Below are 144179 nucleotides of genomic sequence, written 5' to 3'. Positions count from 1 at the left end.
ATTTGCTCTAATGCTCATTCATTATATGTAGTTGGACCAGCCTGATTACATGTGTCCAAATTTTAATTAGGTTTTCCTCTAATGTGCATGTGTACTTCAATATTTTATTTGCAGCCAGCTTTGGCACCAATTAAACTTGTAGGTATTGGGGTTTTCTTCTCAAACTCTTTTTTTTTAAATTTAAATATTTAAAAGAAAAAGCAGGGAAGCAGAAACTATTAGAACATGTTTCATTTAGGTGCATTAATTTAAACTGATAGTATGGCCCTTTTTTAATTCTACACATTAAACAATCCCAAGCATGATTTTCAGCATGGTAAGCTGATGATCTAGCAAAAGCCTAACAGAAAATTGGTGTCATTTAGTCCTGTAGTTTAAAAGTTATTACTCCTTTTTCTATCAACCAAAACATAGGTGAAGAAAAGATCTAGACCATGTCATGAATGTAAGTGGCATGACGGACCTTCATAGACTTTGGAGTGTTGGATGGGGCTTAACCCCCACCAGCTGCAAGGCAAGAGAAAGAACCCCAGTTAGTCATGCTTTGCATCTGGGGGGTAATTAATAGCTCTGCCTCCTTTGGCCAGGAGGCAAGAGGAAGCTTGGTTGGAGAGTACTTGCAGAGGAGACAGGTCTCTCTGGCAGAGAGAAGCCCTGGGATAGGGTTTAATAGCTAGAAAACAATGGAGGAAGAACATAGGAGCAGGTTAGGTTCCTGCAGCGGAAGCCCTGAGGTAAAGTCAACTACAATGAAGCTTCAGAGGGGTGGAAGGACATGAGTTTGAAAACTTCTTTTAATTTTTATTTGATTTGTTTGTGGTAGCCTGGAAGAGGTTTTGACTTTTATGTGACATGGCTGGAGAGCCAAACCACTGACCATCAAGAGGGGATTTGGGGGATGAAACAGGCTGGGAGAGGCCACTGCAGTCAAAGGAAGAGCCCAGTAGGGGAGCATTAGAGACAAGGCCACTTCAATCAAAAATGAGATGGTACTTATGAGGTGAGGGTGCACTACTACAAAGAGTGTAAGCCAATAACGGTGTCTGTGAGAGTCTGAAACAGTGACTATGAGGTGTGAATGTTCCTGTCCTCTGTTAATTGTATTGGTGTCAACTCTTAACAGCTAATGGGAAAGGGGATGGAAGTGAAGCCTTCAAGGGATGAGAATTGCAAGTTGCTGCAAGGAAAGAAAGCTGAAGGACAGAACAGAGAATGCATGCAAAGAAAGAGAACAGAAACAGGTGGCCTAAAGGAAAGTGGGTTTTCTCACTGAATAATGACAGCATATGAAAGTTATAAATAAAAGTATAGTTACTACATAAACGATATTTTTCCCTTATACAAACCTCCCTAGTGTCTAGATTGAATAGTGTATGAAGTTATGAATTTATATCCAGGGCCATAAATTGATATGGAATCCAGTGATCTCCTCTAAATTAGTTTGACACCCCTCCTGCGCTAAGCCATCATGCTTCTTAGTAGAAAGGAGGAGCAAAGATTACTAATATTTTTTAAAGATCTCAGATTCCACAGTGATGGGTACATTATAAATAGTTTTGTGGGGCAAAAAGCGTCATTTTAACAACCTAAATAGATGGTACTTTCCCATCTAATTCTTGTAGCTACACACAGTAACACAAGGTCACAGGACATTTTATTTTAACCCTCTCTTTCAAATTGCTCATACCTATCTAAAAAGAAGTCAAGTTAAATCATCCTATCTTCATTTTAACCCAAAGGTTTAGTTCAGAGATATTGGTTCAGCCACTTGAGTGAAGAAAGGATGAGGAATTCTTGTGTCTCCTTTCCCTCCCCCTCACTTTTTTATTTTATTTTATTTTAAATCGCCAGAGAGTACAAGTCCTGAAGGGTCCGTTGTGATCATTGTCTGACCTCTTATATAGCACAAGCTCTAGAACTTCCCCAAAATAATTCCTAGAGCGGATCTTCTAGAAAAACATCTGATCTTCATTTAAAATTCAGTGATGGAGAATCCACCACAACTCTTGGTAAATTGTTCCACCTGTTACTTACTTTCAGTGTTAAAAAACTATGCCTTGTTTCCAGTCTGATGTTCAAACTGCCAGCCGCACTATCATTTATTATTCTAAGGTGTATGCAACTAAGTCAAATCCACTGTACTAAGCACAGTACAACAGATAACTAGGAAGACAGTCCTTCTTGCCTTAGAGAGATTATAATCTAAGAAAGGAAGAACTCTATAGTAGAGTTTAAAGCAATGAGGAGTATATTTCAAATTCAAGTTTTAAAGTTATATTTGTGCATCTAGTACAGAAAAGTTCTTAATTTCCAGGGCAAGGAAGACAGGTACCTTCTGTTCCCTAAATGGTTGTTTCAGAATAATTTATATACTCTTCATGAGGTAGCTACCTTACTCCTCTAGAGCTGACACTGGCTGGACTCTTCCCCACTCCACCACAGTTAACTGTCACATACTATTATTAGCTGGCTGCTTTCATGGGCTCCGTGCTATAAAATGCCCCAGGGCTTTAGGGCCTGAGGCCCAGAGCACAGTTGCTCACAAAGCCTACGCCAGTGAGTTTTCTGCGCGTGCCGTGGGGCAGAACTTTGTGTGGGAAGACGCCCGGAAAGGCTGGCTGGGGGTGAGTATTTTCTGACTGTTTAGTCGACACTAGGGTGAGAGGTGCACTGGGTATCTACCTGCCACGGCCTCACCCCTGCCCAGCATGGCAGGTGCCACTCGGCCACGGCACGCTCAGTTTTGCTGCACTGGTCCCGTGCTTGTCTCACCGGCCAGGCTTCCTTGGGTCACCTTCCCCCCCTTTCAAGTAACCATGGCTGGGAGGCCGGCCCCGGGGGAGCCTGCCCGGGAACGCTTTGCTCCCGAGAGCCCCCGGTTATTTATAGTCTGTGGCGCTTCCAGCCCGAAATAACCCAGCCGCCGTGGCTAGGCGGGCTGGCCCCCTGCGGCGCGGCCGGGGGCTTGGCTCTGCCCCAGGCGCGCTGAGTCGGTCTGGGCGGAGGGGAGGGGGCCGCGGCGGGCCCTGCCTGCCTGCGTGTGTCGGGACAGCTGCAGCCGGGCCGGGCGCGCCTGGAATGCGGGCGCGGGCTGCGCACCAGGACTTTTATGGAAACTTGCAGAGCCGGAGGCAGCGGCGGCAGCCAAGGGGCGCTCAGCAGCCGCGCCGCCGCTCTCCAGCGAGCCCGCCCGCCCGCCGGGATTAGCGTGAGCCAGAGCCGCGGGCAGGACCCCCAGGTAAGACGCTCTGCGGGGCGTAAAACTCCCCCGGAAAACTTCAGCGGGGTCGGCGCGGCTCCCGCTCCGCGCAGCCAGGGCGTCGCTCTCCCAGCCCGGGGCGCACGGCGCAGGGTTTTCCCCCCAAAACCATGCCCAGACCGACTCCTCTCCTCCCCGTGCCCTGCTCCTCTGTCCCGTCCTGCGGCTCCCCCTTCTCTCCGCCGCGGGGCCTGGCTCCGCTTCTCCCAGCCCGCCTCCCCTCCGCCGTGAGCCCCAGCTGGACTGTCCCCAGAAGCCTGCTGCGCCGGGGCTCCTCTTTCCCCTCTCCCGGGGCTCCCCCTGTCGCACCCTTGGCTGCGACGTTCCCAATCCCTGGCAGAGCGTCAGCTCTTATGCGATATTAAGGCCAGAAGGCGGCACCCCGTCGTCCAGCCTAACTCCTGCGTATCCCGGGCCACCCCCAGCACCCGCACCCTAAACGCCACACCTGAAACGCGACCCAAGTATTACACAGCCCGCGGGAGACCAGGTCCTGGCAGCCGCAGGTTCCCCGCAGTGGCAGGGCACTGAGTCAATGCGATGCCTGTTTCGTTGTGATTCAGAGGGACACCGCTGATTTGTGTCATCTCGCTGGGGCAGCCCCCCAACCTGCCCCTCTCAGGCTTTGAAGCCGCTTGAGCTGCCCAGCAGCGCGCACACAGGGCTAGACAGCAGGAGAGCTGTGTCAGACACTAGCTCAGCGTTGGGGGACGCCAGCTGGAACAGTACAGGCCTGAGCAGTCAGTGTGACTGGACTGTTACCATACAAATGAGCTGCGCCTGCTCTGAGAGGGAGAAGTGAAGCAAGTCTTATGCACTGGCCTATGTTTCCTCATCTCCAGCAGTGTGTAGGGGGACCCTGCCCTTTCAGGAATTTAACCCATTCCTGTTGAATGACTTGGGTTAACCTGTGTTTGGGATTTTTTTTTCTGACTCCCAGATGTCCGGCTATAGTGAAAAGGAAACCTCTTAATACTTGCAGGTATAGAACTGATTGGAGACTAGGGAGACATCCACTGAAAATAAGATGCTAAGCTAAAAATAGTGCCAGGGTTAGTGGTGACAGAGTTCCTGGGTGAGGGGGTGGAAGAGCTGTCATCAGCCTATATCCCTAAATCTAATTCCGCAAACCAGCACTGCACTCATTTGTTTATTTTTATAATTGTGGTCACTGCTGCTTGCTTCACTTTCACTAAATTTAATAAAAGGCACCTTTGGATAACATTACTATAGTCATAGCAAAAAAATGCTTTGCTACCGAGCTCAACAATAAATAATGGATGTGGGGAAATAGTTGACCCGTGAAGAAGGGGTTTGTGATTAATAGCAAAATAACTTATGACATACAAATGAAGAATCAAGAGGGCCTACCTGGAAACAGTGATGAGTGAGACAGATAGACCAAAATGGCCTTTACTCCTTAAACTGTTACCCAGTTCAGGACAGCAGATAGTGTAACTTATTGGCCTGTAGCAAAAACTGACAAGTCTTTGGCATTTTAATGTTTTGTTAAATGCAATATGCCTGTTTAATAAAACTGTGATCTAGGCAAGTGTGAAGTGGTGGGGCATTTATAGCAACTTTTAACATAAAATGATTCATAGAATCATAGAATATCAGGGTTGGAAGGGACCTCAGGAGGTCATCTAGTCCAACCCCCTGTTCAAAGCAGGACCAATTCCCAACTAAATCAGGTCTCAAATGCTGTAATGAGCTGTATTAGTATTAATTCAATAGTATTTCAAAATTTTCAGTTTATTATGTTTGTCTTTACAAAAGGAGCCCAGGAAAGAAATATGAATGAAGTCAGTAATTTGGGCAACTAACCTTTTTGCTAAAATTGTTATTTTGATTGAGTTGTTTAAAAATACTTTCTCTCTCTTTAGTAGAGATGTGGGTGCGCAAGCCATTTCTTATGTCTGTCTCTCAGTAGTCTGAGTTCAATAAGGATGACAAAATAAATTCCTCCTTCCCCTCTGTTCTCATCCAAAATGTCTCTATAAGTTGATTCCAAATGGTGCAATCTCTGATGTTAGACATATTTTCAGATAAAATAAATTTAATTATAGTTTTGTCTGCTTGGCTTTATTAAAAGTAATCTGAAAATGGAACATGTTTTATGAGTACATTTTATATTGCTTTCTCAAACGATCATTGTCCAAATGTCGCTTTTTTGTTGTAATTGAATTTTATGTTTGAGAATGTATTTTGCAGATGTCATTTGTTCTGACATTTTTTTTAATGGTAAGGGAGATCTCTTTTGCTAATTGAATAAATATATATTTGTAAGAAATACTGTTGATAAAAGGTAGAAGTATTTTGAAGATTTGACAATGAGTAATTGATAATTTATATCCTGGAAATGTACAAGTAGATGGAAATATGTATTGGCCCCATAAAGTTTAAGATAGCCATTTTCCTCAATGGAAGAAGCCACTATAGCCTACTGTGCTTAAACTCATCTCTAAGGATATCTTGCTGAACAGGAGAGAATGCCATTTCCCATATGTTGCAGTGTTTGAACTAAATTGGAACCTAGGGCATGGCTACACTTGCAGATGTAGAGCACTTTGAGTTAAACCAGCCTTCATGGAGTGCAGTAGGGAAAGCGCTGCAGTCTGTCCACACTGACAGCTTCAAGCGCACTGGCATGGCCACATTTGCGGCACTTGCAGCGGCATTGGGAGCAGTGCATTATGGGCAGCTATCCCCGCACGCAAATGACTGCAATGTGCTTTTCAAATGGGGGGTGGGTGGGATGGAGTATGACAGGGATTGTGTTGTGTGTATGTGGGGGGGAGAGAGAATGGGTTTTGGGGGGGCTGAGAGCATGTCAGCATGCTGTCTTGTAAGTTCAGACAGCAGCAGACCCTCCCTTCCCCTCCCCCCCACCTCTCTCTCCCACTCACAGCATTCCACACTAATGGTTGCTTTGTCTTGGGGCAGATAAGCAGCTGGCTGTCAGAAACGGAGCTTTCAAAGGGCATATCTGCATTCCTGCTGCGATTCAAAACAAAGACAAGAGTGGCCACTTGACTTAAGGGGATTATGGGACATTTCTGGAGGCCGATCAGAGTTCAGTAACACAACACCTCGTTCACACTGTCACTGCGGCGCTCCAGCGGGGGTGCAGCAAATGTTATTCCACTCGCCGAGGTGGAGTACCAGCAATGCTGTAGCCGCGGAGTCAGAGCGCTCTACATGCCTTGCCAGTGTGGATGGGTAGTGAGCTAGTGCTCCCGGGGCGCCTTTATTGCACTGTAACTCGCAAGTGTAGCCAAGCCCCTAGATGGGGGGAAAAAAGATGGGTCAGACTCAGTCTAGGAAGACTGATACGATGGTGAGAAGCAGAGGAAAGCATTTCAAGGAGAGACTGTGTCACACACTCTCAAAGAAACTGCAAAACCACCTGATCAGCATCCTATACAGCAAACAGGGAAAGATTAAGAATGAGCTCTCAGAACTGGATACTCTCATAAGAAACCAACCTTCCACACAAACTTCCTCATGGATAGACTTTACAAAAACTAGACAAGCCATTTACAAGACAAACTTTGCCTCTCTACAAAGGAAAAAGGACACTAAACTATCTAAACTGCTACATGCCACAAGCAGCCACAACAGTAGTTCCCTTAACCCACCCAGCAATATTGTTAATCTTTCCAGCTATACTCTTAGCCCAGCAGAAGAGTCTGTCCTATCTCGGGGCCTCTCCTTTTGTCCCTCCAGACCCATGAATATGATACAGTTCTGCGGTGACCTAGAATCCTACTTTCGATGTCTCCGACTCAAAGAATATTTCCAACATACCTCTGAACAGCATACTAACCCACAGAATCCTCCCTACCAGCACTACAAAAAAAAGGATTCTGCATGGACTCCTCCGGACGGTCAAAACAACAGACTGGATTTCTACATAGATTGCTTCCGTCGACGTGCAAAGGCTGAAATTGTGGAAAAGCAACATCACTTGCCACATAACCTCAGCCATGCTGAACACAACGCCATCTACAGCCTCAGAAACAACCCTGACATCATAATCAAAAAGGCTGACAAAGGAGGTGCTGTCGTCATCATGAATAAATTGGAATATGACCAGGAGGCTGCTAGACAGCTCTCTAACACCACATTCTACAGGCCATTATCCTCTGATCCCACTGAGGATTACCTAAAGAAACTACACCATCTGCTAAAAAAACTCCCTGACAAAGCACAGGAACAAATCCGTACAGACACATGCCTAGAACCCCGACCAGGGGTATTCTATTTGCTACCCAAGATCCATAAACCTGGATATCCTGGACGCCCCATCATCTCAGGCATTGGCACCCTAACATCAGGCTTGTCTGGTTATGTAGACTCTGTCCTAAGACCCTACGCTACCAGCACTCCCAGCTATCTTCGAGACACCACTGACTTCCTGAGGAAACTACAATCCATCGGTGATCTTCCAGAAAACACCATCCTGGCCACTATGGACGTAGAAGCCCTCTACACCAATATTCCACACAAAGATGGACTACAAGCTATCAGGAACAGTATCCCTGATAATGTCACAGCTAACCTGGTGGCTGAACTTTGTGATTTTGTCCTCACCCACAACTATTTCACATTTGGGGACAATATATACCTTCAAGTCAGCGGCACTGCTATGGGTACCCGCATGGCCCCACAATATGCCAACATTTTTATGGCTGACTTAGAACAACGCTTCCTTAGCTCTCATCCCCTAACGCCCCTACTCTACTTGCGCTACATTGATGACATCTTCATCATCTGGACCCATGGAAAAGAAGCCCTTGAGGAATTTCACCATGATTTCAATAATTTCCATCCCACCATCAACCTCAGCCTAGATCAATCCACACAAGCGGTCCATTTCCTGGACACTACTGTGCTAATAAGCGATGGTCACATCAATACCACCCTATACCGGAAACCTACTGACCGCTACACTTACCTACATGCCTCCAGCTTCCATCCAGGACACACCACACGATCCATTGTCTACAGCCAAGCTCTAAGATATAACCGCATTTGCTCCAATCCCTCGGATAGAGACAAGCACCTACAAGATCTCTATCAAGCATTCTTAAAACTACAATACCCACCTGCTGAAGTGAAAAAACAGATTGACAGAGCCAGATGAGTACCCAGAAGTCACCTCCTACAAGACAGGCCCAACAAAGAAAATAACAGAACACCACTAGCTGTCACCTTCAGCCCCCAACTAAAACCTCTCCAGCGCATCATCAGAGATCTACAACCTATCCTGAAAGATGATCCTTTACTCTCACAGATCTTGGGAGACAGACCTGTCCTCGCTTACAGACAACCCCCCAACCTAAAGCAAATACTCACCAGCAACCACACATCACTGAACAAAACCACTAACCCAGGAACCTATCCTTGTAACAAACCCCGATGCCAACTCTGTCCACATATCTATTCAAGTGACATCATCATAGGACCTAATCACATCAGCCATACCATCAGGGGCTCGTTCACCTGCACATCTACCAATGTGATATATGCCATCATGTGCCAGCAATGCCCCTCTGCCATGTACATTGGCCAAACCGGACAGTCTCTACGCAAAAGAATTAATGGACACAAATCTGACATCAGGAATCAAAATACTCAAAAACCAGTGGGAGAACACTTTAACCTGTCTGGTCATTCAGTGACAGACCTGCGGGTGGCTATATTACAACAGAAAAACTTCAAAAACAGACTCCAAAGAGAGACTGCAGAGCTAGAATTGATATGCAAACTAGACACAATCAACTCCGGTTTGAATAAGGACTGGGAATGGCTGAGCCATTACAAACGTTGACTCTATCTCCCCTTGTAAGTACTCTCACACTTCTTATCACACTGTCTGTACTCGGCTAGCTTGATTATCACTTCAAAAGTTTTTTTTCTCTTAATTAATTGGCCTCTCAGAGTTGGTAAGACAACTCCCACCTGTTTATGCTCTCTGTATGTGTGTATATATATCTCCTCATTATATGTTCCATTCTATATGCATCCGAAGAAGTGGGCTGTAGTCCACGAAAGCTTATGCTCTAATAAATTTGTTAGTCTCTAAGGTGCCACAAGTACTCCTGTTCTTCTTTTTGAAGTAGGAGCTGTGACCTCAAGGTGTTATGCAGTCTCTCAGTCCTGTTGGCGTCAACTCTACTCCCGGACTATCCAACAGAAGCAGCAGCCAGAAATGCCTTTTATCTTTACTGAGCCAGGAGACTTCATCCTCTCCTTTCAAATGCAGGCGTAACTACAGAGATCTATCTATCACTTCCACCCTGGATTACTGTGGTGTGTTCTATCTGGACATGACCTTGGGCTCTATACGGAAACTGTATCTAGTTCAACAAGCAGTGTCCTATTTTCCAGGAAGAGCAAACTACTGAAAGCAAATCACAACAGTACTCCACACTCTACCCTGGATCCTTGCCCTATATGATTCTGCATTTCAAGGTCCTAGTCTTTATTTTTAAAACATTCTATCAGCCTTCGTCAAACTGTCTCCATCACATCTGCTTCTCTAGTCTGCTGCAGCATCTGTAATAATGTGGGATGTTGTAGTTTAGGGCTGAGCACGTTGCTTTCTCACTCAAGGAAATTTGCTATCACCAGAAATTGGGATGAGTCAGAGTCTTGCTACATAAGGCCCAGTGTAAGGTTACCCAAAGTAGGCCTTCTCCCAGTAACAGAGCAGATTCTCCCCTTTCCCCATACATTTTTCCTGGAACATAGACCTTAAGATTGTTCCCCACTCTCTTAAACCTGGTGGGAACAAGAAGGCCGCTCTCTATCATACCGAAAAAAAGGTTATCCTAAGTTTGGACATACCACTGAGATACTATGATAATGGTGCTTATTTGAAATGTCTATCAGTATAAGCAAAGCATTTACAGTAATCTGATTTACCATAATAATGTCTGCTAAGATTATTCCGCTATGATACTTTAGCTGTAACATAGTCATGCATCTAACTTTGAGCTGTAATGTGAGCACCTTCACTTTATAAAACTGGATTTTTAAAGTTTAAAAGTTTGGGAAAAGAAGAATGAATATCATCTCTGTTCAGTGGGAGCCCCTTGTTTAATTACTGGTTGATAGTCTAGACACGCACATCAATTTCATGTAATTTTGGGGGGAAATAGTTTCTCATATGTAAAATATGCAAAAATATGAGTTGGTTTTGTAGTGAATGAATGCAGAATAAGATTCTAGGGGCAAGATCCTAGGCTGGTATCCAGTGTCAGCTCCATTGAAGTCAATGGAGCAATAGCAGTTTACACCAGCTGAGGTATGATGCTTTCACTATCTGCAGAGGCTAGTGGTAGTTTCAAACTAGGCCTTATCTTGCTATATTTTAAAAGATGTGGTTTTAGAAAGTTATAGTCAGGGTATAAGTAGGGCTCAAGTGATGAACAATGAGCAGGGGGAATGCTCCTTTCCTTTGTCCTCTTCTCAGCTTTATTAAACTCCGTTTTTATTAAATATCTTAACTAGGACAGCTGTGCTTTCTTGTCCCTAAGAGCCTTGACCACAAGTAGTAAACTTCCAAGTCTCAACAGATTGTTTTATAAGTAGGAAACCATCTTCTCTGTGGGTGGGTCATCAAAAGGAGACAGATGGTAAACATAAGACTATGCTGTGAAAATACTTGTTTATACAGTTGCCAGTAAGACAGTAGATGAGCCTATTAGAAAGGGGAGTTATTGAGGAACTAGATACGTTGTTTTCAACCTAGCTTTCTGTTTCCTGTATCTGCTGAAAATAGCAATTTATTTAGGGGTGTAGAGTAGAGTAGAGGTGGACTAAGTCCCCAAGTAGGTCTTCTCCATCTGTATCATCTATATGAGAATGTTCATTAGTCTATTGCTAAACATACGTTTTCACAGTTTCAAGCTAGTATAAGTAAATTGCTTCAAAATAGGAAATAAGGACAGTTTTAATCTGCCTTAGGTCTTCTGTTAATGATAAACAACATATTTTAAAACAAAATCTAGAATAACTTTATTTGATGAAGGCTATGCAACAGCTTTTGTTCAGTTAAAGGGTGATGTAACTCTTACATAAGTGGGGATACATTAAGTTTAAACAGACTTTTCAACTTAAGAGTTGACAAGGAAGAATCAAATTTTTGCTGTTTTGTAACATCTTTCTGTATTTATTTTAATTTTGTCTGAATAGCAGTGATTTGTGTGTGTGTGAGAGAGAGAGAAGTGACCCAATTATAGCTGGTAAAGACATATCATATAGTCGGTCATTTCCCCTCCGCCCCTCATCTTAGAACCAGTAAGATAAGTAAATTGTGTTTTTTAAACAATCCTGCACAGATTCAGATATTTTCCCATAGCAGCTAAACCAATAACATTGCCTAACCTGTTTTCTAGTTTTACATCTGTTACTGTTTTTGTGATATTCATCAAGCACTATAGTTAAGATTTCATTTTTAGCCTACTGAGTAATAATCTTCTCCATTATATGCAGACAAGCCATTCTTATAATGGGGTTTCTTCTGCTCTGCAGCTCCAGGGTCCATACCAGACCTGTCAATCACAGGATGGAGGTTTGGCTTCCCCTCCTGGGAAAACCCCTGCCTAGACTGTTTATAAAGACTAAACATAGTCTAAGAACTTTGATGAACAGTATTAAAACATTAGACTAATATTTCCTGAGATGTACCTTTACTCAGCTGAACTGAAATGTAACTTTAGATATATATCAGTTAGAGAGGCAATGAAATGACAAGACTGACTAGTCCAAGAAGCAAAATCAGGTAACAAATTCATTTCTCCATCATATTCAGTTTGTCATTCCAACTCTGGGAATGCTACAGAAGGGAAACCCTGTGGGAAACTCCAATAACCAAAAATATGCACAGAAAAGTTGGAATAGTATTGTGATATCAAGGAAGCAAACTTTCCCTGAAAAGCTGAGATATGATTGTTATGCACGACCAAGTATACAATGAAGACACAGCACCCATTGATGGGGTAAAAATACAATGCCTATGTACAGTAGGCCTCTGCCTTCCCAGAGAGTAGGCTACATCTACACTACGGGGGGGGGGGGGGGGGGGGGGGGTTGATTTAAGATACGCAAATTCAGCTACACGAATAGCGTAGCTGAATTCGACGTATCGCAGCCGACTTACCCCGCTGTAGGGACGGCTTCCCGTCGACAGCGCTTACTCCCACCTCCGCTGGTGGAGTAAGAGCATCGATTCGGGGATCGATTGACACGATAAATCGATCCCCGAGAGGTCAATTGCTACCCGCCGATTCAGGCGGGTAGTGTAGACCCAGCCTAAGTCTTGCTTCTGTTACAAGGACTTGCTTTCACTGGGACACGCTTCCTTCCAAAACTGGGATATATAACTGTGAGACTTTTAGAAGCAGTAATAGTTCCCCCTAGCCAAGGGAATTGGTGAAGGCACTCATAGCAAAATGCCCTCTTATTTAGAAGCAGCATAGCATACAGAGACTATACTGGTTGATCTTTTCCTAGTGATAAGGCCAATCTGAAGGATCCTTCATCTAATATTGTTGCTCATGAGGGGTAACTTACTTATATGTAGGTCCAAGCAAAAACATATGAAGGGCTTGTTTATATAAACAGTTAGCAAGTTGGGGTGTAAATCTACCTCAGATTAGACCAGGGTCGGCAACCTTTCAGAAGTGATGTGCCGAGTCTTCATTTATTCACTCTAATTTAAGGTTTTGCGTGCCAGTAATACATTTTAACATTTTTAAAAGGTCTCTTTCAATAAGTCTATAATATATAACTAAACTATTGTTGTATGTAAAGTAAATAAGGTTTTAAAAATGTTTAAGAAGCTTCATTTAAAATTAAATTAAAATGCAGAGCCCCCCAGACCGGTGGCCAGGACCCAGCAGTGTGAGTGCCACTGAAAATCAGCTTGTCTGCTGCCTTTGGTACGTATGCCATAGGTTGCCTGCCCCTGGATTAGACTACCACACATGGATTGACTGCGTGGAGTCTGTTGCTGTGCATGAAAAGTTCCATAGTGCGCTTTGATCAGGGCCGGTGCTACCATGAAGGCAAATTAGGCGGTTGCCTAGGGCGCCAAGATTTGGGGGCGCCAAAAAGCGGTGCCCCAAATTTTTTTTTACAGTGTTCCTGGGCTGGGCTGCTAGCTGCGCGCTGACACATGCGGCTCAGACTCCCTCTCCCAGCGCAGCGACCGTTCCACTTCTCCCGCCTCCCAGGCTTGTGGTGCCAATCAGCTGTTTGGCGCCTCAAGCCTGAGAGGGGAGGAGAATTAGAGCGGGGGCGGCGTGCTCGGGGAGGAGGCAGAGCAGAGGTGAGCTGGGGTGGGGAGCTGCCGTACAGCTCCCGGGGGGGCGGAAGCTGCTGCGGGGGGGTGCCTCAGGGTGTGTGGGGGATCTGCCGTGGGTGTGGGGAGGGCTGCCGCAGGGCTGGAGGGTGGGGGGCGCAAGGTGGAAGTTTTGCCTAGGGCGCGAAACTTCCTTGCACCGGCCCTGGCTTTGATCTGCCCCACTTGGAAAGGGTGAAGAAGTAGCTCTGTTCCTTCCTTTCTGAAAGATCCTAGAAGGTAGTATCAGACAAATGCTCTCTCAGGCATCAAACAGTATTCAGTTTTGTCACTGTTTCTGTTCAAGGTATATAGGATGTTATTAGGAGTGCAACTGTGGGCTGAAATGTATTTAGCATGCAACGATGTACTGCTCTATATCTTCATATCTTCTGACATAAATGGTGGAGTATAATGATTTACCCAGCATCAAAAAGAAATTGCAGTAATTGGATTAGAGCCATCTAGCTGTGTGTGAAATTTAGATTAAGGGTAAAGTGATACTTATAGGATGGGGAAGCAACTGGAAGAAATGGCACTAGAGTTGCTATCCATCTGATTTTTACCTGGACAGTCCAGTTTTTGACTTCTGTGTCTGGGTGCCATTTAGGGTTGTCAGGTGCCCAGTTTACTACTACTACTACATCATGGACACATACTACTTCAAGGGCACTTTACACTGCCTTCACAGACCAGGTCCCTGAGACAATCCAGCGAGTGAAGGGTGTGGGGCCTCAGGGAAAGAGGTGGAGCAGAGTCGGGTTAGGGGGTGAGGCCTCGGGGTCCAATTACCAGGAATTAGAAAGGTGGCAACCCTAAAAGGTACTCATATCAGTGTTCCCACTTACAGAAATATGCCTGCCATTTTTCAGGCGCACAACATCGAGTCTTGTTGGATCTGCATCTGGATGGTCAAGTAGTAGTAGTTGCCAACAGTGTTTTTCAAACATGTTTTCTTTCTGAATATGGACCTCACTGTACTCAGCCATGCTTTGTCAATGTAAAATTGAGGTGTTCAGCTAATGGTAGCTTCCTTAGACTCTCACAAAATAGTCTTGAACATCTACAAGGCCCAAAATTAAAAGCATTTTTAAATATGCAAAAACCTTAAATGGAGCTGAGGGTGGTACATAAATGTAATGTGCTACCTATGCCGAAATCTACATAGTAAGCAGTTGCATTCTGTACTAGCTGCAATTTCCAGAGTATTTTAAGGGGAAGTCACATATAGAGTATATAACCAGTTACATGTATTAAGGCGGTTGGGCATATGTCAGCTGACAGAAAAGTAGTGCCCTATGCAAGGTCATCTTTGGAACCCTTTTCCTCCAGAGCCTAGTTTTGGTGACATTCAGGGTACACTGAAAGGTCCATCTGATTTCCAAAGATTTTGTAGGGCAAAGGAGAACAAAAGTTGAATAGTTGTGTCAATTTTTGAATGTTCTTAATGATTGTTTTATGTTTCTGTTAAATGCATGTGGTAAAACTGATTTAGCTGTATTTATTTATATTTTAAACATAACACATGAATGTGCTAGTTCCAAGGCTGCCAAATCAGAAACAAGGTTGGGGGGCAGGGGTGTGATGTTTCTTTTCCTGACTTTCCCAGGTGAATCTTGGCTTTAACCAAACAGAACAGGCCATGCTTATCACAACAGGGTTGCCACTTGAGGACACTAAGAAAACAGCATGAGATATACCCTAAAACAAACGCTCAAAGGGTAAACTGACAATCCAGATACCACAAAAATGTTTGCAAGAAGCATCTAGAGCATTTCTAGACACAACAGAATTAGAACATGCTATCACCAACTTACAGACAGGCAGTCCAAATGGAAACTACAGCTGATTTGAGTACTTTTTTTGTTTTTATTCAACAGTTCAAATAACTCTAACAAACTCATGCGCCTGCCTTTTATCAGTCCATGAGTAGGGTATTTGGTATTATTAATGTATCAACTTTCATTTGGGAAGGCTGATTAAAAAATACTTGGTTTAAGATTGGTTACATTTGGGTTCGTTAGAGGTCCTGATCCTGTCAGAGGATATGTATCCAACACTCCTAATGAACTGAAGTTGGTGGAAAGTTTTTTGTTTTCTATAAACCACAGCAGAATCAGGTGCCTAATTACTCTCTCACACTGTTGTGTCTTGCTGTTGTAACTACTGTGGTCTACAAGACCATCCGTTAGCATATCAGAATTCCATATTAGTCTCTCTAAGATATAGTAGCATCCGTAGGCATTTAAGATTCCAGGATAACTTTTTTAAATGCTTCATATCGAAAACTAGTGGTTACTACTTTATGAAGCCATAAAGATCTACATTCACTATTAAAATAATTTATTCATGAGTAAAAGTCTTATTTCCATAGATTTTAAAGTATCGATCACTGTAAAATATATTTATATCCATCATCATCAAGAGCTGAGAAGGGACACTGGGCAGCTGAAACCACCTGTTTTAAAAAATAGATTTAAGTGCCTGTGTTCCTAACACCATCTTCATTATCAAAAAAAACTTTAAACATTGAAGTCTAGATTGTTGTAGGAATTGTTCTGCTTCTTGCATTTCAGTCATTTCGGGAAATGAAAATAGACTAGCCAGGTTGACATTCTGCTTGATTTTAATATCATTGCAGTGTTTTGTTGCTTACAAATACTGCAGAGGAATATTTACATTTATAAAACTATTTCCATTAATGATTTTAAGTTAAAAAGCTAAAATATAGAATAGCATTTTAAAAAATTATATAACAAATTATAGCAGTTTCATGAAGAGAGGCTTCGGCCCCAATCCAGCAATGAGCTAAGCATAGGCAGACCCCTGTGCTCACATGGAATTCATTGCAGGACTGAGGCCTTATTTTATAAGTCATTACATTGAAAAGCATGGTTTAAGAAAACAGCTAATGTGTAATGAAAAAATCAAACTGTACTATGCAATGATGAGTATTATGTGGCTTTAATCAAATAAACTTAATTTTCACAGATGCTACCCATAAGATCTAATGCTGCTTCAGGAAATAATTTATTTTCTTGTGAATTCTTTACTTCTGGTTATAGCCACAACAGCCTATTTGGTCCCACATACAAAGTTTTAAAACTGTGCTAACACATTCCTAGAGATATCTTTTAAGTTTTTGCTGGAAAGGTAGTATTATTTGAAAACTCTGTAGATGATGCCACTGATTCAGAAAATGAATATGTATGGACAGTAGTCCTCAGAAACAGCCAAGCATGAACAAATCACAGTTGGCACATGCACAGAGTAGTTTTACAGAATGTGACACACAATTATAGATAGGAGCACTTAATGGTAAAACACCAGTTGAGATGCTTGATGTGGGTTTGAATAAAACTGAGCAAGGCTTATTGACTTTTAACCTTTATTCTACCACATGTAATCACAGTTAGCTCATTCATAAACTACGTGGTTTGACCTCTAGATTAGGGAACACCACCATTTTTGGTCATGCCTTTTACTGGCATTGCACTTACACTATCTTTAGCATTAGATTGTTTTGCTTGCTCCTGAGGTTTTTATCTCTGCTTACGTTAACTAGTGTGGCTTTTCATACTAGTAAAGAGTGCACAGATGTCAGTTTGCATTTCAACACCAAAGCTTCATATATGGTCTGTTGCAAAGGAAAAAAAAACCTCTCACTGAAGAGCCACAATGGAACAAATCTGTCTCTTTGTGTGTTTTTTTCTCATGTTGACAAGTACAGTTGCTGTGGTCAGCAATTACAGGTCACAGTTATGTGCCCACTATATAAAAATGCTACAATTTGTTAGCGTGGTGGTGGGATATAGTCTTTTATATCTAGGTCATTGACTTATCCAATGTCAGATTGATTGATAAGTACTTTTCTTCATTATCAAACAGATGTGCAGTGTGCTCTGCGGAATAAAGGTAGCTTAATGAGTACTTGTTCATGTCCCTGAAACCATTACTACAGTTGGCAGTATCTGAAGAGAAATCAGTAATTGAAAGGACACAGAGACAATCTTTTCTCCAAATACTATCTATACTTCTTCAATGCTCCTGCCATAGAAGTTAGGCACCTTCCACATAACATCACAGTACTCCTTTCATTTGTGTGTGTTCCTAAGCCTCACTGACTATTCCAGAAATAACCATTTGGACTGTTTCATCTTTGTCATTGCGGAAAGATTGTGTGAAAAACTGATCTGCTATCTGTTCTGGAGGGGTCTAGGTCAAGGACTGTACTGATCTCCAGGGGTAGCGAATTCTACAGATGAAGGTTGTTAACTTGGCAAGTCTTGGTCCTGGCCCCTGTGTGTTTCACTTCAGAAACCTCATTATTTTCATAATATACACTATTTACCTGTATGCAACCAATGATAATTAAATTGTCAGAATAAGGGAGGTTAAGCACATTTTGCAATGTATTATCTATTTTTCATTCTGTTCACTTAGCTAATTCACAATTTGAATGGAGTAACTTATGAATATAGCTTGTTTTCAAATATGAAATGCTGTCATCTTTAAAGTGTGTTAGAGGTCTTAGCTCAAACTCAGTTACCTGGTACAGCACTCTGTCTTCCTAAGTACTATGTCCCACCCTCATCACTGTACTATCTGAGCACCTCACTGTCTTTATCTTCACAACAGCCCAGGGAGACGGAGAGGTACTAATGTTCCCCTTTTACAGATGTGGGACTGAGACACAAACAGACTGAGGCCCAGATCCTCAAAGTTACTTAAGCACCCAACTTCCATTGAAATCAGTAGTAGTTTGCCACCTAGGTACCTTTGAAAGATCTAGGCTGAAGTGACTTGCCCAGCGTCAAACAGTCAGGAAATCTATGCCAGAGCAGGGAATTAAACCTGGGTGTCTCGAGACCCAGGCTAGCACCCTAACCACTGAACCATCCTTCTGTCCCATTAGTGATAATAATAAATACGATTATTAGGGTTGTCAAGTGATTAAACAAATTAACTGCACGATTGAACAATAAGTGAATACCATTTATTAATATATTTAAAAATGTAGAAAACATCCAAAAATATTTAATTTCAATTACAACACAGAATACAAAGTGTACAGTGGTCACTTTGTATTTATTTTTTATTACAAATATTTGCACGGTGTAAAAACAAAAAATAGTATTTTTCAATTCGCCTAATACAAGTACTGTAGTGCAATCTCTTTATCAGGAAAGTTGAACTCACAAATGTAGAATTATGTAAAAAACAAAACTGCATTCAAAAATAAAACAATGTAGAATTTTAGAGCCTGCAAGTCCACTCAGTCCTACTTCTTGTTAGGCCAATCGCTCAAACAAGTTTGTTTACATTTGCAGGAGATAATGCTGCATGCGTCTTGTTTACAGTGTCACCTGAAAGTGAGAACAGGTGTTCTCATGGCACTGTTGTAGCCTGCGTCACAAGATATTTACATGCCAGATGCGCTAAAGATTCATATGTCCCTTCATTTTTTAACCGCCATTCCAGGGGACACGCGTCCATGCTGATGATGGGTTCTGCTCAATAACAATTCTGCATCAGAGTGTTGCTCTTTTAAGACTTCTGGGAGCATGCTCCACACCTCATACCTCTCAGATTTTGGACAGCACTTCAGATTCTTAAACCTTGGGTTGAGTGCTGTAGCTATCTTTAGAAATCTCACAATGGTACCTTCTTTGTGTTAATTCAAATCTGCAGTGAAAGTGTTCTTAAAATGAACATGTGCTGAGTCATCATCCGAGACTGCTGTAACATGAAATAGATGGCAGAATGCTGGTAAAACAGAGCAGGGGACATACAATTCTCCCCCCGTAGGAGTTCAATCACAAATTTAATAATGCATTTTTTTTAACAAGCGTCATTAGAATGGAAGCATGTCCTCTGGAATGATGGCTGAAGCATGATGGGGCATACGAATGTTCAGCATATCTGACACGTAAATACCTTGCAATGCCAGCTACAAAAGTGCCATGCAAATGCCTGTTCTCACTTTCTGGTGACATTGTAAATAAGAAGAGTGCAGAATTATCTCCTGTAAATGTAAACAAACTTTTTTGTCTTAATGATAGGCTGAACAAGAAGTAGAACGGAGTGGACTTGTAGGCTCTGAAGTTTTACATTGTTTTTGAGTGCAGTTATGTAAGAAAAAAAATTCTACATTTGTAAGACACTTTCACAACAAAGATTGCACTACAGTACTTGTATGAGGTAAATTGAAAAATACTATTTATTTTGTTTATAATTTTTACAGTGAAAGTATTTAATAAAAATAGACAGTTTGATTTCCTTTACAACACAGAATACAATATATATGAAAATGTAGAAAAACAACCAAAATATTTAATAAATTTCAATTGGTATTCTAATATTTAACACTGCAATTAAAACTGCGATCAATCACGATTAATTTTTTTGAGTTAATTGTGTCAATTAACTGTGATTGACAGTTTATTTGTATTAATAATTGTTAGGGCTATCACATATAAGCTAAAATCATGATAGTTTATGTAGGTGAATCCGTAACACATGACGTTCAAATAGTGAATTTTAGCCACTGCATTTCAATACCATTGCATGCTCAGTACACATTCATATATCTTCACGCAGGAGGACCAAATTAAGTTGTGGTGCACCAAGCTTAAATGTGGACTAACTTTTTTTTCTACAAAGATAGTAAAAATTTCAACTAAAGAGTGAGTCTTCCTAAGCTGGTAATAAATCTGCAGCAATTTCTTACAGGTAAAAATAGAAACGCAGATATCAAACGGGTCAGGTGCCAGATCACAGAACAACAAACCATGAATGACATTGTACAGAAGACTGAGGTATGTATCAAGTTTAAAATAATCAAAGTTCTGTAGTAACTTACAAGTGATGCTGACAAAAGACAAGATTGATGGTTTATTTCTGATTGCTAAGCAGCAAATGGGTAAGAGCATAAGTTCTAGGAAAAGAATGGGAATGTACCCTGTATCTTAAGGCAACAGAGAAGCCCTTGAAAAGAACAGTTTGATTAAGGGATGTAAGGTTATTATATTTGCTGGAATATGTTAAAGGGGTCCTTGCTATTATAGAAAAACTAGAATGAATTAATTATTAGCTTTTGTTGAAAGGCTGGAAGTGGATGTCTGAAGTGAGAATCACAAAATAGGAAACGTTGTTGAAAATTCAGAGGACAGGAAAAAAAAAGGGGAAAGAGGAAGAGAACGTAAGAATGGTCTGACCCAGAATGGCCAATGCTCCATCTATCCCAGTATCCGGTGTTCCGACAGTGGCTGCTGTCATATGCTTCAGAGGGAGTGAACAGAACAGGGGGATTTATTGAGTGATCCATCTCCTGTCATCTTGTCCCAGGTTCTAACAGTCAAAGCTTTAGGGACACCTGGAGCATGGGGTTGCATCCCTGACTATCTTGGCTAATAGCCATTGATGGACCTATCCTCCATGAACTTATCCAATTCTTTTTTGAACCCAGTTATATTTCTGGCCTTCACAACATCCAATGGCAATGAGTTCTAAAGGTTGATGCTGCGTTGTGTGAAGAAGTACTTCCTTATGCTTTTTTTAAACCTGATGCCTATTAATTGGATGATCCTTGGTTCATGTGTTATGTGAAGGAGTATATAACACTTCCTTATTCACTTTCCTACACCATTCATGATTCAAGATGAAGATTAAAATATTTTAATATCTTTAGAAAATGTTGGGATTAAGTTACTCAAAAGATCTGTTTTAGCATCTTAGCTAGATAACTTAGTGATGGGAGTTAAAACAAGTACAACTAACAGTGTGTGATGTACTCAAATAGGAAGCATATAAAATATGAAACAATGTTTTCAGTCAGTTTTTCAGCTGATTCAACCATACTCTGTTGGCACTAAAGTGTAAAAGGAGACAGAACACTCAAATACTTGTAAGATGTGGGTATAATGTACTAACTGGAGCCAGCAGAAGCATACAGATGAGGAAAGTGTTAGCATAGAAACACCCATGAAAAATTCTTCAGCCATATATACAATAGATCTCTGTTGGCCCAGGGAGCTTGGCTTCCCAGTTGTGATGTGTAGCCACTGGATTGCTGGGTCAACCCCAATATATAAGGAATTAGTTTTTGATGATGTGTTTAAGTTTTTAAATGGAAGAATTATATTTCTTTTAAAATGCCACCATGTGTAAAGATTCAACAGTGTATGGTGTAAAACATCTGTTACATGAGAAACCAAAGATATATTAGACACGGTGATGCTAATACCCATGTCTTTGTACATACCTGAAATCTAAATCCCAGTCTTGCTTCTAGAGGCAGAATCAAGTATATATTTCTGTTTTCAGTGTGAGTATAATGCAACAATATAGAGATGTATATATCTTTTTAAAATTTCATGTTATAAGAGTACATTCTCAAAAATCAGGGTTTAACTACGTAGCCTTCCATTAAAATCAGTGGGATTCATACAGCTGAAGTCCAACAAAACTCAGTTTATTCCTTCATTACTTTAAAAAATGGTAAAGTATAGCTAAGATGCTTGGCAGACAGTAGCCAGTGGCACAAAAATCATGATCACATATGTATTTTGTTTTAATAAATCTCATTCTGTCTAAGCCAATCTATCATACAATTTCTCTCCATCTGTTTCAACTTTCTTTTCCTTATCTTTACTTCTTCTTTATCTTCACAAAGATTCTGCTTTCTTCATCTAAACCTGTCCAAAAATCCTATGTGCCCAAACTTCACAAGGGTGATGTAAAGGATAAATTTGAAGCTATGCAGAAAGCAAGGGAAGAAAGAAATCAAAGGAGATCTAGAGATGAAAAGCAAAGAAGAAAAGAACAGTATGTTAGAGAGAGAGAATGGAACAGGAGAAAGCAGGAGGTTATTTTCTTTGCAAATATTTTTTTTAATATTCACTTGATCATAAGAATTAAAAATATTTTTGGAACTTTTCATTGTAATTCAAATAAGTGGACTCAACATCTAGTAGATAAACTATTTTTGAACCCTTTATATGATAATATTGAAATTTTGTCTTCTAATGCTTAAAGACAGTTCAATTCTAACTTCTCTTTTTAATCAACTAGATGAAAGAACTGCTTGCTTCTGATGAAGAAGAAGAAACAAAGTCTTCTAAAATAGAAAAAGCATATGTTCCAAAGCTGACAGGTAAAAGAGACAGTTTAAAAGTCCATGTAATTTGACAGTTGAAGATTAGATCAAATTATTGAGTTTTGTATTGCACATTCATAGGAACTGTTAAAGGCAAGTTTGCAGAAATGGAGAAGCAGAGACAAGAAGAAGAAAGAAAAAGAATGGAGGAGGAAAGAAAGCGCAGAATTGAACAAGATATGATTGAGAAAAAGAAAATTCAGAGAGAACTGGCAAAAAAAGCCCAGGAGGTATATTTATCTTGTTCTGAATATTAAGTACATATCAAATAGGAAAAAATCATACAAAAAAAATGCTAAGACTTCAGCAGGAGGATTTGGTCTTAGTTTCTTGGAAGTAGGTGAATGGACTGTAGTCTAGGGGGAGATAATGAGTGTGGTGGAGGAGTTTTTAGGATGGGTGGAGGGTTATCACTGTTGTCGAACACTGAGCTTGAGTTATAGCTGAAACCAAGCACTGATGAAAAAGATGAACAGAAAGTGGGAGAGGGAATGAACCAAACACAGATTTTGGTATCATATGATTAGAAGTGATTCAAGGTTAAGTTGACTAAGTAAATTTTAAAACATTTGTTGTTACATACACACGTTTTAGACAAGAGATGCTGATTTATGCTCAAGTTTATTACTAAAAATAGGTGTTTGTAAGAAGCACAGTTGTAGACAAATTGTCAACTAAAGACTACTTAAGTGATGTTTCAATCAGTATTTTATTCTTTTGTCACTGTACAGATCACTTCTGTTAGATATATAAATGAGTAGCTTCAATTCTTGCCACTGCCTACAAGCCTAATTTTATCTTTTTGAACTCCGAATTGGAGTGTGTCCCCTCATTCTGTAGTTCTTTCACGGAAGCAATTACCTGTGCAAGTAAGAGTCTAAATGTCATAGTCCAGGACCATGAACAAATAAATGGTTTGCTTAACCAAAAATATTAGCACTAAATCTTTTAACTCCACACAGAAGAGGAAAGAGAACTCTTATTAAGCATAAATGTCCAACAAAGATTTAGCTGCTCGTGTCCTACTGGGAGTAACATTACTAAATTGTGAGCATTCTGCTGAAAGTTTAGCTCATAATCTCTTTCAGTACCTGTTCTAGAGTTTATTTACTTTGAAAGGTAGGAGTACAGTATGTAAATTTGTACCCTGGAAGGAAGTTATACTAATTTCAGACAGTAAAAATATATAGAAGCTAATGTCAAGAATATGAATATAGGGAAAGGGGGCTTTCTCCCTAGGCTCAGTCTCAAGGGAAGGACAAGGTCACTTTGATATGAAATTAGATGACAGATTTTCTTTAGCTTCTCTTGCACAATTATGGAATGCATGTGGAAACAAATCTTTATCTACACTGTATTTACTAGTTTATCACTAAGACGCTAAATAAGATTATTATGCTATACCCAGGGTTTCAATTCTGTTTCCAGGATTACATAGTTAGTAAAGTAAGCCTTTATCTAGTAAGCCTCAAGAACTGTTCCAACATTTAATACTGTTGTAGGTTAAAACATGACATACAACCTAGGCATTAAAATTTAATGTCAGGTTAAACTCATATAGCTATCAAAAAGTATTCAGAATGGTATCCCTCTATTCCAGAGGTAGGCAACCTATGGCACACGTGCCAAAGGCGGCACGCGAGCTGATATTCAGTAGCACTCACACTGCCCAGGTCCTGGCCACCGGTCTGGGAGGCTCTGCATTTTAATTTAATTTTAAATGAAACTTCTTAAACATTTGAAAAACCTTATTTACTTTACATACAACAATAGTTTAGTTATATAGTATAGATTTATAGAAAGAGACCTTCTAAAAACTTTAAAATGTATTACTGGCATGCGAAACCTTAAATTAGAGTGAATAAATGAAGACTCGGCATACCACTTCTGAAAGGTTGCTGACCCCTGCTCTATTCCCTCCCACCCCGAAGATACATAAACTTAAATGCAACATATAAGCAATCACTGAGTTAATTTTCCATTTTATATTTGAAAATCTAAGGCAAAGAACAAAAGTAACATAATTATGTGAAATTCTCATTTAATAGATTGATGACATAAACAATACAGGAACTGAATCAGCATCAGAGGTAATTGGACTTTTTTTTTTCTCTCAAAGAAACATTCACCTAATTTTTTATTCACTGCTTTATTAGTTTAATAGGGGTTGGGTAAATAAACAATACACTTAATTTTTCACTGAAATTCTGTAACAAGGCTAAAAAAGCCTGAGAAAATGTCTTGGCAATATACTTTGTGGCTATCCATCTACGAGGCCAATTTATTCTAGCTTTAAAACAAGTTTAAAGGTGAATGACTTACCAACCATTAAAGTCAGAATAAAAAAAAATAACTCAGGCTTACATTTTCAAAGCCATGTAAAGGATTTTGATGCTCACAGGACATGGGCCTCTAAATGCACTAGTGGCTTTGAAAATCTAACCTTAAAAGCTCTTTGCCTTTTTTAATCTTGAAATTAAACACGGAAAGCGTCAAGCTTTTTTTTAATGTTACAGTACAGTCAAGATTTTTAGATTCGTTTAAAAGAGAGAGTGTTTATAATCACTAACAATGTTTTGATTTCCGTATTGCACTTCAGCTTGGAAAGTGTAGCTAAACTGGTTTGTTTGGTCAGTTTAACACACTGGTTTACATATGCTAGCACAATGTTGTTTTCTATGAGGTTCCAGCATTGTAAGCGGATGTTTAATTTTTAAAAAAGCTATACACCAAAAACCCATTTTCCACTAAGTTGTCAAAACGAAGTGTAATCACACTTCTACTGAAGTTTTTTTTTTTTTTTTTTTTAATAAAATCTAAATTTTGGGTCTAAATTACTAGACAATCTCTCTTTAATGGTGATATTTTGTGTAAATCCACATCATAGAAGATATTTTTGTATATGAATTTGTATTGGACAATAGCTCAAATCCACTTGAGACAGCAATAGATTTTATATACAAAAGAAGTATGTAAATGTTTGAGTTGTCAGTGTTGCTCTAATCAGACATTTTGAAATGCTGCACAACTTGTCACTTAAAAAAATTACTAAGGACTCAGTCCTAGATATCATGGAGATTGAACATGCAAATAGATATAATAGATCCCAGACTTCTGCCCAAGTAAGACTGAAGGGACTGGCAGTTACTTCACATGCTATTTTTTAAACCACAGTTTCTGGAGGGAGAGAGTGTGGAAGCAAATTCCTTATTAGCTTATTTCCAAATGGAGTATAGCACCTTAAAACTTAGGTGCATTTACAATTATATCTGCAAAATTTCAGCAGCTTTTTTCCAATCAGCCATGAATACTGTAGATAAGTTCAACTGTCAATGAAGATACTGTACGAGTTCTATGAACGCTTGCTACCAGTCGCATTTCAATTCAAAATAAAATTCTCTTGATGCTCTTCTGTTGTCAGAAGAAAACTAATGGCTGTCAGAAGCACTGGAAAATGAGTTTTGCTCTGGTCCTTACTTTTGGTCTCAGTATAACTATGTTGGCAGTTTTGAGAAGCACAGGTAACAGTGGCAGCTGCATGTGGAAAGACTACTCCAAAAAGTCAATATTTATGGAAACAAATTTATTATTAACAACAGGAAGGTGATGATTCACTGCTGGTGACAGTAGTGCCTGTCAAACCTAACAAAACACCTGGAAAGATTAAAATAAAATTTGAAGACCCAGGAAATGAGAGAGAACAACAAGAAAAAAGAAAGCAAGAAGAAGAAAAGAGGATAAGATATGAGGAACAAAAACAATCCCTCAAGGAAGCCAAGTGTCTTTCATTTGTCATGGTAAACAAATCATGAGAAATACTTGGGAAACAGGTTTGATATTTAAACTGTATTTAACTTTCATTTTTGTTATCTAGGATGAAGATGGAAGCAGTGAAACAAATGAACCTCTTTCTCCTGGGAAACTGAAATTAACATTTGAAGAACTGGAAAGACAAAGACAAGAAAATCAAAGAAGGCAGGCAGAGGAGGAGGCAAGACAACGTTTGGAAGAGGAAAAACGTGCCTTTGAAGAAGCTAGACAACAAATGGTAAATAGATGCATTATTCATTTCTAGTTATCGATGCTTAATTGTGTAGAAAATACACTACATTCCTTCATGTATCTGAGGGGTTTTTTTTTACATCTGAATTGTTTCAAACTGTTAACCTCATGATGATTCTGTTTTTAACAGTTGAGATTGAGACCTGACAGCATTATCAGTTTCAAAAATTCTTTCTGCCCTAGATACTGTTCTAGGTCAGTAGCTTTCAAACTTCTTTTCTGGTGACCCGGTTGAAGGAAGTTGTTGATGCCCGTGACCAAACGGATGGGGTGTGGGAGGGGGCTCAGGGCTGGGGCAGAGGGTTGGGATGCGGGGATGAAGGCTGTGGAGTGGAGCCAGGAATGAGGGATTCAGGGTGTGGGAGGGGCTCAGGGCTGGCGCAGAGGTGCGTGCTTACATCCTGTGGCTCCTGGTCAGCAGCGCAGCCGGGGTGCAGAGGCAGGCTTCCCGCCTATCCTGGCACTGCGAACTGTGTTGTGCCCTGGAAGCGTCCAGAAGGTCCGGCTCCTAGGTGGAGGCACACAAGCAGCTCTGTGTGGCTCTCGCCCACAGGCACCTTCCCCCCCAGCTCCCATTGGCTGGGAACTGGCCAATGGGAGTACAGAGCCAGTGCTCGGTGCGAGGGCAGCGCACAGAACCTCCATGGCCCCCTGCCTACGAGCCGGACCTGCTGGCCACTTCTGGGGTGCAGTGCGGTGTCAGAACAGGTAGGGACTACTAGTTTTTACTGGCCGGCTGCCAGGGTTCCTGGGTGCTGAGCAAAGCGACCCAGTGCCTTGCATTCTGTGACCCAGTACTGGGTTGCGACCCGAACTTTGAAAATCACTGTTCTAGATAGTGATTCATTTGAGTCTCGGCATAGTCATTTAAACAAGCCACTGGCATGAGTGAAGCTTCCTTTTCTTAAAAGCATGCCATCAGTCATATTCATTCTTACAAAATGTAGCTGCATCATAGATACTCCAGTTCCATGTGTCAGTATGTTTTAATCTTTTACTGAAGCAATTGTATAAAAGTATGAACAGATTTTAGTCTGTTCTTAAATTGACTCCAGTTCTTAGTTTTAAATTAATTAAATATTGATTGAACTTAAACTACTCCAGATGAATTTACCACATTCGTGGGTATAAGCATCCTTCTAGTGGTTTTCAGTCACAAGGCTAAACATTATTTAACAAACTCGGAGTTATCTATGTTTTGTCTAACTTCAGTGATACTTTGAGCATTGAAATAACCAATATTTTCACACATGAAAGCATTCCATGGCAACTGTCTGGAGCTATTTCTTATTCATCTCTTTTGTTTATCTACCATGTTTATATTCATCACTGAGGATTTCTCTCTGGAGTAGGAGAGAGAGGAGGAGGATAAGGTTGGATCACTCCTTTTCTTTATAGGGGGTTTAAATACTACACTCTAGATTAAGCCTTGGAGAGATTTAGCCTAATATATTGTCAGGAATAGAAAAAAAAAAAAACAATCCTGTTCTCTCTCCCCTCAGCTCCCGCCCGATACGTCTCCATAATGTAGCCTTTGCCCTAAAGATTTTTGTAAGCTAGGTTTATCTAAGATTCAGTAGACCTCTGTATAAATTAGGTACTCTGGTCTATAGCAATAACAATTGTTTAGTTAGAGTATTCGCATCAGGTACATTGGATAGTTTAGCTACATTTTCTTAATAATTTGCAACAAAATGAGACCACCTTTAGAAAATTCTATATTTAAACATAGATTTTACTTCTGTGCACTCAGATGACTATTTATGCCATTGTTCTCCCACATAGAAGGTATGCACCAGTATTTGCACTTGTGAATGGGGTTTTTATTTCAGGGCACCATGCAAGATTTTATTTCTAGGAATTTAATAAACCACACACTTTTGATAACTAAAAACAGTTTGATTCTACTAGACTGTTCCTGGGCAGATTGTAACCATCTTGCACTTGATGTGGTGTTTTTATAGTAACATTTTTTAAAGATCCTAATTCAGCACAAAATTGTGGAAACACAGATGCTCAAAAATTGAAACCCTGAAAGTTTCCAAAACAAAATTGTTGGAGCCCAGCATCAGAATGCATCCGAACTTTTGAGCGTGAGGATGGGGTCAAAATCCATATCTGATCTTGAATCCAAATTCTGTAGCTTAGGCCCAGTTCTGTTTTCCAGGTGCTTAACCTTTCCTCTTACTAGCAACCCTGAACACCAGAGCGCTCTATACTGTATTCTTCGTTTAGAAAGCCACAGTGCTCATCCTAAACAATACTTTTTTCCACCTCTTCACCCACATTCTGAAATACATAGTTTTAGTATAAAAGTGATATTTGCAAATTATTTTTTTAAAGCTCTTATTGTGTTTCCCCTTCTACACACCCAACTTTAGTTGGTTATAAATTACCATTTTCCTCCCAATCACTTGCCTTTGTTGGTTGTACCTTTGCAGAGTTTTCTAAAGGGAATAATTAAATTATTTCCTTCCATTTTCCCCCTTTCCATAGATATTCAGTAATTTAATCATTCTGAAAAGCTGGTATCATATAATTTTCTCAACTCTGTGAGCAATAGCTCAATGCCATGATGCTTAGAATATGCAGAAAACTCCAACAGCGATGCCATCATAGCTCATGGATTCATTCTCGCCATAGACATACAGCAGTTGAAGGAATATTCATTCTTAGTTGCTTGCTTTCATTCTTAGTTGGAGTTTGCAAGTCCCAGCCTTCTCCTTGCAGACCGTGTCTAATGGAGAAGGGCAACAGTGAAGATATCGAAGCACCTCATTTCCATTCATCAGTGATGTTTCATTTTCTGAAGGAGGAACAGAAGCACCATTGTCAACTTGGGTCAAAAATAAAATGCTAATATATTGTAGTAGTTTATTTATAAAAATTTACAATCCGCTACTATATTATTTTGTAACAAATCAGGACTGAGGGAAAGCACTTCACATGCAAATAAAGAGACTACAGTCCAATGCATTTACATACATTTTCTACTACAAATGAAAGGTCTATTAGGTTCCTTTCCAGATATGTGAAATTAACAGCATAATTCAAGATTCAGAGAGATTTTGAGGATTGTTACCCCCTTTGAGGCCTGTTTAGGTGTGTCAAAATGATCCAGCCCTTAAGAGTATACATCAAAGATGACTTTGGCTATTTAGTTCACCCCCTGCTTGTGTAATATTGTTCTTGATTTATAAGCGTGTAGCGTTAAACTATTCCTCAGAGAGAATTCGAAAAGTTATCCAGATGGTGCCTAAGTATCTAAAACTTTAAAGTATTCGGTGTGTGGGCATTGAGATAGACTGCAGTTTTTACATTTCTTAGAGGGAGCTTTTCTTACTTCTCACGGGCCCAAAAAGAGTAAAAACATTTTTAATTTTTTTTTTTTTAAAAGGCAAACGAAGAGGAAGAAGATAATGAAAATGAAAATTCTATTAAAGAATTCCGTCCTGGTAAACTCAAACTCAGCTTTGAGGAGTTGGAAAGACAGAGGAGAGAGGAAGAAAAGAGGAAAGCAGAAGAAGAAGCCAGAAGACGCATAGAAGAGGAGAAAAGGGCATTTGCTGAAGCAAGGAAGAGTATGGTAAGATATTTTGCTTAGCATTTAAGAGATTTTTCAGATCTGAATTCTGCCAATAGGGTGTACTTCTGGATATGGCATTAGATCATATCTGCCAATTCAGTAGCATACATTTCAGCTACTTCATTAACCCAACAAGTTATCAGAGAATGGATCCAGCGCTGTATTATTGCCTAGGCTGGCAAATTTGCAGGGGCGGAAGCTCCCCTCCATGCCCCACCCCCCTGCTCCAGCTCACCTCCTCCTCCTCTGCAAGCGCACCGCCGCGTCCTGTTTCTCTCCCCTCCCAGCGCTTGCGCCGCGAAACTGTTTCGTGGGGAAGGGAGGGAGGGGGGAGGAGGGGGAATGCCATGCGCTGGGGGAAGAGGCGGGGCCGGAGGTGGGGATTTGGGGAAGGGATCCAATAGGGGAAGGGAGGGGGCAGAGTTGGGGCGGGGACTTTGGGGAGGGGGTTGGAATGGGGGTTGGAAAAGGGCGGAATTGGGGCAGGGCCAGGGCAGCAATTATTTCCTGGCCTAGGGGCGGCAAAATTATTAATCCGCCACTGAATGTACCAGCTGGGTAGTTAAACTCAAGTTAGTAGCTTGCCCTAGGAAACATTCCTAATCATTTAAAATTACATCAAAAGTTAATGCTTGTAACCAGTATTACACTGTATTTGAAAACTTAAAAGAAAACCAAAGAATCAACATAATGAAAAATTATTTCTTTTCCTGGGGAATTTCTCTCCTACATGCTGCCATCTTCAAGACCACACACCAGTCACGATCCACCAACATGATAACAAATATGCTCCCTTGAAATCCACCAATGTCTCTCTCTAACTAGGAAAATTAACCAAGTTCTGCCCTCATTTATATCTATGGCACCTCTATGAACAACTCGGGACAGAACTTGGCTTGCATAATCTTTTTAGTATGATGATTCACAAGCCAGGAACCAACACAAAAAACAAAATAGGTTGAGATTGTGATGCTGCAAGTTAGTCTAATTTAAAAAGGGAGGAGAAAAATGAGCCAACTTGATTTGGATAATATTGAGCAATCATAGATCCCCATGATATATATATATATATATATATATATATATATATATATATTTTAAGAAATTACTCTAATGTAGAATAACACTCAAATGTCAAGCGTATTTAGTTTTTATCCAGGAAATTTTGTTCATGCTGCCCCTCTGTGGAGGGCAGTACAGGAGGCTTAGTTCCAATTAAGTCAAAGCAAAATTGTGTGGGTTTTTTTTTTTTTAAACTAGACAATATTGGACTTTTATGCAAATAAAAATATCCAGAGAGTTATTGTAAACGATTACAAAAATTGTAACCCCGAGCTTCAGAAGGGATATAAGCTTTCGTACTTCTTGACATAAGCAACCTCTGACTGAGATTAGAAACAAAGTTCTATGTGAGCAGCATATTCTATAATATGCTTCATGTGGAGCATCTTACACCTTCTTCTGAAGCAGTTGCTGTTGGGCCATTGTGGGGAACAAGATACTGGAAGAGATGTAACACTGGTCTGGTCCAGCATGGGAATTTCATGTTCTCAGATACAGGCTTAATGAGAAACACTTGTTGGACACAAACAATGCAAATTGTTTCATTCAAAATTCAAAGCAACATCTCAGTGAATTACGCCATGCCCATTAGCATTAACAGCTTTGGCAAGAACAATGTTTTGTTAGCAATTGTAGTATTAACACTTCTCCTAGCATAAACAGGGATGAAAACTGTGTGATAGACCAGGGCCCTACATCATCATAAGACAACCAGAGGAAATGTTAAGAAAATCCTAGTTTAGAAACTGTATGTGGTACTACTGCTTCAGCAGTAGTGTAGACAGGACCTGTAATCTGTCCACAGCTCTAGGAAGGGACAAAAATGAGAAGTTAAACCAGCAGATACAATAGATGAACTATGAATAGGGCTACAAAATGCTGTCATGATTTTTAAGAAGTCAGGAGGTGGTGAAAAGGGCGGTTGCAGCCACTGCTTTGTAAAATTTCTTCTCTATTGTAATAGAAGCTAGAACAGAGCGTGTTGCTTTTGCAAAGAAAACATGGTGTCCACCTACACTTCCTGCTCTTTTACTAGCTCCAGCAATAGCAATGAGGTCATCAAAACTTCCTTCCCCTGGGGCAAGCAGGTGTCACTATTACAGTAGTATCAATACTACATGTTTGGCAGTAGGAGGAAGGATCTGAAAATTGCTATCTCCCTCTCTCGCAGCCCCTCTCCCCCAAATATTTTTCTGATAGTTTAAAATTACCTTGGAAACTAGATGTACCTTAAGGATTTTTTTTCATTATGAGTATGAACAATTACAAAATAACAAAACCTCCTCACCTTTAGTAAATTAAGTTAATTCCATAAGATATAACATAGATGACATGTCTGCATAGCAATAAGCAAAGACATGTAAGATGTTTAGGATCCTAAATTAACAGAATACATAAAGTCAAAGTTCCTAAAAATTATCTTACCAGAGAGTTTGAAAGTTTTTTCCTCTCATCTTCCTGGCCTGAATTCAAGATTCTCCAGGAAGAGGAGATGACATTAAAAAAACCTAAAGCAGCAGGGCAGGAGGGAAATTGACTTCTTATAGTGTTTTTATATATTTGTGTAGTCATCAACTCTTTAGGAGAAACAAACTACAATGTAGGTCTTGATAGGTTAATCTGTCTTTTCCTAATATGTTTCATACGTTCTCCTGCAGATCTTGTTCCACATTCTTCCCTAGCAGCTGGCTCCCATTCCTTTGCTCAGATGGAATTTCTCCTTCACCTCATATTACTGAAGCATTATTTTAGTGTAAAAAAAAAAGGGGGGGCGCATTTTAAAGCTTTTGTCATCATCAAGTTAGTCACCTTCAGCCTGGAACATTCATCTTGGATCACTATCATTTTCTTTCAATTACATTAGACTAGTAGAGGGATGCTCTATACAGAGATATCAAAACACATTCTCCCTCACATATCAATCACATTACAGGCCCAGTGAAATTTACCTCCACCATACTGCATAGTATGGAGATTACAGAATATAAATATTCCCCAGTTCTGTATTTACAGAAGAGGCAAGGATGGCATGGGCTCATGTAGCCATACAAACAGGACAGCTGGTAAGCTAAACACATTGGGGTAAAGTCATACCTAGTGCAATTCCACTTTTCATGTGGCTTTTACTAGGGATACAGTTGGCCCATTGTCTTCTCATGGGTCTATGCGTCTCCATTAAATTGGCAATCAGGGTGCTTCTTCAGAGCTGCAGTTAGCACGCTTCTCACTTCTACACATGCACAGTCCATTGATTGATTTCTCATCCTTGCAGCTTCTGTTCACTTAGCTTCACAACTTCAGAAAGACTTGGGGAAGAGATGAACTAATGCATTGCCAGCAAAAGGCTCCCACCTTTCTGCTCTGGTTTAGATGTGGTTACCTTCTTTCAACCTGTAGATGTGCCATACAGTAATGTTTCATATTCATTATTAAGTGAACTGATAGATACTTTTTGAGATTGTTTGTTTATGGCTTGGTCTTTGCCTCCACCTTGTGCTCATGCAATTCATCTCAACTGACATAAGCTTGCCCTATGCAAGAGAATTGAAGAGCCGGGAGTGGGAGGAGCAGCTGAGCTGCTCATAGGGCAGTATCGAAGGATGTCTAACAGCCAGCAATAGCAGATAGGGGAGGGGTAAAATGAGGAAGTAGGGAAAAAGTATTGCAACAAGAGAAAACAGGTATGATTCCTGCAACAGTTAAAAGTACCATATGAAAACAGGCATGGCTAGAAAGATGACCTAACAAAATAAGCAAAAAATGCACGGATCCATTTTTTAGTTTATGATGAGGCTGAAAGGTTTGTTTTATAAAACAAAGATTTATGTTTCTGCTTGCTTTTAAACTTTTGATTTTGGTGGAGCTGGGTCTAAGACATTATTTGTGAGCTTACACACCTTAAGAAAAGAAAGGTATTGGAATCTTTAACGAAGTCACACAACCTTACACTGGTGTCCATTAGGCTTTGGAAGCAAGTAGTGTTAAAAGCCACACAAGTGTTGAGCTTTGTCTCTTTCGATGTCAGCTCTAATCCCACTAATTTTCTAATCACAAGTCTTCCAAGATAGACACAATTTTAATTTCTAGTGTCAAAATATCAAGCAAATTTTCTTTTTGGACAGAAACCTTAACCTTTCATGCCATCCTAACATAAAAAAAGCTTTTAGGTAATTTTTTTCCCCTATGCATGTCACTAAGAAATTTGGAAGGGGTGAGGAAAGGAGCAAGAGGGGAAGGGAGAAAAGAAAGGATGAAGAGGAGAATTATAAAAGACCACCTGCACTGTTCAAGGTTACATGGGACACCCTACCATAGTGTATGACCATCTTTATAAAATTGTCTAAATTGTGTCACACCTCAAAACAGCTTATGAAACTGAATTAAATGTTTTATTATTCTTTCAGATTTCTGAAGTGTAAACTTTAGTTACTCAGATCACAGAATAGGTGCCTATCTCAAATTAAACACAAAAAATAAGCAAAGGACTGCCCATAAAACTCTGTCCACCTCATCTCACTCCCTCCTTAAAAAAAACTTTGCTGCATGCCTGAAAGTATCAGAGGGAATATTTAAGAACATAACACACAAACTGCCATACTGGGTCAGACCAAAGGTCTGTCTAGCCCAGTATCTGGTCTTCTGACAGTAGCCAATGCCAGGTGCCCCAGAGGGAATGAACAGAACAGGTAATCATCAAGTGATCCAGTCCCTGTCACCCTTCCCAACTTCTGGCTGTACACAGAAGTGTTCTGAAAATGTGGAAAGCACTGGATTTAAAGTAAAAGTATAATTCAGTTTATATGCAAAAAACCCCACCAACTGTTGTTTAAGAACATGTTCTTCATTCTTTGTATGTTGTTTGTGTACATACCGGTATGTTAACATAGATTAAAGAAAACTGAATACAAATACACAAAATTTGCTTAGAAATGGAGAATAAATATGGTTTGTATAGCATTGTTTATCTAAGAATGTAACTTTACATGATTTTCACCGTACTGTGATAATTATGTATGATTTATTCACCCTATTTTAACAACTGGGAAAATGAATTAGATGTTAAGCAATTTGCCTGACCAGTTAGAACTGAAGCTTTCCTGGCTCCCATTCCTTTGCTCAGATGGAATCTCTCCTACACCCCATATTATTGAAGCATTATATTAGTGAAAAAAGCTTTATTTTAAAGCTTAGGATACACTTGTTTTGCTTCAATAAGCTCAAAATTTTACTTCTGTGTTACATTGATTAAAAGTAAGTGGGAAAGATAGCATACTAATGCAAAACGCAAATGAATCAATGTTGTCTAGTCTTCGACATTAAAGCATGTGTCATCTTATTTCAATGTGAATTAGAGGTAGCAAAAGGTCCAATTATCACATCCTCAAATTGTGTATTCTAAATTTAGCACAAGTACACAAATTGTATCAAAAGTGGCAACAGATAATTATTTTCAATAGGTACTGGACGATGAGACCCCAGAGATGTTTAAAACAGTTTCTCAAGAATCTCTTACACCAGGTAAACTGGAAATTAATTTTGAGGAGTTACTGAGACAAAAAATGGAAGAAGAAAAGAGACGCACAGAAGAAGAGCGCAGGCAAAAGTTGGAAATGGAGAAGCAAGAATTTGAGCAGCTCAGACAAGAAATGGGAGAGGTTTGTATTCTCAAAAATAATTGAATGAAACGTCATACAGGATTACCTCCCTGATAGCAAATAATGAATGGATCATTGCTTAAAATTCTAAAATTTGAAGATTTTAGGTATAGTCTCGTTGGTACTTTTTTTATATCTATGTGTTGCCTAGAAAGAAGGGAATGGAAAAAGGAAAACAAATCTAACACTTTAAAAAAAAATTGTTTTCCATTTGAAAACTTTTGTTCCCTTTTTAATTGCTTTGAATACAGATTAATACACTTTGCCCTCCCCAACTGAGAACTCCAGCACCTTTTAGACTTGTAAAGCGGTCTACTTTCACAGTAACTTCTGCAGGTTTCGCTATATCCTCTGCTGAAAAGCTGTTATGTAACTTCTTACAGCAATACTTGGAGAATCATATCTATAATCCTCCTATAGCTAATGTACAAAAAGATCCTCTTTCTAGTGTTCAGCTTACGATTTTGCCCTGATGAACTTTGCCCTATTTGGTGTTTTTTCTTAAAGCTCCAGATCCTTGAGTGATGCGATTACATAAAAAATCTGTTTTAATTTAAGAAGTTTCTAGGCCTTGTGCTTGCAGAGAATAAATTGCAAATGCTAAGAAACTAGAAGGTAAATTAAAATAACCCACAAATTATTTTTTGAAATCTCAATTATAAAATTAATCAAATGATTTTTGAATGCTTGGGGAGAGCAATAATTTGAGTTGAAAAAACTGTCAAAACCTTCCAAAGTTAGCAAACAAGGAATAGGCAGCTCATGCCTGGAGGATCCAAGGTGAGTAATAAGGGCTTTAGGATTTGAGATTTCCAAACACGTTCGGGATTGCATCTTAAACTAATTAGAGTGTACTATCAACACTGAAATGAGAGAGAAGAGGTAACTAGAAAAAACGTAAAGTGAGGGCAATGATTTAGTTCCAATCCAAAATTGTTATGTTGTTGCTTATGGTTTTTTTCTATTTAAAATATCCTTCCAACATTTTTAAAGCAGTAAGAATATCCACAGTTTGCCTTTTACTATTAAGTTGTATGCAGTTTAAATATATGTAGTGCAACTTACCTGCACTGTGCTATCATGATTTTCTAAGAAATAGTTAAAGCATTACTTAAATTTTTTCTTTTTCAAAAGCAGCTTTTTTATTTTTGGAGAGTAGGTTTTGTTATGGCATATTGCATTCGGTCAGCATTGATCCTGCTAAGAATAAATTAGACTGTTGGTGAAGAATAGCATAGGGTATTGGGCAGCATGATACATAGGAGTCTTACTCTGTCTAGGTGGTCACCAGTTACAAGGTCACTAATTATTAAAAGTTGTTACTAGGATTGTCATTTAATCACATTTAACTCACGCGATTACTTTTTTTGAGTTAATCACGATTTTAAAAATTCATCATGATTAATTGCAGTTTTAATTGCACTGTTAAACAGTAAAAAGAAGAACGGGAGTACTTGTGGCACCTTAGAGACTAACAAATTTATTAGAGCATAAGCTTTCGTGGACTACAGCCCACTTCTTCGGATGCATATAGAATGGAACATATAATGAGGAGATATATATACACACATACAGAGAGCATAAACAGGTGGGAGTTGTCTTACCAACTCTGAGAGGCCAATTAATTAAGAGAAAAAAAACTTTTGAAGTGAACTTTTTTTTCTCTTAATTAATTGGCCTCTCAGAGTTGGTAAGACAACTCCCACCTGTTTATGCTCTCTGTATGTGTGTATATATATCTCCTCATTATATGTTCCATTCTATATGCATCCGAAGAAGTGGGCTGTAGTCCACGAAAGCTTATGCTCTAATAAATTTGTTAGTCTCTAAGGTGCCACAAGTACTCCCGTTCTTCTTTTTGCGGATACAGACTAACACGGCTGTTTCTCTGAAACTTGTTAAACAGTAGAATACCAATTGAAATTTATTAAACATTTTGGATGTTTTTCTACATTTTCATATATATTGTATTCTGTGTTGTAATTGAAATCAAAGTGTATATTTTTATAATATTTACACTGTAAAAATTATAAAATAAATAGTATTTTCAATTCACCTCATACAAGTACTGTAGTGCAATCTCTGTCGTGAAAATGCAACTTACAAATGTAGATTTTTTTTTGTTACGTAACTGCACTCAAAAACAAAACAATGTAAAACTTCAGAGCCTACAAGTCCACTTAGTCCTACTTCTTGTCACCTGAAAGTGAGATCAGGTATTTGCATGGCACTGTTGTAGCTGGCATTGCAAGATATTTATGTGCCAGATATGCTAAACATTCGTATGCCCCTTCATGCTTCAGCCACTATTCGAGAGGACATGCTTTCATGCTGATGATGTTCATTTAAGAAAAAATACAGTGAGTTAATTACATTTGTGACTGAACTGTTTGGGGGAGAATTGTATGTCCCTTGCTCTTGTTTTACCCACATTCTGCCATATATTTCATGTTATAGCAGTCTCCGATGATGACCCAGCATATGTTCATTTTAAGAACGATTTCACTGCAGATTTGACAAAACACAAAGAAGGTACCAATGTGAGATTTGTAAAGATAGCTGCCGCACTCAACCCAAAGTTTAAGAATCTGAAGTACCTTCCAAAACCCGAGAGGGACGAGGTGTGGAGTATGCTTTCAGAAGTCTTAAAAGAGCAAGATTCCAATGCGGAAACTACAGAACCCAAACCACCAAAAAAGAAAATCAGCCTTCTGCTGGTGACATCCGACTCAGATGATGAAAATGAACATGCATCGCTCAGTACTGCTTTGGATTGTTGTCGAACAGAACCTGTCATCAGCATGGACACAAGTCCCCTGGAATGGTGGTTGAAGCATGGACGTATGAATCTTTAGCGCATCTAGCACCTAAATATCTTGTGATGCTGGCTATAACACTGCCATCAGAACCCCTGTTCTCACTTTCAGGTGACATTGTAAACAAGAAGTGGGCAGCATTATCTCCTGCAAATGTAAACAAATTTGTTTGTCTGAGCGATTGGCTGAACACGTAGGATCGAGTGGACTTGTAGACTTGAAAATTTTACATTGTTTTATTTCTGAATGCAGTTTTTTTGTACATAATTCTATATTTGTAAGTTCAACTTCCATGATCAAGAGAGTGCATTTCAGTACTTGTATTAGCTGAATTGAAAAATACTATTTTTTATTTTTTTACAGTGCAAATACTTGTAATGAAAAATATAAAGTGAGCACTGTACACTTTGTATTCTGTGTTGTAATTGAAATTATTTGAAAATGTAGAAAACATCCAAATTTAAATAAAAAGTATTCTATTAACAGTGCAATTAATTGATTACTTTTTTAAATTGCTTGATTAATCGTGATTAATTTTTTTAATCGCTTGACAGCTCTAGTTGTTACCCATGGTGACAGTTCATTGACCTGAGTGAAATAAGTTGGTGGTCTGTCATTCCCAGTGGGCAAGGGTCTATTCCAAAAAAAATACTAGATGCCAGTCTCACCAGAAACACAAGACATGGAGACTGAATTATGCTTTTGCTCTTAGAAGAGTGAAGTACACTAGCAGTGTAGTATGAAGCATCTTGCAGTGCCACTGCTGTTTTGTAACAGAAGACTGTCTCCAGGACTATCTAGTGCTTATGCAATGCTGTATCAATAAAGCACCCTCCACATGGACTGACTTCACAGAACAGTAACTTGAGGGGACTGTATGAAGAGGCAAGAGCCTTTTCAAACTAATAAAATTGGTTTAGAAGCAAATATAATTGGAGTATTTTTACTTTTTTTTTTTCCTCCTATAATGTGTACCAGTCTTGTATGCCTGGCACTTTAAAAGAAATGAAAAATGAAGGTCTCTGCACTGGGGAACTAGATCTACCACCATCTTCTGATACCTTGGTTTCATTAGATTTAGGGAAATGTAGCTAGTTACACTTGGCAGTTTTTGCACAAAAACAGTTTTCAAAATCAGGCACACTTATACTGGTTTTGTTATGTTGTAATCTCTTAACAGGAGGAGGAAGAGGCTGAAACCTTTGAATTAAGTAGGGAATATGAAGAACTAATAAAGTTAAAAAGAAGTGGTTCTATTCAGGCAAAGAACTTAAAAAGCAAGTTTGAAAAAATTGGAAAATTGTCTGAAGAAGAAATACAGAAAAAAATTGAAGAGGAGCGAGCTAGAAGAAGAGCAGTGGACCAGGAAATAAAAGAGAGGGAAACAGAGAAATTTCATGAGGCAAGTTATTTTCAGTGTCAACAATTGTTGCTGCCCTTCCAGCAGAGTTCCCTCCATCTCCATAGTAATCCCCCCTACTCCCTGTTATGGGCATCTGAGGAGGTCCCTCCTGGCCAAACCTTAGGGAACCAGCAGCCTCGATCTTCCCACCAACCTATTTTCTCTATATTTGCAAAGGTTTTAGTATGCATTTGCTCTTGCCCCACACCATCTCTCACCATCCACTTATACTTCTCAATCTGCAAACCTGACATTTGTCTGGCAAATGATGTGAAACATCCATGTGTTTAAACATTGTGACAGATTTTAATCACTTCTCTCTATAAAACCTGCTTAAGATGTTTCCTTATTGTTTTTATTAAATCAGGTTTTTAATGTTAGGGCTTAGGAGGAGGTCCCTGCTCAGGGACTTATGGGTTCAAGGAGTGGGGCCCTGCCTGGGTTTCTCCAGGTTCCCATTTGAGGAGTAAAGAGAGGGAGCCCTGTTGCCCAGGAGCAATCTTTTCCTTGAGGGGAGGTCATAGGAAGGCTAGGCAGCTACTTTTTCACAAGGGGGAAGGAGGAGGAGGAATTAGCTCTTTCCAGCTTGACACTTCCAACAATCCAGGATCTGCTCCTCGTCCTATTCTCCCTTCCCCTTCTGTGAATAAGGTAGTGGCCCAACTTCCTGAACTCTTTCTCTGCTAGGAAAAACAAACTTGGGCACCTGAGCTCTCTCCCTGATATACATTCCCATCCCCTCTGAGGAGCAGTACGGGGATAGGAGGGGTAAAGAAGAACATGGCCCCAAAGCTTTCTGGAGGGTCCCTTCTCTTCCCCTCCCCCCCTTAGCAGCCACTGTGAAATGTTGCTTGAGAATGTAGTGAAGTCAGGTCTGAGTCTCACCTTCAGCCGCTCAACCCAATCTCCAGTACGGCCTTTTTCACACACCCCAAATTCCTTTGAGTGCCTTTATGTCCCCCATACTTACCTTGATTAAATAATTGACCCCAATTCATTTAACATAATGGGTACTGGAACTAGGCCCCAAGCTGTGCAGTTCTGGAAGTGCTGCAAAGTTGTGGCATAAAAACACCTCAGCAGACTGGCTTTGGACAGTCCATATTACAGTTTGAGACTATTAAAATTAAAATGTCTTTTTAAATAAATCTCAAGAAATTATTCTAGATTGTTTTCCTTCTCACCCCATTCTATTTTGCCTTATCCCTTCTCGTTTTATTTTCCTTTCCCTTCTGTCTTTTCTTTTTAACCCTTGCTAAACAAGCCAATTTCCAGGTAAATAAGAAAAAACAATCCCCGAAGTTAAGAGGAGCTGACACCTGGCAGATGTATTTTTTTTTTTTTTATAGTAGTCCTCCCCCCGCACATCCCGGAAATCCTCTTTACTATCATGTCCTGTCTTCCTCATCAGTTCCCGACTGCTTCCTGTTTGGGAAGAGGTGGCAGCAGGGGAAAGTCATATTGGAGAGGAGGCTAGGAATGAATTGACAGTGTTCAAAGTGACTTCTGGGAAGGCTACAGGTTAAAAAAATAAGAGCTAACAAGTTTTCAGTGTGAAGGGAGAGGTTTAGAAAAAGGAAACACTGAATTATGGCACCTAAGTAGTGAAGGGACAGTTGTGTTCTTTGTGTTAGTGGTACAGTACAGTACAGTTTAACCTATTTTTGCTTCTCTTTTCCTTAAAGGCTTCTTGCAGAAGGGAGATTTTTTTCCCCCATTTTGGGGAAGGGACTGCTGTAACAAATCTCTTAAGAGGAAAAAGAAAATCCCCACCAGTTTTCTAAAACAAGCAGGGTGGGCTTTTATTTTTTAAATAGAAAAAGTTAGATGGTCAAAAGAAGCACAGGGAGCTTGGGAATAGTCAAGAAGGGTTTGGAGAGGCTCCACCCAGAAAGAGGAAGGGCCACACCCAGCAAAAGTGCCCCCCCCCTTACCAAGAAATGACAAGTGCTTAAAGAGGAGTTGTAACCCGTTTTTCTATTTTATCTATTATTTTCTTACGCGGCTCAAAGAAATTGTAGTGCACCACAGATCGATATGTAGAGGCAGGATAGTAGGCTGATGTATAGGATTTTACTAGTATACCACAATCCTGAACAACACACTGATTATTGAGGGAAACAGCAGAGCAACTGGTTTATGATGTTATCACTTAGCTCATTTATGCAAAGCTTTTTGGGAGGAGGGTAGCTACAATGTTCTTCTAGTTTGTCATCTTCTTTCTAGGGCTCCCTTCCAGAAAATTTGACTTACCCACACAAAAGCTAGAGTAATGATTAAATATTTATATGGGGCATAGTGCCCCATATAACCTTGTGCTAGGTACTGTACAAGGTATCTTGAAACTGACACTTGTAGGAATACCCACCCACCCAGCTACTATCTAGAAATAGTTCTCAAGGTGAAATCCTGTGGAGATAAGGCAGAGGTAGGTTGTTGTTTGACATAGCTAGTTGAGGTAAATCCCAGATGTTTGTAGGATTGTATACAGGTAAGAACTAGTGCCCTATGTCCACTAGAAGTTTCCAGTAAAATAATTAACTCAGGATAGGTATCGCACCGTAAAGACTTTTTAAAATTTTTTTTGCAGTGAAGACAACCTAGTATTTAAGTGTGTTTATAGTAGGGAGCCTGGGTTTTTAATTAATTTAGCATGTTTTAAAGCATTATTGCTTCAACTAAAGGTTCATAATGGTAAAGCTACCTTGTGAATATCTCACCCCTAAATCCCAGTCTAGACCAGCCTTCAGATGCTGTTGTGCTTGTGGGGTTTTAACTGCTACAGCATTCTGGCTGGGTCATGCTACCCCCAGAAACAAGCATAATATGAACCCTTCAACTAAGCTAGCCTTTTTACTGTTTACTTTTAATCATAATACTGACAAGATTGTACCAATAAAGTGCTGAACTTTATTACTTTACTGAATTTTTGTTATTCTTTAAACTGAAAAGGATGATGAAGTAGATGTGAAGCCTGCCAAGAAATCTGAGGCTCCATTTACTCATAAAGTAAACATGAAGGCTAGATTTGAGCAAATGGCAAAGGCAAGGGAAGAAGAGGAACAAAGAAGAATTGAGGAACAAAAATTACTACGTATGCAGTTTGAACAGAAGGAAATTGATGCTGCACTACAGAAGGTATGGAGGATTAAAAATGCCCTCTCCAGAAATGTTCAAGAGCCAAGAATTTTCTATTAATTTAATATTAATGAAATGCATGTTTTAAGAGCTGGTTTGTTTCCAGTTAGTAGCAACATTACTAGAATCACAATAGTCTTGATACTGCAAAAAACAGTTGAAATGAAATATCCAGTAAAATTGCTTTTGGAATTTACTGATAATTCCTGTTTGAAGGAATTAATAGCAGTTAACTCAAAACAAATTAACTTGATAAAAAAATTAAACACGGTTAGTCTGTTTTAATTGCACTGTTAAATAATAGGATACCAATTTACATTATAAATATTTTGGATGTTTTTCTACATTTTCAAATATATTTATTTCAATTACAACACAATACAAATATTTGCACAGTAAAAAAGAAAATAGTATTTTTCAATTAACCTCATACAAGTACTGTAGTGCAATCTCTATCATGGAAGTGCAACTTACAAATACAGAATTTTTTTTAATACATAGCTGCACTCAGTCCTACTTGTTCAGCCAATCGCTAAGACAAACAAGTTTGTTTACATTTACGGGAGATAATGTTGCCCACTACTTATTTACGTCACTTGAATGTGAGAACAGGCATTCGGTATGGCACTGTTGTAGCTAGCGCTGCAAGGTATTTGTGCCAGAAATGCTAAACCAGGGGTTCTCAAACTGGGGGTCAGAACCCCTCAGGGGGTCAACAAGGTTATTACATGGGGGGGTCGCAAGCTGTCAGCCTCCACCCCAAACCTTGCTTTGCCTCCAGCATTTATAATGGTGTTAAATATTTAAGAAGTATTTTTAATGTATAAGAGGGGGTCACACTCAAGAGGCTTGCTGTGTCAAAGGGGTCATCAGTACAAAAGTCTGAGAACCACTGTGCTAAACTTTCAAGCCTCTTCATGCTTTAACTTGATTTTTTTTTTTTTACAGTCTAAGTATTTGTAATAAATATAAAGTGAGCACTGTCTACTTTGTATTGTGTTGTAATTGAAATCAATACAACGAAGAAAAACATCCAAAAATATTTATAATTTAAATTGGTATTCTGTTATTTAACAGTGCAATTAAAACTATGACTAACGGCAATTATTTTTTTTTTAATAGTTTAACACCTCTAATACATACATAATGCTGTAGAGAAAGTGGACGCGTTTTCCTTTAAACATTTGGCCAGTTCTCAAATAAGAAGGAAGCAACATACATTCTTATATTATTCCACCTCAGCACCCCACCACCTTAAGCTCTGTCTTCCCCAACTTTCCCATTATGCCTTTCTTGTTCAGTATCCAGATTGTGGTATTGATGCATAATCTGTTATTATCCAGTATGCTTGCTTTGGGAGAGTTGCCATCTCCTTTCCCTAATATTTTAGTTTTTTCTAACTTTCATATGGCCAAAGATTTATGAGGCATTGCAAACTGTTCATGTTATAACGGTGTTTGAAATTCTCTAAATCAATGTATTTTTAACACAGAAAAGGGAAGAGGAGGAGGAGGAAGAGGGAAGTATTATAAATGGTTCTACTTATGAAGATGAAGAGAACCAAGCTCGGTCAGGAGCTCCATGGTTCAAAAAACCCTTAAAGAATGTATCAGTTGTAGACAGCGAGCCAGTGAGATTTACTGTTAAAATTACGGGAGAGCCAAAACCTGAAGTCACATGGTGGTTTGAAGGGGAAATGTTGCAGGACTCTGAGGACTATCAGTACATTGAAAGAGGAGAAACTTACTGCCTTTACTTACCAGAAACTTTCCCAGAAGATGAAGGAGAATATATGTGTAAAGCGGTCAACAGCAGAGGCACAGCAGCTAGCACCTGTATTCTCACCATTGAAAGTAAGAGTTAATGTTTTCTCTTGTTTTGTTTGAGAGCCTAATTACTTTACACACCTTTCCTGTTACAAAGTCTATTCCATTTTTCTTGACTCTCCTTTTCTTTTCTAGCTGATGACTACTAATGCTCTACTTTTGCTGGAAACCTCCCCTCAACTTTCTTACTGCATCCATCTCTTTTTCTGTGGTGGGGCCAATAAAAGGAACTAGAAAGTGTCATTCCTGTATCAGATAGGGAGATCCTTTGTACTGCATGAGTGTTCAAGTTCTGTTACAATGTGAAATTTGGTATCAAAGGCACATTACACTAAAACAAGGACTGGTATGAAAAAGCCCAACTATAGAAAAAAATGAATTGTATTTGTGTTCCTACCTTTGAAGACCAATTATTCTGTAGTATAACAGTTAAATACAATCTGGAAGTTCAATAGGTAGAAATACATTCTGCATGAACACTAAGTTTGTAGCTGCTTTATTTTGTCTCAGACTTAACAGGCAAAAGAGAATGTTTCTGGAATAAAATAATGTACTATTTTTAAACAATAAAAGGTTATGTAATGGTTTAAGCTTTTTGTTTAATAAAACATTTTCCTTTCAATCAGCTTTAATACTTATATTCAACGTAGTAATGGGGTGTGTAATTAGCCTATAATCACTAATAGTGTGAATTCATCACTAAAGTTTTGATAACTATTAGACTACCAAGACTTGCATTTGAAGGTTGTGTTTTCCCCCACTACTTTACCAGTTACCCATGTTAAAATAGCATTTGGCATATAAAAACAAAATTAGTAGAAAGTACATCTGGGGATATATTGGGGTTTGCACAACAGCTACTTTCTCCACTTTCATCCTCAGCTGGTTGCATTTTTTGTTACTGCATCTTAGTGTATGTTTGGTTTTGTAGTGAAAAGACAACTAAGCATTAATTCTCTTATGGGAAATCCACAAAGACAAATGGATGTACATATGTCAGTGTCTCAAAACATCTTAAAATGGATTTTTGTTCAGATTAGTCTGTCCGACTTTCATAGGACTTTTTTTTAAAATACAAAGTACACATACTTCAACTTTTCCTGAGGTTCAGCATTTGTATTCCTCAACATAATACAATAAGCTAGAGGCTGTACCCAAATGAATTCTTATGCAATCCTTTGAGAGAAAATAAAACAATGATTGAGGTTTTATTTTAAGTTATATATTCTGGTTGTTGGTTCCATTTGTGTTTGTATTAGCTGCATATTTTTGAAGCTTTTTTCTGGTTCTCAATGAACAATTACAATTAGATATATCCTGACAGAATTATTTTGATCAGTTGCGTGACAGTCTTCTGAATATTACAATTAGAAGATAAATTGTCAAATACATCTGGCTTCATTTCATGTAGGTAGTGTTTCTTCACAAAATTATTAAACAATCGGTTTGTAAGCACCTACAGGATAAGAGGGTGATAAGTAATACCCAACACAGATTTGTCAAGAACACATCATGCCAAACCAACCTACTTCCTTCTCTTACAGGGTTTCTGGCCCAGTGGATAAAGGGAGAAGCAGTAAATGTGACATTTTAATTTCAATAAGGCTTTTGACAGTCCCCCATGACATTCTCATAACCAAACTAGGGAAATGTGGACTAAATGAAATTACTATAAAATGGATACACAACTGATTGAAAGATAACTCTCTCTGAGCATAATCAATGGTTTGCTGTCAAATTAGATGAACATATCTGCTGGGAGCCAGCAGGGGGTATGGCTTGGGTCTGATACTAGTCAATATTTTCATTAATCACTTGTATAATGGAGCGGAGAGTGGACTTATAAAAAGCCAAGTGCAAAGTACTATATGTGGAAATAAAAATACAAAGTGGTAAATTACTGGGCTAGACAGTTGTATTAAATTTCTGATCCACTGTAGCCCCCATATCCTTTTTAGCAGTACAAGTCAACAACGTGATGCAGTTTCGAAAAAGGCAAATATTCTGAGGTGTTTTAACTGGAGTGTTTGTATGTAAGACAGCTTTTCCCACTCTTCTCAGCACTGGTGAGGCCTCACATGGAACAGTGTCCCCAGTTTTGGGCATCATGCTTATTCAAGAGGAGAGCAACAAGGTTTAAAAAAACATGAGGAAAGATTTAAAAAAATGGGTATGTTTAGTTTTGAGAAAAGACAGTGAGTAGCTGTTCTCCTTGTCACTGAAGTATGGACAAGCTTAATCTGCTGCAAGAGTGAGAGGAAAAAAAATTCTAACTATCAGGATAATTAAGTTCTGGAGTAAATCATCAAGGGAGGGTGTGGAATCTCCATTACTAGAAGGTTAAGAACAGGTTAAACCAACACCTGTCAGCAACAGTCTAGGTATACTTGGTCTGAACCCTACTACAGGAGGTGACAAAGACTAGATGACCTCTCCAGGTCCCTTCCAGCCCCACATTTCAATGTTTCTTGCATGAATTTATATAATACTGTGAAAATAATCACAAATGTATGTATTTTCCATCTGAAGCGGACATGCGAAAGTCAATATAAAGCCAGGAGGAAAGAAGGGAAAAAAGACAAAACATTATTTTGTACTATCCATCATTTTACATTTATTGAGAAAACCATAAAACCATACAAAAATGTTATACAGTTAATGTGTACCCATATTACATACAATGTCAATAATGCAAGCTCAAAACCACATTTTGTAAAGCATTCAATTTACCTCAAGTCCAAGCTGCATCTCCCTAAGACACTTCCCATCACAGTAGCCTTATAAAGCCAATCTTCTTTTTACACACGGGTAGTTTCTGTAGAGAACACTTTTCTCAGGACGAAAATGCATCTCACATGCATAAGAGAAATATGTGCATATACATGAGAGTTTTATAGGGTATTACTAGGGAAGAGGGAACCCTGTCAACTGTATGCTTACTGGACGGCCCAAATTTTGCCAATTTACAACATGCAAAGGAAACATAGAAAAGCTATTTCATGAGGGGGGAAAATAGTTTCTAGCATCCAATAAAACTGTTATGGAAGAAGATGAAATATTTCACGTAAGATAGGCTGTGCAGTGAATAATAAAACAACCTGCCTGGACACCAAAATACACTATGATACTTCCAAATGAAGATTATCCTTCCAGCTGATGTATTTCATGGCATGTCATACAGTATAAAGACTGAAGAAAGTGATCTGTAAATGCTTTTACTATATTAAACATTACACTTCCCCTACTTCCCTTTTAAAACTGCAATACTCAACTTCCTATTTCATTTGCAGGGTTCTATCAAATCAAGATACATTTATTTAACGTCCCATTTTGGAAAGTTCAGTTACTTTTCTACCAAATCACAAAAACAATCTTCGCTCAAAAATAAGATTCTAGTAATTTAATTATCTTCTGTCCTCTAAAAGAAATAGTTTGGAGACTGATTTAAATAATAACACTACACTTAGCATAAAATATGCCTATAAGTCCAGCAATAAGTGAGCTGAAAATCAATATGCCACAAACACTAAACTGAAGCCATTATGACTTTCACACCCTATCATCAATCCAAATAACTGGCCTGTCTTTTCTATTTTCCCCCACTTCTTAAATTTACTCAATTTAAGATTTTAATTATTAAAATATTCATGTAACGGTGAAATAAAAAGCAGCATGTTTAAGGAAGTGAAATAGAAATCCCACCCCAGACAATAAATTCTTAGGATTTAAAACCCACTGGGGGTACATACCTAGTTCTCTTGTGAAAAATAAATGAGTTACATATCAAACTACAAGTAAACAAAAATGAAGTGGCTTGAGGGAATTAAGTGCAACTATTAATTTCAGAAGGTAAATATATCTAAGCTTGACTGCTTAGAAGAATATAAATTAAAATATATAGTTTAATATTAGCCACATAGTTTTAAAAACTAAACAGATTATTGAACATTTATGGTCAAGCAAATAGCACTTTAAAGAATGACAAGTGATCAGACAGAAAAATTATACCCTACACCATTATGTATGGGATACATTTCAAATCTGTTGTTTTGCCAATTTTACCTTCTACATGGACCCCTTCTATGGTCCGTGCTCATCGGCTCACCAATGGCATACACTCAAAGGATTCCTCTTTATTGGTAGTAACTATCTCAGGACCTGATTTTATGAGCTATGATTTGGTGCTTGCAGCATCTTCAGCACTGTGTGTGAAAATGAAGGCAGTATTTTTGAATATTTTTCTTTGATATAGATATAAGCAGGACTTTTGAAAAAGGATCAGCACATTTTATATATTGAATAAACAAAAACTGATGAGATGCTGCTTTAATTAAAAAACTGTACCAGACCATCGAATAAAACAAACATTTTAAACTGGCAAAAGTATACAGCAATTCAGTTCAAGTATCAAAGAACAGAAAATACTGATTGCTATATAGATAATGAAAAGATTATTTGCCATACAGTTAACATTTCACTTGTGCACATGCTTTTCTAGTAAGACATACTATTCTGCAAAACTTGTGTCAATTTTCCTACTATATCAGATGGATAAGCAAACTAGTTTATCTAAAAATTTCACTAATATTATGTTGTATAACTTCTTTAAAAAGTCAAGAGAAACACACAGTATTCTATTTAGCTTTTAGGGGTGGGGTGGGAATAATGACCTGCCAGTTATAAAAACATTTGTGAAGGCTGTTGAAGTTTCTAACCAAGTATTTCCTGCATCTTAGGGGAGGGGGAAAAGTTTTGTTTTCCTTTGTTAAATTGTTACAATTCAGCTATTTGAGGAAAAAGTAACAAAAAATGACTTATTCAGATTAAGTTTAATTATTGCAGCAATCCACTCATCTTTTCTAAAAAATAAAGATACATATTTACCCAGAAATGTGAACGGTTGTTTAAACAACTGAGAGACTTTCCACTGAAATGGAACCATGAGTAACAGAATGCATTTGGGGAAATCAGCAGATTGCTTTTGAATACACAACCACAAAAATCTCACAGGGACAACATTAATGTACTGAAATATGTATTTATATACTTCCTTAGGTTGTGCTTACCTGTTGCTTTTTGCAGCAGAACCTAAGGTGGAAGGTCTGGGAAGGCACTGTGAAGTATAAATAATTGCACTGTTTGCAATTAATAAAGATTTTATACCTTAAAATGAATCAAAATCAACAGCCTCCATTTTGTGAATGATAAAGTATCCAGTGAATTTAATTTTGTTCAGTTTAATTAGTAATAAATGCACCATTCTACTATAAGGTCATCTACAAAAGTATCATGCAAAATATCTTAACTATTAAACTTCATATCCTACACTAAAGATTGCAGTATCTTCCTAGCTGTTTGTTTCAAACTACTACTAAAATTCCTAATCTAAAAAGCGGTACAGTAGTTCCCTCCAGGTTCTACAAAACACAATAAAATACATTGCTAATTATCTGAATAATAAAACTACTTCAAATTTCAAGCCTTAAGTTTTACTTCTCTATGCAGCCACCTTAAAAAAAGTATTCTCAAAGCAACAAATGGTGCTCCAAAAAGATATGGCTAATACAGGCTTATAAAATGGTTTAACATATACCTGCATCACTACATGTCTGCAAACTAACTTAAGACAAAACAACTTGTCTGTCTGTCAAGCAGTTCCAATCACTTTCATATGAACAAGATATGCATATTTTCATAGACTAAATAATACAACCTTTGTCTCAGGAGCCCTAGTGAAAAATGTTGTATTACTTAGATAACACAAGATTTTCTTTAGCTATTGCTGAACATTTCAAGAATACTTACCCATAAAGCTCACATATATATATGCACACCTATGTTTCTGAATTAAGAAGCAGTTATGATTTCCTAAAATATTAGCACTGTATTCCAACATAATATTCACACAAGTATGGCATTTGCATTATGTGGAAAATTGACAAACGATACTGTTGCAGCTCATCAATTTGTCATTCTGATGTACTTACAGTGCAATGCTCCTTGAAGGAACAATCAAGGATGATACACAGCACAGTCCTCCTCACCCCTATAGAGCTAGTTCTATACTGGCTGGATCAAACCTGCACTTCAACAGACAATGGCAAGACAGACTGTATTGCATGTAGTCTAATATATGCAAAGAGCCAATAAATATGCAAACAGCAAACAATGAATTTCAACAGAATATCAGATTTTCAGTACGAGCAGTAATGTAACAAAAAAAGTATATCAAATAATTTGATTCAACAACTGGTCTTGAGCATTTACACAACAGAACTTATCTGTACTGAAAGAAGTTCTCTGTCAACCACTCCCCCACCCCAAACAAAATATAAAGTTTCAATGTCAGATGCAATTCTGGTAACCACGTTCACCTTTCTACACTGATTTTTGAAATGAACTACTGCAAACTGAATGCTTAGAACATTTAATTATAAAAGTAAAAACCTTTTATAACTAATCTGAAAAATGTTTAAAATAGTTATGCTGAAACAGTATCAAATTAAAAACAGAAAGGTTAACTTATAGCAGCTGTACAGGTCTGAAACAGTGGTCATGTATAAAAAGGGAAATTTCACTGTTAATGCAATGGAAGTATGCCAAAAGATCACCTTTTTAAACACATGCAGTTTTTAATCAAATAGAAAGAAAATAAAGGTATCAAGATTACTGGTGCTAGACAGCAAAATACAATAAATGAAAGAGATCCTCCATCTACAACTATTCTGCAAAGGGGAAAAACATGCCAATGACAGGTTTTTAAACTCATTCTAAGATTTCATGGGGGGAAAAAAATCTCATTTGGGTACATATACCTTAATTCAGCATTGCTAATAAGTCCTAGAATTCTTTAAATACCCACATATCCAACTTACCGACACAGGAGGTTTCATATTATTTATTGTAAAGCACAAAACAGGCATTTTAAAAGTGAAAGTATACATTGAAAAAGTACATTTATATCACAAAGCATTGACCACATAATAATTGCAAATACATTTGCTGGAATGTGTACATCTACACTAATATACTAAAAACAAACCAATTTTCATTTCTACACAGAAATATTACCTCCTATCAGTAGTGATAGATATTTTGTACATTTTCAAAAACACTATTTTTAAACCAAACAAAATTAAGATCTTCATCAAGGCGTCTGCATCCATACATTTAACAAAGGTTTTTTCCCCCACACAATGAAGCAAATACTGTATTGTCCACTTCTTATTATTGGCCCTGTGCAGAAGAGATACATAAGAGATACACAAAAAGTTAAAGAAAATCCTTTAAATTGAGCTAACTCAGGAGTGAAGCCTTTAAGAAAGAAAAATTGGTTAATGTAAATGGTGGTGGCTTCTTGCATGGTTTTCTAAACCCTGGGGGGAGAAAAATTTTTAATCAAAAGCACTGAACGTTCTGAAGAGATAGAGAACTCAAGTTACCAGATAAAAGTCATTTACTAATTATTCTGAGTTATTCTGCTAGAAAAAAAGGATGCACACTCCAACGGTAACAAAACAGGAGACATGCAAAAAAAAAATTTATAAACACAAAATAATTCATAAAACTTTATACCTGTGGTGCTGGAGGATGCTGTGGCATTCCCTGTGGACTTGTCTGGGCATAATATGCTGCTTGCTGTCTGTAGTATTCAGCCCATGCTGCACTATAATCAGGCTGACCTGGTGGGGCCCCAGCAGGCGCTGGAACTGCTTGACCTAAAATAAATTAGGACTACATAACTTTGTTGCTGTAACAAAGACAAAGAAGCTCAAAATAATCTCATTTCTAGCAAACATTACCTTGCTTCTTGTAATATTCCTCCCAAGCCTTTGAATAATCTTGTGGCTGCCCTTGTTGACCTGAAAAACCCCCCACATTTTAATGTAAAAACTCCCGTGTACACCAAAATTATACATATATACAAAGACAGAGGTATTCTGCCTCGCAGTTGATTTCAGGTCCAAATAAAAAAAATAAAGATAGCATACATGTAAATATCAAGTAATTTACACAATGCTATTCTTCCTGTTGACATTAGAGAGCCACTTTTAACTCTGGGACACTACCATTTCAAATATGCTTAAATATCAACAATACCGATTTTCCTACTTCCAGGTGACTGAATTTGAGCACATCCTTTATAGAAAGCAGCGTGCAGGAGTCAGGAAGTTTGCACATGAACACTCACATTTTGTCATTTAGACCTTGTATGTTAATACTTTTAAAAGCAAAAAAATAAAAAGGATTCCTGCTGAAACGTGTTTCAGAGCACACTTTGGGGGAACGGGTGGGGGGAGGGGGGCAACAAAAAAAACCCACTTTTTTCCAAGCATGCCCACTTGGATTTACTTGAATTTAATAACTGACAGTATTTTCAGTTAAAATGCAGGTCAACAAGGGAGAGGAATTAAGTAGTCAGATTACAAAAAGTGATCTTGTTGCACAGGCTGCATTTACTAACACACCAGCTATTAATTCATTACATTTCAAGTTAATTGATTTGCTATCCGAGCAAATAGAAATAAATCTCAAGATCTGTTTAACACTATTAGAGCTAAGCACTTCCATCAAAGACCACATATTTTTATTAATATATTCCACAAAAGACAACAATCCCCAAGATCCTCCTCACCTCCAAATTTCAAGCTCTGTAATTTATTCTCAACACACACAATAATTGGCGGATTATAATTAAGAACTATTGCCTCATTCAACAGTGCTCAAAGCTGTAAGCAGAAGGCAATACAGTACATGGAATATGCCAACAGGCAACAGTTATTACTTAAAATAAATAAATAATAAACCATTATTACTATTTGAAAGGAAGGTCAAGGATGCCCCTAACCTCTTCCTCCCTCCAAGCCCTCTGAATTTAGAAACGCCTAACTCCTCCTATTATTACCACCACCTTTTTGCATGACAATGGGGCATCCCAGCTGACATTCAAGAGCTACAACACTCCAAAGGTGCTTTTGCCAGCTGCCATTATAATGGAAACACATGACTACTGACAAAATACTAACACACATTCAGGCCTTTGCTACACTGGCGCTGTACAGCGCTGCAACTTGCTGCGCTCAGGGGTGTGAAAACGCCCCCGCCCCCCGAGTGCGGCGCTGTAAAGCGCCAGTGTAAGCAGCGCTGCAAGCTACTCCCCTCGGAGAGGTGGAGTACTTACAGCACTGCGAGAGAGCTCTCGCAGCGCTGGCGGCACGACAACTCTTGCGCTTCACAGCAATTGGAAAGTGTAGCCAAGGCCTCAGGTAGAGTTTGAGATGCTCAAGATGGCTGGTTGAGACAGCCAAGGACACAGATTAACTGACTTGTCTTGATCTTCCAAAGACAAGTCTTTATGGAACATTAGTATATATGCATACTGATACATTAAATTTTATAATCTTGGCTAACAAGGTGTGTAAGGTTCCTAGATTTTTTTTATTTTGGGGGAGGGAGGGGGGGAGAGAGAGAGAGAATAGAAAACTGCAAAAATAAAAAGAAGAAAACACTTCAGTTCCTGCAACTCAAACTGATCCCTGTTCACTGTGGTCATACAAAGATTTTAAACAAACCTGGATCTTCTGAGGAAACAAATCAGCTAGAAACCGTAAAATAAGAAGAAACAAAGGATTTACAAGTACACCAGAGTGAAAGACATCCCTTCTACTTTTCTTTTGTTTATTCCAATCCTCTTTTGCAAATGTAATGTGCGTAGGCCCCATGAAAAGGTTTCCAGTTCCTACATTTTGTAAATATGAGGTAGCCTGTTATATTGCATGCAATAAACTTGTTTAAAACAAACAAAACAAAAGTTATATCCCTAAGCACTCTCCAACTCTTCCCTTCACATCATGGCTCACTAAAATTCCTTACAGCTCCCTAGCGAACCCTTTCCATCCCCGTATCTTGACCTCCCAACACAACCTCTCTCATTAATAGCTCCCAGACGGAGGGATTCACACCTCCCGATAGCCAAGATTCCTCCGTGGCACAGCACTGGAGCAAAATCAGCCAGTGTTCAGTTTACATACACTTGGATATTAAAAGGTTTTCCTAAGGGTTAGTGATTTTTGTCCTTGTCATATTACTGAGGTACGGCCAGCACAGTTGATACCACTTAATCCTAGAAGAAAATTTAAAATTCTACTTTCTCTTGATCAAACTGTGTAGATAGATGGTAAAGCATCTCTTCTGTTCCTGATGAAGAAAACTTAAGTTATAACCCAAATGGAAATTTAGGAGCTGAAGTCATGTAGTTTGTCACGTGCCATTTGCATTTAACCTCCTCCAACAGTGTGGTCAAAAGGTCTCCAATATCAATAGATCCTACTGAAGTTACCAGAAGTAAATTTTCTTTCACATACCCACTTTCAATTATAGCTAGAGATTTTGTATTAGACATGAATCAAAGGAAAAAAGAAAGTTAAAGTATGGTGCTGAAATGTGCAGTAATGTGTACTGGTACCATGGAAAGGTTTCCAATTTCTGCATTTTATAAATACGAGATAGAGCTGGCTGTCGTGTATAACCACCTTTTACAAGTTATATCCTAAAGTACTTTCCAACTTCTTCCATTCACATCTCCAGAATCCCAACCGGAAAAGGAAGGTTTTGAAGATTCTTTCTGTATTTAATCATCTGTCCTTATGGAGTGCAAAAACTCACACCAAAACCAGTATCGAATTTATTATCTGCTGACTTACTTTGTGGAAGAGGTCCAGAAAGGATCTGGGTTAGACTACCTTTCTTGCAAATTCCAGAGACAGCTCAAGCTTACTCCATGGAATTACTCCTGAGGAAATTCTGTGCCACTACACAATGCAGAATTTTGCAGAAATTAATGGTGGGAGGGCAGAATTTCCATTTTTCCCCATAGAAATAGGCTGTTGGGATGTTGGTCACCAGTAGGAGCCGTTGGACCCAGCAGAGCCCAGCTCACAAATAGAAGACAAGGCCGGGGGGAGGGAGAGGGAGGAACTGGAGGGTTTCCCATGGCTCTAGGAGGGCAGGGTCTGTCAGTGTTGGGGGATGAAGGGGGAAGACGTGCACCTGCAGCTGGCCTTGGGGAAGGGTGGGGTATGGGGTGTGAGTGTGTCTGGGCCAGGGAGGGCCCCACACCTGGGCTCTGGGGGGAGGAGAGGAGAAGACTATGACAAAGAAGCAGGAACTGGGTTGTCGTAGGGGTTCTTTAACTCTCTACTCCTGAGGGAAATTTTGTTTGCAGGATTTAATTTTTTGGCGCAGAATTTCCCCAGAAATAATGGAATTCTGGGGCTTCACCACATCCCTTCACTCAGGATGAGTCCTTCCAAAGCTGTACTGAAACACTAAAGTCTAATTAGCATACTGAAACTTTTTACCAGTAATGCTTTATTAGATCATATTAACTATATACACACATGCACCTTGAAGAGGCCACTGTAGAAGCACATGAAAGACTTATCAAAGAAGCCAGACTAAGAGAAGAGGCAGTCCCAGAAAAGCAGTTAATTTTTTTATTCTTAACAATTACCTCTCTACCAGTTAAACGTCTAGGCTGTAGTGGACAATAAGGAAGGAGAGGAATTCCTTCCTTAAGTATTAGTATGGTACTTGGGGACCTCTGAACAATGCTTCTGAACAGGAATTAAGGCCAAGCATTTTATAAACATGTTAATGGGTAACCAATTGGCACATTTTCTGATTCTTCTGTGGTGGCTGATGCTTCATCATATGCCAACATGTTACTGCAGAGCATGCTGAATGGGCTTTGATCCACTCAGACTGCTTATCTTCGAACCTCACTAATGCAGAGTTTGACTACGAAAAATCTAGACATTTTCAGGCCCAGGTACGTAAGGTAAAGGAAAACAATGATTACCCACTGACCTAGAAGATTCTACAATGATAAAATCTAAGAGTGCATCTCATACCCAGAATGTGCAATGCTCTTTAGGGTGTTGAATCTTTGAGTAAAACTAAAGAATGAACTCTCCTGATGTATGGAAAAAAGTTCCTTTGTAATTACTGATTCTGGGAATTATTCTGGAATAGTGACGGTCGGTGTGGAAAAAGTAATAAAGCTTGTGCCTTTTAAGAGCAGACACTCTTCTTGCTGACATGATTGCAACCCGGAATCATGATTATGTAAAGAAAATATATGGAATTTACATCTTGGGTCTCAGTGAATACGTTATGAAGACTGCAGATCCACACGAAGAGAAGACAGGTCTGACTGCTGGTTTGGATAGATGTACTACCCTATGGAATCTTGAGCTATCTGCTTAATATTTCGATGATCTATGCTTATAACACTATTTAATGCCGAGATAAAAAACAAACAGGTGGGAGATTTCAGACCAAAGAAATCCAGAACTACAGTTTCTGATTTCCTAGGATCTCTCTCCAAGCATTAGAAAGAAGTCTGTCCAAATTTGTGTGTAGGCAGAGAAGATGAAAGGCTAGAAGAGTTTTACTTCAGATGAACATCCCATCCTATTTAGGACTTGATGATCAGCAACCAAGCTGTAAGTTTCAGGTAGTCAAGTTTGGGATTCTGCAGCAGGCTCTGCAACAGAGCATCTTAATTGGGGAGAAATTGAAATTAAGACCATTAGGATAATCCCAGTAGGTCCAATCTGTGTTAACAATGATTATGCCTTCATCTTTTTAATTGCTTCTCCTTACAGTGGAAGGGAGGGGGCCTTGGAAGCACACAAAAACCGTTTAGGCCCTCTGTGAGCAAGAACATATCCCCAGTTAACCTTGGTCTGTTTCCCTTAACTCTCCTTTCCAACTGGATGGAAATATACCTATATGGGGGCAGATTGGCTCTTTGGATATTTGCTGGAATATTTCTTCATTCAACCTATTCTGGGTTGTGTAGCTGATGAAAACTTAGTCCATTTTTGTTTTCAGTGTCCTTTTATTTTGATCATCTTGATTGAAATAGGAGAATTCACACTTAAGCATTTAGACTGAGATTCTTTGCACCCACTCATTGATTTATATATGTAACGATCATTGTGTTGCCTGACTGCCAGAACAGCCAACCTGATTTCTCATCCCTAGGAAGCTGGTTCTATGGAAAAGGCTGGCCTCTTGACTGAAGCGAAGGTTCTATCGTCACATGGACTTCCTATTTCAACCAGCAGAGGGCCAATCACATTTTCCTCTGCATCTTGTTTGAATGGTTCTGGAACTCCTGAAACTCACATGCAGTCTTGCATTTATTCATGTGACCAAAAGACCTAGGAGCTGCAGGTAAGGATGGACTGATGTTTCTCCACAACGTAATACCTGGATCAGGAGTCAGCAACCTCTCAGAAGTGGTGTGCCAAGTCTTCATTTATTCACTCTAAAATAAGGTTCCGCATGCCAGTAATACATTTTAATGGTTTTAGAAGGTCTCTTTCTAGAAGTCTATAATATATAACTAAACTATTGTTGTAAGTTAAGTAAATAAGGTTTTAAAAATGTTTAAGAAGCTTCATTTAAAATTAAATTAAAATGCAGAGCCCCCCGGATCGATGGCCAGGACCCGGGCATTGCGAGTGCCACGGAAAATCAGCTTGCGTGCTGTCTTTGGCATGCGTGCCATAGGTTGCCTACCCCTGCCTTAGATCAGTGCCTGAATCTAGTCAAGCTTTCCTTATGTCAGGAACATACTGGCCCTCCTTGTATTTATCAACTGCTAAGCAACTATGTTGTCTAACAAGGGGTATATATGAGTTTCTACAGTCCAGAGTCTTGCTATCACCACTATTATTTTTGACAAAACTCTGGAGGCAGAGGATAGACCAAACTGTAAAACTCTGCACTGGCAGCACCAGTTCGGTAGGTGAAATTGATGAACTGCTGATGGCAGTTATTGCCAGGGTCCAGCAATATCAAGTCATATGCAGGAGATTCTGCGGCTATACTGGAAGAATGTCCTGTATTTTAATCTTCAGCTTCTTGAGGTCTAGGATGATCTGGACTGCACCTGATCTACTGCTTAATATGAAAATAGAGCAGACCATGGGGTATCTTTGGTCTTAAAAGGACAAGCTCTATTGCCCCAACTTGCAATAAATGTGTTATTCAGGATGGATTGATGTTTGTTACTCTTCAAGGTTTGAGACAGAAAGAAGGAAGAATGTGGAGGAGACAATTCCAAAGTATTCTTGCTATGCTCTCTAGTACCCACTGTCCGAGTCACGAGTCTGAAGAGCGCGATATCCTTCCTCCTAGCCCTGGGCAGAGGCAGACTCGCTTACAATCACATTAATGGTTTGGACTGAAAGGAGGGAAAGTGCCCATTTCCTAATCTGGCTTTCTCCCTGGCATTTCATGCCCAGTCTTTATTCTTGAAATAAGATGGTATCTTCGATGTTCGTAGGAAAAAAAAGAACTTCAGTCATTGTATATGTGCTTGTAGTCCATTTTGACTATGCTGGAGTGGGTAGCAAGTAATTTGGTTTGTCCAAACTGTCACTTATCAGCTTTTCAAGCTTCTCCTCAAACAGGGTTCCACTTGAGAATTTTGAGATGGTGAATTTGCATAGTGTAATTATCTGCAGTCCTGTGTTTAAGATGGAGTTGGTGGGTGTTTGGCCATGGAGTTTGCTGCCATGGCCCTTGCTGCTAACCTCATGAAAATCATGGACCCATCACTATGAATACAATAGCTAAGAATAACTTTCTTCGTAACCAACTTAAAACTTATCGTTGTTCTGGGGAGCAGTGGCAAGCATTTGCTCTCGTGAAACATGTAATTACTAGAGTAGCTTTAGTACTGCTGATGAAACTTCCCAGTCCCTATGAAAGGTGGCTTCTATCTTCCTGCCAGGAATTACTAGATGGGTTACAAGGGATGGTACAACTGCAACTATCGAGGAGGGAGCATTTGGGGTTTTGAAAGCTTACAGAACATAATGTCTTGCTGACAATCTCTTCCCCATGTCAGAAATCTCCCATTCCTCCTTTACAACCTCTTTGAAGAAAGAGAAGGGGAACTGCAAATTCTAACTTAATACTGAATAATATTTGCCCTTGGATCTAAATTGTTCATCATCCATTTTGGATGGATCTTGATGGGGAAATAACCTTCCTTCCCCTTTTCCTTGAACAGGTCTGTGGAGAAATGACCTCTCCTGGTTCTCTGTCTCAGGCTTATGAAGGTTTAAAGTCAAGAGTACTCCTTTCATGAGATTAACTAGAGATGGAGGGGAAAGATAAGGATCTGGAATGCTTCCCAACTATTGAATTGCAATTTGTTCTGCCCTTTTGGTATTTTTTGCCTTACCTTTTGAAAGGTGAATTTTTTTCCCCCCCCATCTGAGAACTGGTCCCTTTTTCAGGACTTGCCCATGCTCTGAGCCCCTGCGCCCTTCATCATCTGATATGCACTTAGGCCTTGGCTACACTCGCGGCAGCGCTGTGAAGCACGAGTGTAGTCGCAGCACTGCAAGTACTCCACCTCTCCGAGGGGAATAGCTTGCAGCGCTGCGAGTGAGCGTGCAGCACTGCAGGCGCTGATTACACTGGCGCTTTACAGCGCTGCACACGCTGCACTCGGAGGGGGTGTTTTTTCACACCCGAGTGCAGCAAGTGCAGCGCTGTGAATTGCCAGTGTAGCCAAGGCCTAAGAAAGGAAATGAAGGGAAAGGTTCCTGAAGGAGCCTCGATCCTCTTTCGGAGGAAAACCAAGTCAGAACAAATACCAGATCTCTTGGCAGGACTGCAATTATCCCTTTAAGAATGTGAGAAGAGACTCTAGAGCTTGTTGCCTTAGGCGTGGACTGGACCAATGGCTAGGGAGTTAATGGGAAGAATCCATGAACAGCAAGGATTGACCCGACTGCAGATTCACAGACACTAAACAGGATCTGAATAGGACTGACTCACCCTTGAAAAGAAGTCTGAGCTGTTAAGGGAAAGAATGGAAAAGCCCAACAAACCTTAAGAATCTGAACGGAGTTTTGGCAGAGTGTTTTTAGGCTGGGAGAATTGTGACAGAACTCCCCCTCCTGAGATGGAAGATCTCTTAAACATTTCATCACTACTATCATGCTCAGGAAAAGAAGAAATAGAGGTAAAGGAGCCTGATGGATGGTTTAATTTGGAGAACGATGCCCCTAAAAACTGCCCCTGGATGAAGGCTGAAAAGAAGAGAAATACTGCTCACTGCTATTCCAGTCTGCTTTTTTAAACACAAGTATGGTAATGGGAAAAGTGAGAAATCAAAGCTGCTATTATTTGCATGGCCAGAGGCAGAAATTCTGGAGTATGCCTAAGGATGAGGCTGAGCCCCATGAACGAGATTATGTTCAAAATGGGAGAAGATGTCATGCCCCAGAAAAGTGAATTAGCACCTACTAGCAGGTCTGACACACCAGTGCCAAATATTCCTTCCTTATTCAAGGAAGGAGAAATAAAGACATGACTGACAACTAAACAGCAAAGTGAAACACATATCCCTTCAAAGAATCACAAGTTTCACTTTTATTTTTTTAAAAAGCTAGTCAAAGCTAAGAACAAGCACTATCTTTATGATTTACTTTACAGCACTTAGCTGTTGAACACCTAATAACAGATTTAAAAAATAGGGCATGCCATATAAAACCTATAGAAATGGCATTCATTTGTAGCAAGCTTTATTATAAAAAGCTAGAGCAAACAAAAGACAATAATAAAAATAAAAAGATGTAAGTGGTCACCTAAGAGCAAATGTTAAATTGATGAACTTCCAAACCTGGAAGATACACAACAGCTTTATAAAACACCTTGAATTTCCAGATTCCCAAAGGCAATATAAAAGAAAGAATGAACTCCAAATACTGAAGGATTTTTAAAAATATGTATTTAAGTTGAAAAGATTAAAAAATAATGCTACTTTTCCACTCGACATTTAAATACGAGATATTTCATACATTACACAATGTAGTTTCTTGGAAATCATGTTTGCTTGGTTAAAACCAAAACCACTTCTACATCTGTTTCTCAACGCCAGTTAGGGAGTAAAAGAATTTAAGAAGAAATATACACTTTCCCTCCCCAAATGTGGAACACTGCCCATTGCTGATCGCTAGCACAATGAAAAAAAAGATAGCTTAAATCTTATTTTAATTACAGTCAGATTTCCTGGCACAATGTGCTCAATTACTACAATAGAAGAACCTAAGCCAATTGACTGTGGCATTAAACAGTTATATTTTTATTGCTAAAACTCTGCCAAATCAAATGTGAACACCATTTTCCCCCTTACAAAGATCTACTTTTTTAATAAACCAAAAATGAATAACATACCCATTTTTTTGTAGTACTCTTCCCAAGCTTTGGTGTAATCAACCTGCCCTGCTGGTGCTGGATTTGGTTGTTCTCCTGATTTACAGAAAGTAAAAATAAAATAATGCATGAATTAGGCTATATATTTAAACAAATTTTTTGTAATCTAACATTTCCAGGCATCCAGCTATCAATTAATTTGAAACAAAAAATGGCTTAAATATTTACATATAATTTACTTATGAATGCAATTAATCTACTACAACACACTATAAAAATAAGCTTATTTACTAACCAACGCTAAAATAACAAAACTGTACACAATAATTCTTATTAATATCAAATATCTATATCAAATAACCAATATCAAAACTTAATACTTTAAATTTCTCAAGAATGCAAGAAATTTATAACACACACACACTGTGCAAATGCCACTTGCAGTCTAAAATATTTTAGACCAGGTGAACACACGAAGTTGTACAGATATAAATCATGGTGTGATTTTATACTGATTTAGTTAAACTGGTATGACTTTGTGTTTGGACTCTCATATTGGTTTAAACCAGACATATCAATTGAGTTTGCACCTGTAAATTTAAAATCTACTTGCTTTACAAAATCAGACATAAAAATACAGAAGTGTCACAGCACACTATTACGAAAAAGGTGCTTACTTTCTCATTTTAGTTTGAAATTTTAGTTTGCAATGACTTCACTAATGCTTTTTATGTAGCCAGTTGTAAAACTAGGCAAATATCTAGATGAGCTGATGTATCCCGCAGAAGACCTCTGTGTACGCGTACCTCTGGTTGAGAACCTCTATTTTAAACATTATTCCTAACACTCATGAACCTGAAGCAAAGCTGCAAGGTTATAGCTTTGGCACTAGAAGTAAGGATTTTTGAACATAATAGGCTAATATGCAATAAAGTAGCTCTTGTATAAGAGAACCCAACCAACAGTAACAGGATAAAAGTCTAGGTGGGCTATTATTTTCCTTCAGTACTGAATAGTTTTAACTTGTAACAGATTGATCTGTGTACCTTGTCCATTAGTTTGGGTTGTAGGTGGTCCACCAGGAGGGGCTGCAGGTGGCGGCTGTGCTTGCTGCTGATAATAGTGAGCATAATAAGCTGCCCATGCTGCTGAATTGGGATCTGTTCCTGGTTTACCTAAGAAATAAACCATCACATACATACATATATATACATATATATATACTATGCAAGCAGTAGGCTTTGTAAAATAATCTTACAGATCAAGTCTTTTTCTGGCATTCCTAATTTTTTTGAGAAATCTTAATAAAATACTTAATTTTTAACATAGCTATATGTATATTGTAAATTCATTTTAACCCATTAAGATCAACTGAATTTGGTTATATTAAACACAAATACATTAAAAATGGAGGTTATGAAGAAAAATTCTGAGCTAAGGTTACCACATTAATCAAGTCAGCTTCACTGTCGTATTTTCTTATTACAGCACACAATCCGTCATGGGGGAGGAGGGGGGTTTAGTATAGTAAATTACATACGTGCTGCAAAGTGTACTTTTGTACAATATTGCTAACTTATGGGTGTTTTAGCAGCCTAATTATAAAATTTACATGGTTAGAGGTGTGGTCCAGGAATTCAAAGATTTTTTTATTTTATTTTTATTTTAAAATGTCCATAGCTCTGTAACATGGACATTTTTTGTTTTGATCAACTAACGTAAAACAGAATTTCAACGAAAGTTTTCCCAATGTAATCTCACACTAACAGCATCATTTTTGGGGTAAGTATGAATATAGTGAGATGGTTTTAGCAATGGAGTTTCATTCTTTTAATAAGTTTTGGCATAGGTTTGCAATTAACCTGTTTTCCGTGTTAAAAATTGACAGCATTAATCGTTTGGAATATGCAACAAGTGTCCCAAGATCCTGAATGCCCATCCTTTCATAACTATGAATATCAGGCAATTTTACAGTTGTATCTGTTAAAAGGTGTAAACTATGTAACCACTGTTACACCTTCTACATATCTGATTAAAAAAACAATGCATGGAAGGGAAACAGATAATTATAGCTACAACAACAACAAAGAGTCTGGTGGCACCTTAAAGACTAACAGATTTATTTGGGCATAAGCTTTCGTGGGTAAAAAACCTCACTTCTTCGGATGCACACAGACGAACACGGCTACCCCCTGATACTTGACATAATTATAGCTAGAGTCTCAAATGTCTTTGCTTCCAATCCCCTTGGTTCTCCCATTTATCCACATTCACCTTTTAGGAACAATTCACCCTTTCTGCTGAACAACATGAAGATAATTACACCACCAGTTTGCAAAAAGAGGTTTTCAGGCACATCAGGGACTGGAAAACTTCATGTGGCTCAGCAGAAAACGTGATGTGTGTTCTTGAAGCTTATGGATACCTGTATATGAACATGGATGGCTGATCAACAGAGTTGGAGGCAAAAAAACAACAACAACCTACTACTGGGATTCTCAAGACAGAACTAAGCATATGGGAAAAGGATGATTGAAACTGCACCCATGGACAAAAACAGTGAGGGAGCAACACAAACTGAACAGATGGAGAGAATTAAATAGGTGCTCTGGAGAGAATTAATGGATAGAGCAGAGGAAAAAAACTTAGAAAAGAAACAGAAAACAATGAAGTATTACTACAAGAAAATGAAAGCCAAATACTGAAAACGCACACAGCACTAAAACAGCACGTTCTAAATATAAGAATTTTGAAGTTAAGAATTTTTAAAACACCAGGCCAGATCTCAGGGAGGACATTTAAGACTTTTGGCTGGTCCCAAGGAACAATTTAAAGAGACTTAACTTTTTTTTTTTTTTAAACAAGGTGTGGTGAAAGGGAAAGGGTTGCTGAAAGGGGGTAGTGTAGGAGCTGTTATGCCAGCCCTACCCCAGCACCAGGGGAATTCTTGTGTAGCCAATTAGTTCGCTTTGTGGCTGCACAACACAGCAAAGCAAGGGATAGGATCTGGTCCATTGATTCCTACTTACTCTAAAACACTGATACTATACTTCAGTTAATCAATTACAATATTTCATTTGATCCTATGATCTCTACGCTAGCACCAAGTAACACCTGTACCATCCTAATGCCACCCCAACTGTAAATTGAGTCAGTCCTTGATTGAACGCTGAATATTTACTAAGGGAATACAAACACCAAGATCAAGGTTTGTCATTCTTTTGCTTCTGCACTCCCATGCAATTCACCAATTAATGTACTGAAAGTTTGAATTGGGCTACCCATAGATGCAAACTGATTACAGTGCTCTCTAGAGTGTAACAGAAAAAGGATGAAATGAACTCTAGCCCCATCAAAGGAAACTGTCAGAGAGAAATTACTTCGAATAGCTCTGCTCTGCACATTTTTATATGCATTACTACATCTGCATCTCCAGTGCTGTTACACAGGTCAGAAAACTAGAATTTGAAGATGATGCTTGACTGAAAGACCAGTAAAATGAACAAAAAGAACTCTGCTCACTGTAGAGATGGCCAAAAGTTCTCCATCATTAGAATTGCTGTGTCCGGACTAGCGTTGGTCAGAAATTGACTTCCCCCGTCAAAAATGTTGACTTCTGGTGAATAACTGAAACCACCCCCCCCCTTTTTTTTTTTGTTTAAAACAAAATTTCAATTTGAAATTGTGACTAATGCTGTAGTGACTAATGGATTTTAAGGTTTGGGTGCCTCATGCCCCTATTATCTACAGCCCGGGCTCCTGGTTAGACTACATCTCCCATATCTGCACCACAGTCTCCCTCCTGTTGATCCATACATCATAGGTGTCCCCAGCTGTAGTGTACCCCAGGATCTATAGTCCAGAAAGGGAACGAAATAAACTATGACCTTGTCTACACTAGAACTTACTTCAGTATAACTTACATCACTTGGGTGTGAATAATCCACACCCCCGCCTAACCTTAGCACCAGTTTAGACAGCACTTCTCTTGCCAACTGCCCTTCGTGGGAGGTGGAGAAATTAGGCCAACAGAAGAGCTCTCCCGTCGGCTAAGAGCATCATCACCAGAAGCACTGCAGCAGCACAGCTGCATGAGTGCAGCTGCAATGCTGCAACGCTTCTAGTGTAGAAGTAGCTTGAAACTTCCATAAAACAACAGCATTTCCAATTGGAAGTTTTTCAATTTGCAGCCAAAAATGAAAAATATTCCTATTTACTCGTGTTCGGTTTTTCAATTGAAAGCTGGACTTTTTCCACAGAAGCAATTTTTCTTTTCTAAAACATCCAATTTTCATTCAAAAATGGTTTTGAGGGAAAAATTTTCAACTAGCACTAGTTGGGATTATTGATGAATCTTTTGTACAGTAGACAGTAGGAACAGAGCTTCAAAATCATACTTGTGCTCTGCCAAAATGTAAATATTCTGCAAACAAACGTGCACACGGTTAAAAAAAGGCAATGCAGTATTTTCAGTTTTGCATTTAAGATGTTTGCATTTGGAAGAGTAACACCATGAATATTTGCCTCCTATAAAAATCATCAATTTCTCAATACAATGATGATAAATAGAGACTGTGGTTATTTTCAAAGTTTCTTCAGCTGAAGATTTCTAGAAGAGGATGGAGTTCAGAATAGATTATGAAAAAAATAATTAAGTACTAAGAATTGATGATCCTTAACAACTTCAATTAAATTAGAAGAGGGCCTGAAAGTTCTGACGAATACCCACCCCCTCAAAACAGGGAAGAGAAACGTGGAAATTTTGGAGCAATTTAAGGGGCTTAATATCATCTGAATCAACACCACTTACTCAGAAAAAAATTATTTACAGCAGAAATAGTGAGAAACCATGTTCACTGATCAATTAGAAGGGACATTGGTCAAATGTAAAACTCCAAATCTATTTGTTGGAGAGGATCACAGAAGCATAATGCCTCAGAGCAATGCATCTGACATAGTGGTCTCTCTGAAGAAAATGGGCACAAAGACAAAAGGCGAATTTAATAGGAAAAGAAAACTTCATTTCAACACCGTAAATAATCCTGATATCCAACTAGGAAAACGGACGTGAATTTGGGATGCATGCCCCCAATGTTATGCCTTCCCTAACAAGAAGAAAGCATAATTCAGCTTTTTCTGACAACTGATTTTCCACAGATCACCACCAACACATGGTATATGTAAAAGTGCACATTCAGAGTGGGTATCAATGAAGTAGATTCCAAGGAGAAACAGCTTTTCAGATTTACTCAAATAAAAAGAAAACACACACTTTTAAAAGCCCGCCATGTACAATCATGCATTGAATGTGTGCCTGAACACAACTTTTTGTAAAAAGTCTGAATTTCTTACCTGGATCTGGTGGATTAGGTGGCTGCCAGTGTGGATAGGCATTTCCCCACCCTTGTGGAGCATATGGGGCTGGAGGGCCACTGTAAAAGACAAAGAGCCACATGCAAAGCAATCCAATTTGAGAATCACCTTTTAAAAAAATAAGACAATTGAAATGTTACTTACTGAGGTGCTGGACCAGGAGGCCCTGGATTATAAGGAGCAGGATTATAAGGCCCCATAGGATTGCCAGGACCTGGTGGGCCAGGAGGTCCATGTGGGCCAGGAACAACACCGTGGGGCCCATGAGGAACAGGTGGACCCAAAGGATTTACTGGACCCTAGAACAGGAAAGAAGTGGGCGGGGGAAGAGTGACCCCCATGTTTTCACACAATGGAAACACAAGTCTGAATTTTCACCGGGGTGTTCTCTAAACTTTTCTTTCCAAGCACTGATTCATTAGGAATTCTTTCCTAGCTAGCACTCCAATGCCTTCCTCCGATTGATTTGGTTCTCAAGGACCACACCACTGCAACACCCACACTGTTTATGGACAACCTCTCCTAATAACCAACAACAGGTTTAAAGTATCAAGATATTAAAAAAAAAAAAAATCAAAATACTTCATTCTGTTGACCACCAGAAAGGTCTTTATGTTCATGTACAATTGATGATTGAGAGACAGTAATTAGACAACCACTGGCTTAAACTCTACTAATAGGATTAAAAAAAAAGTCAGAGAATATGAATGTTCTGAATGAAGATATAAATCAAGTCATTCTTCATTTCAACCAGAGAATTCATTTAGAAAAATTAAATGTGACAACTTTTACTTTTAATCAAGGATATCATTTCAGTTCAATTCTCTGCAAAAAAGAACATTACTGAATTATGCATGAGCTATTCTGAGCATTGTATAAAAATCAATACAGGTTTTTTAGTCCGATTGCTCATTGTCTGCGTACTTAGATACTCAATTACAAATTCAAATGCACAAAAACTGAAAATAAAATAAGTCAATAATAAATTATAACTATGTGCAGGCAAACAAAAATGATTTAAATAGAAAAAGCAGCAAGACTACATTATGAGCCATGACTGAAACAGAAATCTACATGAAGAGAGCAAGAGGAGTTTGTAAAAATTTAAGTTAAGTGTTTAATGTAGCCTTTTTTTTTTTTTTTTTAAACTTAATAGTTTAGTGGACCCAAATTGGTCTCCTAGGCTGTCAAATTCTTCATTATCCACAGCGCAAGAACAGCAAAAACTGCAACCTGGAAAACGGTCATTCTATCTTCTTCCCATTTAATCCTTCACCTCTCAGACTACCATCAAGAGTGCAAATTAGTGTGCGATTGTAAGATGAGACATGTAAACATAATCAGATGCTGATTATTAACAGCTTTTAGTTATCAGCCAGTTAATAACATTTGAACAAGCAACCCAGAAGAGGGAAGAAATAGAAAACAGCCTCAGCCATTCCGTTCAACTTCCTGTATTCTCTCAATTGTATCTTGAAGCAATAAGGGATGAGTATACCAGTGGGCCTTTACAGCAATTAAAAATGCCTCTCCGAATACTCACTCCAATCTTTTCTTCTATAAGTTGCCGAGCATAATCAATTTGCTGTGGTGTCCCGCGGATAGTAAACAACTTCATGTTAGGATCTGCATTTGGTGGAGGATTTCTCTGAAGTTCTATTCTAGCCCCAGATTGCTGACTTATGCTTTTGATAGTTTCACCACCTGTAATCAAAACATCCAACCTTTGATGGCAAGACATTTAACTTATATACTAAATAAGATAGAGGCAAAAGCCATTTACAAGAAATTAAGGAAACTATTGAATTACAGAGTTGATAACCTATCTATTCTTTTTAGTTACACAAGGTATACAAAAAAATAAAATATTTCCTTGAGTCTGACATATTGTAAACAGTAGGGACCCAGCCACAAAATAAAAACAACAAAAACACACCCAACCACCAAAAAGCAAAACACAACACCAGCCCCAAGGGAAGAGACTGCAAGACAATATCAGTATCTGAAAACCAGCTTAGTAAGAAAGTCATAGAATAGTGCCTTTCTTGCATATGCAGACATGTCACTTATTTAAACTGTAACAAAGTATTAGACAGGAAGAGCCACAGATGTCTAAATTATATACAGATATACACACTTCACAGAAGTGTTCAATAAGACAAATTATGCATACAGAAATCAGTAGATTTTATTAATTAAAAAATACCAGAGGAAGGGAGAAAAGATTTAGTTGCGAGTTATGTAATACTAAGAACAATATACAATACAGGGAAAAAACACAGAATGCACAAAAAGGAAGAACCTCAACTTGAATTTAAAAGGACACAATTTTAACTGACTAATGAAAAACCCATCTTCCGAATAATGTGCTTTAAAAAACAAACGCACACAAAAAAAAGAACCACAAGATTTTTTCCGGTCTGTTGAAGAGCACATACCCGAGCTCCTCTAGAGCAGTGCATGAATGGTGTCATCATGTTAGTATGGATGACAGAAAAAGCAAATGACCAAAGAGTGAAGTTCATTGTTGAACATGTGCTACCAATGGCGCACAAGTAAACTAACTGAAAATAAGAACATTTCCCTCTAGTCTCCTCCATTTGCACTAATTTCAGATGTTACTTATAACACTGATAGCTACACAGTTTTTGGATGGAAGATGCAAGCTTGTGTCCATTTAAACCATGCACTAGTATTCCAAGTCAAAAGATGAACTACAACAGATCAATAATTTGTACTGTCTGAAAGACTCATTACAAATGAGTAAATAAAAAGACATGGGTAAGAATTAAGCGTATATCTCATTTGAGAGTGTAGTGCATCTTAAGTTTTAATTATAATATTTAATTCTAATCTTCTATAAATTGTGATATTTCTGTAAAAATAAAAAAATCTTAGTAATGAGACTTCATTTTATTAGATCTTTGCTGAAAAGTGCAGAGATTTCTTTTGTGACATAATTACAGTATGTGTGATAAGGAAAGTCTAAATTAAGATCATACTGGATGAAGAACAGTTACTTGCACTTAACATTTTAGCCTTTAGTTTTAAAAACTTCAGACTTCTTGTAATATTTAAATAATCTTAGCAAGATGCACATTACTCTGGCTACCAGAAACAACCATTCTTTCCTAAAGAAAAAGGAAATTAGTGCTGTATTAATCAACATGGATACAATGTGATTACACTGTTAAACTAAACTGAAAAAAATCAATGCACTTTTTGCAAAGATTTCTGGCATAATTAATTATACAAAATATTAAGTACTATGATTTCTAGTTAGAATATATTTTAGTTTAAAATATATTGCCTTTTCCAATGATTAATCCAGTTTTTCCAGTGGGTACAATAAAATTAAATTCCTGTAATCCACCAGGAGGCCCCATGTTCCAGTTGCCTTGGCCTCTACCCCTTCCTCGACCACCAGGTCCTGGACCACCAGGATTACCAGCCTAATGGGGGGAAAAGCTACAAGTTAGCACACACTATTTACTGCCTCATTTACCACAATTCATTCATTAGTGACAACAGGTGACTCTAGAACAAAGCCCACTGCCAACTAACAAGTGTCAGATTAATAAATTTAGAGGCTTTATTATTTGATTATATATATACATACATACATACACACACACACACCAGTAACATATATAGTTAACATTTAGTTGAATAAGGATTTTTCATTGAAGTGCTTTCACTCATTGTATGTTCCTGCTTCATTTCTAGATTACCCCAAGTACTGACATACCACAGGAGTCCAGTGGTCTTCCTCAAAATCACTCTGAGGTACAAAAGGAGGGAGGGAAGACCACATGGCATCCTGTAGGTGGAAGTGAAGAGATGGGAGGGAAGGCAGTAGTGGCTGGATATAGGGGACAGGGTTCAGAAAGGTATGGGGAAAAAGCACATTCCAGTTTTGTGTGCGCACACATGCACATAAAGAAGGGGGTAACTGTGTTAGCCTTCAGAGCCCTGGTCAGAAAAGTCTGCATAGGAAGCTTTCATGCTCCTGCATCTGATTTAGCACATAGTTGAAGCATATGCACTAAACACAGCTCCCCCTAAAGAGTTGAGCAGAAGGTAATACACAACTGAAACATGCAGTTAAATGAACAATTGCTGCTTTATTTTTAAAAGAAGATAACCACATACAGTACCCTGAATTTCTGCAGCTAGGAGGGAGGTATTCACAGACAGAAAATATAAAAAATGTTGAAACCACTCCTTTTGTCTCAACCCACATTTTTTAAAAAAGTTAAAGCTTTAAAAATAGTGTGGTAGAGCAAAAAAAAAAAAGACTGATATCACAGGGAAAAGGAGAGTTCCTCATAATACAGCAAAACACAACTGCCTGTCTATATCAGATGTAATTGTGGGACCATTAGCCAATGATTAGATAAAGGGTTAATAACCACCACAAGATGATGATTGATTAAAAGCAGGTAGTGCACTAACAGACAACTGTCAAATCAATAAAAGTACCTCTAAAATAGCCAAGACAAGACATTGCTATGGGCTTTAAGCTGCATTTTTTTTAAATATAAAAAGTAACCTCATTGACACTTTAAAAACTGGAAACAAGGATGTTTTATAATCCATGCTCAGTTTTCCACACAGACCCAAAAACTACCATTAAGTAAGGTTATTAAAATGGACAGACAGCTAACACATGGATTTTTCCTAACTCAAGCTGAAATTTTATTTTTTGCACAAAATATTAATATTAGCTAACCTGGACACTTCGAAGGAGGTCTGTAATAATTTCTGCAGCATGTTGACATCTGTCTGGAGGTCCTGTAATTTGGGCTATTCTATCTGGAGTTGTTCCATCATCTGGAATAAGAATGTAATATTTAAATTCAGCCATGTTTTACTTAAAAATAAAGCTAAGTTGATCAACATTTACACACACACACACCCTCCACTCACCTGGCTTAAACTGGATTCTAACACCAGCATCATTCTGTATCTTTTTGATCATCTCTCCATTTCTTCCAATTACAATACCAACAGCAAATCGTGGTATTGGGACCTTAAGAGAATACATCATCAATATCTTGAAACAACGAATATTCCTACCAAAGGCCACAATAAAAAAGAATACTGGAAAATTGAACTGGTCACCAACCATACCACCTCAGCCTGCAATCTTGTCAAATCTAAGCAACTACGGAATCATGATCCTAGCCAGTAAATGGATGGGATGGCCAAAAAGGGGAAATAAATTCTAGACACCACTGGTTGTGATAGAGGCATCACTTCAGCAGATGGTGGTTTTCCCCCAGTCAATGCCTGAACAAGGTGTTAGTGGGTCTAGGATACTGGTGTCATCAAACAATAACTCCAACAGGAACCCTCACCACTCATGGTCATTTACAATTCCATGGCTTTTACAACAGCTAGGATTAAACACCTCTGTGTGCTGCCCAAATTCCAACTTGTGTAATTACATTCTTCACTCTATAGTTTTAATTAGACTTTTCTTCACTTCCCCTTAAAAAGGATTAAAACACCTCCAAAGCAACAGAAACTGCTGTTCATTATTGCTGGCACAAGATGGCTGCTGCATTCCACAAAGAGATAGTAGTATTTAGGTGGTGAGCAAGTGATACCTATGTGCCATAATCACTTTGGGATACAGTTAAAGAGCTATTATTGGTATTAACTAGCGTTTAACATTATTAAACAGTCTCAAAGTACACCTCTACCCAGATATAACGCTGTCCTCGGGAGCAAAAAAAAACCAAAAAAACAAAAACCACCTCTCTCTGTTATAGGTGAAACCGCATTATATCGAACTTGCTTTGAGCCACTGGAGTGCGCAGCCCCCCCCCCTCCCCCCCCCCGAGTGCTGCTTTACCGCGTTGTATCCGAATTTGTGTTATATTGGGGTAGAGGTGTACATAGTGAACAATAGATTTTCAACCATACGTACATCTATCCCTTCATTTCCTCCTATTCTTGACCCATATTCATTGCGCGCCTCTCTAAAGCCACCTTGATCACGAATCAACTCCAACACCATTTCCTTGGCTTGCTAAAGAAGAAATAAATGTATTTTAGAGTTTATAATTTTAAAACTGTTTTGATATACATAAAAAAGATAAAACTTGGAAACAAACTACTTACTTGAACTTTGTAAGGGTCTCCTGTAATCCTAAGAGGTTTGTCTGCACCAGTGTTCTGTGGCCCATCTTGAATCATGACCATTTTGACTCCTGCTCGTTCCTATTTGACAATATAAAACTGAATTTCCATGCAATTCCAAAGTCTGACCCCTCTGTCTCTCTCTCACCCACACCCACCCACACACACACACACACGCACGCACCCCCACATGTTTAAAAAAAAAACAACTTACCTGAAGTTGCTTAATGGTCTCTCCACCTTTTCCAATAACTAATCCTGCCTTACTAGCTGGAATCATAATTTCTTGGACAGCATTTCCTGGTCCATCACCATGATGAAAGCCAGGTGTAGGTCTTCCCTTTTCAACTATCTGGTCAAGCAGTCTCTTTGCAGACCTGTGAAGACAGACAGACAGTTACTGCTAAATGTATTACAAACTGTGCATTGTTCCGGTTGGAAAAATTCATTTCACACAGCCATTCAAAGAGTTTCTTCATTACAATTTTCACAGACATTTGTATATTTTGATATCCATAAAAAATGTATTTATCAATTCTACAGGATGCCTTCCCAGTTTAGCGTCTCTTAACATCTTTATGTGAGACTCCATGAAGATGAGCTCAGTATGAACATGGTAGATTCACATCCTATTAAGAGTTCTAAGAAGAATGAAACAACTATACTGGTTTAGATGCCCAATTATATAATGTGAAATAAGTAAGTGAACTTGTGCCCACATATCCAAGTCCCTGAAATTGTACTGACGAGACCTGTTTCCAGTCACTTTCTTCAGCTTCATGGTATTGAGCAGATATTGTGGCTGATACTTTTCTACTTTCTTCTTCTGTCTTGTCAGTAGAGTCTGTTAAAGCCTTTCACTATCTCATATTTAGGTCCACCTGTTTTTCTTACTTGTTTACTAGTTGTCCTAGCAAAACTCTACATATTAAGTTTCTCCTTTTTCCTTCTTTTAATCTCTCAATTTTTAATTTAATTTTGATTACTGAAGGTGTTTCCTTCTTCCTCAGCATTAAAACAAGTTCTCAAACTAAGATATGGTGGTTGCCAATAACTTTCTTCCAGCGAATTTCAAGAAGTTCCACCAGACTTCTAGGTGGATACCTTTTTTCCTTCTCCCCTGTAGAACTCTGACTTGAGTTACTTTTTCTAGCACCAGAATTTTCCACACGTTTCAATACCAGACAATAGGGCCTTCCACCACCATGCTACAGTAATTCTAGATGATAAGTTATTAGTTCCTTATGGCTTTTATAAGATGCAGAGTTTTCAGGACAATTTAATAAAAGCACACAGGGGTTATTGGACACCCTATCATCTTCCTTCTGAAATCAGCTTTCCAAAATGTTTAATTTTTGGGCACATTCACCATACAAGGAGAAATCCTCCTATTTCATTACATTCTCATTTGCCTGTCCCTGTTCCATTAATTTGTTTGCAATTTAAAGTTTTCAATGTTTATCAATAGTCACTTCCATTTTTCTAGTACAATAAGAAACATTCCAACAATACCAACAAATTACAAAAATAAACATTACTAAACATTACTAAAAAACTGCCTGAAATATATACAGTAGACCTGCAGTTATGAACACCAGAGTTACGAACTGACCAGTCAATCACACATCTCGTTTGGAACCAGAAGTACACAATCGGGGGAGTGGGGGGGGGGGGAGAAGGGGGGAGGAAGCAAATACAATACAGTACTGTGTTAAAATGTCAACTACTAAAAAAAATAAAGGGAAAGCAGCATTTTTCTTCTGCATAGTAAAATTTCCAAGCTATATTAAGTCACTGTTCAGTTGGAAACTCATGAAAGAACCACCATAACATTTTGTTCGGAGTTTCAAACATTTCAAAGTTACGAACAATCTCCATTCCCGAGGTGTTCATAACTCCGAGGTTCTACTGTATGCCATGCATTAGCTAAATAGGAAACAGACAATGTAACAACCAACCAAAAAATAAATAGAAAATTTCTACTTTTCCCTTTTGAAGGCATTTGGGAATCAGTTTATTTAGAAACTGAGGATAATTACTGCCTCACCACCTTAATATCACCAAAAACAGTAACTAAAACAGTATTTCACAACAGAAGTCTTTGAAAAGAATCTTCAACTCCTAGCTATTAAAATAAAATACACGCAAGAGTCAAAGGCCTAACCAAACAAAGAGGTCCTGCACTGTGACCTGAAGCTCAGGCTGTTGTGCTGTTCGAAAGATCAGGTTCCCTGCACCTTCCACTGAGTGACCTACAGCCAGCCTTGTGATGTTTAACCTTAATAACAGACACCAAGAACAGAAATTCTCAATCTTTTTCTTTCTGAATCCTCCTAACAAGCTATAAAAACTCCATGGCCCACCTACACCACAGTAAGTGATTTTCTGCATTTAAAAGCGAGGGCCGGAGCTAGGGGGTAGTATACGGGCCAGTTGCCTGGGGCCCCAGGCCACCGGAGCCCCGTGAAGCTACATTGCTCAGGCTTCAGCTTCAGCCCTGAGTGGCAGGGCTCAAGGCACCAGGCTTCAGACCCACACAGTGGAGCTTTGGCTGTCTGTCCTGGGCCCCAATGAGTCTTAACGCTGGCCCTGCTTGGCACCCCTTCGAAACCTACTCACGGCCCCTCATACACCACTTAAAGGAGAGAAAAGATGAGGGGATGGTTATTTTCCTTCCCATGGGCCATCCCCCCCCCCCCTTGGGGGATCTCAGAGTTCAGTTCCCCAGAAAGAGATGTTCAGTAAGTAATATCTTCCCTAACCTGGTGCTTGGTTGGGGGGGGGGGGGGGGGAGGGGGCAGTGGGGGGTTAAAGAAGGGGAAGGAGGTTGCTCCAGGGCATGGAATGGGGAAGGGCCCTTTCCCAGAAAGTTGGAAGGAGACTCAAACAGAGCCTCCTATGAGCCCCAGCTTCGGGGCATTGTGGCACCTATCACACATAGGAGGGAAGTGTCTCATTGTCTGTGTTCAATCAGCAAATAAGGTTCCACCTTGCCTTCTCCCACTTGGGTATGGTTCCCTCCCAGTCCTTCTGAACAGTAGCAGACAGGCAGCTGGGGAAGGTGGGGCGAGGGAAGGGGGTTCAAAAAGGTCCGAGTTCTGGTGTTGCAGCTCATGGGCCATATGTCTGACATCTTCACGCTAGGTACCTCCTCAGGCATTTCAGCATTACTTCTAATCTCTGATATTTTCTTAAATCAATTCTTTTCCCAACAAGGGCCTTATAATGTAAGGACTTTAGAAGAGCACAGACTGCATTATCTGGGTTTGATAAGGACGCCCAGATTTCATAATGATTACACAGCAGGCTACAACTCTCTCCTCTACAGGCCTACACATACACTCAAGAGGAGAGTAACAAGAGGCAACCCTGCATAACTAAAGCCTACTGAGTCCTGCGGGAGGAAAAAGTAATTGTTCCTCTGTTGCTGCAAGAAGTACACCCAATAACAAGTCCAATAAGGATTTTTATAATATTTTAGTTTACTAACAACCATCATTTAAAGAGTCAGGAAATTCCAATTCAAGTTTACAAACAAAAAACAAAACTCCAAAGATCTGAATATGGTAATTTAGGAATATGCTTTCCTCCCCAGGTTCTGTGCAAAAAAATCCAAAGAAGAAAACAAATTACCCCCAAACCTGGCTCTTTCTGATTCCCAGCACTCTTTCAGAAACTGCAGGAACCAAAAATTAGCTCTTCAGTTCTCAACAACCCATGCTACACTGCTATTTACAAGATTAATTTTTAAAAATCCATCACGTCATCTTAGGTTCTGTGCATTATAGCTCAGCTTGATGTGTCCAGTAAACCATAATTTAAAAAAAAAAAAAAGAAGTTTTAAATACTGTAACTATAAAAAAACCATTTAAACTCTGGTGAAATTCTTTGCATGTCATAATTGACAAACCTCTTATCTAATTAATCTCAAATGTCATAGACTATGTTTATCTTGGCCACAGACTGCCAATCTTGAGGAAGGTATTTCCCTTTGTACGTTAATTTTACTCAAATACCAAAATAAAGCTTGTAAAAAATTCAGTTGTAATTCTAAATTTGGATAGGTACCTACTGTCCTATATTAATAAGAATGGCTGAAGACTTCATTTAACAAGATCGGCATGGATCCTTTTTACGTGGACGGGCAACAGTAAGTTTGTTTTTAACACCTGCCTAAACCACAGTGACCAGGTCAAAGATAAAGTTAGGACTGAAACTGCTACAATACCTCTTTCAAACATCTGCCCCCAAATTATGGTCACAGTGGATTCATAACTGGCAAGCATATTCACATTAAGAGACAGCTTCTTGGAGAGAACCCACCACAGTTGTTGAAAAATGGGTGGGTTTCCAAAGAGAAACACCAACTGCCATCAATTGACCCCAGACCTCCCAGCAGGCCTTGCCAAAAACAGAAGAGCACAGGGGGCTGGCACACAGACACTTGGACAAAATCCATTCCACCTAACATCTCCTCAAGCAAAACCAGAGTAAATTAGACTCAGAGGTAACAGTCTCCCACATTGACACTACCTTTACAGTGCTGGCCAAATGTGCCTGGATATACATCAACTTTTCAGTTAAGCTGAAAGAAAACCACTCAACACTAACAGCTAGGGCTGGTCAAGTCTGCTAGACCACTGGTTCTCATACTTTTTTTTTAAATCGCGGAGCACACCACTTAATGATCTTTCCCAATGTTGTTTGTACCGTTAGCTAACTATTGTAAAGCACTTTAGATAAAAGCACTATGTAAAAAAACCCTTAATAGTAATTAAAGTTTTTTTGTTCTACAAATAAAAGCACGTAACTCATATTTTAGTATCAGTAGTCTTACCTTTCTAATGTGATGGATGTATCCTCTCCCCCGCTGCGGCGGCCCCCAAGCAGGGGCTGGGAAGGTGGCGGGGGGTCTCTCCCCAGCAGCCGCAGCCCTGGAGCTGGGGAAAGTCGCCTCTTTCCTGCACATCCCAAATTCCCCTCCCCCACTCTTCTCACCCACCCCCTATTCTTCCCAAGGCCACCACCTCACCTTACATGTGCATCTTCTCCAAGGTCCAGGCACCTAATTAGTGATGCCAAGCCTGCATGGCTCCACTAATTAAGCGAGTGGCCCTTCATTGTGTTGTGTGCACACCTTAGAGGGAACTATCCACGGACCACCTGAATGGAGCTCGCAGATCACTGGTGGTCTGCGGACCACAGTTTGAGAACCTCTGCACCAGACTTTCCAGCATTCAACTAGAATATACTCTGCTGTGTAATTTCACAGATCAACCCACCACAGCACAGGATGGTGAAAAATTCTCTCTGCTGATGCAAGTCTTCTATCAATAGGCACTACGTTGCTTTAGTTACAGGTCATCTAAACCATAAAGACATGTAAGGATTCAGACTAGGAGGCATCTAAACATTGTCTCAGCTAAAGGCTTAAGTCTTGTGTACTGGAAAGCCTTGATTTACCAAGTACAACCATGATTCTCCCACTGCTACTATATAATAGGACCACATTTATCTTCACACCATTGGGCCTTCTTTTAAAATACTAAATGTTCTGACTGAACACCAACATATCCATGACTGTGCCTTGCTTTTTTATCAATTTGTCTTCTGGCTAATAAGTGCTTATCCTATCGAGCCAGAATGAATCTAATCTTGTAACATTTTGTTGTGATCAGTTGGTCTGCTAAAAAGCTATTCCTACGCAGGCCAATTTGAGTGAAAGGTGTAAGACCCTTTCAAAATAAAAAAAAGCAGATATTGTAGCCCCCCCCCCTTTATTTTTTTAATGTATGTTTAATAAATGTTAATGTCTTTTTGCTTAGTGATATATAGTAAACTAAATTACTTGGCAACAGATCAAATTCAAATTACTGTTAACAGTACGGCAATAAGAAAAATAGTGGAACTCAAATTTACGAATGTCTCCCAAGCCCTACTAATCATCAAAAACACCACACTTCAATATTAACTTCATCCAGAAAATTACATATCAACATAAAATCAAATGGCATGGCCACACACCACTCTGACCCATTTGTACCCATGCTGAAACTAGTGTACAGATTAATAATTACTAGCAAAAATTGGGCCAGTTGCATTGTTCAGTCAGATCTTGATAATATACAGATCAAATGCTTCATCCTTGATTTAATAATATTCTTAGGGTCTGATCCATCAGCATAGATCTGACTGCAAGAAAAGGGGCTACTTAATTTTCCACAGTTGAATGGTTATATTCAGGCTCAGCACAATTAAATTCTTATTCTTAAGCATCTCTCTAGATTATCAATTTAAATGTTCAGAGTTGTGGGAAATTATGCTCTCCCTCCTCCCAAGACAACAGGGAGTCAGAATAATTACTTAATAACAGTAAACGCTCAGATTCCAAGAATTGAAGCTTTATAACTGTTAAAACACAAACTGTCAACAGCACATGACAGAGTATGCAAAGGAAATATCCTTAAATCAAATTCTCCCAGGAAAAATAAGAAAAATGTTGCTTATCTGTAAATTCTGATCATCAATGTAAACACATTTTTGTCAATTTCTGTGTGCCTTACAATGTTTACCAATAAAAACTGAATCCTTCCAAGCCTAGTTATTTTCACCTCACTGTATAGGAGTCATATGACATACTTTAAAATATTTTATTAGACAATGTACTTACTGAACAGACTCGGGTGTTCCAGTTAACATGCAAGATCTATCAGGCAGGCCACCGCTATCTATAAAGTTTGTAAAATGAAACAGATTTAACAATTCTGTTTAACTTGCAAGGAATCAGTAGCTAAGTAAATAGAAAAGTGTGTTGTGGGAAGTTTTAACACTTCGCTAAACCAATAAAATGACAGTCTCAAGATTTAAGATTGTTTTGCACTTAAATGACTTGTACCTATTCCCAGTTGTTAAAGGTGAGAATAAATTTAGTTGAAAAACCAACCAGCAGTGTTCCAAACTTGTTACCACTAAATGGATATAACCTCAAAAGGAAATAATTACCAGGAGCAATCTGTATTTTGCATCCAGATTCTTGCTGTATGCGTGAAATCTGTTCTCCTCCTCTGCCAATTACTTGAGGGATAAAAACAAAAGGATGTTAACTAGCAATAGCAACATTTGTTAAGAGCTCCACTATATTGTATATTATATTTATACTACTTACTGAATCCAACCATTCCATCTGGAACTTTGTACTCCTCTGTCATTACAGACCTAAAAGAAGACAAAATACAACAAAAGATAACATATGGTTAGGAGACTACACTGGCTTAGAATTTAGAGAATATTTTTCATCTGTATAGAAAGACTGGCTGCCCCCCCCCCCCCCCCCCAAATCACACCAAGGAGGAGAAACATACTGTAACATTTTGGGGAAATGTCTTTCTGTGGGTGCATCTACCCCATCTAATGACTTGAACGGGAGCCAATTTTATGCAATTTTACTTTAGAAGTTTTGCCCATTTTAACCTGAAATTCTTCAAGTTAAATAGAGATTAAAAGCCAAAATTACAATCTGTAAACACAGAATACCAAACAGTAATATTAGAAGGCAAAAATGACATTCCTAATTAACATTATATAAAATTTAGATACTAGATTTATGTACTTCACAATAAATCAATTATTTCTGCTAAAAATCTGTTTGGTATGAAAAAAGACCAGTATATTCCATGATTATTAAAATATTGCTAGTTATGTAGCATTAGAAGTATGTCACAGATGTATAAAAATATAGGCCATTTCCAAACAAAAAATGCACAACAAGAATTAAAAGGGCAGGTTGGTTAGTTTTGTGTTTTTGAGGCAGCAGAGGGAAGAAGCAAGATGAGACGAATGCAGCATAAGTTATTGATCGGATATGTTTGGCATAAATTTTGTTAACTCCAATATTTTTCTCCTTAAGAAATCTTTCCCTCTTGCTTTTAAAATAACCTTTTCCTTCAGACCAGACGCCTGACCCTATGGATCAGACCTCCCACATATGACATGATATCAAGTCTATGCAGTTCTCGATGTGGTATCCTATTACATACATTTCAAATATTTAGCTTATGCCTATTGTGGCTAAACTGTAACAAGCATCACTTCACAACTGTGTTTCATTATTATGGTCAAACATTGTCTTTTTAGGAGAAATGTTTTGAAGTTGTTTCCTGGAAATGCACCAATACTAAAAAGTAAGTGTAAACAAAATGTTAATTACGGCTCCTACCTTTGTTGCTGATGCATTGGGGGTAGCTGGGTTCCAAAAGCTACAAATAAAAAGTATTTTTAAAGTTAAATTCACAAATAAAGGCAAAATTCTCTCACAATTAAGCCAAAAATTTCCCACTAACAAACTACATCTCTACCCTGATATAATGCTGTCCTCAGGAGCCAAAAAATCTTACCACGTTATAGGTGAAACTTGCTTTGCTCTGCCGGAGTGCGCAGCCCCACCCCCCGGAGCACTGCTTTACCGCAGTGTTATATCTGAATTCGTGTTATATCAGGTTGCGTTATATCGGGGTAGAGGTGTATCTGTAGCTACTTCTGACAAAGCTGGGTTTTAAAAAAAGTTGCCAAGCAGAGGTATAAAAGTATAGCTGAAAGAGACAAACTGATTCTCAGCTCTGTTGCTAATATATAATATTCCACAACTATCAAACTGTTCAAAAACAAGCCTATTTTCCTTATAGAAACTTGAGACTTACAGGTCAAGTCATTGTGATCTCACTGGTCCAACATTACCTACCAGAATACTGCATCATACTCTTGCTCTGAAAATGTACACTTGTTTAGGTTTTATTCGCAATGAAATAAAAAATACTTACAGTCATTCTGAGGAGCAACTTTCTTAGCATCTGGTTGATCTGCAAAATTAAGATTTTTTTTATTTTTTGCCAAGAAACAAGAATCTTTTAAACTAATGGCTGTCCCATGAGTGTGAATCGTAACTTTTCCAGTGTATTTTTTTTAGACAATGAATTTGTTTTTGTTTTGGTAATTTCAGGGAATAGATCTGAATAAAAAAGAAATCTTATAAGTATGATACTCGGTTAGTATACTTGAAAAGAAGTTAAGTATTTCCATTTGTCTATCCAGTGGTTTAAGAAAAGCATAGTTTTAGAAACATACTGTAGATTGGCTATCCATAAACAGTCAATGAAACTTAGCTAAGACAAGCAACAACATTTAACTCTGCTCCTAATAACTGGCTTCTCAAGCTAATGATGCTTCTACGGTAAGAACTGAAGATAAAAGTCCACCAAAAATCAGTATGAAAATAAACAATGGCTTAAAAAAAATCTGACAAGTGACCACAAATCTATATAGAATTTAAGAAACAACAATAATCCCCTGCAATGCAATCTGAGTCTGAACTGTGGTATGAAATTCCTATCCAAATATCAAGCATTTCACAGCATAAAACTTCAAAAAAAAAAAAAAAAACCAAAAAAAAAAAAAAAGTATATTCAAAGCAACTCTATCACTAACATCAAAAATCCTCTTTGTACAAATAAGCGAAATGAAAGGCACTGACAACCTATTTCTGAAAAAGACTACTTCAGATGTTTCCTTCCCCACCCCAAATTCAAAGTTATGTGATGAACCATCATAATTTATGTGTAGCAAAAAGTCAGACACATAATCCAGGAAATATTTGTGTCATCCATTTCAAAAGATCCACTAGTTTATTTCACGTTTACATACTAAACACAGGTAATAAATAAAAATTCCTGCCTTTAAAAGGAGAGGGCATTCCCTCCCAGTGTGTTGTACTGCTCGGACTTGTCCAAGAGCCATCTACACATAAAATAAAAAGAATACATTACATACATCATCTGAAGCATCATTAGCTCATTTTTGTATATTAAAAACCTCACTATTAATAGAAAAACACTTTAATAAAGAATACAAGAACTCCTGGTTTGAAGCCTTAATTACATTCTGTAAACTGAGTCACAATCCTCTTAAAGGAAAAAAAACGTCACAGCTCATATAGACCTAACAAAGTATTTTCAACACCTCCAAGTTCAGAAGTTTCTCTCCATAATTTAGTCAGGATTATGTGTGTATATTAAACATATCAAACCCTGTTAAGTTCACACTATTCGTGTAGTAAAAATCAGAAGACACGCCACACAATTCAGTAGCAAACTTTTCTGCAACGTAAAGCAAGTCAAAAAAGTGGAAACTGCAACAAAAGTAGAGGAAATATTACAGCATGATCTTATCAGGGTTCATGCGTGCTGTAAATTAGTAAAAGATTTAGCCAAGTCTAATAAGAATTTTTATTTTCCTGTCTTTTTTTTTTTTTTTTTTAAAGTCCTATGCCATTACAATGAAATGCATTAAAAGTAGTTTACCAGATGCGGTACCTTCAATAATAAATCAGAAGTCAAACCAGCATAGGTTTGAAAGGTGACCACCTTCAACCTTAACTGTGAATAAAAGATTTCACCAATATACCTGCATAAAGGTATCTTTTAAATTATTTGTTTCACCTACCTTATCCATGGGTTTTCCTCTTAAAATTTACTGCATTGTTTCAGTACAAGAGGTCAGGTAATGGTCTAAGAATTGATTTACAAGACTTCAGATTTAAGACCTAAATAGCACCACTGATTTCTAAACAAAAATCCCCATTAAAACCAAATTGGCAAAGTGTGTGGTGTTCTTTAAAGAGTGCACATGCCAGTACAATATGGATCTATACTATCGTTTCTGTGGAAAATTTAGGAAGTTTTTGACACCGCTGCCATGAACACAATGAATTATGGTAGTATACACATATTTATTGACAGCATACCTCCATCTTCAAGAGGTCTTTTTTGTCCTCCATAACCGTAATCATTTGAATTCATTGATGTCCCTCCATCACCTCCAATTTTTGCTGCAATCTAGATAAAAGTAAAAATAATGAAAACAAACATGAGATACTTTTTACCTTGCAAATCAAAAACCTTGCAGATCAGTCCTGGTTTGCCCTAGTTTTGATGGAGGTTTAAAAAATACATATTAAAAACAATATATATCTCAATGACGAAGAAAAGTCCCTCTCTTTGCATATCATCTTTGAGCACACTTGATCAAATGATCATTTTGCTTTAATACCGGCATTTAAAGAGCATTTTGCATTCTTACAGATTTCTCTTTACAAAAAGAAGGAGGTTGTTGAACTCATGAGGTTTCACCCATGGAGGAAGTAGAGACTGCTGCATTTAGAAATGGCAGCACCATGTATTTTTCCACAAGCTCTTTGAGATTTTCCATCTCATTAAAACAGGTTGAGTTATCTCACAGAGAACCCAACTCCTAACAAAATCACCTTAAATCTCATAACTGCATTATCTGACTTTCCCTTTATAAATACTGTACAACGTTGCATCTTGCTTGTTACCAAATGAAGTCTTATGTGCAGCCAACTGCAAAAACGACAATAGTGCAAATCAAGTTAAAAGTAAAACTAAAGGACAGAGACTACGCAACGTAAACTTGTAGTTTTAGCTCAGGACCAACGAACCCAACACTTTCAAACTAGTTTGAGCAGGTTACCAGGATACAAGAGCGCCTCAGGCAACATAATAACTGGAACTGAACCTGAGCCTTTTCCAACACGACGGGGGGAGCCTCGTCGAAGGCCTGCGACAAGCAGTTCCGTCCCCTTCGCCTCCCCAACCAGTGCAGGGCGGCGACCCAGGGCTGCGCGCTGCCTGGGCTAAGGCGCTTTTAATAACCAGCTGTGATTTCGCTATTTGCTTCCCCCCCCAAACGGCTCAGAGGGAAGGCCCGGGAAAGGTCCCCTCCATAACCTGTCCCTTGACGGAGCTTGTGGGTACAGGGGGAAGGTTACCAGGGATCGAGCAGAAGTGGGACTCCCCCCCCCATCTCATTGTGTGCTGAAGGGGCAAGGGCGCTGCGGGAGCTCCCCGCTCGTTGTGGGTGTTGGGGAGGCACAAGAATCCCTCCTCACTGCGTCCACAGGGCGGGGAATGGGGAAGAAACACACAGCACCGCCGTCAGCCCCAACGTGCGCAGAAAACGAGGGCCCTGAAAGGGAAGCGGACCCAGCCTTACTCCAGCCCCCTCCCCAGAACAAACCCCTGAAGCCGCCCGATACGCTCCAAAGGACTTGCGTAGGACCCACCCTATTTGTCCCAGAATAGGTAGAGGGGAGATTCCGGTGCTGAGGATCAGAGGTGGCCCTATCGGGAGCCGCTTCCAGGCCCCCGAGCCTGAGGGTCGGAGCTACCGATGGGCTGGTGCCCACATTACACACCTGCCTAGCCCGCTGCAGTGCGTCTTTAAAGGCATCGTTGACTCCCCCACCTCCGCCTCCTCCTCCTCCGGGCGCGCCCGAAGCAGGAGGGGGCACCGTGGAATAATCCGCCATAGCCGCTCCGCCGCCGCTTCCTGCCCTACTCGCTGCCTGCCAAGAAAGAAAGAAAATGGCGGCGGGCGGGAGCCTTTCACATTCCTGCGCGGCATCGTGCTCGGGGGAGGGGGGCAGGGAAGGAGAGGAAACCTCGCGAGATCTCTGGAAGGGAGAGATGGGATTTCGTGGAGGTTCTTGTGGAAGAAGAGGAAATCTCGTGAGACTTCATTCTGAAAGCCAGTATATGTGTGGGGTCGAGGTTAGATCTACGGAGATGTCCTTCAGGGGCATGGAAGGGGAAATCCTCAGAGGCGGGGGGATAAGACTCGCGATAGTTCATTCCTGGAACGGGATTTGAAAGGCCCCATCGTGTAGGCTGGGCGGGGCGGAGATCACGCGATGACTTTTATCGGTTCGGGATTTGGGAGATCGCGGAAGGGAAACAGGTGGATCTCGCGAGCGTTGAAGGTTAATTTTCAGCGCGTGGGGCTCCTGGAGCGCGGTGGCTGCTGGGAGCTCGGTTGGCTCGCGGCCTGCTAACACTGACCGAGACTTCTGCGGCTTTGAGTGAGTCAGGGAGGGTGAAGCTCCGCGCGGGGCGAGCGGTTACTGCCATTCGCAGGCCGCTGGGGTCGGAGCGCCCCTGTCCCTTGGGCGCTGGCCCCAGGCTGAGGGAGCTCGTTGACTCCAGGGCGCAGTTTCCCCCCCCCCCGAGTCCCATCCAGGGTGAAATGTGGGGGCGCAGAGCTCCTGGCCCAGCATGGCTCTGCGGCTGCCCCCGGGGCATGCTGGGCTGGTGCCACTGGGGAGGAGAAGCGTCACTTGCCAGGTGACGGCCGCCGAAAAGGGATGCAGCGAAGCCGGTCAGCCCGCTGAGCATGGGGCTTGCAGCGCTGCGGGGGGTGTTGTGGCGGCGGCGGCGGCGGCCTGTAAACTGGCGTTGTTGTGGAGCGTGGTCACGGAGAAAGTATCACCCCCGTGTAACGCGCTCAGGCGACAGAGAACTAGCGCTTTATTGCTCCGGGAGGATGGATGGGGCGAGAGGTCTGCGGTGCCGCGCCGCAGCGGGGGCTGAGGAAACTGGCAGCGCCTCGAGAAACAGCCGCGTTTGTTGTTAGCTGCCGCAGGGTGAGGTGATATGCAGAGCTGATCTGACCAGCTCAGGGTCTGAGACGTCCCCGCTTGGCATGCCAGCCAAGGTGGGGGTGGAGGGGAACGAAAGCCTAAGTTCTTCTCTGGGGTTTGTGACTCTTTCTCTAGTGTGGCTTCTCTTTTCAGCTAAATGTAACCTGGCTTTTTAAGATGTACCACCACTAAATTATTTATGCCCCTTGCCTTGGCACTTCACTGCTCTCATTCAATCAGTACTACTTTTGATTCCTTTTTAGGATATTCATTTTTCAGGATGGTTTGCTCTGTTGATTCTAGCATCTTCCTACCAGGCTTCAGCTCCTGCGGGAGATGGATCGTGGCTCCCGCTTCTTCTATGCCCTGGAGTAGCAGTCAGGGGGTTAAGAAGCACGTCATCTGCCTTTTGGCAGCAGATGCTACCCTCCTCACGGATCTGGTGGAGATACGCGAGAGGGCCCAGGCCTTCTATACTGGCCTTTCCTCCCTGGAGCCAACCAACGCTGATGCCTGCAGTGTGCTTTGGGATGAACTCCTGACAGTTAGCACGGGTGACCAGGAACGGCTGGAGCTGCCCTGCCTCTTACTCTGGCCGAGTTCTCGGAAGCCCTCCGTCTCATGCCCACTAATAAATCTGTGGGCACGGACGGGCTGACCATGGAGTTCTACCGCGTGTTCTGGGACATCCTCGGCCTGGACCTTGCCACCACTGGGCCGAATCGGTGGAGAGCAGCAGGGTCCTCTCCCTGTCATGCAGGCGAGCAGTGCTCACCTTGCTGCCAAAGAAGAGGGAGCCCTGCAATCTCCCTAACTGGTGTCCCGTCTCGCTCCTCAGCATGAACTACAAGGTCGTAGCAAAGGCCATCTCGCTGCGTTCCATGCTGGTGGACATGGTCCATCCTGACCAGACCTACACTGTCCCGGACCGTACCATCTCTGATAATCTTTACCTGATCTGGGGTCTCTTAGAGCTTGGGTGTGGGGATGGTCTGTCATTCACCCTCCTGTCGTTGGATCAGGAGAAGGCATTCGACCGGATGGACCACAGGTATCTCTGCGGGCATTCGGCTTCAGGCCCCAGTTAATGGGGTTTCTCCAGGTACTGTACGCTTCCGCAGAGTGTTTGGTCAGGGTCAACTGGACCTTGACCGCACCTGTCAGCTTCGTGCAAGGAGTGCGGCAAGGCTGTCCACTGTCAGGTCAGCTGTATACTCTGGCTATTGAGCCCTTCCTCCGTCTCCTTCGTAAGAGATTGACGGGGTTGGTGCTGTGTGAGCCGGAGGTGCAGCTGGTCCTAGCAGTGTATTCCGATGACGTGCTCCTCATGGTCCAGGACCCGGACGATCTGGTGTGGGTGGAGGCTTGCCAAGCTGTTTACTCAGCGGCCTCCTCTGCCCTGGTCAACTGGGTCAAGAACTCTGGCCTAGAGGTTGGGGCCGGGTGGTGGGCAAGCTCCCTCCCACCCATGCTTCAGGCCATCCGGTGGAGCGCGGGTCCACTGCTCTATCTTGGCGTTTACCTTTCTGCCACACATCTGTCTCTGCCAAAGAACTGGCTGGGTGACTGCGGGGCCGAACAGGACTGCTCCAGTGCCTTTCCCTCCAGCGGAGAGCGCTGGTGCTTAACCAGCTGGTCCTGTCCATGCTCTGGCACTGGCTCAATACCCTATGCCCACCCCCAAGGTTCCTGGCCAATCTCCAGAGGTTGGTTCTGGAGTTTTTTTTGGCCAGGACTGCACTGGGTCTCTGCAGGGGTTCTCCATCTTCCCCTAAAGAAGGGAGGACGGCCTGGTATGCATGCGCAAGCAGGTCCATGTCTTCCGTCTCCAGGCCCTGCAGAGAGTCCTTTATAGTGCAGGTGGCTCGGCGTGAAGCATATTAGGGCATGCCTTCTTCCACCGCCTGCGAGGGCTCCGATATGACAGGCAGCTCTTTTTTTCTTCATCCAAGAGGTATTCCACGAGACCTCTCTGAGCTGCTGGTCTTCTACCAGGATCTCCTCTGGACCTGGAGGCTGGTTTCAGCAACCAGGTCTGTGGCGGCCACCGAAAGGGCAGATCTCCTCACGGAGGCCCTGCTACACAATCTTCAGCTCCGTGTGCAGGTGGTAGAGTCCCCCTTGGTGTGCCAGAGGTTGGTCCTGGTGGGAGTTACCAAGGTTGGAGACCTGGACTATGACCTTGGCGGTTGGGTGGATCCCCTGGTGCTCAGTTGATGCATGGGGCTCTCCACCCTTAAAACCCCTTGGCACGTTCTCCAGGAGGTGGAGGCAGCCGTGTCCCCTGAGGCTCGGGTTTTCCTCGAGCGGGTCCTGCGAGAGGGTGCGCCATGCCCGCCTCTCACTCCAGGCTCTCCGGATATTTCCATTGGCCCCCTGCCCCGTGAGCCTTCCCAGCCTCCCCCTCCTCGTACCCCAAGTTGGCTGCATGTCTTGCAGCCGGTCCATTTTCGAACTGCGCCAAAAGACCATCTATATGTGCTCGTGATGCACACACTTCATTTCCCCACCCCCATGTCCTGCCCATATACCAAATGGCGGGATAGTTCACCAAGAATGGAGGCTGGGGGACCCTGGTGGGACAGCTTATATTCCATCTTAGTCCTACGGCCTGCTGGGGATATCAGCTGGTGGCTCCTACATGGAGCTGTGAGCACAGGCGTGTATTTGGCGCAGTTCACCTCTGTCCCTGAAACCTGTCTCTTCTGTGGCGTGAGGGAGACCCTGGCGCATGCATACCTTCAGTGCGCCAGGCTGCAGCCCCTCTTCCTCTTATTGAGGTTCTGGCTGCACTTTTCCCAGCATTTGTTTATTTACGCACATCCGATCCGAAGCCCCGCAGAGTCGTAGGACCATCTTGTCAGCCTTCTCCTGGCCATGGCCAAGGTGGCCATTTGTAACACCAGAGAGAGGAAGTTGGCAGAGGGGGACCCCTGCAACTGTGGGGCTGTCTTTTGTTTTTTTTTAATCTGCTTACATATCCGTGCAGAGTTCCTCTGGGTAGTGTCTGCCAGCTCTCTCGATGCCTTTGAGGTGCAATGGGCACTGTCCGGGGTTCTCTGCTCAGTGTCCCCTTCTGGTTCCCTAGTTTTGGCCCTTTGACCCCCCACGTCTGTTCCCGTTATTGCCTTTGTTGTCCCCTGAACTTGGTTGGGTTCTGGGTCCAGTAGCTCCTCCCTAGCCTGGGGGAGGGGCTTTTAGCAATGGGTGAGCTAGTGGGTGTTCAAATGAACCAGGCTTCAGAGTCCACAGCCATTATCTTACGAACTTCTGTAGTGTCAGTATCTGTATCTGGTATCCAGTTAATGCTGAGGGTTGATAGCAAGCATCTGATAAAGTTTTGAAAAAGTGGATTTGTCATATCCTTGGTTACAAGGCTCTTTGAGCTTGTCAGTTTGGAACGAGGTGGCTCAAATGAAACCTGTTTATTTATTTATGTTTAACATAGACCTTGCTTAACGTTCTCGAACCACACCCAGGAACAAGCGTTTTTGGCTAGAAACAATTTGCAATCAATTAACATGTTGCTACATGACAAAAGATCAGCTTTAGATGAAGCTGAAGGCCGAGTGTGGCTAACTTTTTTGCCCTAACAGCTAGGGCTATTACTCTCTCATTACTATGAGAGAGTAATAGCAATACTTAAATTGGACCAGTAAGTGTGTGTGTGTTTGTGGGAAGGGAGGAGAGGAGAGGAACGTACTATAGCTTACATCTGCTATGTCTGTGCCAGGGGATGGCCTACTGCTGTGTATGCTTCTGTTACTATATCATATGTTTCCAATTTAAACTTAGGTTTGAGTTAAGTAAATTCTGTTTTTACACATTTTTATTTGTCACGTTGGCAATGTTTTGCTTTTATTATTTAACAGATGTTTACATGAAAACGGTATTTTTATTTATGACTGGCTTTTTAATTTAATTAGGATCCATTGACTTTTACTGGTAATACACATAAAGAGAGAACAACTGGAGTTGTTCCAGGAAAAAGAGAATTCCTTTTCCTATCTGCTTCTATTAATTGATTCTATCCCAGGAAGGTGAAAGGAGATTGTATACCTATTCCATTGGCTTCCCCCATTATAATCATCCTGAAATTAAAAGATTATGTATATAAAGTGGGAATTTTAAGATTGATTTTTGTTAGTTAAAAGCCTATTAAAGGTTTCAATGTAGTGTTTCCTGTTGCTTGTAATATGTAAACTTACTCAGAAATCTACTGGCAGTGCACAGATTGGAGTGTTTACCAAACAATGAAGGGTGACTAGTATGGCCTAATTAGCATGCTGGACTGGGACCTGGAATACTTCGGTTCTATACCTGACTTCCCCTGACCTGAGTGAATGAACTTGGGCAAGTCATTCCCCTTCTCTGTCCCTCAGTTTCCCCATCTGCAAAATAGGGAGATTGATATTGTCTTCCTTTTGTAAAGTGCTTTTTAGATTACCTATGAATAGTGCTATATAAGACCTAGCTCTTATTAGAAGACACTCAGGCAAATGTCACCACTGCCTATTCTGTGTTTTTTTTCTTGATATATGCCTACACTGTAAATGTTCTTCAGATGGGGGCCCTTTACAACTGGTGTCAAGTTGCTTTAAAATTCGATAAGCCTCTTGCTGGCATTCTAGTTGGACACTTTGTTCTTATGTTGCTCTAATCACTTAGGACAGAAAGCAGTTTTCCTCTAACAAACTTTTTCCTCACTCATTTAAGGTTTTTTTTCCCTTGTGTCTAGATCAGGGATGGGCAACTTTTTGGCCCGAGGGTCACAGCTAGGAATAGAAATTGTATTGCGGGACATGAATGCTCACAAAATTGGGATTGGAGGGGGTGAGGGTTCTAGTTGGGGGTGGGGGCTCCGAGGTGGGACCAGAAATGAGGAGTTCAGGGTGTGGGAGGGAGTGTGTGGGGGGGGGGGGGGGGCGGGGGGGATGAGGGCTCCGGCTGGAGGTGCAGGCTTTAGGGTGGGGCTGGGGATGAGAACTTTGGGGTGTGGGAGGGTGCTCCGGGCTGGGACCGAGGGATTCGGAGGGCGGGAGGGGGATCAGGGCTGGGGCAGTGGTTTGGGGCACTGGGAGAGGCTCAGGGGTGAAGGCTCCGGGCTGTGCTTGCTTTAAGTGGCTCCCGGAAGCAGCAGCATGTTTCTTCTTCAGCTCCTATGCAGAGGCGCAGCTAGGTGGCTCTGCATGCTGCCCTGTCCATAGGCACTGCCCCTGCAGCTCCCATTGGCTGCGGTTCCCAGCGTGCAGAGCGGAGCCCCCTAGCTGCTCCTATATGTAGGAGCCGGAGGGGGCCATGCCGCTGCTTCCAGGAGCTGCGTGGAGCAACCCTCAACCCTGCTCGAGCACCAGAGCGGGGTAAGCTCCCAACCCCGCTCCCCAGCGGGAGCTTGAGGGCTGGATTAAAACTGCTGGCAGGCCGGATCCAGCACACGGGCCAGAGTTTGTTCACCCCTTATCTAGAGCTCTGACTTGCATTTGGCTGTATAAGAATAGTCAAGTTTCTGAAATAGATATATTATAAACATGTTACTGTCAACACATGAAACAAAAAAACACATTGAAACATGGTTATGCTATCATGCTTTCTTTTGGTACAAGAGTCTGTTTATTACCTTCAATGACTAACCCATTGACCAAGGCAAAAAGAGCTTCCCCACTTTGACCTACCAATCACAATTTTGACCTGCGATAATCACCTCTAAAGAGGATACTGTCCTCATTTCTACTTAGCTTTCTGTCCCTCAATACATGGTACACACTAAAATAATCATGTTAGTTCTACAGGACGGGAAGGAAGAAAGACTATTGTTTCTAAATGCTAGGGAATCTATAGCTCTGATAGCAATTCCCTTTCCCTATGTAACTTTCTGATCAATAGTGCAAATCTTGGGAATATGCAGACATTAATGAATATTGAACACATTCTATATAGCAAAGTAATCCTACTTCTTGGAATGTGTAAGGTATGTACATAAGTTCAAAGAAGGAAATACGTCGTATTCAGAAATATGGAATAACGCATTCTGGATTGAGCAATTTAATTTCCTTGCTTCCAGATGTCGTTCTTCTTTGAAACTTCAGAGCATGAGAGAAGTGATGCCTAATTATCACACATAGAATTCATGCATACAGTGAGAGGCTCATTTGCAAGATGATTCTCATATTTAAGAAGGGAGAAAAAAAAAAAAGTAATTCCCAGCTTTGTTTTGGCAGCTGAATTCCCTGAAGTGATAAAGAACATCTACAGTCCAACCAGCAGAATACTGGTAACTGTTAGAAGATAATACATACTGTTCATTTTAAAACCATTGCTTAGTTATTCCTTCAGTATTAATGTACAAGTAAAGAGATGAGGAAAAAAGATATAATGGTGAGAGTGAACTTTTGTGTGTGTGTATGAATATCAGAATTTTAGCATTACAAGCTGGATTTGAAAGTTGACTTTTGGGTTAAAAAAACGCTGCTAATGTTCAAGACCTTTCCAGCTTGTAATTTTAAAGCATGCCAAATTCTTTGCCTGGTAATCAATTTCAAGTTGCTATATAGGGATTTGGGGGGAGTTGAGATATGCCATCTTCTGCTGTCATAAATGTCATGTCAAGGAAAAGTTTTGCTCACAAGGATCTTTTATTAATTTGTTTTGTTTTTAAAGAAATTGTTATATATATAATATATAAAATAGTGTGTGTGTGTGTGTTTTGGTTTTTTGTTTTGTTTAAATGACCTATAGTGATTACTTCAGTGGTGCAATTTACCGAGAAAGCCAGGAAGTACAGGGTTTTTAATACTTCTAATTCTGAACTGCACAGACATAATTTGTGAATTGCTTACTGCACTTTTTTACACTTATGAAAGAGGAAAATTCATGTATATGATTTCAAAGATTCTTGATGAAGATAAATGGGAGGGAACTGGATAGCAGAGAGGAAAAATTGGACGAACAAAAAGGATTCTATTGTAGTGACCCCTCTTATAATGCTATAGTTAAAGTTTTGTCTGCATTTCTCTTACAAACTCCTTAACCTGCTATAGAATTTTACTCTGGGCTAAAACATAACTGACTTAATACAAGGTTAGTCCATTTTTGGGTGCGAAATTTACAGATGCTTACAAAACTTCAGTGGGACTGCTCAGTTAAGTAATATGGGATGGATTTCATCCTTACAGCTTTTCTTTTGAATATGTGTAAAAAAATTTTGTGTGTGCTTGAAGGTTTAGATTTTTTTTTTTTTTTTTTTTTTCAGTGAATGTCGGTAAGTGTTGATTCACCATAAACACACAAACTAATTAAAAGTATTTCTATAAATGATCAAAATTTACAAAGTAAGAAAAATGCTGCTTGACAACTTGTTAGTTTGATTTTGAGGATATTTACTTTGTATATTTTGATGTGATGTGGACAACTTGTATTTTAACCATTATAAAGTTTTGAATCTCAACATCTACAGTTGTTAAATAATTGTCTGCCCTCCCCATTTGTGACCCCTCGCTGTAATTTTCCACAACTGTGAAAATTTAAATAAAACAAATCTTAAATGCTTAAAAATAAACACCTATCAAAATCATAAAAATCTGACAAGCTTAAATATATCTGTCTAGCCACTTTTTAATTTTTTTTAAAAGCTTTACAAATACCTCACGTACTTCTAAAGCACTGCTCTTTATGGTAATAATAATGGAGACTAGTGTGTTGCAGCCCTAGTCATGGACAAGACCCTTAACCTTGTCTTTGCTTCTGGGACCTTGAAGTGAAAAAAATTCTCTAAGTTATATCTGCTCTGTATAGACTCAAAAAGATGGTCTCTGCCCCCAAACAGCTTATTATCTGAGTATGAGATGATACAACAGATGGATACAGCCACAGAAGACTGTAGGAGTACAGTGAAACAATATGGGTCAGCATGGTAAGTAGTGGTCTCAGCACACCCACAGTCTAACAATTGTCAAGTTTTTTGTAGGCATCAAGGAAAAGAAGAGTTCTCAGGAGGATAATTAGTTAGGGTTTTTTGTGGATGTTTGCAGCATGCAAAAAAGCATGAAAGTGGTTGCTTGAAAGTGTTACAAGTGGGCAAGGGGAACTGGCAGTGTTGGTGGATAGGAGGCAGGAGTTGACAACTTGATAGTAAATCAGAGAAGATAGGGTGGGGGATAGTGTGTGAAGGCTTTGAAAATGAAGACAAATAAGTTATGCATGATGAGAGAGGGAACCAGTGGTCCTTTATGGTCCTGACTTAGAACATTAAATGCATGCTAAGTGATTTGCTGCATTGGCCTTAATACTGAGCCCCTTCATTTAAAACCAACAGAAATTTAGGGGTGTCAGTTTTTCTTAGCTAGGAAGGGAGACTAGGCAAATACATCTTCCTACTACAACTATACAGGCCTGGTCTGAGGTAATCCCCTTCCCTAATACACAGATGCCGACTTTCAAATGTGTCAGGGGGACAGAGGGTGCTCAACCCCCGGCTCTGCCCCAGGCACTGCCCCCACTCCACCCCTTACTCCAAGGCCCTACCTCTGCCCCGCCTCTTCCTACCTCTGCCCCGCCTCTTCCCTCCCCCCAGTGCGCCGCGTCCTCGCTCCTATCCCTCCCTCCCGAAGCCTCCCACATGCCCCGAAATAGCTGTTTGCAGCAGGTGGGAGGGAGGGGGAGGCAAGGATCAATGGGGCCCATCGGCAGATGGCAAACATTGCGGGGGAAGGAGGGAGCTGATGGGGGGGCGGGGGGGGAACTGCACCCACCACTTTTTTTTCCCCGTGGATGCTCGAGCATGGAGTTGGCACCTATGTCCTGATACATATGTACACACCTGATTAAGACCAAACTGTTACCTTTTCTCATGTGACAAGTAAGAGGCAAGAAAGACTATTGGCTGGCTGTGCGCCAGCTCAGCCCGTCCTGAGGACAGTTGGTCCAGGGATGGAGAGATTTGTACCTTCTCTGATTATCTACTCATCTATTTAGGTGGGGCTCATAAATAATATTTTTTATATATAATTTCTTTTTATCCAGCCATTGCTGGCTGTTTGTCAGAGGTCAGTTAAAAAGAATTGGTATATAAGGCTAGACCTGTATTATGTGTATGTAATTTTGGCAGCAGTGAGAAAGGGAGCAATAGGAAGGAAAGGGTATGAGTTGAGTTCTAAAAATCCCTAAACAAACACTGAACGTAGTCAATATTCATAATAAAGGACTCAAAATTCAGTCACCAGCCTGTAAGAATATGATTATGGCACATTTAGATGAACTGGTAACTTGAAATATCTTATGGATTATGTGTTTATTGAGGAAATGTAATAAATAACATATGACAAAACACTTGTGTATGTCTAAGAATATTTATTTTATCATGGTCCCTAGTTTTTGCCCTTCTCTGTCCTCCTTTAGATTTTTTTTTTATGATGCTATAAGTGGACAGCTCAATATTTACTGTAAGTGGAAACAAACATTTATTTATGGTAGCACCCGGCGCCCCCATTTGTGATTGGGGACGGTTGTGTTCAATAATGTAAAAGGTAGTTTCAGCCATGAAGGTCTATGGTACAAGCTTAATATTTCAAAGTACAATAAAGCTGGTAAATACGCAGGGGCAAAGAAAACAAACTCTAGGTACTTAAGAGTTAACTATGGGGAGGGATAGCTCAGTGGTTTGAGCATTGGCCTGCCAAACCCAGGGTTGCAAGTTCAATCATTGAGGGGGCCATTTAGGGATCTGGGGCAAAAATCTGACTGGGGATTGGTACTGCTTTGAGCAGAGGGATGGACTAGATCCTGAGGTCCCTTCCAACCTTGATATTCTATGAAGAATGAGGATAACATTAGATTTGGAGGGAAACTCTTTTTGACCAAAAATAGTATAAGAAAGCTGCCTCTTCACTGTTGCCTAATTTACATCTCACTAAAATGTCAGATCTCCCCTATGTTATATAATAAGGATTGCTGTCAAGAGGGAGAAAACAAAGTATAACTTTAATAAAACACCATCCCCCTCATAGTTAAATGTAAAATTGGAAACCTACTGCCTGTGAATTGGCAAAATTCACTTATTTGATGGGAGATAAATCCCACTTGTTCTGCTGAGGGCAAATCCTGCTTTCTCCTCTGCTCCCAGTCCTCTGACTGCTCTGATCCCTATCCACACCCTTGCCCCTGGACAGGCCCCCTAGGACTCCACATCTATCCAACCCCCCTGACTCCTATCCACAACCCTGCCCCCTGACAGCCCCCCCCAGGACTCCCACACTTATCCAACTCCTCCCCGTCCCCTGACTTCCCCCCATAACCTCTGCCCCATCCAACCCCCCCGCTCCCTGTCTGCCCCCCCCCCCCCGGATCCCCTGCCTATTATCTAACCCCCAGCCCCCTTACCGTGCTGCTCAGAGCAGCATGTCCGGCAGCCACGCCGCACAGCCAGAGTCCCGACACGCTGCCGCGCTGTTCAGCAGGAGCGCGCAACCCCGCCACCCAGAGTGCTGCCTGCACAGTGGCATGGGTGTGGGGGAGAGGGGACAGCGGGGGCTCAGGGGCCAGGCAGGATGGTCCTGTAGACCAGATGTCGCCCACGGGCTGTAGTTTGCCCACCTCTGCCCTAACGTTTGCAGTCTCATGAGAGAATAATAATCTGTGTTTAACAGAGGAATGTAAGAAACGTGTACAATTGTGGAAGTGTAAGACACAGTCCTAATTTTTTGTTTGCTCCTCATCACAGCTCTCTGTCCCTGTCACTCCAGTATGAAAGGTTTGAAAAATCACATGGTGATTGCAAGCATGAAGCTTTCTAGCATATAGGTCCCATGCAGAATTGAAGGTTTCGTTGTGCAACTGTGGGGGGAAGCCTTACAGTGTTCTTCATGGCAAAGAAAATCTTCCAGCCCTGAACCGATGTAATGCTTTCTTCTGAAATCTACAGAGTGAGCTTCTGTACCTCTGCTGCTAATAGTTCAAGCTGCAGCAGACTGAAAGCTGATCAGAACTGTGTTCGTTTTCACTGTAGCTTTTCAAAACCCCGTGGGCAGCAGTAAAACTGGGAAGAATCACGTCTCTTTCCTCTGCTGTTTGAGAAGAGCTGAGCAGCTGCACCAAGGGCAGGCATTGGAGTTGTTCACTGAGACATACTTTTGGGTTTAGGTGGGGGGACGGGACAGGAGAGGTAGAGCAGTGAAGAACCATCCACATCTCCCAATAGGGGGTGGGAAGAAGCAAGGGGGGATAGAGAGCAGGAGCATATTGCTTCTCTTGCAGCAACAGAAAAGGGAAGGCGTTGCCTTTAAATTTGTCTCGTACTAGCCCAAGACTAGTACGTAAGACTCTCTCCAGGCAAGGTCCAGATACAGCACCCTGATAGGAACACAATCAAACTCTCACTTTTCCTCACAATTGCAAAGGTAAGAGTGGTTTCTCATTCGGACATTGGATGGTGGGGTCCCCATCCTTCGTATCTCTAGTTAGTTGGGACTTCAAAAATTTTACTAGACACCTATGCGTCAGGGGATGGGTGGCTGTATGTAAGACTGCAGAGTTTTTCAACCCATGGGGCAAAATGGGGTTGCCAGAATGTGTCAAAGGCTTGCATGGGAGGTTGGGGAGAAGGGGTGAGCGTTGCAGAGCCTGCCCCAATCTCACCCGGTAGCAATGGCTCCTACAGCTGTGGTGCTGGCTGGGCACAGCTCCCTGCTATGGGCATTGGGACCTGGAGCATGGGTTTGCAGTGCTTCAGCACTGCTCAGGTTCATCCCAGATGCCTCTCTGTCATGACGGGGAGCTAGCTGAGCCAAATTTGTGTGACTGGACAGTGACCTCATGTACCATGTTGCAATGCCACTCTTGGCCTGGCCTGCCCCCTATTCTGGAGCTGGACCACACCTCAGTGACACTTTGACCTCGGAGGTCTCAAAGCCCAGAACAGGGAGCTGAGCCCTGTGGGACAGGAGCCATAGAAGCCCCACTATGGTACTTGTAGTGTATTTATTCAATAGTTACGTTAATGTGTATTGTATATCATGTATAAGAAATATTTAGTAAGTCAGAAGTTTTTTGTGCTAAAGCTATTTACTGGGTTGAGACATGCCATCAAGGTTTACAAATGGGTCCTGAATGCCGAGAGGTTGAGAACCCCTAAGATAGTGAATAGAAGAGACTGATGAAAATAAGTTTAAAAAACGGTAGTACAATGTAAGAAAAGAAAAAGTGGAGCGAAGGGTAAGGTCTAGCAAAAACAAGAGTGGTCTAGTAACTTTTTTTTTTTTTTGGGTGGGTTTTTAAGTTTTTGTTTATACACACAGATCCTGAAAAAGGATTGTCTATATGTTGCAGTTAAATACAGTTCTCCATAAGCAGTATGCGTGGTTTTCTTTCTTTAAATTGGAGGGCGATGGCCTAAGATGTTGTGGGGGAAAAGAGTGTAATAGCATAAGTAAATCTTTCAAACCCAGCTAATGTTGGTACTAGTGCTAGAACCATGGTGATGTGGGGAAGGTAATAGGCATTTGAGCATCATGATACCAGTGTTCAGTGGGGGTATTTGCACATAGACCATGAATCCAGCACTGTCACATTGCCTACAGCTGTAGGCAATGAATGACTCTTGGTAAATTGTTCCAAAGGCTAATTACCCTCACTTAAAATGTTACCGTTTATTTCCAGTCTGAGTTTGTCTACTTCAGCTTTCAGCCATTGTACCGTGTTATGCCTTTGTCTGCTAGACTGAAGAGTTCATTATCAAATGTTTGTTCTCCTCTATAGAGAACAAAGACAGTTAAAGGGTGATTTGATTACTTTCTCCTTAAGCTACATAGATTGAGTTCCTTGAGTCTGTCACTATAAGGAATGCTTTCTAATCTTTTAATCATTGTTGCGGCTCTTCTTTGAACCCTCTCCAATTTAATAACATTTTTCTTGAATTGTGGACACCAGAACTGGACACGGTATTCCATCAGCGGTCACACCAGTGCCAAAAAGCGAGGTAAATGACCTCTGTACTCCTACTCAACCTCCTGTTTATGCATCCGAGGAATGCATTCGTCCTTTTGGCCACAGTGTCGTATTCAGAGTTATGGTCTGCTGATTATCCAAACCCCTTTTGGAGTCACTGAATTACAGAATGGAGTCTCCCATGCTGTAAGTGTGACCTATGTTCTTGGAAGTAATAAGGCATCTTCAAGCCCTGGAATGCAGTCAGAACATTCAAAAAGTGAGCAACAACTTACTTCATAGTCTTCTAAACTGGACTTTGCTGTAATGCAGCAAGGATGAGTGATACCTAGGGCTATGGGTGGGTTTTTTTCTTTTTCTTTTCGGTGAGCACATATAACTCCCATTATCATGATTCAAAGGGAGAATCAACCCCTTTGTTTCATGTTAAATCAGACACACTTAAACTAACAATTCGATCAAACTCTGACATGTCTTTGTGTTTTTAATATAACTTGGTTCTTATTACATCTTACAGGACAGGGGGATCTGTCATTGCTGAGCCTTGTAAACATAAAAATCTATCTGCATGAGTCATAGAACAGCATGTGGGTGGGATTTGTTCAGTGGCACTCTGGAAAAAATCTAATATGGATATGTGGGAACACCTCCTTTTGCTTACATAAAAAATAGCGATCACATGTCCAACAGCAGAAATTTGTGCTGTTCCTTATTTGGTAAAGTATTAATAGCATTCACTTTGTTCAATGCAATATTAAAAAAAAAAAAAAATTAAAACTGTAGCATTTAAACTGTCATCCCAAACAGGTTTAGTTGTGGTTTAATTCTGAAAATATCCTCTTTCTTAGCAAAGAAAACTGAAAAATAAACATATTCCCTCTGAAATTTTGCTAATTTTAATTCTGCTGAGAGCAAATGCAGAAAGCACTGACTAGCACCAAATGGAACGTAGATGGGGAATGTGTAAGGATCTTCTCCCACTCCACATAGCACCATAACTCTGATCAGCAACACATTGTGCTGTGTGCTTTTTTTTTTTCTCTCCACAGACACTTTCTGTTTACTGATCGGTTTTTAATGAGGCCAAAAACAATTGCACAAATGCCTTACAAAAAGAAACTGTATTTGTGAGTATGGTATTTAAGGTAAGAAAAATAACATCTAATAAAATGAAAAGACAGCTTGTATGCTGATCCTGTGGAATTGTGCTCTAAATTCACAGCTGTTTCACATCCTATTGGTCAATAACATTTCTCAAGTTCATGCTTTTTTTTTAAATTGTATGAATTTAGTGTTTGTGAAGGCTTCCAGATTGAGAGCCAGTGGGAGTGAAGTCCTCTTTGTGCACAGAACCGATATATGAGTAGCAGCATTGCAAGCTTCCCAATGCTGCTTTGCCAATGTGCCTAAACCCTGACCTGCAAAGTCAATCTCTAGCCTCGAGATGCATCAAATTAATAGCCTGCCTCTTTGTTGAGACTTACTAACTTATTGGCATTTTTTCTAATAAAGGAAGAGGGTTAAAAGGGTTGAGAAATGCCCACCTTCATCCCTAGGGCCCTACCAAATTCATGGCCATGAAAAACACGTCTTAGACAATGAAATCTGGTCTCTGCCCGTGAAATCTAGTCTTTTGTGTGCTTTTACCCTATATTGTATAGATTTCTCAAATGGGGGGTCCTGACCCACAAGGGAGTTGCAGGGGGTCCCAAGGTTATTTTAGGGGGTCATAGTATTACCACCGTTCTGTGCTGACTTCAGAGCTGTGCGGCATACCATACCATGCTATCTTTACTTCTGCAGTGCTGCTGGCGGCGGCTCTGCCTTCAGAGCTGGGATCCTAGCCAGCAGCCACCACTCTCCAGCTGCTGAGCTCTGAAGGCAGCCACCAGCAGCAGTGCAGAAGTAAGAGTAACAGTACCGCAATCCCCCTCCCCTGCAATAACCTTGCGACCCTCCCCCCCCATAACTGTGCCTCAGTGGGTCACAACTGAGAATACTGAATTCAGGGCAAACTACTGAGAAATAGGGCAGATATACCCCAAACCTGGAGGTTATTCTCCCATGAGATATACCAAACCAGCAACAAAAGTACACTTCTGTTTCACCATGCTGGGTAACAAGAAGTCATAAAAGCAGTTTTCTTAAATATTCCAGTCCTTGTTTCACCACCAAAAACACTAGACTTAAAGATGAGTGGGTCTTTAAAACCAATCTAATCAAATAAAAGGTTCTTCTGATATCAAAATACCAGCCACATGTCAATATGTAACTGGTCAATATGTAACTCCTCTCTTACCCAAAAATCACGCTGTTGCCAGTCCTTTAGTATCTAAAATCTAAAGGTTTATTTATAAGAAAGAAAGAAAGAAAGGTGAGAGTTAAATTTAGTTAAAGGAATCAAATACATACAATAATTGCAAAGTTCTTGTTTCAGGCTTGTAGCAGTGACAGAATAAACTGCTGTCTTACGTCAAGTCTCTGGTTACTTCCAAATCATTGGAAAGTAGTCAGTCCATAGGTTAGACTGCTCCTATTAGTATAAATTCATAGTCCAGAGGCTTGAGCAGGAAGAGGCTGGAGCAAGAAAGAGACAAAATGGAGGTGTTTCCAGGGCCTTTTATAACTTCTATCATGTGGAGGGAAACCCATTGTTTCAAACAAAGCCCTCAGCACAGTTAGTAGAAAATTACAGGTAAAAGATGGGAGTTTGGAGTCACATGGGCAAGTTACCTGTCCATGTCTGATTTCACTTAGTCATAGCAGGAAGCCATTACCTATACTTCAGATGGAACATTCACAGAAACGTTCATTCAGTTTAGATGGGCATCTCCCATAGTCCGGTGTGAGTTAAGTGTCCTTTTGATGGGCCACTCAGTTTGAATAGTTTCTCCAAGATGTGCAGGCAGAATACCTTGTGGCGTTACTCCAGGAGTAAACCTTTGAAATCTAGGTATAGAGCCAATAGTCATAACTTCAAATACAAAAATGATACATGCATACAAATAGCATAATCAACCAGCAAATCATAATCTTTCCATAGACATCTTACCTCATTTTGTACAAGATTGATTGCAAATAGATAAGAGTGGTTGCAACAATAATCTATATGGTCATATTTTAATCAGATAATGTCACACCCACCACAACTCCTTTTTGGGTCAGGACCCCTACAATTACAATACTGTGAAATTTCAGATTTAAGTAGCTGAAAGCATGAATTTTACCATTTTAAAAATCCTATGATTGAAATTGACCAAAATGCACCATGAATTTGATAGGACTCTATTCATCACACTTACTACAGGACTTTTTGAAAAATCAGGAAACAAGGAATCATGGATTCACAGAGTCTGGTCTATGCCCCAGTCTTTAACTAGTCTAATGTAAGTATCTCTTTAGTATGCTGGATCCCTGCTATTCCACAGAGGTGGCCCATGGCCTCCATGACTCCAAAACTGGGCCTTCAGGTTTCAGCAATTCTTGTCTCTCGCCATGGCTCCCTGTTATCGCCTTCTTAATGTATACACATTGTGCCTCAGGTGGCACATGACCAGGATTCATCACCGAATTTGGTCTGCTGCTTGGATCATTAGCTTCCCTGGCCCAGGCTGAGTACTGATGGGGAGTGCGACATGAATGCTGATCTATGACCCCCACCTAGGGTGACCAGATGTCCCAGTTTTATAGAGACAGTCCCGATTTTTGGGTCTTTTTCTTATATAGGCTCCTAATACCCCTCACCCACTGTCCCAATTTTTCACATTTGCTGTCTGGTCACCCTACCACCACCACACCCTGAAGTGAGTCCAACTGAGCCAGATTCCTGCAAAATCATTTTTCCACCCTTTCTGGGTGCAATACTCTCAGTAAGTAGTTGCAGTGATACCAGACAGCCTTTTCAAAACAATGTAACAATTTTATTAGCTACCTGACATTAAGGTTGACACAGCCTTGTTGCTAAAAGTCAGCGTGTGTAAACACTGTCAGTATTTTGTCGGCACTTTTGCCGACAAAATACTTCCAGTCCTGCAAGCGGTGTTAGCTTTATCGACAGGAGAGTGCTTCTGCCAACAAAGCTGCATTCACACTGCCGCTTGCATCGGCAAAACTTTTGTCTTTCACCGGGGGGCTTTTTTAAGTACCTATGAAAGACAAAAGTTTTGTTGACAACATTGCAGTGTAGACAAGCCCACAGAATCTGAAAGCCACCACAATTATTAAATCACTTGTGTGTGTGTGCACACTTGGTTCCTTGTGTTGGTGATGCATGCTCTCACCAGGAGCACTTGTATCAACTTGTATTTTTCGGTGTGGGGCATTGTGGGATGGCTCCTGGAAGCCAGTAACACTGGACACAAAGCTAACAGCAATGTTCAAATTACTCCTAGTCCCAAAGGGTCGGTCACTTAATCCAGGACAATTGTATCTTAGATCTCACACCAAAGACAATGCTTTTGGCCAATCCTATAATAAACTATTTCAAGATTCCTTAAGTAGGAAAAGGCCATAAGAGAGTTATTTACAAGGTTTAAAGTAAGTAAACCTATATACACATAAATGGATTCCAGTCTTAAGTTTCAAGAAGTAATAGAAGCTTCTGTAATAAGTGAACTCTATATGTCCTTTAGGGCTAACCCACGGCAAGCACTGGAGATCTTTTGCTTATGCTTAGTCATGGATGGTGGGTATTGAAGGCCAGGGGAGGCTAAACCTCCCCTAACCCAGGCCGTGGCCCTGCCCACGTCCACCCCAAGGCCATGACCTCTCGCCCCTTCTCCCCTGAAGCCGGCAGATGGTCAACTCCAGCCCATAGCCTGGGGCTTGGGCCAGCATTATCTTCCGGCAATCCTATCCCACCTCCAAAATACAACAGCACCCTTACCCTAATAATTGGGCCTACAAATTTTTAGTCTAAGTGTGACAATTGAGTGAAAGTTCATAAGATGTCATAATAATCTATAATAATAAATGTTTGTTCATGGGAAGAGATGCAAAAGGGAGACTGAAAAACTGAATTAGTCAAAATATAAAGGCCTATTGATATAACTTAAGGATTATGGTGAGATCACACATGGTAAACAAGAAGTGTGGGACCAGAAACTAATAGACCAAAATTGGTGTGTCAAAAATTAGGCCTAATTGATTAACAAAATAATGAGGAGAATGGGCTGTTCCACCCATCACTCCCTTTTGGAGTTCTTAAAAGACTTCTGGGGGGAAATTAAGAAATTTTCTGACAACTACTGGAAGGGGAGAGGGGGGCAGGTGAAACAGAAGGAGCAAGCTTTACCACTGTGACTGCCACAACCACAGTCTCCCGGGACCCCAGGCTGTACCATAGCATCATTGGGCTTTCATCAACCTGATCCTTAGGGGGAGAGAGGAATGCAAATGATATTTCCTCCTCCACCAGCTTTGGCTAAATCCTGAATACCACCTGCGATGTGAGACTGTCATTCCCCTTCGTATGTTCTATTTCTTCTCTTTACACTCTCTCTCTCTTTCTCCTTTTGCCTTCTCTCTATCAAGAGTCTGGCTTAGCTGTCCAAGACCATATTTTGCAACTTTGCTGTGAATATGTGACCAAACTGGCACCAAAAAGCAATGCCCTAGTCAGTTTGATGCTGGTACAAGCTTGCTAGGACTCAGAGTGTGCTATTCCTGTGCTTCTCCAGCAGTGTGGTAGCAAGTAAGAGTCAACACCAGACACAGAAACTGCATTTTTTCCCTTTGCTGTTCTTTTCTCTCTCCTTTTGGGTATGTTTGTCTTGTTTTGTCTTCTAGGAAATAGGATCAGACTTTAACAACTCCAGCCCATTTCAACTGATTTAATTTCTCCTAAATAGTTATTTATCATCTGAAAGAGTGACTAATGGGGTTTCCTTCTAAAGACTCCAGCTATCCTGGTATCCTGTTAAAACGAAGGCATTACTTGACATTTTACATTTCAAATGTTTTAATTGTTTCTCCTCCTTTTCTATATCTTTGGTAAAGATTAAAAAAAATTTTAGCGGTGTATTTGCCACTGAGCAGGCAGAAGTCATTGTATTCCAAAAGCCTGAACCTTGTTTAAAACTTTTTAATGTTGAACAGTGACAGGGTCATGTTAACACTTTTGACTCTTTGGGTCCATTTATTCCATTGAAATTAATACAGTGCCCTTCAACAATATGACTACTTTGCTTTCTTCCTCCTCCTTTCCTGATTGCTCAAAAAAAGACACACAATTTTACTATTTATTGAGGAACAGTATGCTTATCCCTTATCATTGTAAAGATTAATCCAACTTTGTCTTCAGTAACTGGAATCTGTTATCTTGGCTTAAGGCTATCTATATTTCTCCAGCTTCCCATTTAATTTTGCTAATGAACATATTCAATAATTGAGGAATATGGTGCTGTTGCATCTTAATGAGTTAGTCTAATTACATGTAAGGATGTTCTGACAGATGTACAGTATTTTAGGGGGGTACTTTAGCTTTGTCACCAATCATATTTTGCTTTATGAAAATCTTAAGGTATTATTTGTATTAGAGATCCATTGAATGACTAGGGGCTCATGTATTTTTGACAGGATACGATCTTCCTTCTTAGCTGCTTCCAATATTGCATTTAGTTTCTAATTATACCAATAAAACCTTTCCCTCAATTGAAAAGTTCTTGCATGCATGACAGAAGACAGATATTGAGTTATAAAATTAAGGGCTTGCACAAAGGATTTTGCTGGTTAAGCAAAGTACACTTGATGAACATGAAACTTTCCAAGTTTATGTCTAAATTAAGCTGCTTATTTAAGGCAATTGATTCTTTAGATCTCTTAAAGATGTAGTGTAGGTGCTGTACAGTCTAGACCAGGGGTCGGCAACGTTTGGCACGCGGCTCGCCAGGGTAAGCACCCTAGCGGGCCGGGCCAGTTTATTTACCTGCTGACGTGGCAGGTTCGGCCAATCGCGGCCCCCACTTGCCGCGGTTCGCTGTCCTGGGCCAATGGGGGCGGCAGAAAGCGGCGCGGGCGGAGGGATGTGCTGGCCACGGCTTCCTGCCGCCCCCATTTGCCCGGGACGGCGAACCATGGTGAGTGGGGGCCGCGATCGGCCGAACCTGCCACGTCAGCAGGTAAATAAACTGGCCCGGCCCGCTAGGGTGTTTACCCTGGCGAGCCGCGTGCCAAACGTTGCCGACCCCTGGTCTAGATATATAGATATCTGCCAAAATACTTGCAACAGTTGCCAGATATATTTCTCTCCACTAGTCCAGACTCATTACTCTTGACCATGTTTTACTTGGCAGACAATACACCTATACAATACATTGGAAGCCAACCATATGCGGCAGCCTGTGTGCCATGCAGAGTATACTGCAGCCTCTGTTTCTACGCATACCCTTGCATCGTAGACTAGTAATGGTGTATAAAGGAATTGAAAATCCTAAAATAGACAGATGTACAGTCACTGGATAAAATGCTGGCTACTAACCATCTAATAGTCACATGATACATCAAAATCTGAGGACTGCAGTGAAGATATTGTGCCTATGTGATGAAGGAATGGGAAAGAATAGTGACTAATCAGTGGTGCTCTTTGGATTATAATTATTGTGCATGCTGTCATTATTGGGTTATGTCTACACGGCAATGTAAGCCTGGGCTCCAAACCCTCCTTGTGTCCACATACCAACTGTGCTAACCTTGGGCTCAGACCCAGGATCTTAGGACCCTGCACAGCTGGAGTGTCCAAGCCTGTGTTAAGCTGGGACATAGGGTCCGAGCCCTGCTGCTTTCCTGTGTGCATGCAGTCCCAGCTTGACTCGACTTGACTTGATCCTAGAAGTCCTCTGGATGTATCCCAGAGTTCCCAGTGGCAAAGGAGGAGCACAGCGACCAGAAGTGCCATTACTGTCTGGCCAAGCGTGCTCTGGTCCTCCTCGCTGCTGCACAGAATTTGCCCAGAGCAATAAGCAAAGCTGACAGGCAGGAGGCAGCTCCTGGTCCCCGGGGTGGTACAGGTCATCCCACCCCCAGCTATGCTGAGCAGGGAGCTCTACCACTCCCCCTCCCCGCAGGGCATCCTCTTGGTCTCACTCCACTCTCTGGCCCTTGCTCCCTGATCTCGCTGGGGCCGCATGCACTGTGAGGGCAGTGATTGGGAACCAGCCCCAAAACTTCCCCGCAGTCTCCAGGGGATCCTTTATCCCTGCCTTGCAGGGTGCAGCAGGGGCAGGGGTAAGAGATCTCACCGGCTGCTGGAGCACACTGCACTCCAAGCCTTGGGCATGCATTTCACTGCTTTGTATTCGGCAGCAGCAAGGCTGGGGATGTGACCTTCATTTTATGTCAAACTTCAAAACAAACAGACAAAAATAAATTAAACCCCCCCCCCCCCAAACACCTTCATTGAACATCCCATTTTAAAAATTAAGATTTGCCATGTTCCATTTTAATATGACTGCCCTGGTGACTGATGTCCTAATTATCCTGAGAACAGGTGCACATAGACATTTTCGTGCCAGTGGGACTCAGCCTAGAGCTGGAGAGCCCAATTCTCAGATTAGGTGGTAGTTTCAGTATAAAACCTTCTCAAACTGCAGTCATTCTATTGAGACAGCCATCAAATGAACTAATTATGTGGTTTATGTACTTGTGCTCCTTATGGACACCTGAGTTCTTTCAATACTGCCACAGTGAGGGAACAGTGAGGGCAGTAGAGTTTTCCCACAGTGCACCACGTTCCTAGGGCTAGTGTGTTGACAGGAGGCGCTAGGTATTTTGGAATATGTTTACTTTCACTCTGGTCTGTGCACTACAGTGTGGATGCCAGAGCCCTAGGTTCGAGCACAGGTCAGCAAATCCTTAACCTAGGGTTAAAATGCAGTGTACAGGCTCAAGCCCATGATTCCCTGACACAGATCAGCTGACTTGAGTCCCATTAACACCAGCCTTACATTGCTGTGTAGACGTAGCCTTGGAGACACCTGCCTGCCTGGCATCTGGGCTACGGGAGCCATGTGGTGCTGCTATCAGCAAGCATCACTTCTATGTATCTGGAAAATACTGCTACTTGAGGCCAGAATCTTATGTAGGGGAACACATGGATACAGATTTTCAGTCTTTGGGTATGTATGTATATTCTCCAGGAATGTGACCTCCCCTCTCTGCCCCAAGGGGCTTGACTAAGTTTCAGTGATGCTACTGACTGGTTGGTGTATTGCATGCAGGAGCTATTGAAGCCAGCCTCTCTGCTGTGTAATGGGAGGAAGATGTGACATATGTTTGCCTTTCCTTTCTGTGTAGTTACAACTGCAAAGAGTAAGTCACTAGCTCTCTATGTGCAGCACGAGTTTTAGACTTGTATGACATTGAGTTTGGAAAGTGGTGTTGCCCTCAACAAAATGTTGAGATTCTATAGTGTGATATCTTTTCCTCTCTCTCCTCCCCCCCTCCCCCAGTATGAGAGCGCTTAGGGGATTTAACAATTTTTTTTAAAAGGCTAGTATATAAAAGGTGTCTTGAACTTGCTCAGCATGAACTCCTTTTATACACACTTGATGTTGGACTGTGTAACCTATTTGGTACAATATTGCCAAAGGATGACTTCATAGACTTTTTGTTTTTCTTTGTTGGGCTTATAATGATTATATGCAGCCCATTCCTACCACCTCCATCAACCAGGATGTTCCGAAAAATGTAGACTGCTTAATTTTGAAGGGCTACTTTTCATTAGGCATGAGGCCTCAGATTGTTAGTTTATCCTATAACTGTTGGTTTTTGCCCTGACAACGTGTGCCTTATATATGCCAATGCAGCAAAACCAAGCTTCATAGGTCTTATTGATAGCATTTGTTGTCATTTGTTCAATGTTTTCTAGACTAACTTTTGTTGTCTGTTTAGTTAGGAATTAGAATAATGGAAAACAATCACCCTCTGAACCTAAATTATTGTAACATGTTCCTGGATGTAATTAAAACATTACCTTATGTACTGCCCGTGGAAACCTAAATGCAGAAAAACCAACTCTACCTTGCAGTATAGGAAAATTCTATTCTGAATTAATCTAATGATGAAAATTCAGCATTAAAGCTTATAGTATGGCCTTTGTTGTGCCTACTCTTTACAGCACAGTGCTTTGTTATGAGACCCCAGCACTACAAAAGTACAAATGTTTTAATTTAGGACGGCATATTCTGCTTAGCATGAATTTGGGTTTTTTTTTGTTAGCTTGGAATCTTAGAACATTTCTAAAGATAACTTGACTAAATGGCGCGGGTGAGAGTATTTTTTTATTAATTTAAAACAAACAAAAACGAGTAAGCCATGCAGTGCATCAAAGACATTATGTAAATACTGTAGGTAAAATATAATGAAATGTAACCCCTCTCATCCACTCAAGGATCCTGGAACTAGATAGGAATGATACTAATAAAAACGAGCTCTTGTTAAGGCCTGATAGTGTCTGCCAAGTCTCACTTGGAGAAGGACATGGTGGGGAAACAGTGATGGACCATAACTAGTTCTCTGTCTCTCTGTCTAATTGCAATTCCTTCTCTTACAGCCGAGAGGATGACTGATGCTGGCAGTAACTAGGGTGGATTGAGCTGAACATTGTGACTGCTCAGTCTAGACTATTGCAGGTTCCAGTGATGCAAGCTAGTCCTGGGGGATAAAGAGGCAGGTGGTTCCCAGTATCCTCGGATGTTCTCAGAACCAGGATCATAAGCAGAGCTGGTCAAAACTTTTTTTTTTTATTTACTTTTTTTTTTCCCCTTCAAAAATGGAGTTTTGTCAAATGATTTTTATGTTAAAACCAGTTCTAATTTCTTTTACTTTTCCCCTCTCCATGAAATTTGTTTCAATTCTAATTTTTTATTTCCCTCCCTTCCTCCCCCCCCCCCCCCCCCCCCGCAAAAAGTTTGAGAATTTGCATGCTGCCTTAGGTTTTTCCTTTTTTTTCCCCAAGAAAAAGGGGGAGCAAACAGAACAAAATCAATGAGAAAGTAACACACAGTCACACTTTGACTTTCCCAGTTTGAAAAACAGAATGTTGAAGAGTCTGTGTGAGGGGAATATTTTTCATCTTTTCTTTCTATTTTCCACTGGTAAAAATTGGAAAACTGTAAAGGTGAGGAAATGTAAAGTTTTCCATATTGTTAATTTTTTGTGTATGTTCCCACGGAAAAAATATTTCTCAACTGGAAACTTTGAATAAGATCTCCCCCCCCCCCCCAACCAAAATTCCTTTTCTGGCCAACTCTAACCATCACTGATAGGTCTGACTCATCTGAGAAGATCTGTGGAGGAGATGTAGGTTCTGACGTATACCATCTAAACCTCTGATGTATACCATCTCTAAGTTGAGCATTGGTGTGTGTGTAAGTTCCCCACAGGTATTGCTGAGGGCACTGTAAAACAGTCCAGTATTGACATTTATAGAATAAGGACATCTGAACATAATAAAGTAGAAAGGGGAACAATTAATAAACGCAATACACCTCCTCCCCAATATAACGCAACCTGATATAACACGAATTTGGATATAACGTGGTAAAGCAGTGCTTTGGGGGGGCGGGGCTGGGTGCTCCGGTGGATCAAAGCAAGTTCAATATATCGCGGTTTCACCTATAACACGGTAAGATTTTTTGGCTCCCGAGGACAGCGTTATATTGGGGTAGAGGTGTATATGGAAAGCTATTTGTCCTTCATGTGTAATTTTTAGCTATGACTAAAACTGGCCTTTCCTTTCACTAGAACAAATATTAAAAAGAAATATTTTTCCTAAAATTATAGTAATCACTCTTAAATCGATAGCTTTTTTGACCAGATGGTTAGAACTTCTTGACCTAATACCCAGCTAAAAGCCAAATGAGATCTTGAATATGCTGGCCTGTAGGCTGTAACGTGATACCCACCCTTCTGCAGGGTCTGAGAAAGACTTGAAAGTTAAAACTTTACATCAGTGATACTCAGACCTCAGTGGTTCAGGAGCCAAATTTAGTAATCAGCAATACCCAGTAGGTGAATTTATTGTTTCCTTTACCATAGTACTATACATTCATATTTAAGCAGTATGATGGGAAATATTTAGTTTATATAATTCTCACAGCAAAATGACTGACCAAATATCATCATTTTATCCACTACAATTGGTTAATAACATAGTAAATGTATCCTGATTGGCTAATAACTCAGACTGGTTAATAATCACACAGTGTTTTAATATCGTGTGCTGCAAAGAGCAGCAGGCGACACCTTAAAGAGCCACTTGCGGATCCGGAGCCTCAGTCTGAGTATCCCTGCTTTACGTAAATCATCATATGAAGTGATTGGGTATCTATCCCAACTTTAACTTGTTTCTTATCAAAAATCAAATGGCTTTGTCTCAGAAGTCTCTATTATTGTATTTAGGCGGGTATCAGCATCTTGTTGAAACCAGTTTCTACTGCTTATATTGTACAGTGTAACATATGGAAAGGAATGTGGCCAGTTTCTGCATGTGATGTTTTAAACTGGTAATGCATCAAGTTATATCATTGTTATACTTTGTTGTGCTTACTACCTAATTGGCAATAAAGTAGTACTTTGTCAGATTGACTGGGTCTGGAATCCTGTATATTGAGGGGAAATCAATTAATTTGGGGTTGTAATGAAGTGAAATCAGGCTACTGAAAAGTTTCAGATTTTATTGTGAATTTGAAATGTCCTTTTAATCCCTACACAAAAGGTGCCAATTTATTCTGGCAGTTTGTTACTTGAACAGCTGTGCATTCTTACATGGTATAAGAACCTACATAGATTAGAATGCACATCAGGAATTGAAATTCCCAACTCATTTTCCATAGGTGGTTTTATAACTGTCAGACAGCTAGGTTTTCAGTGCCTACTAACAAGGTCTGACCAATGACCTACAGCAGTGGTCACCAACCGGTTGTTCACGATCGACTGGTCGATCCTAGAGGATCTCCCAGTCATAGGGTTACCATATTTCCACAATCAAAAAAGAGGACACGGGGGGGGAGGAGCCCCACTGTAGCCCCGCCCCATCCACTCCCTCCCACTTCCCACCCCCTGACTGTCCCCCTCAGAACCCCCAACCCCCCCCTGCTCCTTGTCCCCTGACTGCCCCCTCCTGGGACCACTGCCACTAACTGCCCCCTAGATCCCCACCCCCTATCTAAGACTCCCTGCTTCTTGTCCCCTGACTGCCCCGTCCTGAGAACCCCCCCACCCTAACTGCCCCCCTAGGACCCTACCTTTCCCCTGATTGCCCCGACCCTTATCCACACCCCCACCCTATATTCACACCCCCGCCCCCAGACAGACCCCCGGGACTCCCATGCCCTATCCAACTGCTCCCTGCTCTCTGACAGGACCCCCAGAACTCCCGACCCATCCAACCCCCTCTGCTCCCTGCCTGCCTTGACCCCTCTCCACACCCTTGCCCCCCTGACAGCCCCCCCCCGAACTCCCGACCCATTCAACCCCCCACACACACATCCCCTGACCAGGGCCAGCTTTAACAAGAGCCCAGGAATCGGGCTGCGCTCTGGCTGGAGTCACGGGGCTTGGGGCCGGGCCGGAGGTGCTCGGCTGGGGCCGGGTCAGCCGCCCTGGGGCCCGAGCCGGGCCAGAGCTGCTGGGGCCGGGGCCGGCACGCTCGGCCGGAACTGGGGCCAGTGCCCCGGGGCCCGAGCCGAGCCAGGCTAGAGCCGCTGGGACCGGGGTCGGAGCCACTGGGGCCAGGGCCGGGGGTGGTTGGCCAGCGCCGGGCTGGTGCACTTGGCCAGAACTGCGGCCAGTGCCCTGAGGCCTGAGCTGGGCCTGAGTTGCTGGGGCCAGCCAGGGCTGGAGCCGCTCGGCTGGGGCCGGATTGGGCCATGCCGCGCCTCCCCGGAGCCCTCCACCTCACGTCCCCCCCCCCCCCCCCGCCCCAGCTTACCTGCTGCTGCTGGCCTGTCCCTGCTTCTTTTCAGACTTCCCGTGAACATCTGATTCGTGGGAAGCAGGGGAGGGGGAGGAGCAGGGGGGCGGAGCGTTCAGGAGAGGGGAGGAGGGGGAAGACAGCTGCCAGGCTGGATGGTGTGCTAAGGCTGCAGGGGATGGGGGGAGCCAGGAAAGGGCTTTGGCTGCACAGCAGCGCTTGGTCGCTACTTTTCCATCTATAAATAGCCGACCGGGGGGGAAATCCCGGACATTTTTAGATTTTTAGAAATCCCCCCAGATGGCTATTTATAGATCGAAAAGTCCGGGGAAATCCGGATGTATGGTAGCCCTACCCAGTCAATTGCGATGTCCGGTGGCAGTGCAGTATGGCTGCCGCTAAGGCAGAGTCCCTGCCTACCCCGGCCCCACACACGGCTCCCGGAAGTCGCCATTGCAGTCCGGGGGGTGGGGGTGGGGGTCTCCCTCCATGTGCTGCTCCTGCCTACAAGCACCGGCCCCACAGCTCTCATTGGCCGGGAGAGCTGTGGGGGTGGTGCTTGCAGAGAGGGGCAGCGCCCGAAGCTCAGGGGCCGTAGGGGTGCATTGGCCCCTTCCGGGAGCAATGTGGGGCTGGGGTAGGCAGGGAGCCTGCCTTAGCCTCGCTGCACCCACTGCCGACTGGGAGCCACCGGAGGTAAGTGCTGCCCGGCAGGAGGTCACACCCCAACCCCCAGCCCTGAGCCCCCTCCCGGAGCCAGTACCCCATACCCCCTCCTGCACCCCAACCCTGAGCTCCCTTCTGAAGCCAGCACCCCAAACTCCCTCCTGCACGTCAAGCCCCAGCCCTGACCCCCCTCCCAGAGCCAGCACCCTGTACCCCCTCCTACACCCCAACACTCTGCCCCATCCTGGAGCCCCCTCCTGCACCCAAACTCCCTCCTAGAGCTTGCACCCCTCACCCCCTCCTGCACCCCAACCCCCTGCCCTAGGCTCAGCCCAGAGCCCCTTCTCACACTGTGAACCCCTCGGCCCCAGCCCAGAGCCCACACCCCCTCCCAAACCCCTGCCCCAGCCCAGTGAAAGTGAGTGAGAGTGGGGCAGAGTGAGCGATGGAGAGAAGGGGGAAGGAATGAGGGGGGGGGGCTTTGGGGAAGGGGCGGGGCCTTGGGAAAGGGGCGGTGTAGACCCTGGGTTGCCCTTAAATTCAAAAAGTGGTCTTGGATGTAAAAAGGTCAGAGACCACTGACCTATAGGTTCCGGGATCTGATAGTAAGATGCAGAGCTTATTTATCACTCAAAAGAGAAAAATGGAAATTGAACAGTTAATTGGAAGGCAGAGGAAACAGCTGTGCAGAGAATGTTTTGGCTTTGAGCAGTCTGGGAAATGACGTTCTGTAGTATTTGCTGTTCTAGAAAGAGCGGAGACACGTAGTATAAATGGGAGGGCTCTGGAGAGGGCTGTCTCTCTACCAGTGTGTATATTTATCTATAAATGAGCAACAGGGGAGGGAATCAAATAAGGGTAAGCAGTCTACCCACTGCTCAGAGCACCAACTGCTTTGCTGATTTGTGCTATTTTCCTCCCCCCCAGTATCACTGCATTACTCAGACACAGGACACTGGTTTCTTCATATCGAGGAAAACTAAAATTCATCCAACAACACTCGGAATGGGAAAAGATTATTATTCAATTTTGGGAATTGAAAAGGGGGCTTCTGAAGAAGATATCAAAAAGGCTTACAGAAAACAAGCCCTTAAATGGCATCCGGATAAGAACAAATCCCCCCACGCAGAGGAAAAATTCAAAGAGGTTGCAGAAGCCTATGAAGTGCTGAGTGATCCCAAAAAGAGAGACATTTATGATCAGTTTGGGGAGGAAGGTAAGTATTTCTCTTACTCAGTATCTATCTGTGCTATACTCTTAAAGTGGACACTTAGTTGTGTTGAATGCCACAAGACAAGAAGAAAGTTTGTGTGTTTATCCATGGCATGTACTGATTTGGACAATGATTGTTTTCTTATGGAGACTGATATATGGTAATTACAGAGATTTATATGCTAACAAATATATATAATCATGTATAGTGTATCCTTCATGTTTAGAACCATGCTTAATTCAATTTTCTTTATTTAAAAAAAAAAAATTAAAAAGATCCCAAATCCATGTTATAGAACTTTTTTAATGAAATTAATATTTGTCTGTGACCCATAAATAGCTGGATGCATTTTATTTATTTTTGCCCCTGTGCTTTTTGAGATAGCCATCAAAATGTTACATTTTGACAGAGACAGATTAGAGACAGAGACAGAGCGCCTTTTGAATAATGTAAAAAGCAACCTTATAAGGTGCCACAGGACTCTTTGTTGCTTTTTACAGTTCCAGACTAACATGGCTACCCCTCTGATACTCTTCGAATAATATATCTCTAAAACTTTTCATAAAGGATAGTTTGCTTGTACAAAACAAGACAGACAGTCCCTCTACTGAGCAGGAGCCCAGGTGTCCAGTCCTTAGTTGGCCTTGGATTCTTGCCCGTAGAGGAAAGTATTTGCCTGATGTCATGAAATACCAGAACAATTTTTTAGTTTAACTGTAAACAGTAATTACGTGCCAAAGGGATGAGGCCTCAGAAATGTTATATATAGCCTAAAATGATTACTTAAACAGGAAGCTCTTTCTTTTTTTAATCATCAATTGCGATGGTTCCCCACCATTTCTAGGATTCAGCAGTTACCTTTTGCATCCTATTTGAGACTCAAAACTGGTTAAGCACTGCCCACAAAAACTAGGTAGGCTCATTTAATGGTTAACATTCATTTGGGGCCAGATTCTGATAATTTGACTAATGCTGAGTTGCACACTACTCCATCAGTAGTAGGGTGACCAGATGTCCCGATTTTATAGGAACAATCTCGATATTCAGGGCTTTTTCTTATATAGGTGTCTATTACCCCCACACACACACACCTCCTGTCCTGAATTTTCACACTTGCTATCTGGTCACCCTAATCAGTAGTCTCATTGACTAGTAGCACTAATTGTGAAGTAAAGTGCTATACAACAGTGGTTCTCAAACTAGGGCCGCCGCTTGTTCAGGAAAAGCCCCTGGTGGGCTGGGCCAGTTTGTTTACCTGCCGCATCCGCAGGTTCAGCCGATCGCAGCTCCCCAGTGGCCGTGGTTCGCCGCTCCAGGCCAATGGGGGCTGTGCAAAGCAGTGGCCAGTACATCTCTTGGCCCGCGCCGCTTCCAACAGCTCCCATTGGCCTGGAGCGGCGAACCGCGGCCAGTGGGGGCCCTAATAGGCCGAACCTGCGGACGCGGCAGGTAAACAAACCGGCCCAGCCCGCTAGGGGCTTTCCCTGAACAAGTGGCGGCCCTAGTTTGAGAACCACTGCTATCCAAGATATCTGGCCCTTTATCAACATGAGAACTTGATTTTTGTGGTCCTGTCATTGATCATTGCTTCTTTGTAAACTTCTGTAAATGAGGCAAATTCCATGGTCTCTTGTTCCAGTGTGAAGTGAGAGAATTCTAAAACTACAAGTCTTTGCTGATGTTTCTACTGGTTCTCATGTCAATTGTAAGACTCAGATACCTGACCTGATTCTGTTATTTGGGAATACTAAGGGCTCATCCTGCTCCTTTGGTACTAGGCCCAGATTTTTTAAGGTATTCAGTCATTGCTGCACTCAGCATTGTAATGCCTAAGTCTCATTTTCAAAAGGGGTTTAAGCACTTGACAGTCAATAGGTTTTAGGCTCCTAAATTCCCAAACCCCTTTTGGAAATGAGTCTTGGGCTCCTAAATCAATTAGGCATTGCAATGTTAAGTGCAGCAATGCCTAAATAGCTGTAAAAATATTGCCCTTAATCTTTTGCCTTATTGCTTTTTTCCCTTTAGGTCTGTTTGTTGTTCTTTCCTATATGCAAGTACTTAATTAATCTACAGCTTAGGTAATATTCATTCTATTCCAGTGCAGTAGCACTTCCTAACCCCCTCCTAAAAATATCATTAGTCAGATTCTCCTAAGAGTAGAGGGCAAGGCATGTAAAGCAGTGTAGCCTTTGGCAGTGTGACATTGCATACCTGAAGCAGAGGCTCAAAGCATGTACTTCTGTTTATTTTAGGCATAATATTAACAAAAGTATTGACAAGTTCCTGAAGCTATGTGTCGGGAAATATCCCTTGACGCCTGAGTGGCTGCCTAAGCTCTGTCATTGTTGTCCAGAATGTACTCAGTAGTTGTAAAGCTCTGTAATTCTTTTACAACCATGGAACCTGATGTACTTTCAGCAAAAACTATTCAGAATCTATTCTAGGAAGTATCATTCCACTAATCACATGACACAGTTTGTCATGCATTTGTTTGACAGTACCAGAACCAGTACTTCATTTAAAAACAAACAAACGAACAAAACGTTGAAAAATGTTTAGTGTAGCATTTGCCATAGCAAAACTAGAGTTAAGATTGAGATGCCATTTCCATTCTAATTCCCCCTCTGCAATTGTTCAGAACGTTATCAAAACATTCCTTTAGGACTCAAACTTTTTGTGCTTGGTTTAATCCAAATTTGTTTAACTTTTTAAATTTGAGTAAAATCAGTTCAGTCATCCTGGAATTAAACAAATATAAAAAATCCATTCCTCATATTTGGATTAAATGTATTTGTTAAAACGGGACACTTGTCTTGTTTTAGAGTCCTTTTTAGAGAAAGAAAAGCAATACATTTTTGAAGAAGATCAGTTCGGGGTTTTTGAATTTGGAAATAGTAAATGCTAAGGCCTATGGGTTGCTGGTTTGTGCTGTGCCATTGGTGGAAAGTGGCCCTAAAGCCAGCATTACATGGGACGATCACCCCAGTATAGCTGTAGCACTAACTGGGGAACTCCTACGCTGACTCTTTCCCTGATGCCAGTGTAGAGGGGGTGACTGAGCTCCCTTATACTTAACTGATACTTGGCTGCCATATTGACCTCTTGCCAACTGCCAATGATCCACTAACATCCTTTCAGGCTGGTCTATATTGTGCCAGGCAACTGACTTGGGCCCTGGATCAAGAGGATGCAAAGGCCACTTTTGCCCTCTGCCACAATTTTAGAGTAACTCACCCTTCTCGGTCCTTAAAGGTTTCCCTCTCAGCCATCACCTCTCCTGGGCAGAGACCCATGCGTCAGTCAGAAGGAAGTGGGGGTTTTAAGGACATCTCCCTGATCTACACTGTGATATCCCCAGCAAACCAGTCTGCCTAGAAGGCCATGGCCTGTGCTTTGCTTTTTCTCTGAGGGCTGTGGCCAGTATTTGGCCTGGAGTTACAAGATACTACACAGCTTCTTCCAAGCAGGCACATTTATTCTTAAGGTAGAAGTATTACAGAGAAAGCATATAAAAACCTACCATGTGCTCACCCACTCCCAACTCAGCATAGGGCTCTTCTAGATGTTAGTCCTTCAAACCCCAAAACTGTTTTTTTCCTCTTGTTATAAGGTCAGATCAGTCTTTAGAGCAAGAACAGGAACAATGGCCCTGCATCAATTTAAGATTAGGTTATTTATCCAAAAGTCCTTTCTTTGTCTCTTGATCAGTGGAGAATCCAGTTTGAACCAGAATATGTGAGCCTCCACAGGAGGTGGTACTTCTCTGGGGATGTTAGAACCTGAGTGATTTGCCTTAATTATCCCCTACTGTTTTCACTTCCTGGGGGAATTGTGGTAATCCTCCCCACTGTGGAATGCATACAGTCCCTGGCCCACAAAGATACATAAACCAGCCATACACTTAATACAATATGGTCTCCCAAAGATATGTTAGGAAGTTGCCTTATCTGTCTCTCACTCCTCCATTTGAGCTGCACTATATGCTAATCAGCCTCAGCTGAAGACCTAGCATTAAAATTTATGCATGGTTTATGAATACTTTGAATTCAGCTTTTTTTTTTAAAAAGATCTGTCTCTAATATGGATTAGAAAGTAGGATGCATGCTGAACTGCTTTAGCATAAAACTAAATTCATAACTACGTAAGGGCCTTAGAAGGAAAATGGTTGCGTATAGTGCTGAGCTACCTTAATCCTACGAGGCAACTTAGTGGTTAAGTGTCGCTGAGATACTTAAGTATTTAGAACCGAAGACCTCCTTAAGGTCTGAGGAGGCATCCTGGTGTCAGGGCGAGAGTGGGGAAGGGAATTAGCCAGTAAGAAGAAGTAGATGGAGGTCATTAGCCAGGAAAGGGAGGTAGAAAATAATTGTTTGTTGAGTGAGGTATGGTCTGGAGCCAGAGTAGAGGTAGAAGGTAACTGGGTGGGTGCTGGGGATTGTGGTGAGTGTAAGCAGGGCATGAGAAAACTGTCACCTGAAGGAAGTAGAAGGAAGATCTCACACTGGGAAGAATGGGGCAGGGCCGGCTCCAGGCACCAGCGTTGGAAGCTGGTGCTTGGGGTGGCCAATTCAAAGGGGCGGCACGTCCGGATCTTAGCGGGAATTTGGGGGCAGGTCCCTCATTCCCTCTCTTCCGAAGAGGAAGAGAGGGAGGACCCGCTACCAAATTGTCACCGAAGAAGTGGCGCGATTGAGCTGCTGCCGAAGTGCCGCCGCTCGTCTTTTTATTATTATTTTTTTGCCACTTGGGGTGGCAGAAAAGCTGGAGCCGGCACTGGAATGGGAACAACAATATGAAGAAGAGAAAGAGAAAAAGTAGTCAATTAGTTGAGAAAGGAGACTGAACTATAAAGGACTCCTAAAGATGAGGATGGGTTTTTTTGTTTTGTGTTTTTGCAGGGGAGCATAATCTTGGATGGCCTGGGAAGAGGAGTGGAGAGTAGGAATTTTTACTAAGGAAGTGATAGGAGGAGATAGATAGCAAAGCTTTTTTACCTCTAAAGTCTCTTTTTAATTCTTATAATGTACCTAGAGCATGGGTTCTCAAACTGGGGGTCACAGTCTCCTCCCCCAAAAAAGTTTCAGGGGGTCACAAACACCTCCCTTTCTTCATTGCTAGATGGGAGTGGGACTGTCGCAAAGCTTTTTCTGTTTGTAACATGCGGATGCAGTCTGAAAAAGGTCAAGAACCACTAGAGTATTTGATAAACACAACTTAAAATTTATAACTAATAAAGAAGTGTGCCTTTTAGCTATTTTCCTTTTACTATTGTTTGACTTTGAAAACTTCAAGGAAATTAAATACAAAAACTAGTTAATGCAGCATTAAAGTTGAGAAATCAAGCACCCAAAGAAGTCAGAATTTTTGAAAGTCAAGGTTTCTACGATAGGTTTCTCTGCCACATAGTACAAATGTAACATTTACTGTTTCTGGGAGGTTTTAATGCTGTGTTGCTACTGATGGAAAATAGCTTTTAATAAACAAAAATGTGGCCTTACTTTTCTGGTGTGCTGCACCCCTTTCAACTTTCTCTTTCCTCTCCATTCCCAGATTATACCCCTCACCCACCCAAAGAAACAAAGCAAAACACAGTGTTTCCATTGTCTCAGACTTGGTGAAGTCCTGTTTCCAAAACAATAGAAGGGATTATACTTTCGGTTATCCATTTGTACCAGTGTGCATTATGGCTAGCTGTTGATTTATGGTAGTTTCCTAAAATAGCACAGAATTTGACCCACTCTGTCTGACTAACACCCTGTGCAATCCCATTGATCTGAAGAGCATAGAAATTGGCCTAGTCTGATTAGAAACGGAGTGTATTCAAAGCTTTAAATATAATACAACTTTATATATTCCATACCTATAGTGGCCTTGAAGGGCTTAACCCTAGTCTCATTGAGCAGATCCTTAGTGAAAAAAATTACATGGGAATATGTTCTTTAAGATCATGCAGACAGAGAACACTCATCATTTTCAGCCCACTATTAAAACGTTAATTAAAATCCAATCATTCAGATGAGTGACAAATTATTAAATGGATTTGCTGCTGATAGGGCAGCTTTTTTTAGGAAACAATTCTAAATCTACAAAATTACTCCAGGTTGCATGATGATGAGTAGTTGCTACTCTGCACTCACTAGCAAGTAGGGTGAGGTCTCTTTAAAGAGGAGCCCTTCAATCTCTGCTTACTATATTTGTGCAGTTGTTAAACTACTACAAGTTCTTTCAGTATTTGTTTATGACTCAGGACAAAAATGTATTTTACTCTTTATGTTGTTAATAAGTACCAGGATTGAAAACTAGTATGGACTTTCCTAACCTTGTCCATATGTCCCAATTAGGGTTGAAAGGAGGAGCTGGAGGACCCGATGGACAGGGTGGCACCTTTCGATACTCTTTCCATGGTGACCCACATGCCACATTTGCAGCATTTTTTGGTGGCACAAATCCTTTTGAGATCTTCTTTGGGAGAAGAATGCCTGGTGGCAGAGACACTGAAGACATGGAAGTGGATGGAGATCCTTTTGGATCCTTCACTAGTTTTAGCATGAATGGATTTCCAAGAGAGAGGAATACAGTTGGTAGCCAGCCTCGTCGTAAACAAGATCCCCCAATTATCCATGAGCTTAAAGTATCATTGGAAGAGATATATCATGGCTGCACAAAAAGGATGAGAATTTCCCGAAAAAGGCTGAACCCAGATGGCAGAAGTGTCCGAACAGAGGACAAAATCCTGACCATTGAGATCAAGAGAGGGTGGAAAGAAGGCACCAAAATCACTTTCCCAAAAGAAGGTGATGAAACTCCCAACACTATCCCAGCCGATATTATTTTTGTCATTAAAGACAAAAGTCACTCACTCTTCAAGAGAGATGGTTCAAATATTATCTATCCTGTTAAAATCAGTTTGCGGGAGGTAAGTTTCTTGTTAGTTGATAGCGCAACTGAAATATAAAAACAAATTGTCTTAGCATGGTATTGTGGCTACACTGCAGAAAACAAATCTGTAGCAATTATCATAATTCCGCACTCCAGTTCTCTAGCTAATACAATTTAATCAAACTAAATATAGTACATAGTTATCTGTACCAGAATCACTGGCTTTTTTACTGGGGTCTGATCATATATTGTTAAGTTTTATCTATGGCAGCATACAGGATGATCTGTGGGAAAGGAAAGTAGAACATATTTGCCATTTTTCTAAGTTTTAGTACAAAGTACAGTAGCTTTCTATATGTAAATGCAGATTGGGTTGGAGTAATAATGAATGCATCCAATGTAATGGACTCCTTTCTGCTATGATATATCGTCCTTATCATTTCTGGGTAAAAAGCATCTAGAATATTTTCACAGCTCACCAATGGAGCTTAATTTAGCAAACTTGCAAAATATCTTTCATGTCACACATTTCAGTGTACTTTTAGAATACATAGAGATGGATTTCATAGGATAAATTGTGAGCAGGTGTTGTTATGGAAGTTATATGTGATGATAAAAATGAGTTCATAAAATTTTTTTTGAGATGCACTCTAAAGACCAAAGTAGTTTTGCTTTCAGAAGCAAAAATAAGGGATTGCAGAGTGTTTTCTTTAGTGTTTGAAGACAATTAAAGGAATTGATTGTCTCCAAAATGAATCAAGTCTGTATTTTTAAAAATGTAGCATTAAGGAATGGTGAGAATAAACCTCAAGTGATGTGCAGAGGACATGCAAAGAAAGTATGCCTGTATTCTGAACTTTCAAAAAAAAAAAAAAAAGTTTTAAATGCTTTTTCGTGAGATGAATCACATAATACAAGAGGAAAAGCAGTATGTAATGACAGGATGGGTAATGTGGTTTCTGCACAAATATCATAATTCTGCTACTGAGTCCAAATAACACTGAGTTTTGTCAACACACATTAAGTACATAGAGTAGGTGGAAAACAAAAGCAATCCTTGCTGGCCAGAAGTCCAGTGATAAATGTATAAATATTTAGATAAAACAGGAGATTAGTGGGAATTATCTCTGTTAAAAAACAAAGTGCTTAGTTTGTTTTTGTTTTTGCCAAGAAATTATATCTTGATGATATAGAGAAGGTAAATCCTTGGTTTGTATTTTAGTATTTGCTTTAATCTGAACATCACAAATGTGCATGTAAAAAGACACTTTGAAGATTGATAGCAGACTGAACAAATAATAGATTTTTTTTTGGTTTGGCAATCAAACCAAAAAATCCAGGAGGGAAGAGAAAATTCCATTTAATTTAAAACCAAAACCTTTTTTTTTTTCTTTTTCTTTCAAAATGCTCATTTTGAATTGACAAAAACGTTCTGATCAATTCAAAACAAAATGTTTTGAGTCAGCCATTTCAGGTGGTTTTCCAACCCCACCTCCTCTGCTTTTTTTTTTTTTTAGTTGGTCAAATTTGAATTCAAAATACCATTTCAAAATGAAACATTTCAAATTGTTTGAGGTTTTTTTTCTTGGCCAAAACTATTCATTGAATTCAATCCAAATTTGCAAACTGTTTTGGGACCCTGAAAAATGCATTTCTCCCTCCCCTCCACCCCCAAAATCTTAGCCAAAAATGTTTTGCCCAGCTCTATCAAAAAGGTTCAATTTAAATGTCAGATACTACCCCTAAAATAATTTTAAAAAGCAAATTATGAGCAAAACAAGTGTTGCGAGAGTCTTTAAATAAATGTATACTCTATGTAACGCTAAGCCAGGGCCGGCTCCAGGCACCAGCTTAACAAGCAGATGCTTGGGGCGGCCAAGGGAAAGGGGCAGCACCCGTGGCAATTCGGGAGTGGCAGGTCCCTCACTCCCTCTAGGAGCGAAGGACCTGCCGCTGAACTGCCGCTGCCGATCGCGGCTTTTTTTTGGTTTTTTTTTTGCTTGGGGCGGCAGAAATGCTGGAGCCGGCCCTGCGCTAAGCACAGTAGAGCTAGGACTCTGAATTTCTAATGACAGCAGAGATGCTGCTTGTTTGGTACAAATTCATGAGCAGAAGACAGTGAGAGTACTGAGCGCATTTGTTCTGGTTGTACCAATCACTGCGTTATCTGCTGAAGTTTAGGATGCGGCACCAGGGAGTAAACCCTTTCATGACTGCTTCAGATGTCATTCTAGGGCACTGATAACTGGTTTGATATTGGAGATACACTGGTAATAAAGCAAGCGTCCCCTTTTAAAGGGAGCAACATAAGTTATTGTCTTTCGGTTTTGACAGTTCTCTTCAGTTATGCAAAATAATCCATGTAGTCACAATATCAGCTTTTTCTAATTCTGTAATCTGAAAATTCAGATTTCAATACAAATAAGCTTTTGATGGTTGCCTCTTTCTCATGATATGAACTATTTGTTTTAGGCTTTATGTGGCAGCTCGGTCACCGTGCCAACAATAGAAGGAAGAACCATACCTATGACAATAAATGAGGTTGTAAAGCCTGGGATGAGGAGAAGAATTATAGGATATGGGTTGCCATTTCCCAAAAATCCCGACCAACGTGGCGACTTAATTATAGAATTTGAAGTAAATTTCCCAGACAATATACCTCCAGCATCAAAAGAAGTACTTAGGAGAAATCTTCCTGTTTCATAAAGGAATGGTCTGTGTTTAACACTGTTTCAGCAGGACACTGAAAATGCAGAAGACTGGCAAATTCATGCTGTAAAAGTGCAATCTATATCCATTTGTGGAATATTCATTTTCTTTTTGTGGGGTGGAGGGAGAGAATACTGTAATGCTGCATGAGAAGAGAATGGTTAAATACAAGTCACACGGGTGACTCTTGCAGTAAAACATACAGGGAAAACCACTCACTGTATATTACTTTAGATCTTCCTAATCAGAGAGTTTATTCAGTATTTTGCTTACCTGTAAAATGTAATCATTTTGCAAAAACTCAATGCACATATTTCTAATAAAGTACTTGAGCATCCAAGTACTTTATTTCATGTATCTCTAGATTATCTATGTGATGCTACCCACTAATATCAGAAATCAGAATTCATAGTAGAAATACGCTCATGTAATAGCCAGATATTTAAAGAGACTAAAGCATTAACTGACACCATTTAGATATGAAGGCCCACATGCTACCTTCCATTTCACAAAGCAAAGGCTAAATCTGTTTGTAGAGCTTCTGAACCCACAAAAGAGCGTGAGCCTGCTCCCAGCTGCCCCAGATTTTGTGAGGACTGCCCTGAAGCATTAGGGGAGAACACATGGCTCTGGGGAAAGGAGTACAGGTGTAGCCACTCTGTGACATGCTCCCTTCAGAAATCCACCTGGGGAATACTACTAATCGGTGGTAACACCCATTCCCTAGGGATGGATTTCAGGACAACATGGTATTTTGGCTCCAGAAGGAGCCATGCTGTCATGGCTACCCATGGTTGCCCATGGAACAGTGTAAATAAAGGCGCTTGGCTTACTCACACATTTCAAGATCATGCATATCTCAGGACATCTGTAGAGTTCAAGGGCTGAACCATCTACCACTTCCATAAGAGAGAAGGGACAAAGCCCAGCTCCCAGCTAAAGGATTCTGAGGAAACTTTTTGGGCCTGATCCAAAGCTCATTTAAGCCGATGGAAGTCTTTCCGTCAATTCAGTGAGCTTGCATAAGTTCCTTTGTGAATAGAAACATGAGTTACCTAGCCCTTAAGGTGAAAAAACATATGTAGGGGAAGGAGATAGCCCTCACTAATTGAGTCTAGTATTATAACATGCTATAGGGCTGGTTCCCTTGGTTGCAGTATGGTTTTGGTCATATAATTGCCTTGCAGACTTACTTTCATAACTTAGGTTTTAAAAACGTGCCACAGTGCTTTAATAATGACATTCTTAAGGGAAGATTTATTTTTCTTTATAAGAAGAAAATATTACTCTTGTTTGCAGTCATTCTTTTACCTGTGGAAATCTACTAGTTACCTGCTCTGGGTAATTTAGGTTATAACAGGGTGTTTAGCAACGTCAGATAAATGATTTTCTATAGAAGGGTGGATTATGAGAATTGGAGTTAATTTAGTTAGCCTTTTTTAATGAGCCCTAGCACAGAAGAATCCCACTCCAATTTTTCAAAGGAACGCATTCCTACAAGATACTGTCAATTTTTTAACTACAGTTTCTCTTTCATACAGTTGACACGTTTGATAGTGTAAATCATATTCATTTGCAGTCCTGAACAAACAGGGAACCTAAACAGTAGCTGGAGTGATACTACAAAGGGAAAAAAAGTTTTAAAATTAACTACTACCTACTGCTTATGCCTATTGTTATCCTTATATATTGTGTTTATGCATTTAAAAGATTTCCAGTTTCAGTATGTTCTGTATGGCATTTCTCATGTGTTTTTTAATAAACTTGTTTTTAACTTTTTTTTATTTTTTTTGCCATAACCACATGCCATAAACTCTGTGAGGAGCAAATGAGGCTGAGCATTTGAAACCAAGTCTTGGATACCCATAATCTAAGTAGCTACAATACTTAGAATAACTGCAGATATTTTTCAATATCCAACTTCAGGTAAGAGTAGCAGGCCTGAATTAGTAGAATTCCATAGTAGTTGCTAATAGTGTATGCTTACACATACAGAAAACTTAGTTCTTTTATTTCACCATTTCTGAATGTGGTGTAAAACTTAAAGTACAGAAAAAGCTGCCACATCATTTTGAAACATTTTACAGTTTTCTCTATGGAGGGAATATTTTTTTCACAGAATGCAGCCAGCCTGTGGAACACATTGCCACTACTATTGGTGAGGAGATGAGTTTAGCAGGATTCAAAAAGGAATTAGACACTTTGTATAGATAACAGATAAAACTTTCAAAAGTGCCTAAGGACTAGATATGTTAAGGGATTTAGGTGCCTAAACCAGCAGCCAGGTGCCTAATGGGATTTTCAAAAGCATCTAGATGCCTCACTCCCATTGAAATCAATAGGAGTCAGGCACCTGGGCACTCATGAAAATTCTTCTTGGAACCTTGCTGCTGGTTTAGGTGCCTAAATCCTTTTTTAAAAATCTGGCGGAGTTCCTTTTTTTTTTTCCCAGAAGGGACTAAGGCCTAGTCTACACTAGAAAGTTAGATGGGTTTAACTGTGTCGGTCAGGGGTGTGAAAAGTTAAACCAACCTAAGTCCCTTTGTAGACAGCACTAGGTTGACAGAAGAATTCTACCATCTCTTGAGAAGATGGATTACCTACATAAACCAATGGGAGGATTCTCCCTTTGGCATAGGTAGCATCTACGCTGAAGTGCTATGGTGGTGCAGCTATAAGTGTAAAGAAGCCCTTAGGTGCTTATATCTCATTGAAAGTCAATAGGACTTAGGGCCAGATTCCTAAAGGAATTTAGGCACTTAAAGAGGCAGATAGGTGCCTAATTCGACCATGCAGGTACCACTGAAATTTTCAAAGCCAAATTTCAGGTGACTCCTCAAACACCCTCACCCAACTGCTCAAGTCCTTCAGGTGCCTACATTTCTGCGTAAGTGCTGCTGTGACCCTAAAGCTAACATGTTGCTTGGAGCCCTATCTCAAACCAAAGCTCTGGAGACCCTAAAACCGATTTTTAAAACTAGGTACAGAAACATCTATCTCGACAGCAGGGCCTGATCCCATAAGTGCACTTTGAGCACATCTAAGACCTAGTACCAGTCAGACCCTGCAGAAGGAGGGCCAGATGTAGGCTACCAATAGGTGGAGTGACAGCACCTGCACAAAGACAGCCAGGAGTTCAGGGTAATGTAGGGTGAGCATGAGGGAAATACAGAGCTTGAGCTGGAGGTAGGTAGGTAGCCCATGCCTTAGAAGCTGAAAAAATCTCTAAGTAGCTGAGCTGGCTTAGGTACTGAAGTCTGGGAGAAGGTTCATGGCTGAAGATCCCTATCTCTAGCCTGTCAGCCACATGTACCAGGTGAGTGACTTAGAGGCCTAAGCCCCTCTCCTAAGCTAGCCAGGAGTGAAATGGATAGGTGGCTCCCCACTACCAGCTGCCTAGCTTCTGACAACCCCTTTCATGGGGCTTGTCTACATGGGGGTTTTAAACCAGATCAAATCAAGTTAATCCAGTTTGACCACATGTCCACACAATACAACCCATTACTTGCACTAAGTCCACATTTATTGGGAACTCTGGAATCCTCTTGCAAAGTGGACTAGGTTTGCTTATCAGAGGGTAAGCAGGAGGCTTCCAGAGAAGAGCTGCCCCTGAGCTAGGATCTTTTTGTGACTCAGGACTCTGATGACAGCCAACTGGAAAGCCAGCCCCAGTTCAGCCCTGATACAACAAACACTGATTTCTGTTCTGCTTCAGCTAAGCCCGACTCCTAGTAAAAACCTGGGCCAAGGCCAAAGAGTCAAATCTCCTGTAGGAGATGGCATATAAGTATCTATTTTTACAATTTATTATTGTTGCAGATGTGAGCTAGAAGGCCCCGTCTTTCCGGCCCGCCATTTTGCTTCAATATGGTGCAGTTGCAGTCTGTACCATTGGTCATCTTCATCCTGTCCTGTGGTAGATTTGAAAACCAAAAGCATTCATTTGTGCGAAATTCAACAGTTTATTGAAACAGTGCTTACAGGAAAATAAATTTGGTTAGTTTTCATGAGATATAACTGCCCATTGCATGCCCAGTCAAGGCACAAACAATACTGTTCCATGCTGAGGTACAAATGGCTGTAACTTTCATAGTATCTGACAATCACTGTAAGTTCCTACCTATTTTTCTCTTCACTTTCCCTGTGTCTGCAGGGGAGATATAGCAGAACTTAACACTGAAAAACAGCTTGATTTTGTTTCTCATGTTATACGGATGCTCAGGCGGGCCACCCATCCCCCGTATAGCTTGTAAGTCCCGTCCACTCCTGCAGCGCTTCTCGGGGGACCAACCTGGTGAATAGAATAGCTTCACAACATATCTCCCTGATCTGCCCTTTGCCTTTTTGAATGAGACCATTTTCTGTCTCCTAGTGACCAGCCTCAGCAAAAGGTTATTGAGAGTGAGGACAGTCTAAAGGGAATGTAGAGGGAATTGCTATCCAGCTTGCCCCTTATTTATCTCTGCCTTACACCTCTGACACCACAGTAGCACCTCCACCTCACAAACAAAGATGAAAAAAGAAACCTGAAACATATAGCACCAACCACCCCCCATCCCTGACAGAATGAATGCAAATACAGTAGACTGAAATCAAGGCTGGCTCCAGGGTTTTTGCCCCAAGCGGCAGAAAAAAATAAAATAAAATAAAAGCCGCGATCGCGATCTGCAGCGGCAATTCAGCGGGAGTGAGAGACCATCCGCCGAATTGCCGCCGAATAGCTGGACCTGCCACCCCTCTCTGGAGTGGCTGCCCCAAGCACCTGCTTGGCAAGATGGTGCCTGGAGCCGGCCCTGACTGAAATCCAAATGCACCCGGCACCTTCCATACACACAGACCCCTGACTGTCTCTGAAGTTCCTGCAAGAATGGGAAGAGTTTCAGGGAGGTAAGGTCACATATACATAATACTAAAAGCAATCATGACTTGTCTGGGATGTGAACTATAAACAATTTCTTTTTTTCCCTTAGTCTCACCGCAGCACCTGTAACAGCCAGACCATCAAGGACAGGGCCTCTATCTACTGCTGACAGGCTGGGCAACCTGAGGAGGAGATCAAGGGTGATTCAGGACAAACTGTTTTCAGAACCTATGGCATTCATAGCGAAAAACCTGGCTGGCTCAGAGGAAGACCCAGAGGGAGAAAGAGGAGGAGATGGTGACATTGACCAAGGACAGCATGGCTGTGGCCAAAGATAGCATCACCATAGTGAAGGAGAGCATGGAAAAAGGCAGATGTAGTGAGAGGGAACTCATGGGGATGGAGAAATGAATGAGGTGCAAGAGATCAGGTTCTGGAGACTGGGAAAAATCTGTAATGAGAGAGAGAGAGAGAGAGAGAGAGAGAGAGAGAGAGAGAGAGAGAGAGNTGTGTGTGTGTGTGTGTGTGTGTGTGTGTGTGTGTGTGTGTGTGTGTGTGTGTGTGTGTAAAAGACAAGGAAAAGCAGAAAAGCACTTAGTTTTATCCAGGTATAATTCCCCACTCGTACCTCTTGTTAAAGTCTTGCAAGGCAGAGCCCTACTTTCATAGATTTCACAAGATTTGTCAGAGCAGGGCTCCTCTTTTGTTGACCTTTGATTTAAACCAGCGGTCTCAAACTCAATTTAACTTAGGGCCAGTGCCAGTCCTCGAGTCCTCCCAGAGTTCCAATAATGTCAGTGAAGAAGGTGTTCAGAAAAGAAAACGTTCATATTGTATTTTTTATTTCAAATTTCTTATAAATAATAAAATTGTCATACAACATTATGCAATTCTTTGCCTGCTAGAGAGCTTTTAGTGTTTGCCAGAACCTGGCAACGCTTCAGTTCTGTCAGTTTGTTGATGTTTGGCCTCAGTGACTGAGCAGTTGAAACCTTCAGGATTGCAGCAAGTTGTGCATCAGTTGTGTTTGGTATTTTGACTTGTTTATATTCATTGTCAGGGCTGGCGCAACCCATTAGGTGACCTAGGCAGTCGCCTAGGGCACTACAATTTGGGGGGCGGCAACCGTGGCGTTTTTTCGGTGGTGGGACCTTCTGTCGCCTCTGTGGGGGGCGGCATTTCAGGGCGGGACCTTCCACTGCCTCGGGCGTCAGAAAAGCTGGTGGCGCTCCTGTTCATTGTGGAAAAAAGTGTTGCTGCCTCCATGGCTGACTCTGCCCGGCCACTAGTGATGGTATCTCTGTTCCTCTCCCCCAGCCAATGGGAGCTGCGGGGGGCTGCACCTGCACCAGACATTGCCAGCAGCGTGTCTGCCTGTGTCTTTCCTCAGTAGGCCGCAGTCAGGGCCATCCTTACCCATACGCAAAGTACACAGCTGCATAGGGCACCAGAAAACTTGGGGTACCAAATTTCCTGGTGCCCTGCGCAGCTGCGTGCTGCTCCAGCCCCTGCTCTGGCTCTTCCCTATGGCCCCCGCCCCAGCTCCGCCCCAGCCTTGCCTCCTCCTGCCCTTGGTCCGCCCCAACCCCGCCCCCACTCCACCCCTTCCCCAAAGCCCTGCTCCTTCCCTGCCCCAGTCCCGCCTCTTCCCACCCCTGCTCCGCCCCCGCTCCCCTGAAGAGTGCAGCAGGGCCGGACCTGCACTCACCGGTGGTGAGAATTGCAGGGAGCCGGCCCCAGCCGCGCTGCCGGTAAGTGCTGGGAGGTGTTTCCCCTCTGCCCCCCAAACCAGCCGCCCCCCCACCCCTGCGGAGGCCTGGGGCCCCACACCCCCATGGGGGGGCTGTGTAGGGCCCCAGAATAGCTAGGGACGGACCTGGCCGCAGTGGGGAGGTTCTCGGGCTGCAGATGGCCCGCAGGCCGGAACTTTGAGACCCCTGATTTAAACTTTTGGTGCTCATAAAGTACAAACAACTTCCCCTCTCACCTCAGTCAGTAAGAGGTAAGGATAAAAGTGAGTTCCAATGGAGTCCAGCTAATTCCTTATAAAATATTACTTTACAAAAATTCCACCCCATTAAAAAACCCAAACATCCCAATGTCTGGAAATTAATTGTTAAAAGATCTAGATTATTCTCCACAGTCATTTAATCCTTCTCCACTTCATCCCACCTGATTTACATCACACCTCACACCTCACACTTTATAACTTTTCCAACTTAACATTTGCAACAGTGTATGCAAAGATGAAAATAAATCTCCAGGGGCCAGTTTCTGCTAGCTTTTCACATGTATTGAGCAGCACTTTATTTTTCAAGTACAGTAACTCCTCACTTAACGTTGTAGTTATGTTTCTGAAAAATGCAACTTTAAGCAAAACGATGTTAAGCGAATCCAATTTCCCCATAAGAATTAAAGTAAATGGGGGGGGGATTAGGTTCCAGGGAATTTTTTTGGGGGGGCCAGACAAAAGACATTATATAAATTTTAAACAAGCAATTTAATACAGGTATTAAACAGGCTGGCAGCCCCCCTATCAGCTCCCCTACGCCCCCCCCCCCCCCCCCCCCCCACCCGCTGGTGGACCCTCTGGATCAGTGCCTTCCCCCTGCTCCCCCCGCCTCCTGCCTGCGGCAATCAGCTGTCTTGTGGCGTTCAGGAAGCTGGGAGAAGGAGCGAGGACCTGGCGCGCAGCCTCCTCCCTCCCTCCCCTGCCTCCTGAACGCCGCAAACCAGCTGATTGTCGTGTAGAAGTTCCAGCTCAGACTTCAGTCCAAGCTCCGGGACCCTCCCACCTCGCAGAGTCCTAGAGCCCAGGTACCAGGGCAAGCCCAAATGTCTATACCACAATTAAAGAGCTTTGCAGGCCCAGTGCCACGAGCCTGAATCAGCTGGCATGAGCAAGCCGTGTGGTTTTAATTGCAGAGTAAACATACCCTTAGTGTTAGCCAGTTGCATCTATGTTCCAGAGCAGCAACCTGACATCCTTTTGCATGTGTAGAGCACCGTTCCTTTGATATTAGGTGCACTCATTCCTCTCCTATTGGCATTTCTCCTTCTGCCTGTGACAAAGCTCTGATACAAGCACCTCTAGGTCATTGCTTTCTTGCTCCCCCAGTATTTTCAAGGTTTCCCAATAATTGCCTCTCTCTCACCTTTCCACCATATCTCTTTGTGCACACTCATCATGACTGTGATTCATTTCATTTACTTTTGTCTTCAGTGCATGTCCTGGTTGCATATTCAAGGCTGCTCCTTTGAAGCCCAGGGCCTCCAAGTTGTAGTATTCCTGAATGGAGCTCGAAGGGTTATAGGGATGGACAGGTGTCAGGGAAAGCCTGAAGAAGAGTGGGGGGGGGAGGGGAGTGAGAATGTTTGAATAAGGAGGGAACTCTAGAGAGGAACTGCCAGACACATCTAAGGCCACACATGCAAAATTTATCAAACAGCATTGCCAAATCATGAGCAGTGCATGCACATCACTCAAGTGATTTGGGAATGGTGTAGAAAAGGGCAGAAGGTTCCTATCAATTACAACATTAGAACAGCTAATTATCAGCCTATAACTGGACTCAACTGAATTTTTCTAATTATTTCTCGTTCCAAATTCTTAAATTATAATCTGTTATAGAAAGTGTATTTTTATACAGAACAAGGAGGAGAATGTGAAATTATGGAAAGGGAAGGAGGATTAGTGTAATGGAAGGAGGAGAGCAGTGGAAGAGAATTTAGTTAATGTGCTAAATTTTGTGGTAATACAGTGCTTAGACATCCCTTGTATAGGATCTCAAGTATTAAAAAATGGACTAAAGAAAGGGATGTTTAATAATCAATGTAATTTCAAGGTTCCCTAGCTTCAGACTGTCATAGTGGTTCAGATAAAAAAAATATAAAAAGGAATCCAAACTATTTTTGTTTTTAAAAAAATCAGCTTTAATTAGAAAGAAGAAAGGAAAAGAAGTGTCTGCCTCTGCACTTTCTGGTTTCAGTCAGGACTGGAAAGAGAAGTATCAAAATAGAGCTCTTGATTTATCTTGTGGTATTTTTGATTACTGGGAAGTACTAGAAAATTAATGAGAGCACTCAGTTTTGAAATCAAAAGTTTCAAGAATATATAGTGTACAGCTTGCTGAATGCTTATTTGAACAGAATCTCCAATGAAATGTATTACATACTAGTCAGGTAGGATCCAAATTGTTTCACTTTTTAAAAATCTGATAGAGTTGAATCTTTTCATTTTATAGTGTGTCAAAAATGTAAATTGCTCAGGGACAAATTGGCCCCTATATGGGTTATTCCCCTGCAAGGGAGTGGAAACGCCATGAGATATGAGTTGTAAAGTGTGATGTTGGCATACCAGGTGCCAGCTCATTCTAAAGTACCCATGTCTCATTTGAATACTGACAAATACATAGCTGAAATAAGTCTGGCTCACCTGTGTGTTAGTATTGTTAAAATTGGTACTAGAATTATGTGTTTTAACTTTATGGAATGGTTGTAAGTTGCTACATGCATTAATCTCACAACATCTGTATGCCATATTATAAAGTAATATTTGAGTGTTTTCACTGTAAGCTTCTGTAACTGGATATCATTAGACAGGAGAGAGACATTAACTAGTGTAAAGTGCTGATCTCCAGCATAAGGTGTTAAGTATCAGGGGGTAGCCGTGTTAGTCTGTATCTACAAAAACAACAAGGAGTCTGGTGGCACCTTAAAGACTAACAGATTTATTTGGGCATAAGGTATTGACAGGGAAGGCCCATCCACACCAGACAGACTAGAGTGGAACATTAAAGAGGACAAAAGACTTTGTTGTTTACTCACCTCCGCCCATGAAGATGAGTCTTGCAAGTGATTTTCTCCCATCAGCTGAGTCTGTAGCTCAAAGCAGAATGGCAGAAGGGAATAAAAAACCCCCAAAAGGAGGGTTTTTATGTTGCTTCAACTCTGGGGGACAAGGATTACTTGGTATAAGAAAAAGATCTCCAGTGCTTAGCCCTAAAGGACATATAGAGCTTGCTTATTATAGAAGCTTCTATTACTTTTTGAAACTTCAGACTGGAACTCATTTATGTGTATATACATTTACCTGCTTTAAACCTTGTAAATAACTCTTATTTCCTTTTCCTAGTTAATAAATCTTTAGTTAGTTTATTATAGAATTGGTTACAAGTGTTAGCTCTCACACAAAAGACAAGTTACAACTGACCTGTGGTAAGTGACCAGTCCTTTGGGACTGGGAGTAACCTGAACATTGCTGTGATCTTTGGTGTAAGGGACCATCTATCACAAATGTAGGCTCACCTGGGTGGCAAGAGAGATCAGGATATCCAAGGGGACTGTTTGTGACTCCATGTTAAGGCTGTTAGTGCTTGAGGAGTTTACACTTAATTGGTTGTTGAAATCTAAGTCTATAGAACTCTCAACCAATTTGGGGTTTGTGCCCTGCTTCTTAACAGTCTGCCCTAAGGTTGGCACTCCCATTTTTGAGCCATTGCAGGGGACAGCCCAGCACGGAGTTTCTGACTGAGCATGCCATCGGGGATTGTTGTTTGTCCCCATGGAATTGGCAAAGGATTTAGCACCAACAATATGTATCTCTTCTAAGATCTGCTACCTCTGGATGTCATCTGTATAGAGATCCTGTGTAACCACTTCCTTATGTGCACCTTGCTGCCACTTCCCAGATATCCTGTTTTCCCTCAGGGGTGGGGAGGCAGGTGGTTACTGAGTGCTGGGGGAACTGGTGTAAGTTAATGCTGCCTCTTCACGTTATCTTACACTGAGAATTGCCATGGAGTGTGGGATGCTGCTGCATGTGTTCCACTGTTGTGCACCCTTGGGACGAGAGTCCCTTATGCCAGTGTAAATCAGGAGTAACTTCATTGAAGTTGGAGTTATTCTGGTGTAAATGAAAGAAAAAACACTTTTTATACTGGAGGAATGTATAAAATCGATACTTTCTAGCACATTTATTGCACTCAACAAACCCATTGTATAAATAATGAAGGTTAACTTTTTGTCTTGGTAAAAATATTGGATAATATATTCTTAAATTATGTATAAATTTAAGGTTTTAATTCCATTGTTGGTAAGGAACAGGTGCCATTAAAAAGCCTCTAAAGCTTTGCTTAAGAAGTTAGGGGTAGTGACCTTTGAAAGAATTATAGCCACATTACATACAGTTGCGGTTGAATTACTTTATATAAATGAGGATTGGTAAGAATCCTTTTCTGCGCTATTTTTTGTCTTATGGTATCCTGGATACAGATCTATTTTGATCAATATTTAGTATCTTGCTTTTGAAATGGGAACCACAAGCACTTGGCTAACTGGCTTGATACACTGTACAGTTTAATCGTGGCTTCAGAATGTAGGGATGGAAAAAACCTTCATTATTACAAGCTATGGTCCATCCTTCAGCCACTGCAGAATTGTGATTATATTTTTTTTGTACATTGACTATGTTTTAACGATGCAGTCTTGTTTTAAATATCCCAAGCAAAGAAGCTTTACATTGCTTCCTTTTGGAAACTTTAATACTATACCAGATCTTTGACCGGAAGTCTTATTTATGAATGATATCTAGCGTTCATGTTCTCTTTCCTGATTTCATCCCCTTATTCTGCGTTCTCCTCATGTCAGCCATCCTCCATTCTTCCTATTTGTATCTGTGCTTTTCCTGCACATCTGTGTCCTCTACTGCAAATGACCTGTTGTAACTTACTCCTCGGTGAAGGGGATACAGCAAGGGCCGTAGCAACAAAGAACGTGGCCCCCTCCGAACATATGCCCGGACGGGGCCCCTTACAATGCAGAAACTGGAATGCGGTATTTATTTTATACAATATACAGGATTCATATTATGTATACATAGGCCTACAGTGTACATGTATTCCGTATTTACGCAAAGCGCTTCTTTCGAGCCTTGTTCTCCGCAAATTGGTTAATCAATGCGTCATAGTCCAGAGATCTGGCAATCTTGTTTTCGATTGAGATAACTGCAAGCGCAGAAAGCCTGTCATCTGTCATGGTTGAGCGCAGGATATTCTTGATCAGTTTCATTCTGCTGAAGCTCCTTTCAGCACCAGCGACGTAACTGGTGTGGTCAGAAGAATTCTGATGCAAATGCAAAGATTCGGATATATCTCCTGAAGGCTGTTCTTGTATATGTACGTTAAAAAATTGTTTGCTGTGACAAGTCCTCTCTCTTTCTCGATGACATAAATAAAACTATTCAATTCCATTATGAGTTCGTTGGCATCAATGTCTCCCATTTTTCTTTCAAAATTTTTGCTGTGATTCTCCAGTTCATTTTCTCTGTGACACTGCTTCAGGCTGTTAGCGTTGTACAGAAATCCAAACAACTTATACCACTTCACGAGTTGGTCAAACTGCAACGAAACAGAAGATATGGCCTGATCAGTGAGAACAAGAAAGAACTGCGATTTGAATTTTTCTTCAGCAGAAAGACGACTCGAATCATCAGCACATTCGTAATCAAACATTCTCTTCTTACGTCGCACCCTGGTTTCTGGAAACAGCTGCTCAATACCCATATGCTCTGCTATTTCACGTGCATTTGTGACCACAGAGATATATCCTGTATTTCAATCGTCTTCCAAAAACTTCTTTGTAGCACCAACTTCTGCCTGCAGTACGTCAATTGACACATCTGGTGACTGAATTAATTTGCTGGTTTTATTGACGTGAAATAGTATATCGTACCACGTGTACACAGTCAGAACAAAAGGCCATGTAGTAACATGGTCTAAAAGCGCACCGGCTTCTGTTGCTGTATTGCCATCTTTCTTTTCAAGCACATATTCTCGCAAAGATGACAAAGCATTGCACAATTCTTCAAGGTGATAACGCAATGGCTTCACAGCATCAATTCTCGACTCCCAACGAGTGTCCGATAACCCTATAACAGATATTGGCATATGTTCTTGAAGTATATCCCAACGTGAAGGTGAAGAAGAAAAGATAACGTATATTCTGTTAATCAGACCGAAAAAGTCAACGGCATATTTCGATGACTTTGCTGCGTCTGAGATCACAAGATTCCAAGTGTGACCTCCACATGGTACATACAAGGCACGGTCATTTATTTCTAGCATGCGGGCTTGAACTCCTTTATTCTTTCCTCTCATATTTGCGCTGTTATCATAAGCTTGGCCACTCATGTCAGCAATGTCTATTCCTAAGTTGTTTGCCTTTTCAAGAAATGCTTCCAATAAGCCCTCGCGAGTTGTATCATGAACATTAAGAAAACCAACAAACGCTTCACGAATATTGACATCATCTTCACCGTTGCATTCAACAAACCGTAACACCACAGACATCTGTTGTTCATGTGACACGTCGGGAGTACAGTCCAAAATAACTGAATAATATTTTGCTTTTTTAAGTTGCGCTATGTTGGCCTCTTGAATGTTACTGGCAACAAGTTGAATCAGCTCATTTTGGATCTGTGGACTGAGGTACTGAACATGTGTCTCTGCCTTCTTAATCCTCTGTAAAAGTTCGCTGAGGACAGTATCATACTTTGCAAGCAATTCAAACAGTCCCAAAAAGTTGCCATTCGAAGGATCGCCGAGCTTTTCATTACTTCCTTGAAATGCCAAGTTTCTTTCGGACAAGAAAATAACTACATCAACCATGTGTTTGACAACATTTCTCCAGAAATCTCTTTCTTTCAGAAAAGCCTGCAATTCGAGTTGGTCAATAGATGTACAGTTTACTATGCCTGACCGAAGGTCAAACCATTTCACCATACTGTCTTGATGACCTTTGCCTGTTTCATGCTGCTGAAGTCTTTTTGACAGTGTTTTCCAAGCAGATGTTCCACGACGTAGTGATATGTCGCCAGTGCCAAATAATTTACAACAAAAACAAAAAATGGCATCTTTCTGAACTGAGTACATTAACCATGAACGTCTTATTTTCTTGCCATTTGCCATGGTTCAATAGAAATGAGTATTTGTGAACCCCCGTCTTTCCTCGTTAAATGGAAATTCATAACTTTCATTCTGCTGCGGTGGGCCACGTGCAACAATGTCACACACTTGCCTGTCCGATATTATAGATGGCCAATCTCCTGGATCATCAGTCAGTGGTTCAGATTCAGATACTTCTTTCCCGGTAGCAGCTGGAATATCTGTCACAGTTTGTTTGGTAGAACAACTGGCTTCACCTTCGACCTCACTTGAAGCACTTCTGGATACTTCTGGATATGATTCGTCGCTGCTAGCAAAGTCCGTTTCATGTGCCTGTACCTGTACGTTGGATTGCAGCGCAAAATACGTTGACAACTTTGGAATTTTCTCAAGTTCCTTCTCGGCATCTTTTGCTGCCTTTCGTTTACTAGCTCCGCTCTTATACATCTTAGACATCACAAAGCACGCTTCTGCGTTGGAAACGAATCGTTTCAAACGATAAAAAATTAAACAACTAAATTAATAACATTTATCCGCCGACCGCCATTATGAACGCAAATACACATTCTTTGAATGGGTCCAACTAAAATTCGAAACTGACTGACAGACAAGTGATGTAGCCAATAGCATTATGATGTATCATAATGACTTCAGGGTTTTGTCAGTAAAACCGACATGGATTGTGCAATAGTGTCAATAAATGTCACTTACCTAGTTATACCTTACATTTTTTTTGCCACTTTTAGGGGCCCCCTTCCTTGCTGGGCCCCCTCCCTCGTATCATACAGCGAGGGAGGGGACAGGTATTCTGGCTCTGTCAGTGACAGACAGGGCCGGCTTTAGGCCAATTCCACCAATTCCCCCGAATTGGGCCCCGCGCCTCAGAGGGCCCCGCGCCCAGTGGCAGGGCCGCCGGGAGGGAGGGGAGAAAGAAGTGGCCAAGAATCCCTTCCCTGGCTAGAGACTCCTTTTTAATTTTGACTCACCCGGTGGCGCTCCGGGTCTTCGGCGGCACTTCGGCAGCGGGTCCTTCAGTGCCGCCGAAGACCCGGAGCGAGTGAAGGACCCACTGCCGAAGACTAGGAGCGCCCACGTGTTTTTTTATGTGGGTTTTTTTTTTTAGTCATCCCTGCCGGGGCCCCATCGAAACTGTTCGAATCGGGCCCCGCACTTCCTAAAGCTGGCCCTGGTGACAGATCACCATTGTCCCAAAGGTGGGGCAGATCACTGCGCTGGCCCTTGCTGCACCGACCCCAATGGTTCTTGTACTAGTGCCCGCAAGGCAGCGCATGGCTGGGAGCGGGAGCTGGAGCAGGGCCCTACAGCCCAGTCCTAACAACTTCATTCCCGCCCCTGCAACGTCCTTAAAGGCGGGATTCCTTTAAACAGATGCGGCTGCCCTAGGCAGGCGCAAGGCCCTGGCTGTGTAGCCCACACTCAGGGGCGCGCTGCGGCGCCGGGCACTGGGCCAGGTTGCTCCCGCTGGGCTTGCCCTGTGCCTGAGCAGGGGAGGGGCCGAGGGCGCTGCCCGGGGCAGGGAGCGCGGCTGCCATTGGCCGGCGGCTGCCATCACCTGGCGGCCGGGGATGGGTGTGCCAGCCGGCAGTCTCAGTGCGCGCCCGAGGCAGGGGCAGAGTCCAGCCCGGGGGGAGCAGCAGGTTCCCCAGCCCGGGCAGGCGGCGGCGGCTGCGGGGAGGCGGCTGGGGCGCGCACCATGCCTCTGCGGCTGCCGGGCAAGAAGAAAGGCAAGTCCAAGGAGACCTCCAAGCTGGTGGAGAGCGAGGAGGCGGCTGCGGCCCGCGGGGGAGGCGATGCTGCGGCCGCGCCGCCCCCTCCTGCCCAGCCCGGGGCCCCGCTGCTCTTCCACACGCAGCTGGCGCACGGCAGCCCCACCGGCCGCGTCGGGGGCTTCGCCAGCGTGCGGGAGCTGTACGAGCAGATCGGCCAGGCGTTCCGCATCCCCGCCGCCGAGGTAAGCGCAGGGCGCTGCCCCCCTCCAGCCATCCCCTCAGCGCCTGGCTAGCCCCAGCGGGGAAGCGATACTGTTCCCCGTACGGTCTGGTGAGCGCACCGGCCCCGGGCCGGGGGAAGCTGTCCTGGCAAGGCGGCTCCTGTTGGCAGGCGGAAAGGGGCAGCTCCCCGGGGGAGGGGGAGTTATGGGAGTTGGCTTTACAGCGGACGCTTGCTATGCCCTGAGGTAAGGAGCCACTTCCAGCGCATCGCCCCGTGCGCTGGGGATAGGCACAGGAAGGCAGGTTGTTCTGATCCCGGCTCCAGGGAGCCCTGGCTTTCACCATGGCAATGCCGCTTGCAACAAAAGTTTCTGCTGCTCTCCCACGGGAACAACAGGCGCTCTGCGGGACGCTCAGTGCCACACGGGAGCGGAGAGTGCAAACGGCTTGGCACATGATATTGTCACAATGGGACACACAAAGCAGCCCTTGGACAATGTCAAGGATCAGAGGGGTAGCCGTGTTAGTCTGGATCCGTAAAAAGTGACATAGAGTCCTGTGGCACCTTCTAGACATGCGTCTGACGAAGTGGGTATTCACTCATGAAAGGTTATGCTCCAATACGTCTGTTAGCGTTTGCACAATGGAACCAATGGCCACCTTGTTTCAAATTGGCTGTTGTCTCTTGTTTAAATATATTTGAATGAAAGGAACATCAGGAACTAGGTATCCAGTCAGCTTAAGAATGAGTTCAGAGTAGCTTCAGGTAATACAGCTGCCCTTCCCTTCTCCGCAGCTCCCTGTAAATTGTTGTGGTTTTACAGTCATTTTTCTGTTTTTCAAAACATTTTTCCTTCTCCTGTTGCTGTTTCAAAAGACCCACAGAAACAGAGGAGACAGTGGACTGATTACATGGCAGTGCTGTCAAGTACAAATACAATTTGTTCTCTAATCACTTTGGCTGTATCTGCATTGGGGGAAAATGTACCATAGAATCATAGAACTGGAAGGGATCTTGAGCGGTCATCTAGTCCAGTTCCCTGCTCTTATGGCAGGACTAAGTATTATCTAGACCAGGGGTGGGCAAACTTTTTGGCCCGAGGGCCCCATCGGGGTTGCAAAACTGTATGGAGGGCTGGGTAGGGAAGTCTGTGCCTCCCCAAACAGCCTGGCCCTCACCCCTATCTGCCCCCTCCCATGTCCTGCCCCCTAACTGCCCCCCTCAGAATCCCTGACCCATCCAACCCCCCATGCGCCTTGTCCCCTGACCACCCCCACCTGGGACCCCCCACCCCTAACTGCCCCCCAGGGACCCCACCCCCCCAACCAACCCCCCTTCTCCCTGACTGCCCCGACCCTTATCCACACCTCTGCCCCCTGACAAGCCCCCTGGGACTCCCACGCCTCTCCCACCCCTGCCCCCATTCCCCGTCCCTGACTGACTGCCCCCCCAAGAACCTCTGCCCCACCCAATTGCCCCCTGCTCCCTGTCCCCTGAGTGCTCCCCGGGACCCCCCACTTCCCGCCCCCTTACTATGCTGGAGGCAGCCACCCTGCTGTGCTGCCAGGCAGGAGCGGCAGGCCAGAGCACGGGAGGCGTGGCATGCTGAGGCTGCAGGGGAGGGGGATAGTAGGGGAGGGGCTGGGGGCTAGCCTCCCTGGATGGGACTCAGGCGCCAGGCAGGACTGTCCCGTGGGCCGAATGTGGCCCACGGGCTGTAGTTTGCCCACCTCTGATCTAGACCATCCTAGACCATTCCCTGTTTGTCCAACCTGCTCTTAAAAATCCCCAATGATGGAGATTCCACAACCTCCCTAGGCAATTTATTCCAGCGCTTAAACACTCTGACAGTTAGGAGGTTTTTCCTAATGTCCAACCTAAACCTCCCTTGCTGCAATTTAAGCCCATTGCTTCTTGTCCTATCCTCAGAGGTTAAGAACAACAATTTTTCTCCCTCCTCCTTGTAACAACCTTTTATGTACTTGAACTAACAGAACTAACACATTTTAACTAGCATGATGTTCAACACAATTTAGCACTTGTAAACCAAGGAAAACGCATTTATTGGTCTCAGTTTTGTTAACTTGTATAGTAGGGAAGAATAATTCCCTTCAGAGCAGGAATTATTGGGCTACATGATCATAGTGGTTCCTTCTGGCTTAAAAATCAATGGATGTAAGTGACTACAAGATGCAAGGCTATGAAAAATTAGACCCATGATTTTTAACCTTAGCATTCCTTTAACTTCAAAATTATGGGGTAGTGAGGGAAAATTAAGGGAGCAGTGTAGGATGCTCCCTTCCCAGCCAAATAAATAAATAATTAAAAAGGCCAACTATTAAGGCACGTGAATAAAAGCCGTGGTAGGAAGGTCCACCCTTTCCTTAATAGAAACCCTCTTTGATCCCTTTTTGAGTCAAGTTTTAAAACTGATTTGTTTGGATTATGGTTTACTTGTGTTTGTAAATGCATTGTTTTCATCTTAGCATGACAGTAACCCTATGCAACTGTTCCTTGATTTAGCTGCATACACTTTAC

The 144179-nt window shown here is 41.3% G+C and overlaps 4 protein-coding genes across 25 annotated transcripts in view; 3 read left to right on the top strand and 1 right to left on the bottom strand.

The window, feature by feature from the left end:
- Positions 1-2574: 2574 nt before the first annotated feature.
- On the top strand, positions 2575-45692 carry NEXN (nexilin F-actin binding protein). 13 transcript variants are annotated; one of them, XM_034778273.1, is made up of 14 exons: positions 2575-2624; positions 20346-20431; positions 22288-22479; positions 22686-22767; positions 22852-23000; positions 24819-24860; positions 26370-26567; positions 26645-26818; positions 30230-30418; positions 35938-36135; positions 40132-40353; positions 43306-43491; positions 44984-45344; positions 45453-45692. In XM_034778273.1, exons 2-14 carry the CDS (start codon positions 20405-20407, stop codon positions 45464-45466), a joined length of 2034 nt encoding a protein of 677 aa, XP_034634164.1. In that variant the 5' UTR covers positions 2575-2624; positions 20346-20404; the 3' UTR covers positions 45467-45692. The 13 variants fall into 13 exon arrangements, with proteins under 13 accessions (XP_034634164.1, XP_034634170.1, XP_034634168.1 ...); XM_034778279.1 differs by lacking the exon at positions 2575-2624 and adding an exon at positions 3029-3238 and having other exon boundaries at positions 45255-45344; XM_034778272.1 differs by lacking the exon at positions 2575-2624 and adding an exon at positions 3030-3238.
- A 2214-nt stretch (positions 45693-47906) lies between these two features.
- Positions 47907-86550, bottom strand: FUBP1 (far upstream element binding protein 1). Of its 7 annotated transcripts, none has more exons than XM_034778148.1 (22): positions 86350-86549; positions 84880-84970; positions 83811-83873; positions 82901-82939; positions 82300-82339; positions 81250-81299; positions 81087-81158; positions 80755-80812; positions 74299-74461; positions 74067-74165; positions 73873-73974; positions 72867-72969; positions 72670-72770; positions 71248-71389; positions 69481-69641; positions 68082-68236; positions 67917-67996; positions 63611-63739; positions 62586-62660; positions 53120-53179; positions 52893-53035; positions 52505-52553 (listed from the first exon to the last, which is right to left on the bottom strand). In XM_034778148.1, exons 1-22 carry the CDS (start codon positions 86461-86463, stop codon positions 52545-52547), a joined length of 2049 nt encoding a protein of 682 aa, XP_034634039.1. In that variant the 5' UTR covers positions 86464-86549; the 3' UTR covers positions 52505-52544. The 7 variants fall into 7 exon arrangements, with proteins under 7 accessions (XP_034634045.1, XP_034634039.1, XP_034634043.1 ...); XM_034778152.1 differs by lacking the exon at positions 86350-86549 and adding an exon at positions 86218-86346; XM_034778154.1 differs by lacking the exons at positions 52505-52553; positions 53120-53179; positions 83811-83873 and adding exons at positions 47907-49519; positions 50384-50430 and having other exon boundaries at positions 86350-86550.
- Positions 86551-86937: 387 nt separating this feature from the next.
- On the top strand, positions 86938-127512 carry DNAJB4 (DnaJ heat shock protein family (Hsp40) member B4). 3 transcript variants are annotated; one of them, XM_034778156.1, is made up of 4 exons: positions 86938-87012; positions 116012-116300; positions 122639-123213; positions 125649-127512. In XM_034778156.1, the coding sequence occupies exons 2-4, from the start codon at positions 116090-116092 to the stop codon at positions 125880-125882; spliced, it is 1020 nt and encodes a 339-aa protein (XP_034634047.1). In that variant the 5' UTR covers positions 86938-87012; positions 116012-116089; the 3' UTR covers positions 125883-127512. The 3 variants fall into 3 exon arrangements, with proteins under 3 accessions (XP_034634047.1, XP_034634046.1, XP_034634048.1); XM_034778155.1 differs by lacking the exon at positions 86938-87012 and having other exon boundaries at positions 115619-116300; XM_034778157.1 differs by lacking the exons at positions 86938-87012; positions 116012-116300 and adding an exon at positions 116307-116457.
- Positions 127513-141302: 13790 nt separating this feature from the next.
- GIPC2 (GIPC PDZ domain containing family member 2) overlaps positions 141303-144179 on the top strand; it is a 75199-nt gene continuing 72322 nt past the window's right edge. The window contains exon 1 of one of the 2 annotated variants that reach the window (XM_034779876.1): positions 141303-141660. In XM_034779876.1, coding sequence (XP_034635767.1) covers positions 141403-141660 — 258 coding nt within the window. In that variant the 5' untranslated portion in view covers positions 141303-141402. The remainder of the gene's footprint in view (positions 141661-144179) is intronic. The other variant, XM_034779875.1, reaches the window with a different exon arrangement.

Source organism: Trachemys scripta, chromosome 8 (genome assembly GCF_013100865.1).
Source record: "Trachemys scripta elegans isolate TJP31775 chromosome 8, CAS_Tse_1.0, whole genome shotgun sequence".
Lineage (NCBI taxonomy): Eukaryota > Metazoa > Chordata > Testudines > Emydidae > Trachemys > Trachemys scripta.
This window is presented reverse-complemented; position numbering and strand designations above follow the sequence as displayed.

Coding starts and splice junctions, on each gene's coding strand:
- DNAJB4 (XM_034778155.1), top strand. CDS start 115,913: ATGAGCAACAGGGGAGGGAATCAAATAAGGGTAAGCAGTCTACCCACT. Junction 116,301..122,638: donor TGATCAGTTTGGGGAGGAAG/GTAAGTATTTCT, acceptor TGTCCCAATTAG/GGTTGAAAGGAGGAGCTGGA. Junction 123,214..125,648: donor TTAAAATCAGTTTGCGGGAG/GTAAGTTTCTTG, acceptor TATTTGTTTTAG/GCTTTATGTGGCAGCTCGGT.
- FUBP1 (XM_034778148.1), bottom strand. CDS start 86,463: ATGGCGGATTATTCCACGGTGCCCCCTCCTGCTTCGGGCGCGCCCGGA. Junction 83,874..84,879: donor AAGACCTCTTGAAGATGGAG/GTATGCTGTCAA, acceptor TTTTATGTGTAG/ATGGCTCTTGGACAAGTCCG. Junction 63,740..67,916: donor ACCTAATCCACCAGATCCAG/GTAAGAAATTCA, acceptor TTTATTTCTTAG/GTAAACCAGGAACAGATCCC.
- NEXN (XM_034778273.1), top strand. CDS start 20,405: ATGAATGACATTGTACAGAAGACTGAG. Junction 26,568..26,644: donor AGTGTCTTTCATTTGTCATG/GTAAACAAATCA, acceptor TTTGTTATCTAG/GATGAAGATGGAAGCAGTGA. Junction 30,419..35,937: donor CTGAAGCAAGGAAGAGTATG/GTAAGATATTTT, acceptor TATTTTCAATAG/GTACTGGACGATGAGACCCC.